At 39.9% G+C, this 118,859-nt stretch overlaps 4 protein-coding genes across 5 annotated transcripts; 3 read left to right on the top strand and 1 right to left on the bottom strand.

The window, feature by feature from the left end:
- The first annotated feature begins 15,084 nt into the window (after window positions 1-15,084).
- TM4SF19 (transmembrane 4 L six family member 19) lies at window positions 15,085-19,975 on the top strand. The gene is made up of 4 exons (XM_069557008.1): window positions 15,085-15,451; window positions 15,855-15,932; window positions 17,845-18,014; window positions 18,264-19,975. The coding sequence occupies exons 1-4, from the start codon at window positions 15,272-15,274 to the stop codon at window positions 18,442-18,444; spliced, it is 609 nt and encodes a 202-aa protein (XP_069413109.1). The 5' UTR covers window positions 15,085-15,271; the 3' UTR covers window positions 18,445-19,975.
- A 5,123-nt stretch (window positions 19,976-25,098) lies between these two features.
- Window positions 25,099-51,551, top strand: DYNLT2B (dynein light chain Tctex-type 2B). Its single transcript, XM_069557036.1, has 5 exons — window positions 25,099-25,404; window positions 28,172-28,305; window positions 32,105-32,174; window positions 40,132-40,195; window positions 51,402-51,551. The coding sequence occupies exons 1-5, from the start codon at window positions 25,280-25,282 to the stop codon at window positions 51,447-51,449; spliced, it is 441 nt and encodes a 146-aa protein (XP_069413137.1). The 5' UTR covers window positions 25,099-25,279; the 3' UTR covers window positions 51,450-51,551.
- Window positions 51,552-53,069: 1,518 nt separating this feature from the next.
- PCYT1A (phosphate cytidylyltransferase 1A, choline) lies at window positions 53,070-101,134 on the top strand. Of its 2 annotated transcripts, XM_069556901.1 has the most exons (10): window positions 53,497-53,641; window positions 64,590-64,753; window positions 72,612-72,738; window positions 81,379-81,478; window positions 89,793-89,909; window positions 91,067-91,218; window positions 93,590-93,668; window positions 94,388-94,530; window positions 95,970-96,158; window positions 97,024-101,134. In XM_069556901.1, exons 3-10 carry the CDS (start codon window positions 72,622-72,624, stop codon window positions 97,228-97,230), a joined length of 1,104 nt encoding a protein of 367 aa, XP_069413002.1. In that variant the 5' UTR covers window positions 53,497-53,641; window positions 64,590-64,753; window positions 72,612-72,621; the 3' UTR covers window positions 97,231-101,134. The 2 variants fall into 2 exon arrangements, with proteins under 2 accessions (XP_069412994.1, XP_069413002.1); XM_069556893.1 differs by lacking the exon at window positions 64,590-64,753 and having other exon boundaries at window positions 53,070-53,641.
- Window positions 101,135-101,584: 450 nt separating this feature from the next.
- On the bottom strand, window positions 101,585-118,042 carry SLC51A (solute carrier family 51 member A). Its single transcript, XM_069556966.1, has 9 exons — window positions 117,642-118,042; window positions 116,999-117,093; window positions 106,860-107,014; window positions 105,741-105,814; window positions 105,186-105,344; window positions 104,524-104,635; window positions 104,113-104,259; window positions 102,494-102,599; window positions 101,585-101,958 (listed from the first exon to the last, which is right to left on the bottom strand). Exons 1-9 carry the CDS (start codon window positions 117,677-117,679, stop codon window positions 101,822-101,824), a joined length of 1,023 nt encoding a protein of 340 aa, XP_069413067.1. The 5' UTR covers window positions 117,680-118,042; the 3' UTR covers window positions 101,585-101,821.
- Between the last annotated feature and the right edge of the window lie 817 nt (window positions 118,043-118,859).

Here is a 118,859-nt window from a genome sequence, read left to right as displayed (position 1 = left end):
TATTGGTCATAGACAAGGTCAAAAATCTAAAAATTCAGGGAGGCACAGGGTACGAGGTGAGGTTATGCTCAGCTTTGGTGCTGTGATGGCACCTATCTCCACTCTCAGCAGAGTCACAGCTAAAGTCCAAATCTGTTAAAAATATGAAGTCAAGAATTTTCCCCATAGGATTCTGTTTCATTCTTTTACCTACTAGTTTCTCTTTGTAAAACATATCTAGAAAACTTAAGACAACATGTTCATTAATGATAAGATGTAGTTCTTTCTGATAAGCTCAGCTCTGGCATATCCATGTATAAGAAACCAAAGTAACTTTTTCAACTTTGATTACTATGAGATGACCACATCAAAGTGATATAAGTAAGCATATCAAAGAGATGGGGCATGAGATATTGATCCAACTTAAATAAAACAGGGGTTTTTAGAGTACAAGATGTAGAGGATTTTATTTTATTCTGAGGCAGGAGTGTAATTATCCTGGGTTTGGTATACAGGCCTACAAGGAAGGCATTATGAATTATACACAGGAAGAGTATGGATTGTGCTTTGTTCAAGAACTTAATACACTTTATTAGTAAGTCATTTCCTCTGCAAATTCCTTAGCTCTTTGGAGGAGAGGTTTTATTGAATAGATAAAATGAAGTTAGTAAGATTAGGTAAAAATAGTCACTCCTCATAGGTGTTGGAAACAGCTTGAAAGAGACCTTAAAAGGTAGGAAGGAAAAGAACAAGCTAGGCTTTGATGAGAGTAGATGACAGAAGACAAATATATGGAGATGAAATGAAAATTAGTAGGGAGGAAAGTAACAGGAAATCATTTGAATTTGATTTATGAAGGGACCAGAGAAGAGAACAGCCAAATGGGGAAAGAACAGGAAAGTAATTTTGAGTAACTAACAAGTACTAAGTGCTTCATGTGCATTTCCTTCTTTAATCTCCCTAAGGACTCCACAAAATGCATATTTTCCCCGTTTTATAGATAAGTAAGAAAATTGAAGTTCAGAGAACTTGTTCAAGATGTCACAGCTAGTAAGTGGCAAAATCAGAGCTGGCATTCATGCTTTTTTTCACTCCCGTGCTGTGGTCTCCTACAACAGGAATCAATTTGTTCAAAAGGTTATCTTCTCATTGTTTGGCTCTGTAAGTTATTTGGTTTTGTTTCCTTAAAGCTTGTGAGATTTGTACTATGCCTATATAGTCTTATTTACACCATTATTTTCAGCAGCTGATTACTAATTGTTTTTTAAAAATGATGCACTGATGAAAATGTGAAAGGAAAATAACTATGGCACTATTTGCCAAGAAAAAAATGAAAAGGATAAAAAAGAATTTTATCAACTTTTTTTTTTAACCATTTTTCAGAAAAGATACAATTATCTTTTCTATATCCCATCTATATTAGATTGTTGAACATTCTGTGTGTGTATTTTTAAATCTTCTATAAAATTCTACTTCCTTGACTCTGTAAGTTAACAGTTATTTGAGTCCTTAATCAAAGTTGGAAAAACCTTAATCTAAGATCTACTTCCTGCCTGTTTTATCCAGTTGGAGAGACACACTACACATGAGATAATAGAACATGTAAACACTTACTTTCCTGAGTCTGAACCATAATTACAATAGAAGTTTAGAAAAGGTAAAAAATAGTGTAAGTTTTATTTAGGGAAGTAAAACTGAAAAGTGGCAAAACACGTTTTCTTTTGATTCCCCTGTATTCTTTAGTACCAGCTTTTGAAACTGCTAGATTTAGGGTGTGACATATAACAATAAGACATTACTAGGAAAGAAGTATTGATCCCAGGATTAAAGATTTAAGCTAGCAGGGATCTCTTGGACATTTAGGAAAATACTAGAGGGAGCCACTTGCTACTGGAAAGGGAAGATTTAACTTCTTTTCCTGGGTACACATTAAATGTATTGTATATTATATGCAGAAGGGGCACTGTATGTAGGTATGAAGTATACTTGGGTTACATCTCTGCCTCTAATTAACAGAGAATTGGACTAGATCAATAGTTCTTAGTCTGTTCAAGTAAAAGGTCTTGTAACATTAAAATCCGGCAGTGGTGGGGAGTTGTGGGGTTAAGTATGGTGGAGAAAATATAAGTGTGCCTGTGGAATTGCAGACCCTTTCCAGAGACTCTGGGAACCCACAGATTGTAGACCACTGAATTATATTATCTCTGAATCCTCTCCACTCCAAAATTTAATGCTCTTGAGTCTCCTCCTTTTATTTTATATATTAATCCCTAGAGTAATCTAAAGTATTCTTGTTAATCAGTTCTTGCTTTTTTCCCTGTGTCCAGGTTTCATTTGTCCAGTAACTTGATCTACCCATACTGTGATGATTGAAATCTCCAGAAGGAGAGTATAATAGTTTCAGGTTTACTAATGACGTTTTAAACACAATTCATTACTTTTAATTAAAACTTAATGCTGTCTTCCTAATCAGTGTTGAGTGTGACTAAAATGTAATAAGAACCAATCATTTCACTGACAGCCAGAGTTAAATTTAATTCTTTATGTGTGCTTAAACAAAGCAGTTTACTGACTAAGCAGTTGTTAGGAAATTGATTTGTGTAAATTGTAGAATTCACTTGGTTTTGACAGAAACAGGTTTTTCAGGATCGAATTAGGTTGACCTTTAAAAGTATTTCTTATCCCATAGAGTGTATCTCCATGGTGTCATTTTCTGTCTTTCTGGGTCTCTTTCATTTAGAGCCAAAGAGAGAGAGTAAATAGTACTCAGAAGTATTACTGAATAGTAAATCACGGAATGGAGGTTGATGAGTAAGTAAAGTCTTGTGTAAAACTAAATGAAAGTAAGAAGAACCCACCCTTCTGGTGAACATAGCAATTTTCCAATAAACATAAGCCTTGATAAAAGCCACTTAAGGACAGCTGTGTACTTTGAATATTTAACTTCATTTATTTGCCTTGCTTAGCATTTTACTTACTGTCTTGCCATGAAACTTAGTATTACACTGTATACATTTTAGAATAGTGGTAAAAATGTTCTGTAGTACTGAAAATAACCAACATAGAACACCAAGCCAGTGTGGTGATTTCTCCTGATATGTCGAAATTCTGTATTTCAGTGATGGCTGTTTTGGTCTTTGATTCACCTATGTGTCAGTCCTGCTAGAGAGACAGATTAGAATCTTAGCCTTTTTTTAAATAGAGATTATGATGAGCTTGGTAGTTTTCCCATGAAGTGATTGTGTGATTAAATTATTGAATGTAATGAGACCCTTAATTAGAAAATCTTTTAATACAACTTTCTCTTTACGTTTCCATTCTCTTCTTGATTTTTGACATCTGTTCTCAGAAAATGTCATGATTTTTAATGAAATTGGATATGTTTAAGAAATTCCATTTCTGACTTTTAATAACTTTTCATTTTTTATAAATTAATATACCAGGAAAGAATTTGAGGCAAACATCATTTTTTATAACTCTCTCTCTACATAGGAATCCTTATTCCAAGTATAGGATAGCTAGTCCATGATACCCTTCCCCCTTCTTTAGCTTATGGAATGCTGTTGTATTGCTTAGAATCTCAGTCTTTCTCATAAACATAATAGTTTTGGTACAGGCTTTTCTTTGACATATGATCTCAAAGTAGAGTTGAGCAATCTAATATGAACTACCTTAATAAAACATAATTTAGTATTTCTGTAAAGCATTTTCAAAAGATAACCAGACTTACTTGTAGGATTAGAGATATAAATACTGATGGTAGTATTTTGCCTAAGAACAATCACATATTAATCTATAAATATGGACATTTGCCTTGTTGTACTTAATTCTGTTGCACCAAACAACAAGTTTTTGTTGTTTGCTTAATAGTGTTTCCTCTACAGAGATCAAAATGCCCTAAGATTTTATATCCCTTATAAAGTCACTTGGGTTTATGGATTGGAAGAATAAGCTCTAATTAATGTAAGAAAAATTTTATCTCCATTGAAAGAAATTATTAATCTAACTTGGCCACCATGAATCACTCATTTATTAGAAATGATAAATCAAATGGGAAACATTTCAAATCATTAGATAAATTCTGACTTGGAATTGAATTCTCCCCTCCTTAAAGTCTTTTCTATTTGGTTTTTTTCATAGACTCAATATGGGCATCTTAACTGATAAGGGAGAGAAATTCTCGGTCTGGAACCATTCCCTGCCATTCTGCTTTTTTTTTTCCTTTGTCAAGGTCGCTGACTCTAGTACATGTCACCAGGACATATTCAAGTTAATGACATTGGAGTGTTGATGCTCAGTTGGATATCTTTCTGTTTTCAACAAAATGGTTTTATAGTATGCTTTTCTCAAGCTTCTGTGTTCTTAATAATGAAAAATATCAATAAATGGTGTGATTCAAAATATAAATAGGATTTTGACACTAATCATATGCTCTTAACAGTAACTTTTTGATAATTTAACTGCCCTGTAAGTTAAACCTCACATGGAGTGACCAGTGCCACCAGAAAATCCCCTCTTACCTGCTAATTAGAATGAAAGTAGTATGTGACCTCCACATTTCAGCTAATTAGTAATAAGCTTGTAGTGGCTGTTTATCTTAACCTTTTTGGGGACTTGGGCCTTGTTCCTTTCCTAGGTTTGTCCCTTAGATTTGGAAAGACTATTTATAACTTGCTGGGAGACAGACAGTAAAGCTGTGAGATAATCCTCTAGTCTTAGATGTAGAGAAATGAGTACAGGTTGATGCTTATATGATACTTGGATTTTGAGGGGCTTCCAGCCAAGCTTTGGCATGAATCTTAGAAATAATTTTATTCACTCCTTTAAGAATCTTTTTTTTAAGAACGGTTTTCCTTTTGATTGTTAACAACTTCTAATCATCTGGTGTCTTTATTATTATTATTTTAACCTTTTAAGAAAGAGAGTAGGTATTGATTGTTCCATGGAAACTCTCAGGAGTGTTTGTAGGCTTCTCTGCATGCTTTGTATGAGTTCAGTTTTAACTGCGTTTTGAATCATCTGGAATGTCCAATTCTGGTGTCTTCACTATTGTGTTTTTTCAACATTTTTCATGTCATTTTCCAAACCTCACTTCCCATCTTACTCGGAGAAGTTAATCAAGGAATGGAATTTGGGGATAGGGACGAGGGTGGGTTGGGGACTTGAGTGAAGTCAACTTAGGGTATTTGCTTTAGTGTTCTCAAGCAGTTTCTAACGGAATTTAGAAATTCCCTGGGATGTTTGTATACTCAATTTATTCTGGATAAAGTGGTGGTCTCAGTGAGATTTGCATTGTTAATGCAGGACAAGCTCTAAATTTAATCTGTAGTGTAACTTGGTTATTGAATCCAAGAAGGTAATGGACAGAGACAGTGCTCCTATTGTAGTGTTTCTGGCAAGTGCTCCCTAAAATGCACATAACATATAGTTCTCAATTTTCAGGGCTTTAATCCCATGGTGCTAGGAGAGATCATTTGTTTCTGCAGTTCTTCTCAAGAGTGGGAAGAAGGCTTTGGGACCAGTGAGAAAGGGGCGACAGGATCATCCGCTAAATTTTTTTGTTCAAGACACTTGACAGACCCTCCTGTATATCTAGTAAGAGATAATAAAGGTGCTAGGGAAAGCCTTAAATTTGAAGACATAAGGAGACCATAGAAAATATAAACTTGTAGGAGGAGAAAAACATGCTGTTAGATAAAGCAGAGCTGTAACTGCCGGCTAAGACTCAATGGAACTTCCACTTGCTCTAAAACCAGGGAAATCTTAGATAACTGGGTGTGATATCTATAGACACACATGGTCTATAGGTAAATAATGTCTAAAGTGAGGGTCTTTCTCTTGGTGATCCTCTGGTTTTGGCTGTACCAAATTGTGAATATTCTTGCTGTGTTGTACCCAGTTACTTTATATTGATACTGCAACTTGAATTGGGGAGGGGGCGGTGGGACATTTGGGGTGGGGGAGGGAAAGGGAGTCTTTCGAAGACATCAGCTCACTGTGCTGAGAGAGGGACCAAACTCAAGGAAACCTCTGATCTATAAATTCAACTGCTGCATTTTTTTATAAATACATGTAAATGTCCTGTTGTAATATTTGATCTTGGAAATAAAATCAAAAACTTTTCAGTATTAGTTTTTTTGCGTTACTGTTTTTGTGAGGTAAGACTGGGTACTGTTGATACTTTTGTTAATACAATTCGGGTTTGCTTGCCCTCATGTTCTCATGTTGAGGACACTGATGTTTACTGACAAAGGTTAGTTCTTTTATCAAGGGTAACGTACGTTAGCTTCTTCTCTACTCTTAGTTATATGTTGAACATTCATGATAAAAGCTCTATGAATGTTGACTGAACTGTTCATGAAATTGTTGGGTTAGATAGCGTTGTAAGGAAACTAAGATTATATATTTGACGTATTGGCAGTCCAATGAATACGTCACATAGAGTCTAGTCTTTCAGACCAACAGTGACTAATGACTAAGGACTCAGCTTAGGTGAAGGAAAAAAGTAATTACTAAATTAATGGGAGAAAAGCCAAGAGTTACAGAGATTGTGATGAGCAAAACAGACACAGTCCCTGCCCTCAGAGAACCTCCTTTTCAGTGAGGAATACAGATGGTAAACAAATGAAAAAAATAACAGATTTTATTCAAACACTATGAACAGAACCGGGACAGGAGCCAGTAGAGATTTCTGCTTTAAATAATATGTTGGGGAGTCAACTTTTAGGCTGACACAGGAAGGATGAAAAAGGGGCCCATGCTAAAAGCTGGAAAATTTCCAAGAACAAGTATAAGGGCTGTGGAGCAGGAAAGTTCTTGATGTGTCTGAGGTATTGAGGGAAGGCCAATGTGTCTGGCATGTAGTAAGCAAAGGGAGTGGCATAAAATATGTAAAAGCCAGATCATACAACACATTAGGCCTGGTAAAGAGTACATATACTGTTCATAGTTTAATGAGAAGCCGTGAATGTGAAGATAAACTGGAAAAGAGACTGTTGCAGTGATTAGGGTACAAAGTGGAAATTGCCTGGACTAGAGTAATAGCAATGGAACTGCGGTGTAGCGTATGATGCATTCTAAAGTAAAAATGTAAAGACAACTGTTGGATTAGATGTGGGGCAGTGAGGGAAAGAGAAATGGAGAGTGACACGTTTCAGGCAGTGGGTAGGTAGTGATGTCATTCCTGAGACAGACAGACTGGTGGATCAAGCAGATTTAGTGGGAAAATCATTTTGGATGTGTTCACTGTGGCACTTCGAAGTGCAGGTGTAGTACAGCATGTTGAACACGTGATTGATGCCTGGAGGAGAGGTGAACTGAACTTAGGAGATTTTAGAAATCATCAGTGTTAGAGATGGAGTTTAGAGCCATGAGAAAGAATGAGGTCACTAGGGAGAAAGAGAACATGGTCCAGAACCCAGGCCTGGAGATTACCAACATGAAGAGGCCCAGTCTAGGAGATGTGACCCGTGGAGGAGGAGAAACACCAGAGTGAGCTGTCAAGGGAGCCAAGAGTGAGAATGTTCAAGAAGCATCTAGTCGCCAACTATGTCTAATTCTGTCTAGGGTCAAGTGTTCAATAGTCAAGAAGTCACTGGAGACTAAGAACAGTTTCAGTGTGATGCTGGAGATGGAAGCTTAATTTGAGTATTTGTTACATTTTTATACTAATGAAGAAAAAAAGGGAAAAAAATCCCAGACTTCCTCTTCAGTGAACTGGTATAAATGGCAACCCTTTCAACATTTTTTAATCTTCCTTTTTTCTCTCTCTCCAATTAAGGAAAATGTGCTTCCTTATTTAGTCAGCTGTCAGTTGAGGCTGAAACCCACCCACAAGGAAGCTGATGAGTCTGTCACTCTTATTTGGGAAAGACTGGCCTGATTGTAATCATCTTTTCCTTTTCCCTTCTACCAGTGAATTCCATCTTCTCAGCTTCCTTTATTCCTTGCTCAAATCCCACCTCCAGTTGAGGATGGAACATCTATTCTGTTTTTGAAAGCCTTTCAGCCTTGGGAAGCCTTTTATGGCATTAGGCAAATAGTTTTCCCACCCTGTTTGCTTCCTGTTTGCTTCCCCATAGAAGTATCACCAACGAAGTGATAATTAGTAGCTGTTCCTCTAATAGAGCCAACCTCTAATATCATTAACATATCTGCAAAAAGATAATGTTCTGTCACAGCAGTGACCAGGCCTCTGTGACCATAGAGGTCTTACCAAAAGGGAGTGAAGAATTTGACCTAAGCTGGCCTTACTTAGTATGTTTATAGCAAGTATATAGTTTCTAAAAGAAGTCTTGTTCATAAGATTAATCATTTAATTATTTGTCACAAATTTACCCTAAGGAACAAAGACTTAAACTGCCCTCACCAGCCTAAACTAAGTTTAGCTCTTTAAGGTGTTAAAGTCAAATTCCAGCATTTTCCTTTGCTGGAGCATACCTAGGATGGGAATAGCTATGTCATAGTTGGTAAATGATACTGTCAAACAGTTAACCAAAGTGGTCATACTAATTTACACTCCCACCAGCAATGTTCTATTCCAGTTGCTTCACATTCTTACCAATATTTTTAATTTAAGCCATTCCAGTAGGTGTTTGGTAGTATCCATTGTGGTTTTAATTTTCCTTTTCTTAATGAGTTAGAGCTTTTCATGTACTAATTGGCTATTTGGTGATCCTTTTTGAGAAGTGCCTGCTGAAGTCATTTGCCCAGTTTTTACTGGTTTTTGTCTTTTTCTTCACTGGTTTGTAGGAGTTCTTTATAATTCCAGGCATGAGACCTTTGTCATATATATTGTGAATGTTTTTTCCTATCTGTAGTTTGCTTTTTCACTCTCATAATGTCTTTTGAAAGTGGTTCTTTAGATTTTAAGTTCCATTTATCAGTCTTCATGGTCCCTGCTTTTCACGTCCTGTTTAAAAAATCTTTGCCACTTTCCACTTCATTTTTACTTACCTATGCTATTTATATGCCTCTTCCCCCACAGTTGAGATTCATGAGAGCAGGGGCTGCTGTATCTTACTCTGCTGTGTAGACTCAGAATCTAGCATAGAGCTTAGAACACGGTAGGAACTCAGGAATCGCTTGATTAATGAATGAATTCATGCACTGGCTGGAGTCACTGCACAGAGATTCTACTAATGATGAAAACAAACAATACTGAGAACACCCTTGGTGCATATGTATGAGAAGGAAAATTATGTTATTAATATTCCTTTAAACTGTATATAAGCTTTCTATGCTTTCTATGAAATTTCTGGGCATGCAGATGTATATGTACCTGACACAAAAGCTGGTAAGCCACTCTGGGAAAGTTCATTAAATAGGATCCAGTTTCCATTTTCATGATAAAAGGGAATCATTTAGAGCCCAAGTGAATTCTTATGTCACCCAGAGAATTGAATTTTGATAGAAGATACTAGGCTGAGGACTCACAAAACTTTATATTAAGAACAAATATTATTCACCTTATAAAACACATTCACAAACTATCTCATTAGATCTTCACAACAGACTTAAAGCAAGTAAAATAAGTATTAGATTAGCTTCATCATGCATATGAAGAGATTATAGCCCAGAGGAATTTGACTTGCTCAGAGTAACAGTGAGTGAGTTTGGGGAAATGATCCTATGTCATCTAACTATACTCTATAGCCCCACGCATTGATACTTGAGATTTTTTTTCCCAACCCAAATTCCAACTAGCTTCTTGGAGGCAATGCTAAAGTGCTTTGGCATCTAAGAGATCTGGGTCTCAATTTCTGCTACAAATACCTATTAGCTATGTGAATTTGCGTATTTCACTGAGCCTCAGTAATAATCTGGGCCTCAGTTTCTCATTTACAAAATGATACCTACCTCACAAGTTTATTTTGAGAAGTAAGAGGCAAGGTTCCTCTCACAGCATAAGATGCAAGCCCTCTCATTTTCTTGGATTTCAGCAAAAGGATTTTACATACAGTATCTGTTAGAACATCTCATGAAAGAAAGTGAAAGTTATTCAGTCCTGTCCAACTCTGGGAACACATGGACTATAGCCCGCCAGGCTTCTCTGTCCATGGAATTCTTCAGGCAAGAATGCTGAAGTGGGTGGCCGTTCCCTTCTCCAGGGAATCTTCCCAACCCAGGGATCAAACCCAGGTCTCCCGCATTGCAGGTATATTCTTTACCATCTTAGCCACTAGGGAAGCCCAAGGAAACCAAAGTAGGTAGCTTATCCCTTCTCTAGGGGATCTTCCCAAGCCAGGGATCAAACTGGGGTCTCCTGCATTGCAGGCGCTGAGCCACCAGAACATCTCAGTTAGGCAATTAGAATGGTTTGATGGCAAACTGTCAGATATCATTCAGATTTTAGAATGTATTTCTGTTCTGAACCCAATGGCTTACTTATAGCAAGTACTGTTATACTATTAAAATGGTGGTACAAGATGATGGTGGCCTGGAGCTTGAAAGTTAGAAAGTTAAAAAGCTATTAAAGGAAGCACAGCGAAGAGCAAAGTCAGGGAGGTGATAAGGAAAAAAAATGGTTGCCCTGCTTGGTGCTGTTTTTTTCAGAGCCCAAACTTTGCAGAGAGTGAAACAGATATGGGCAGATAGTGTGTCAAACACTGTTGCTGCTTGGGAAAGGAGGATAAGATATTTCTCATGGGTGCCATCCTCTGACTCACTAAGGCATTTCAGCTCACGAGGCCATGCCTCCTGGTTCCTTTCTTAGTGTCACATGAAAATGAGCAGAGGGTGGGTCATCAGGAGAGGGCTCTTCAGAAGAGGAAAGCTTCCCTGATGGAGACCTGTAGGCAGTATTGTGGGGGCATGTCTCCACACCATGCACCCGCCTGGGTGACCTCTGCATATAAACAGTGCCTCCCTGGCCCATTGTAGGCGTCCTGAAAGAACAACCTGCATTCCAGCCCTGCAGGAGTCCCAGCTGAGGCCACAGGAGTTTAAGCCCACTCTGAACACGGAGCCCTTTTCCAGGTTCTCTGTCTCTCATCCTGATTCTTACCACTGGAAGCAGGTAAGCAGAAATGAAAGGGCCCAGTGAGGGGATGGCCAGCTAATAGTTTGGTCTAGCTTTTAAAAGCACAAACTTCTAATCCAGAGGATACCTGCCTCAGCTGCTGAGCTCTGTATGACTTCAGGCAATTTAACATCTCTCTGCCTCAGTCTATCAACTTCAAACCTTTACACATGCTTAGAATACTTTTCCCTTCCAAACTTTGCCCATCTGATACCTTGTTGTCAAGTGTTAGTTTGGATAGCACTTCCTCCAGGAGGCTCTGCATGCTTCTGCAGGCAGAATTAGGCAATCCTCGGTGCTTCCATCACACCTTCAGTTGGACAGTTCTGCTCAGTACTTGCTCATTGCCTGGTTAGTGTCCCCACCAGACTTTAAGTTCCTCAAGAGAAGAGGTTGTCTCTGGTTCACCAGAGTGAATAGTGCCTTGGCAGACAGTGGTCACTTAATATAATATTTGACTGATGAAAGAATGATAAAAAGGCTGGCTAAGTAATAAGTAAGGTAGATCTAGAGACACACAGAATTTACAAGCTCTTCTGTATGACTTAGCTGATCACTTAAAACTGTTACCCAGACATCTAGCTAATGAGTTGTTCACTTACCCCAGATCTCAGCTTAGATCAGGGCCTCCCCTAAGGTCTGGTTGTAGTTTGACCTTATGACCTGGCTTGTCTCTTCACGTATCCAATTGGCCAAACTCTTTGCTAATCTGGCTCACATTTGTGGAAGCATTTCTAAAAATACTGTGATTTCTAGAGGAACAAAGTCAGAGGGAGGAAGTGAAATTCAAACTGAGCCACTGCCCTGTGAGATGCCGCAGCAGCACAAGTGCTTTGAGCGGAGAAGTAGGACAGCCAGGATCCTCTGAATCCCACTCATCCCAAAGGCCATGCTCAATTTAGTTTTCCTCTGCATGTTCATATCTTTTCCTTTCCCTTATTTATTTATTTAGCTGCACCGGGTCTTAGTTGCAGCACGTGGGACCTTTGATCTTCCTTGTGGCACGAGGGATCTTTTCAGTTGGCCTGTGGGGTCTGGTTCTCTGATCAGAGATGGAACCTGGGCCCCCTGCATTGGTAGCATGAGGTCTTAGCCACTGAACCACCAGGGAACCCATTAGTTTCCCTTCTAAAACTCCAGATTGGAAATATGTCCATAGAAGAGATTAGGGGTTTGTCCATGTCAGTGATCTATGTCTAGACAGGCCTTACTCATAGGTGGAATGATTCAAAAGCAGCTGAAGGTATTCCTGAACAGAAGTTTCTCCCAGCCTGAGAGTGTGTCTCCAAGTCCAGGCACACACCAGTCCTTTCTTGGGCCCCTAACAAAATGTCAGTCATCTGGGAGGTGTGTAGGTTAACTTGCTAACAGCCTGGATTGGTTAGTTCACTCTGGATTGGAGACATACTGAGAGCCCGGCGGGAGGCTGCATCACAAACTGTTGGGGGTGAGGAGTTGTTACCTTACAGGCGCCCTGTCTCCTGACCACAAACCTAGGGAGGAAACAGCCGGTACCATATCAACTTGGAGGACTACTTCAGAAAAAGATGGCTCCATGGTGGTCCGCTGGGGGATGGGGTAGGGGAAGGGACACGCCATCCCTCCTGATCCCTCGTGCCTCCCCTTCCCTCTAGGCCTCTTGTATCTCTGGGGAAAGGGCCACTGTTCCTCCATATCCTACCCCCATCTGCTCCAACGTGTGCCCCCCCTCCACAGAGATCTGAACTTGCTTGTATCAGGGACAAGTTATTTTACTCACCGTGAGAAATATGGCTTAGAGAGCAAAAACCCAGTGGAGAGGGCACATGGTGAAGGCAACTCATCCCGCTAAAATAATAGCAATTGCATCAGGAAATTCCCTGCTGGGAGGAGCCGCTGAGATGTTTGGGCTCTGAGATTAGGGGAAGTAAAGATCACCAAGGACTGTGGAGGCTGGGGAATGTGGGAGGTGGGGGCTGACAGCACAAGAGCACCCCACCCCTTCGCACCCCACCCAAATGGCCTTCTCAATGCTGTGTCTGACACCAGTCTCTATAAAAGATGAAGTCTGGACAAATAAAAAATCCTAGGCTAATTAAGGTGGTTTGTTTGTTTTTAATTAAGTTCATAATTTGTAAAACCATTTTTAAAAAGGTATAATAAAATTAAAATTTAGATAGTCTTTCCCAGGAAGGAGTACTGGAAGATGATAGTAATATTTCTTAGTGGTAAGAATCCATTTTGTAAACCAGTTGTGTTTACATGGATGTTGTTCAATTATTCCACACAACTGGTAAGGGCAAATATATACATTATGCTTAATTCTTTAACTCTGAAATATTATATATTTATTTATATGTTTATATGTAAAAGGGAGATTGGGGTGGAGGCTCTGATCCACACATATTTTCTGATTATGGGCAAAGCTATCTGTTAGGAGAGGAGTGTCAAGAGCCTTAAGGTTGAGACAGACATGTAACTGAATTGCAAAGTGGCAACAAACCCCTTCTTGGAGATGTCATGGTATAGGGTTTTTCAGATTCACACTGACCTGAGTCTACCAAATACTAATCCTATTCTAATTCATATACATAAAAAATTCACAGATCAGTGAAAATTTAAAAGGGAGAAATGGCTAAAAGTAACAGGGTAGAGGAGGCATTTTTCAACCTATCTGGACACAATATTTTAATTTTTAATCAATTTTATTGATATATAATTAAAATATAAAATTCACAAATTTTAAGAGTAATTTGGTGAGTTTTGCCAATATATGTAGTTGTGGTATTCACCAGAATCTGGATATAGAACATTTCTATCACCTCAAAAATTTTCCTTATGTCCCTTATATTAATCCCCCTCTTCTATTCCCAGCACCTGGCAATCACTGATCCCATCACTAGACTATAGTCCTGCCTTTTCTAGAAGTTCATATAAACAGAATCATACCCTGAGTAGTTTTCTGGCTTCATTCATTTAGCAAGATACCTTTGAGATTCATCCACATTGTTGCATGTATCAGTAGCTTATTGTGTTTTTGTTTTGGGGGGATTTTTTCTGCCACATGACTTGTGGAGGAGTCTCAGTACCCTGACCAGGGATTGAACCCAGGCTACAGAAGTGAAAGCTCAGAATCCTTAACCACTAGGCCACCAGGCAACTCCCCTGAATGGTAGTTTTGAAGAGCAAAAATTTTTAATTTTGAAGTCATTTTTCACTTTTTATAGATTACCCTTTTTGTATTCTATCTAATAAATCTTTATCTAATCCAAAATCCCAATGATTTTCTCTACTTAAAAAAAAATTTGTATTAGATTTTAGATCCCATGGTCCACTTCAAGGTAAATATTGACTAAGGTTTCCAGTAATAGGCAAAATACATATTTTTGTTCCAGGATCATTTGTTGAAGAGATTCTCCTTTTCCCACTAAAATATCTTTTTCAAAAATCATTTGATCATATGTGTATAACTTTATTTCTGAATTCTTCAGTCTGTCCCAGTGGTCCGTATGTCTGTATACACCATTATTTCACTGTGGGATTACTGTAGCTTTATTTGTCTTAAAATCACATGATATAAGTCCTCCAACTTTGCTCTTCTTTTCAAAATTGTTTTGAAAAATCTAGGTTCTTTGCTTTTCCATGTAAATTTAGATTCAGCTTGCCAATTTCTACAACAAAACTCTAGTAGGGTTTTGACTGAGGTTGCATTGATATTGAGTCTTTTGATTCGTGAGCATGTTTATCTCTGCATTTATTTGGGTTTTCTTTTTCTCAGCAATGTTTTATAATTTCTAGTGTACAGGTCTTGCACAGATTTTGTTAAATTTATCTGTATTTTCTATTAATATTTTATGCTATTATAAATATTCTTTTAAATTTTATAATTTATCATTGCTTATATAGAGAAATACAATTGATTTTTGTGTATTTAATTTTTTATTTGGTAACCTTGCTAAACTCACCTGTTCATTCTAGTAACTTTTTAATAGATTCCTTATAATTTTCCATGCAGATAATCATGTTACCTGTGACTAATGACATTCTTACTTCTTTCTTTCGTATCTGTGGCTTTTGCTGCTTTTTATTTTATTGCCCTGGAAAAGATCCCCTGTACGATGTTGAATGGAAGTAGTGACAATGGACACCTTGAAAATGACAACTTTTCAAGGACAGAGCAAGAGGATGACACCCCGCCCTGTGCTCTGGGGGTTTCCCCTACCTGTCAGTCCCAGTAACAGAGCTACATGACCCTGCTTCCATTGGTTCCAGGACACTGTCCTCTCCTGTGTGATGGCATGCTCACGGACCTGCTCCCGCATTCTGGGGCTGAGCCTCGGGACTACAGCCCTGTTTGCTGCTGTGACCAACACACTGCTCCTGTTTCCTAACTGGGATGTGACCTACCTCTTGAGGGGCCTCATTGGCAGGCATGCCATGCTGGGCTCTGGGCTTTGGGGAGGAGGCCTCATGGTAAGTGTCCAGGGTTCCCTGAGTGTGAATTCCCAAAGTGTCCCCCAGGGGTGGAGAAACAAAGTCAGGGTGAGGGAAGGAGTTTCGTAATTTCTTGAAAATAAGTTTGAACTAACAGATTGTGAATCTATAGCAACTCCAAGGGATAGAAGACCCTAGAAGACTGATCAAAGTTTGCTGGATTTTGGACTAGATAGGCTGGGTGTGAATGCTGCCATCCATGGAATCACATCAGGCTAGTCATTCAAAATTGGGTCCTGACAGTCAAAGCCAAACCCTCTGGGAAATACTGGATAACTAAGTCCATATGAGATGTCCAACCACTCTGTTTCAACAGCCTTAGGTGGCAGTTAGAGATGTAAATTACCTAATATTTTCTTAACACACATCCCTCTTCTTCCAGGTTCTCACTGCAGCTACCCTGATCTCCCTGATGGGCTGGAGATATGGCTGCTTCAGTAAGATCGGGCCCTGCCAAAGGGTAAGAACCCAATTCTACTCTTCTAAGAGCTAGAATGTCCCCACATTTTACAACTTAGAGGCAGAGTCAGTTTTGGGGTATGAAGTCAGGTCCTGATCATACTTCTTAAAAGCCCTAAGCTCTCTGGCAAGGTTTTTGAACCTGAGGTCCTTCTGTTAAAATGAGAGGTAAGAGAACCAAGTCCAGGGAATATTAATGAACCATGAATGTCTACACATTTGTGGGGAGCTGTTCTTTTAAAATGTATTTTATTGAAGTATTGTTATTTACAATGTCCTGTTAATTTCTACAGTACAGCAAAGTGATTCAGTTATACATGAGCTGTTCTTATTATTAGTTTTAGCCTGTTGAACAATAGGGACATGAATTACATTCTTGTAGTCATATGTCATTGATAGAAAATTTCCTGGCTATTTTTTTTTTTTACAGCTGAAAGTTTCTCCAGAGATCTGATGACTAGATTCTAGTCTAACCTCTCCATTTCACAGAGAATGAAACTGAGGCCCAGAATAAATGTGCACTTTATTAATTACAGCAGCATCTATATATATTTGAAATATCTTAGTACGTAAGTGTATAAGGTGTATTGCTCATTCAGCCTCAGACACATGAATCTGTGTCCTTTTTACAGTAAATCTACAGTCTGCTTTGATATCTACAACCCACATGTTGGGAACCCCGCTGACTGAGAATTACATGTTAAAGAATGAAATATAAACACCCACACATCTCATTCACTATCTGTTCTCAGTCGTGTCTGGTTTTCTCCTAGGCAAGTGGCCCTCAGATTTGAATGCGTGCATCAGAATTCCTGCAGGCTGTGCTAAAACACAGATTGCTGGCACTCCCCACCCCGAGAGTTTCTGACTCCATGGGACTGGGTTGGAGGGAGGAGAATTTGCATTTCTAACAAGTTTCCAGGTGATGTGATGTTGCTGGGACAGGGACCATATTTCCAGAATCACCATCCTAGGCTTATGTCAGACTAATTCATCTTGAATCTTTTAACTTAAGAGTCAAAAGTTAGTATGCATCTTTCTTTGGCTCCTCCTGAGTTTTAAACCAGCTTGACATCAGTGGGAAAATGACTATGATTCTATATAAAAACTATATATGGTTTCTGTATATATATATATGTGTGTGTGTGTGTGTATATATATATATGTTTTATTTAAACTTTTAAAATATGTTCTTTTGGAAGGTGAAAAAAAAATCTAGTACTCTGAGAAAGAAACCAATTTGGAAGTTAGAATCCTGCCAAGGAAATAAACACGTTGCTATCTTTTGGGAGGGAAATGAGTGGTGCACAGACTAGAAAAGTACAATGACAGAACTCAAGTCATTTCAGAGTGTAATCTCTGACTTGGTCTCCCCATCTCTGTGTCTCTGTCTCCCTCCCTCCCTCCTTTCCTTTCTTCTTCTCCTTCTTCCTCCCTTCCTTCCTTGATTTGAGAAAGAGAGGAATCATGGATGGCAGCTTGGAACTTTTGAAGAAATATAGCTTTCCCTTAAAAGGGTTGGAGTGGGGCTTGGATAACCAGTCTGACCCTTTAAGCCAGGGACTGAATGACTGCAGTCTGAGTGTACAAGTTTTTGATGCCAATCTGCTGAGAAGCTCTGAAGAGTCTGTTGAGTCAGGCTGAGCTTGCTGCCTGGTCCAGGTGCCAGTGTTTCCCCCTTCCCCCTTCTGTTCCTTCTTTCCCACCCCTTCCTGGCTCTACTCAGTGATCCCTTGTCAACCAACCCTACCCTGGTTATGTTTTCAAGGAGGTGCTGTGGGCAGAATTATCCCCATGACTGGGGAAAGCCTGAGCACCAGAGAAGTGAGACTTGTCCAGATCGACCCACAAGTCACCTAGTCATTGAGTCATGACCCCATCTCAGGCTCACTGTTTCTTCTCTCCTCGTGTAGATGCTTACTGCTCTGTTGTCAAGTGGCCTGGCTTTGCTTGGAGCCTTGATTTGCTTTATCACTTCTGGAGTAGCCCTGAAAGATGGTCCTTTTTGCATGTTTGATGTCTCACCCTTCAATCAGACACAGGCTTGGAAACATGGTTACCCATTCAAAGACCTACATAACAGGTAAATGGATGGAAACGCAGATTTGCAGTTTTTCGGAAAGAGAAAGACACACATGGTCTACAAACCCCTTTTGGTCACGTACTCTAGCATCCTGCTTCTCTGATTCTTAGAAAATTGCAAATACAGAAAGAGTCACCCTCAAAAGTCTAATCCTATGACCTGAGCTGAGGGTGAACCCAGGTTTCTATTGAGGTTGCTTGGACTTTTCTTACTTATTCCAACCCCTGCTCTCCTTATTTTTGGGGACAGGAATTATTTGTATGACCATTCCCTCTGGAACTCTGTCTGCCTGGAGCCTTCTAAAGCTGTCGTTTGGCACGTGTGCTTCTTCTCCACCCTTCTGTGCATCAGCCTCCTCCAGATTCTCCTGGTGGTCATTCATTTCATCAACAGCTTCCTGGGCCTTTTCTGCAGCCTCTGTGAGAAGTGACAGGTAATGCCCTCTCATACATGAGTGTTTTCATCATGTGCTGCCTCGAACCTTTCCTGGAAGAGAGGGTACGAATTATAAACAAATTTCCCTTTAGGAAGTCATGTGGTAATAATAACAATGATTCCTTGCATATATATTGAATGATACAATGCATTTTAAATCAATTACTGCAAGATGATATATTAATGGAAGAAATAGTTAAATCATTATTATTGTGTAGGAACTTATAGTCCATGAAATGTCCTCCAGCCATGATCTCATTTCAGCTTCTCAACAGCCCCGTAAAACTGGCCACATGTTAGAAATGAAGTTGAGGCTCCTGGAGGATAATGGACGTGCCGCCCAAAAGCACTTAATTAAGTTCAGGAAAAGTCAGTACTGGAGCCCCTATCTTCCAAATTCAAGTTCACCAGCTTGTTAATAAGGCTGAATTTTGTGGCTCCCGAATTCATAGGTTGAAGCTATAGCATTCAATGTGACTTTGGAGATAGGACCTTTAAGAAGCTAACTAAGGCTGAATGAGTGAAAGATGCTCAGTTATGTCTGACTCTCTGTGACCCCATGGACTGTAGCCTTCCAGGTTCCTCTGTCCATGGGGATTCTCCAGGCAAGAATACTGGAGTGGATTGCCATGCCCTCCTCCAGGGGATCTTCCCAAGGGATCAACCCAAGTCTCCTGCACTGCAGGAGAATTCTTTACCAAATGAGCCACCAGGGAAGCCCTAAGCCTTAACTTAGGTTAGACGGGGTTATAAGAGTGGGACCCTAATCCAGTAAGACTAGCATCCTTATAAAAAGAGGATGAGACAACAAGTACATGAAAAGATGCTTAATATTACTAATCATCAGGGAAATGCAAGTACAAACCATAATGAGATATCACCTTATACCTGTTAGAATGGCTATTATCAAAAAGGAAAGAAAGAACAAATGTTAGTGAGGATGTGGAGAAAAAAGAACTCGTGCCCTGTTGATGTGAATGTAAACTGGTTTAACCACTATGGAAAACAGTATGGAGATTCCTCAAAAAACTGAAAAAAGAACTACCACATGATCCAGCAATACCACTTTGGGGTATCTATCTGAAGCAAACAGTAACACTAATTCAAAAAGATATCTGCACCCTCATGTTTGTTGCAGCATTATTTTCAATAGCCAAAACATGGAAACAATTTAAGTGTCTATCAACAGGTGAATGGAGGGCTTTCTTGGTGGCTCATTGGTAAAGAATATGCTGGTAAATGCAGGAGACACAGGTTTGACCCCTAGTCCTGGAAGATCCCACATGCCCAGGAGCATCTAAGTTCATCACCACAACTATTGAGCCTGTGCTCTAGAGCCTGGGAACCCCAACTATTGAGCCCACGTGCTGCCACTACTGAAGCCCAGGTGCCCTGGAGCCTGTGCTCTGCAATAAGAGAAGGACCACAATAAGAAGCCGGCACACTGCAATTAAAGAGTAGCCCCTGCTCACCGCAACTAGAGAAAAGCCCATGCAGCATCAAAGACCCAGCACAACCAAAAAATAAATAAATAGATGAATGGATAAAGAAGTTATACTACACACACACAATGGAATATTCTTCAGACCAAAAAAAGAAAGAAATACTGCCATTTGTGACAACATGGATGGACCTAAGTGAAATAAGTCACACAAAGACAGATACCATATGATCTCATTTATATATGGAATTTAAAACAATAGCCACTGGAGGAATCAACCTGCCTGACCTCAGGCTCTACTACAAAGCAACAGCCATCAAGACAGTATGGTACTGGCACAAAGACAGAAATATAGATCAATGGAATAAAATAGAAAGCCCAGAGATAAATCCACACACCTATGGACACCTTATCTTCGACAAAGGAGGCAAGAATATACAACGGATTAAAGACAATCGCTTTAACAAGTGGTGCTGGAAAAACTGGTCAACCACTTGTAAAAGAATGAAACTAGAACACTTTCTAACACCATTCACAAAAATAAATTCAAAATGGATTAAAGATCTAAATGTAATACCAGAAACTATAAAACTCCTAGAGGAGAACATAGGCAAAACACTCTCTGACATAAATCACAGCAGGATCTTCTATGATCCACCTCCCAGAATACTGGAAATAAAAGCAAAAATAAACAAATGGGACCTAATTAAAATTAAAAGCTTCTGCACAACAAAGGAAACTATAAGCAAGGTGAAAAGACAGCCTTCGAAATGGGAGAAAATAATAGCAAATGAAGCAACTGACAAACAACTAATCTCAAAAATATACATGCAACTCCTGCAGCTCAATTCCGGAAAAATAAATGACCCAATCAAAAAATGGGCCAAAGAACTAAACAGACATTTCTCCAAAGAAGACATACAGATGGCTAACAAACAACTGAAAAGATGCTCAACATCACTCATTATCAGAGAAATGCAAATCAAAACCACAGTGAGGTACCATTTCACACCAGTCAGAATGGCTGCGATCCAAAAGTCTACAAGCAATAAATGCTGGAGAGGGTGTGGAGAAAAAGGGAACCCTCTTTACACTGTTGGTGGGAATGCAAACTAGTACAGCCACTATGGAGAACAGTGTGGAGATTCCTTTAAAAACTGCAAATAGAACTGCCTTATGACCCAGCAATCCCACTGCTGGGCATACACACTGAGGAAACCGGAATTGAAAGAGACATGTGTACCCTAATGTTCATCGCAGCACTGTTTATAATAGCCAGGACGTGGAAGCAACCTAGATGTCCATCAGCAGACGAATGGATAAGAAAGCTGTAGTACATATACACAATGGAGTATTACTCAGCCATTAAAAAGAATACATTTGAATCAGTTCTAATGAGGTGGATGAAACTGGAGCTGATTATACAGAGTGAAGTAAGCCAGAAAGAAAAACACCAATACGGTATACTAACACATATATATGGAATTTAGAAAGATGGTAATGATAACCATTGCTGTCTTGTATGCGAGACAGCAAAAGAGACACAGATGTATAGAACAGACTTTTGGAGTCTGTGGGAGAGGGCGAGGGTGGGATGATTTGGGAGAATGGCATTGAAACATGTATACTATCATGTAAGAAATGAATCGCCAGTCTAGGTTTGATACAGGATACAGGATGCTTGGGGCTGGTGCACTAGGACGACCCAACAGAGATGATATGGGGAGGGTGGTGGGAGAGGGGTTCAGGGTTGGGAACTCATGTACACCTGTGGCGGATTCATGTCAATGTATGGCAAAACCAATACAGTATTGTAAAGTGAAAAAAAAAAAACCAATAGCCACCAAACCAAGTTTACAGATACAGTGACAGACAATTGGTTGCCAGACATAGGGCTGGGGAGTGAGAGAAATGGATGAAGGGAGTCAAAAGGTACAAACTTCTAATTATAAAATAGTTAAGTCACGGGTATGTAATGTATAACATGTGACTACTAATATGTAGTGCATAAAGTTCCTAAGACAATAATCTTTAAAAAAATTTTTGTAAACAAAACAAACCAAAACCAAAAATTTTTGTAACTAACATATAGTGCCAATGTTAACTAGAATTATTGTGATGATCATTTTGCAATATATACAAATATGAAATCATTATGTTGTACACTTGAAACAAATATAATGTCATATGTTAATTATACTATAAAAATGACAATGTAGTATATTTCCAGAATAAAAGCATGATTAAGCTTCAGAAAGTTTATTCACCTATAATAATAGATTTAAGGAGGAAAAAATCCTAATAATTTTCTTCATAAAGTCTGAAAAGGCATTTGATAAAATTCAACATACATTCTTTACATCCTCTTTCTTTTCTTAATTTTTTTAAAAAAAATTAGTTATTTGACTGCACTGAATCTTAGCTACAATCCGAGGATCTCTGTTGTGACATGCATATTCTTAATTGTGGCATGCAGGATGCAGTTTACTGACCAGGGATCGAACCCTGGCCCCCTGCCCTGGGAACACAGAGTCTTAGCCACTGGACAATCATGGAAGCCCCTCAACATACATTCTTAATAAAACTCAAGGAAATGAGAAGACACCTCCCTCTTTATCATAATACAACATAACTATCTCAACTTAAAAGTCAGCATCATGCTTAATGGAGGAATACTAGAAGCAATCTCACTAAAGTTCCAAATAGATGATACTCACTATCATCATTATCATTTAATATGGTTCTTGAGGTATTAGCCCAAGCAAGTATTCAAAGGGAAATTAACAAATATAAAATAGGAAAGATGGTGACGTTCCCATTATATTTTGAGAATATGATTGCACATCTAGAGCACTCAAATTATATTACAAAGAATAAGAACTTCACATATCTAGGTACAAAATAAATATACAGAATGAAAAATCTTCATGTATACAAATACCAAACAGTTAACAGACATGGAGATGGGAAATTCAATTTATATTAAAAACAAAAAGAAAAAAAAAACATAGCTACCAACATAACAAGAATGTGAAACACTTTTTTTTATCTTTTAGTTTCTCTTTATTTACTTACTTTTTGGCTGCACCATACCGTGTGGCTGTGAGAACCTCATTTCCTGTCCAGGGAGAAAACCAAGGCCCTTGACAGTGAAAGTGAGAAGTCCCAACCACTGGATCACCAGAGAAGTCCCAAGAAAGTGAAATATTTATTGAAGAGAACTTAAAAATATTACTGGACACAAACTTGCATATAAATGCATACCATGAACTTCAATAAGAAGACTTAACATCATAAAATATGAATGCCCTTTAATCTATAAATTTAACAAGATTAATAAAGTCACCAGTGACATTTGGTGGAAAAGGATATGGAATTAGATAAGCTGGTTTTAAATTCACATGAAAAATGAACAATCTAGGATAGCCAGGAAACTTCTGAAGGAGAAGGCAATGAGGTGGGACTATACTAGATATTAAAAGCTAATGTAAAACTACAATAATTACAACAGTGTATACACTAAATGGAGTCCAGAGATAGAAATAAATATTTTTGAGTATTTAGTATATGCTAAAAAAAGATGTGGGAAAAAAAGAAAGTAGATGATAAATCAGATCTGTCTCTCCATGGGAGCACAGAGGAAAAGGCCACGTGAGGACACAGCCAGAAGGTAACCATCTGCAAGACAAGGAGAAAGGTCTCAGTCAAAATCAACCTTGTTGGCACCTTGATCTTGGATTTCTAGCCTCCAGAAAATAAATTTCCATTGTTTAAGTCATCCAGCCTGTAGTATTTTGTTATGGCAGCCTGAGCTGACTAATCCACCAGTGTTCAGTGCATTTCAGTAAGTGGTATATACTGAGTACCCACTGTGTGCTCCATGTCTGAGGCATGATCCTTGCCTTTGGGCCTGTCCCTGTCCTTGAAGAGCTCATGGTCAGGTTAGGGAAACACATCAACTAATACTTTGAATGTCATATGGTAAGGACCATGTTAGAGGTCAATCCAGGAATAATGAGAGATTGAGGCAATCTGTCAAGAGATGAAGGAAGGCTTCAGTCATGTCTGAACTGATTCTTGAAATGGTTAGCCCATTAAAGAGTGAAGGGAGCGTTTCCTCAGCTGAGGAAAGAGAAGGCTCAAAAGCATGGAGGTGAGACACACGATGGTGAGGGTGGAGACCTGTGATGCCACAGCTCCTTCAATGTGAAACGCCGAAAGCAGAAGACCTCCCTGTCTCCTATTTTGGGACCTTTGGTCAGTATGGCACTGGCCGAGTTTCTTCTCTTAGTTTTTGAAGCTGACAGGATAATGAAGCTTTCTAAAACGGGACCAGGACTGGTGCACTCATTAGCAGAAAATGCATCCTAAGTCTGCTCCTTCCTGACCTTTGCCCTGGAGCAGCAGTGTGGTGAGGCTGGGGGATCTGTAGGTCGACAGTTATGGATTAAAGCAGGACACTGCAAAAAATTTTTGTAAAGGCTCAGCTAATATTTCAGACTTTGAGAGCCATATGGTTTCTATTTGCAACTGCTTCCTTCTGCCAATACAGCAGAATGTCAATCTACTGGCTGGGCTGTGGTGAAGGAAACTACAGCATTTACTGCAGAGTCACAATATTCATATTCCCCAATGGTTTTCAGGGCAACATTATGGGTGAGGGTCCCAAGGTAATTGATCAGCTCCTCAAACTTCTTCTGACTGGTTCTTGGTGAGGTAACAGGGCAAAGTTACAGGAATCTCAAACATCAAAACTCTGGCTCTAGGCAGTCTATGGTCTAGTGTTTGTGGTCAGCGGTTTCCATCTAGTAAGATCCTGATTTTTGTAAAAACAATTTAAGAACGTGCATCAGATGGTTATCTATATTCCTCAAGGAAAAAAAATCCCTGTAACTTTTAATAGCTGACCTATTATTTATTATTACTTTCTCTTTAACTCGGACAGGCCTAGGAGGCGAAAGATTTTTTCACAGGCAAAAAGTCAGAGATCTGTCACTGAAACCGCTAACCCTTCCCTGCTCCAGCTCAGTTTCCCTTGCCGCATACTGCCTGTGTATCCCTGGGCCTCTACGGGCCTCAAGCTCTGTGTCACTTCCTAAGATTGAGACGCCTCTGTAAGTGTTTTGTAAATCGGACAAAAAGAGCCGAGTCTTCGCCAAAGTTATGCTCACTTTACCCCTACACACTTCTGGTCCAGCATCCGATGCGCAGGCGCAAGGGGGAGGGCGGCGAGAGCACGCTAAGAAGGGCGGGTCTCACGGTGCAGAGCGCGGGTCCGCTGCACGCAGGGTCAAAGGCGGCGCTGTCGCCCTGGAGACGGCTTACCAGCTGCCCGCGGCCACCGACTCAGCTTTCTTTGCGGAAAACGCGGGGCCAAGAAGCTGAGGCTATGTCGGTTGCCGCCTCCTTCCCTAAGCGCGCGTCCTTTGCTGCAGCTGACGGCTTGCCTGAGACTGAGAACAACGCTGGGGAGCCGGAGAATACCTATATTCTTCGGCCCATTTTCCAGCAAAGGCGGGTAGAAGACGGGCTGTGGAGGAGGCGACCCTCGAGACTCCTGCCGGCCCCAGGCAGAGCTCGCCTAATAGCTAGGGTGTCTGAAGGAGCGCGGCGGGTGGGGGGTGGGGTGGGATGGGGCGAAACGGACTATGGAGGATGGGGCGGGGCTAGAGGCGGAGGGGCGGGCAGGGGAGGAGCCCGGGTGTTGGCGGAGGAACTTGAGAGGGAGGAAGGGACGTGACCAGGGGAGGAAGGACGGGGCGGGAGAGGATGCGGGGCTGTTCCGCTTGGCCTTCCAGCTGCAGGGAACAGCAGAGGACCGGACCACTGATTGCAGGGTTAGAGCGCTCGGAGGTAGTCCCTTAGAGTAGCGCAGTAGGGATAGTTGACTCTCGGAGTTTCAGAAAGTGGGCACAGAGAAATTGAGATGGTTAGATGGCAGAAAACAAACGGCTTGCTTTGAATGCCATTCAGTTTTGAGGGTTCATTTGTGCATAAGTGTGCCCAGAATGCGCTTACTCCTCTGCACGAGACCTGTATGTGTTCATATTATAGTCTTACCCAAGTAGTATCCAGAGGCTTTTGGCCTGCCACCCTGATACCTTCCCAGAATTAAGGCATAAAGTCTTGTGTAGAGGACGGTCAGGGTTGTAGGATCCATCAATAACTTCATTTTCCCAAGATTTAAAAAAAAAAAATTTAGACTTTCCCAAGCCCCTCCTCTGTTACTTGAAATTACATTCCCAAATCAAGTGCCTGGTGAATACTAGAAGCCAGGAACGTTAGTTATAATGTGATAAAAAGATTTCATGTAGCAATTTTCTCGTGGATAGCGCGTGTGTGTAGTCACCTCAGTCGTGTCCGAGTCTATGCAACCCTATGGACTGTAGCGTGCCAGGCTCCTCTGTCCATGGGATTCTCCAGGCAAGAATATTTGAGTGGGTTGCCATGCCCTGCCCCAGGGGATCTTCCCAACCCAGGGATCCAACACAAGTCTCTTACGTATCGTGCGCTGGCAGGTGGATTCTTCACCACAAGGGCACCTGGGAAGTCCCTGGTGGCTTAGAAGGGGCATTAAAAAAGTATGCTGTTATCTTGGTTAAACATTCTGAATACATAGAATGCCCTTCACCTGTGTTTCTGTTGTAATACAAAGCAAGATTAACAGCAAGTATATATTATGTAGAAATAACACTATAAGATTATTTGTGACTTGCTGAATGCCTTTGACATTTCCTGAGAGTGGAAAGGACTTACAGGAAAAGCCAGATATAGTATGCTTGTTGATTGGAAAACCACATTTTGAACAGATCAAATCCTGTAAATTTATCCATTATTTAAAATTTGCTGTGAGAACAAGCAGCCAAGAGACCAAAGAAAATACTATTAAGAAGTAGTAAGGGGCTTCTAGTACTACCAAATATTAAGCTGCATTATAAGCTCAAAACTTAAAACATTCTGGTAACTTGGCACATGATAAACAAATCAACTGAGAGACTATATAGCCCAGAAAAGGAACCTAGTGTTGTAATATGTAATAAATGCAACTAAAATGCTAATAATATTGTTAGGGTGGCTAAATTAGGGGAGACTTTTTTCTCTGTCTTCATTTATTCAGTAATTCATTTCTTCAGAAAATATTTGTCTGCTATGTGCTGGATGCTGTTCTAGAAATGGGATATAACAATGAACAAAACAGATAAAAAATTCTGCCCTATGGAGCTTGTGTTGTAGTTGGGTCAGACCACAAACAAGATAATTACATAAGTGAACCATATAGTGTATCAGATAGTAATAAGTACTTGGAAGGGAGCTAGATAAAGTGATATAGTAGGAAGGTGGTTTGAAGTTTTAGAAAGGGTGGCTAGGGAAAGAGACTTTTGAATAAAGACTTGAAAGAAGTGAAGGAGCTAGATATGCATATAAAGAGAGGAACTGGACCTCTTACAGAGGTTAACATCAAGTGCAGAAACACTGAAGTTTGCATGTCTGGTGTGGTCCAAGAACATACGGAAGGCTGGTGTGGCCTGAGTGGAGAGAACTAGGGGCAAAGTAGTAGAAAACAAGGTCAGAGAGTTTACTAGGGTAGATCAAATGGGACCTTGCAAGTCACAGAATGTTGCTTTTACTCTGAGTGAGGGGGAAAATATTTGGGTATTTTAAACAGGAATGTCATGATCTGGCACATATTTTAATAGCACCAGTCTAGTTACTGGTTGAGAACAGGTTTTGGGGGCAAAGGCAGACACAGAGACGTGTGAGGAGGTCATGGTAATCAGGAAAGAAGCAGTGGTAGCTTGGAGCAGGGTGGTGATAGTTGACTGGTGAGTGATTGAATTTTAGGTTATTTTGAAGGTAGAATTGGTAAGATTTGGTCATGAATGGGATGAGGGCTCTGAGAAAGACAACCACACTGACTCCAGGGTGTTTGGCCTGAGCAACTGAAAGAATGGAGTTGCCATTGACTGAGATTACCGAGTTTTGGTGAGAAATGATCAGAAGCTCAGTATCGGGTGTACTAAATCTGAGTTGCCTCCTAGTCATCTGGATGGAGCACTGGTGGAAATATGTGGTCTGAAGTTTAGGGGATTGGTCCAGGCTGGAGATATGAGTTTGCAATATGACTTGTTTTCTTAATTTGTTTTTATTACTTTTATAATAAAAATATGAAAAGGAAGGATCAAATGATTGTAATGACAAAAAACTGCAGGAAGTTGAGCTGTGAAGTTCAACTTTAGGATTTTGGAGTTACCAATTAGATGTTTTGAACTGATTCATTTAGGTTCAGACCCTCTGTGGTTAAAGACTGTATCCATGCTGTACTCAAGGAGGAACTGGCCAATGCTGAATACTCTCCAGAAGAAATGCCTCAGCTCACAAAACACTTATCAGAAAATATTAAAGATAAATTAAAAGGTAATAGTGATGGTAATTGGAAAAGACTTGTTCTCTTCAAAATACAATTTTACCAATTTATCTCCTTTACTTTTAAACAAGGGACATAGCTTAGCTGTGAATTCTGTTAAACAAATTTTGCATCGGTGTTGGTCTTCCCAATTATTTGGTAACTTTCACTCATGCAGGTTTTTGCATATGGTGGGAAAAAGCAAAGGTGTGAAATACCTAGTTGTACTGAATGACTATCCAAGATATCCCAGTATACAGAAAGATCGGAAAGTATAGGGGCTCCTTTCCTCCATAACTTCTGATATCTGCTGAGCTATCAAGTCCTCAGCTTCTTATCATATCCTCCCAGATGGACCTCAGTCCATCTCTCTGGCCAAATACTTAACCACTTGCCCTACTCAGCTCTCCACTCCTGCCTCACTCTACACCTGCAGGGCTGATCTCATGCTTTTCCTCCTTGTTCTTTGTCTTTCTATCTCTCTTACTCTCTTTTGTTAATAATGTCATGCCATCTGAAAAGTCCTTTCTGTCTGCCCTTTAAAAACTATTTATTTTGGCTGCACCTCATGGCTTGTGGAATCTTAGTTCCCCAGCTGGGGATTGAACACAGGCCATGTCAGTGAAAGCCTGGAATCATAACTAGGCCGCCAGGAAGCTCGCTACCTACCCTTTGGGGCTGGATCTGGGAGGGATGGTGCAGGGAGGGAGGTGGGAGGGGGATTCAGGATGGGGAACACATGTATGCCCATATTGGATTCATGTTGATGTGTGGCAGAACCAATACAATATTGTAAAGTAATTAGCCTCCAATTAAATTAAAAAAAATTATTTTGGGGGGAAGAATGCCTTTGTAATCCTAATACATTTTCATTGTAATAAACCTGGAAAATATACATAATGTGTTTTTTATTTTATTTTTTTTAATAATGTGTTTTTTAAAGTTATATAAAAGCCTATTAACCATGATAGTTTCCATTTAATACTTTGATATATTTTCTTATTTTTAATAACATATCTTAAGTTTTAGAAATATAAAAAAATACAAAGAAAATTGCAGTTCTGTTCCATCATCCAAATTAACTTAGTATATTAGCATTGTTTTCAGATTTTTAATGAAATTCTGTTAAAATTATTGTAAAAAATACATGCTTGCTATTAAAAAGTTAAAGTGTAGAAAGATAATTAAAATTAGAATAATCACTTCAAATGCCTATATCCATGAAGAATTATTAGTATTTCATGAATATCATACCAGACCTCTTTTCTGTGTATGCATGCATGCATGCTTAGTTGCTTCAGTCATGTCTGACTCTTTGTGACCCCATGAACTGTAGCCTGCCAGGCATCTCTGTCCATGAGATGCTCCAGGCAAGAACACTGGAGTAGGTTGCCATTTCCTCCTCTAGGATATCTTCCTGACCCAGCTATCTAACCCTGGTCTCCTGCATTGCAGGCATATTCTTTACCTACTGAGCCACCTGGGAAGCCCCTTTTCTATGGATAAATACTTTATGGATAAATACTTTAAAAACAATGATATACTATAGACTATTTCCCATAGCATTGTAGCATTTATTCTATATTTAAATAGTCCCTTCACCATGTTATTTCTATTTCTGAGTTCTTTTTTCTGGTTCATTTCTTACCTAATAAGATTTTGTTGTAAGGTTTTTCAGGAAAGGCTCAGGAATGCTTTATTCCCTAGATTCTTTCATGTTTGAGAATGTCTTTAAACCAAAATATATTTTGGATGAATATAATATTTTGAGTTACTTTTTTTGAGAATCTTATAGATAATTGCTTCACTGTCTTCTTGCATTAAATGTTATCATGGAGAAATCCGAGGCCCGTCTGATGTTCTCTGCAGAAAGAATCCTGTCCTTAACCTTGATGCTCAATAGCTTTTCTAGAGTGTGGTTTGATATCGAGCATTTTATGTCTGTTAATCTGTGGATTTTATTCTTTCTATATTGGAGACATTGTCTTGTGTCTTTTTTTTTCTTGTACATTTCCAGCTCCATTTGTTAGATTATCTTCTTCAGGACACCAGATATCAATGTGTTGAATCACCTCTGTCTACCACATTTATTATCTTTGCTATAATCTCTTCCTTTTTCTTTGACATATACTTCTGATTATCTTAAGTCAGTAATTCAATTTTCATTTGTGTCTGTCCTGTCTCTTGCCATTTGTAAGTGATTAGTTCTGCACTGATAGATATGGGTATTCAGTTTATTTCCTAGGCCTATAGTCTCCCTTTTCATCTTTCTGTTGTTTTGTAATCTGATTGAGTTCTTATTTTATTGAATTTGTAAGCTTATATTATGAATCAGCTGTGAGGAATTTCTCTTTGTTCCTTGATTTATGTTATCTCCTGGGTTGAGTTTTTTTGTCTTTTAAACAGTAAATTTCTTTTCTTGCTAGTTCTTTGGCTTGTTTTTGCTGTTTTCCTTATTACCATTCAGCTTCTTTTCATTTTTGCTCTGATGTGGTATTGGTGATTTTTTTTTTACTTTTTAGCTTTTTTTTTTTTTTGCCCTCCTCCCACTGTATCTAAGACTATATTATTTTTCCATCAGAACTATATTTTAAGCTCTGGGCATGTAATATTCTAGCCACATTTCTAAAGCATGGGTATGAGAAAAGGAGGAAGAGGAATGGATAGAAAAGGAGGAAGGTCAGCTGAGCTGTGTGCAGTGTTTTTAAAAAATAACTTGGGCTCTGTCTCCTTCTAAGACTTTGTTAAGTATCCTGAATTCAAGTTCATGTCCCTCAATGGAAGGGTACCTGTAAATGTTCAGACTATTTGCCTAATTTACCATATGATCCTGGAGCTTTTACTTTCATAAAAAAAGAATTGGCTCTGTCTCAATTTTGCCTATTTAACTTTTCCTTTTAAAAAAAAATTTTACTGTTTCCATTTTTCTTTGGTCAGAAAAGAGGGAAGATAAAGATGCCCATTCAGGTTTCTGTCCCCAAAATTTGGTGTTGGAGAGAATTTTCAGGATTTTGCTGTTTTAGCAGTATAGTTTTTGGGAGAGGTAGCCGAGTTGTCCTTGGCCATTCCATGTAATTCAGAATCTTTTGGTATCTTTTCTATCTTACTGAACAGCTTGTAGTTTTCTAAAGACCCCATGCGCTATGTCTTTGCATGTGCTGTGCCCCTCCATAGAATGGAGAGACATTGTTCATTTGATGAAATCTCACTCGTCTTTCAGGACCCAGCTCACTTATCGCATCCTCCAAGAAGTCTTGTCGTTCCTTCTCCATTGCCCAGTCAAAGGGAGGAGCCTCCCAGCCCTGTGCTCCTAATGTACCTTGTACATGCCACTCTTTGAATTACTACTCAATGGCATTTTCATTTTCTTTTCTGTGTTTGCCTTCCCAACTACTATGAGTTCTTTAAGGCAAGAAGGATGTCTTATTTACTTCTGTGTCTCCAGGGCCTAGCTCAATACCCGACTTAGAGCAAGAGAGAAAGGAAGGAAGCAAAGACCTATTGAGAGACCGCTGTGGAAGAGAAATGGGTAGACACAGGAGGAAATTTGTCTCTTCTATCCTCATAACACTTCCAGGAGGAAGGTAGTGATACGCCCATTTAACAGTTGAGGGAGACTTAAACAGAAAAGTTAAATAACTTGTCTAAAGTTACACACTTATTAAGCTTACTGTTAGAATTTGTCCTCAAATCTCTGACTCCCAGACTTATAGTCATACTCACTAAGTGTATAGACCAAATGTTTGTGTTCGTTATCAGGCTGCCATATATTTGCTTCTATATAACTTTCTTTTTTATTTTTCTTTCCAGAAATGGGATTTGACCGATACAAAATGGTGGTACAAGTAGTGATTGGAGAACAAAGAGGAGAAGGTGTATTGTGAGTAGTTAGTTTTTCCTTTTGTTTTTATTTTTATAAATTTCTTATTGGGTATTCATCTTCTTGACAATTCAGTAAGTTCCTGTCTTTGCAAGGATGTGAGGAAAGGACAGTGTAATAAAATGCATGTGTGAACTGAAGAGATCCTGGTACTGAGCAGTGAGGTTGACAGTCTGGGTAAGTTCCATGGGGTAACTCACTTTTCATAGTATCTGTAGGCTAATAACCCTTTGAGAGTTTATATGCTCCTAAGATAGTGTAGGATTATGTATATATGTTGCCTTGGTCTTACCATTCTCATGAATTAATTTCTTTAAAATTGTCTGAGGGACAGTTTTCATAGCTATTGCTATTGGTCTGGGCTTCTGTTTCTTAATGTACACTCTTTTTGTTTTTTTTTTCCGGTCCCGATGTCAGTTACCTAACTTGTTTCTCTTATGTTTTTCTGATTATTCTCTCCTTCACTGGTTCCTCTTTCCTGGCTACACCCCCAGCTGTGAACTTTCTTCAAGGCTCAGGTTTTATTCCACTGCTCTTCTCTGTGCTTTTTCAATGAGGTCATTCATTTTCATGATATCAAACTGTCATTCCCATACTGACAAGTTCAAAATCTGTACTTTTTGTTTTTTCCTGTGCCCAAGTATTAATCTCCTATTTTCCTTTATAAACTGTGCCTAGTTTAGCATTTTGTAAGACAGTATGAGAATATTTGCTGGATGAATTAAAGAACCCTGTAGATACTATCACTGAGAATTTTCACTGTAGATTGTTAGATTGGGAAAGGACTACAGATTTTTTCCAGCGTCCAGTCCCCTTATTTTATGATGACACTTATGAGGTTCAGCATGATTTGCCCCAAATTATGTATCTGGCTTGTGTCAGGGTCGCTGTACTCTTTACCCTGGTGTCCTCTTCCATTTGGTCAAAAGGCTTCAGATTTCTTCACCACAGAGAAACTAGGAAATACTTCATTATTCTGTCGCCTCAGGTTCAGTGTGTTCAGATAGAGTTCCATATTTCTCTTTCCTTCCTCTTCCTGAATCAGTCAGACATTTCTGTTTCTCAATCTCCCACAGTATTACCCAGGTCCCCCTGCTTAAAGTGTGGCATCTTCTTCTATGTAGCCCTGACTCTCTCTTTGCACACACTGTAACCTGGATGCCAGGGTTGCTTAGCTTCCCCTTATCAACACTTCCAGACTCTGATCTTTCTCCTCTGCAATTCACACACAAGACTAGTGTCCCTGAAGTATGCCCTTACTTTTCTTAAACTCTGTAGAGTTTATTTCAAACCTTGTAAAGCATAAACTCCTCAAACTTGTCCTGACTGACTGTTCAATGTGATCAGGGCAAACTCTAAAGTATGGTATATAAGGCCTCCCTTACCTCCTGTTAAAACTTTCATCATCTAAAATTTCAGGCATATACAACTGCAGACACCAAGGAACTTCCATGTGTCTGTTACTTAGCTTTAAGGTTATCAACCACACACTCATGTTGTTTCATTTATACCTCCACCTACTCTCCCTGCCTCCACCAGATTATTTTGAAGGAAATTCTAGTCATCATATCATTTCATCTGTAAATACAATATTTATCTCTAAAATATAAGGGCCTTTTTTTTTAACATAATAAAATAGCACATTTAAACATTGAAGGTCCTTAATATTATAAAATATTCAGTTGGCTTTTTTTCTCTTCTTAAAACACACCAGGTAAGAGTCCATGCCTGGTGAGGTGCCTTACTGGTGTCAAGGATGTGGGCTCTCCTGTCTTGCACTGATATGTCCTCATCTGTATCGTTGAAGGTAACTCCGTACTACATTTATCCACATTCCTTAAGAGAAAGAGATAGAAGGAAAACATAAATGCCTTTCCATTTTCAACACTTCAAACTTATGATTACACTCTCTTCTGATTTCAGTTGTTTCTGTTGAGAAATCAGCTCTTAGTCTTATTTTTGTTCCTTTGGAGGTGATGTGTCTTTTTTCCTAGCCACTTTAAAATGTTTTTCTCGTTGTCTTTTTAGTATGATATATATGGTTTTCTTTATATTTATTCTACTTGAGGTTCTTAGGACATCTTGAATTTGTGGGCTCTTGAATCTTGTCGTATCAGCTTGAGAAAAGTCTTAACCATTTTTTTCTTTTTTTTAAACAAGTCTTTTATCTTAGAATAGTTTAGATTTATAGAAAGGTTTCAGAGATAGTACAGAGAGTTCTTACATATTTCACATCCAGTTTCTTCTGTTATTAACATCTTCTATTAGTTTGGTACATTTGCCACAATTAATGAACCAATATTTATGCATTATTATTAACTGAAGTGCATACATTATTCCAGTTTCTTTAGTTTTTACCTAATGTTGTTTTTCTGGTCTAGGATCCTATCTAGGGTACCACATTACATGTCTCTTCTTAGTCTTCTCTTGGCTATGACAGTTTCTTAGATACTCTTTGGTTTTGATGACCTTTGACAATTTTGAGAGGTATGCTAAGTATTTTGTAGAATGTCCTGCAAATGGGATTTGTCTGCTCGTAATAAGCCTGGAATTACAAATTTTGGGGAGGAAGGTCACAGAGGTAAAGTGCTGTTCTCGTTATATTATTTCAGGGTACATGTTGTTAGCATTACATATTACTATTGATGTTAACTTTGATACCTATCTGAGTAGTATTTGTCAGATTGTCCACTGTAAAGTTACTCTTTCTTTCCTTTTCCATACGGTACTCTTTACAAAGAAATCATTACGTGCCACCCACACTTCAGGAGCAAGTAGTTATACTGCACCTCCTTGAAGGCCGAGTGTCTACACAAATTATTTGGAATTTTTCAGCATAGAAGATTTGTTTCCTCTTTCCCATTTATTTGTTTATTCATTCATTTATTTATTTCAGTTTGGACTATGGAAATTTATAATTTGGATTATAATCCAGTTCTACTTTATTTATTTCATTGCTCAAATTGTTCCAGCTTTGGCCATTGGGAATTCTTTCGGTTGACTCCTGGGTCCCTTTTACATACCCTGCCATTGTGGGGTTTTTGAGCACATCCTTATTTACTGGCACTATAAAATGTCTCACCTTATCCATTCCCTGCCCCAGCCCTAGAATCAGCCACTTCTCTAAGGAGCCTTGATTCATTTTATTGGATAATGGCCTTAGATACTAAGATCTGGGTGCTATATATGGCTATTATCCTTTAAAATATTGCCTCTGCTTCCTTGCTCGCTGCTGTCCTTTATGGATTCCAGTTACAAATATTTAGATCTTTTTACAGTAATAGACATATCTCTTATGATGCTATTTTCTGATTTTTTTGTTCTCTGTACTTTAGTTTGGATATTTTTCTATTGACTTGTCCCTCAGTTCACTAATCCTCTTTTCTATTCTGTCTAACCTGATATTAATAAACCCACCAGCTGAATTCCTAACTTGTTATTATACTTTGCAAGTCTAGGATTTCCATTTAAAGTCTTTTTTCATAGATTCTAATTGTCTAGTGAAATTATTTTTTAATCTATGTTCTCCATCCTCCTTCTCTCCTCTTTTTACATTTTGGTCTTAGCAGTGCTTACCCTTGTCTCTGAATTGTGTGTTAGCCTATTTTCTTTGACTATTTTTTTTGTCTTATTAATCTTTAATATGGCTCTGTCTCTTGGCATGCCTACTTTGAGTCCTGGATATTGTGTTAAAAAATTGTAAAACTTGCAGATAATATTATTTTCCTCCAGAAAAGGTTTACCTTTCCTTTGTTATTCAGGTAGAATATGGTCTACTTACCTGAATCCAATCAGATACTGAGCTGAGTTGAGGTTGGCTTGTTGCTGTTTTGATAAGGCATTCTCCATCTTTACCTCACCCTTCTTTCTTGTATGTAGCCCTCCACACCTTTCAACCAAGAACCTGGAGTGTTCATTGGAACCCGATCTACTGACTTTTAGTCCTTTTCTTCTGAGTGTTAAACTCCTCTTCATTCCAAAGGCTTTTTCTGTAACGAATTAGTTTCCTAGAAAAGCAAAAATATGTTCTTTTACGATTCTGGAGATCCTACATTCAGAATGGGTTTTGTTGAGCTAAAATCAAGGTGTTGGCAGGCCTGTATTCTTCTTGGAAGCTCTGGGGGAGGGTTCTCTCCCTTGCCTATTCCATTCCTATTCTTCTAGAGGCCACCTGCATTCCTCAGGTCAAAACCCTTCCTCCATCTTCAATGCCAATAGCATTGCATCTCCAAATGTCCCTCTGACCCTGACCCTCCTGCCTCCCTCTTTCTTTTATAAAGACTCATGATTACATGGAACCCACCTGGATAATCTCCCCATCTTAATATCCTTAGTTATATATCTGTAAAACCATTTTTGCCATGTAATATCACATTCACAGGTTCTGGGGCTTAGGACATAGACGTATTTGGCCATTATTTTGTCTACCACGTTTAGCTTTTTAGGTTCCTACATGCATAGTTTCAGAATTTAACACATGTCTTGAGGGGAAACCTACCACGTGACAGGCTCAGTTCTACTCTCTCCTTTTTTCACAGGGATCTTGGCCCATTCACATCTCCAGTTTTATGCCACCCCCAACTCCCCAGCCCTGCAAGACTGCCAGCAGTCCTGCAGATTTTTTTTTTTCCCCTCAGTAATTGGTCCTTTTCCTGGAGAAAGCCCAGGCTCTCAGCCTCTAGCTCTGTGCTTAGAGTTGGCAAGTGCCCCAGGGAGAGCTTTGCTTCAGAGTTTCAGCTTACTTCATGCGGTTCACCTTTCTCTGGAATTTTGGCTCTCCTAGTCTTTATTTCCTTCAGCAGCTCTCTGATGCATTTTATTTATTCTTTCTAATTGACTTGGTGGGAACATTTGGCCACCTACAAACTGTTCCATCATATTTCTTCTAAGTCTTTGGACATAATTTTATAAATATATAAAAATGTGTATATATATATATTTAAATGAATATAGCATTCTTTTGTATATAGCCAAGGGTTTTGAAATGACTCAAGTATCCCAGGTTTATCTTGTACATTTTCAGCCACAGTCTTAGAACTGGCCATTTTTCCAAGGAGCTCTGGTTCCTTTTTTTGGGAAATTGTGTAAAGAGACTACAGTTCGAAAGTAAGGATTGTGTTTTGTGCATCTGTGTAGCATTTACACCTAGCACTTTGCTTATGTATAATACTGAACAAATACTGGTTAAATACATTTTTATATTCATGCTTTCACTTGGTTCTACTCAGCTTAAGTACTGCTTCCTTCATGAAATCTTCTTTGGCTTTTTGTCTTCTCTAAATTCTCTAAAATTCTTCAGCACTTCTACAGATTTAATTCAACTATTGTACAACTTGGACTTGGAGGCTTGGCCTAGATAGACAGTATAATCCCTTTTAATCCTAAATAACCTATAAATCAGCACCAACAATACATGATCTTATTCTTTTGGTGAGTATTTTTTTTTTTCACTAAATTAAGTTGAGAATTGTTTGAGGACAAAGCCAGGTTTTACTGATTCTGGACATATGATACTTGCTAAATAAATACTTGATTGATCTGTTAAGTATATTAATTTTATTTCATCCTGTTACAGTTTGGAAATAGATGGAACTTTTTCGATATAAGAATGTGTGACATATTAGGCTGGGGGGAGCTATTCTATGTAAAACTCAGGGAAAAAAGGCTTTTAAAATTGAACGAATATAGTATGGTATGTGTATATCTTTCTCTACAGACTTGAAGCTTAACTGCCTAGGTTCAAAGCCAAGCTTTGCCACTATATATTATATACTATATATTATAAATGACTTTAGAAAATTTATTAATTTCTCAGTTTCTCAGTTTCCCTATTTATTAAGTGGGTATATTAATAGTACCTATCTCATAGGATTAAGTAAGTTAATATAAAGCACTTAGACCAATGAGGCACAAAGTAGTGTTCAATAAATGTTAATGATGAATCATATACATACATTTAATAAAAAATAGAACATTTAAAATTACTTTTTAAAACTTATTATATTGTGAATATCTTTTCATGTTCTTAAAAGTGTTTTTTTGTAAAAAATCTTTAATGGCTGCACAGAATTTCATTACTAAGAAATACCATAAAAAAAAAAAGAAATACCATAATTTCATTTAGTAATCTAAAACTTCTTCATATTTGTTTCCATTTTCAAATAGACTTTTATTTTGACTGACATTTGTTCTTATCCATTAACTGGGGAGAGGAGAATGGCTAATTTTAGAATTTAGAGGTAGCATAGCATCCTGTAGAGATAATACTGGATAGAATTAGTTAGAAGATTGAATTCTAGTTTAGAATTGTCCCTTTCTTCTCTAGGATCCTATACAGTGATCAGTTCAGTCACTCAGTCATGTCTGACTCTGCAACTCCAGCAGCATGCTAGGCCTCCCTGTCCATCACCAACTCCCGGAGTTTACTCAAACTCATGCCCATTGAGTTGGTGATGCCATCCAACCATCTCATCCTCTGTCGTCCCCTTCTCCTCCCGCCTTCAATCTTTGCCAGCATCAAGGTCTTTTCAAATGAGTCAGTTCTTCGCATCAGGGGACCAAAGTATTGGAGTTTCAGCTTTAGCATCAGTCTTTCCAATGAATATTCAGGACTGATTTCCTTTAGGATGGACTGGTCGGATCTTCTTGCAATCCAAGGGACTCTTAAGAGTCTTCTCCAACACCACACTTCAAAAGCATCACTTCTTCAGCACTCAGCTTTCTTTATAGTCCAACTCTCACATCCATACATGACTGCTGGAAAAACCATAGCTTTGACTAAATGGACCTTTTTTGGCAAAGTAATGTCTCTGCTTTTTGATATGCTATCTAAGTTGGTCATAACTTTTCTTCCAAGGAGCAAGCGTCTTATAATTTCATGGCTGCAGTCACCATCTGCAGTGATTTTCAAGCCCCTCAAAATAAAGTATGTCACTGTTTCCCCTGTTTCCCCCATCTATTTGCCATGAAGTGATGGGATCGGATGCCATGATCTTAGTTTTCTGAATGTTGAGCTTTAAGCCAACTTTTTCACTCTCCTCTTTCACTTTCATCAAGAGGCTCTTTAGTTCTTCTTCACTTTCTGCCATAAGAGTGGTGACATCTGCATATCTGAGGTTATTGATATTTCTCCCGGCAATCTTGATTCCAGCTTGTGCTTCCTCCAGCCCAGTGTTTCTCATGATGTACTCTGCATATAAGTTAAATAAGTAGGGTGACAATATACAGCCTTGATGTACTCCTTTTCCTATTTGGGACCAGTCTGTTGTTCCATGTCCAGTTCTAACTGTTGTTTCCTGACCTGCATACAGGTTTCTCAAGAGGCAGGTCAGGTGGTCTGGTATTCCCATCTCTTTCAGAATTTTCCACAGTTTCTTGTGATCCACACAGTCAAAGGCTTTGGCATAGTCAATAAAGCAGAAATGTATGTTTTTCTGGAACTCTCTTGCTTTTTTGATCATCCAGTGGATGCTGGCAATTTGATCTCTGGTTCCTAGAACAGGTTGGACTAAATAATTTGTTTGGTCCTTTCCAGACCTACTTTCTCATATTATTGTTCAGAAATTGAACACATTTTATTAGCCAGAAGTCTAGGTATTATTTCCTCTAAAAGTCTGATCTGAAATAATCTTTAACAGAGCTTTCCACCCTGACTACCAAAGAGTTCAAGGTATCTACCTCTTCAGCCATCAAGCAGCCAGTCAGAGTCTGAGGCTGCTAGACCCCTGGGCCTGTTACCTCCAGCTGCGAGCAGCCTCATCTGACTCCAGTCCCTTCTAGTGTACCCAGGATCTTCTGCTATACAAATATGATTTTCTATAGGTCATCTCATTCTGTGAAAAGGTTTGGAAGCACTGATGTATAAGAATGTATTGTGGAAGACTTTTGCTTATGGCAGATATATGTGGTTCAGATCCTTGTCATATTGTTGATAATTCTCTACTCTTTGACCTTTTAGCATGGCTGCTCGCTGTTTCTGGGATGCTGACACTGACAACTGTACTCATGATGTTTTCATGAATGTAAGTCTGTTGGAAACCTTTTTTGCCTATCTTAAGGACACATGGGCAAATCCCTTAATATTTGTTAAGATGTGGCGACACTTTATTTATTTATTTTGGCCTCACAGCATGTGGGATTTTAGTTCCCCAACCAGGGATTAAATCCATGCCTCCTGCATTGGCAGTGTGGAGTCTTAACAACCGAACTGCCAGAGAAGTTCCTGAGGCCACTTAAGTTTTAGACATTTGTCTGACACGACTTCTAGATAAGATGATTTTACTGTCCATTTGTATTATTAAAGCAGAAGCCTAGTGTGCTGATTATAGATAAGGACACTTTTATATCTACTGATGATGTAACTCTTCACAAATTTGAAGTAGAAATAGCATACTACTTATTTGGAGCTAACAGACAGCAGTTTGTTAAGCTGCAAAGAAATTTGGGTGGCAGGGATTCCATGAGCAAAGGTGATTTTTCTTTCAGTAATAAAATTAATTACTTTATCTTCAAGCTATTTAGTAAAACTAAGCAAAAGTACAGAGGAATTTTTTTTTCCAGAGGAATTTTTATAAAGAAGTTTCATTTAAACATTGGGACATTATTGACATGAATGTTTCATATATTTTAAACATATGTTGTTATTTGATGCTTATTTCCAGAAAGGATTCTGTCTTCTATCCAAATGCTCTCAGGTTGTGAGTTAGTAGAGTCAGACTTAAAGTAGAGTAGAGTAGAAGAGAAGAACTAGATTGAGTGAATTGGGAGAGAGGCTCCATTTCTAGAGCTGTAACTTTCTAATTGAATGACTGTAGGTAAGTCATTGAGCCTTTCTCTGATTGTATCAGTAATATTAGAAAGCTGTATTAGATATTCCTAAAGACTGGCTGTGGGTGACTAAGAATAATTTGAGGAACTTGTTTAAAATATAGGTGCCAGGGCTGTGCTCAATAAATTCTGATCAAATAAGCCAGGGGTTGGATCAGGGAATCTGAATCTTTTAAAAAGTTCTCCACATGATTATCTTACTGTCAGGTATAGAAGCTGCTGGTGCAGATGATCCTAAGGTACCTTTTAGCTCTAAAATTCTATGGTCCTACCAAAATTTTATTTTATGCTCAACTGACCTGAAGATCACAGGATGGACAGTAGGAAAAGATTAGTCGCTCAGTTGTGTCCGACTCATATCGACTATAGCCCTCCAGGCTTCTCGTCCATGGAATTCTCCAGGCGAAAATACTGCAGTGGGTATCCATTCCCTTCTACAGGGGCTCTTCCTGACCCAGGGATCGAACCCTGGAACCCAGGTCTCCCGCATTGCAGGTAGATTCTTTACCTTCTGAGGCACCAGGGCAGTGGGAAGTACTATGCAAATCTTCAAATATCAGCTCTCTGGGAGAAGGGTCAAACTCAGGTGGTGGTTTTCCCTGCTCTTTGAAAACTGAATATTTCCTTGAGTCCTTATATGACACAATTCATTCATTCAACAAATAATCCTGAGCTTCTATTATGTGCCTTATATTTTAATGTTTTGATTTTGTTATAATCTGTTATTACATTTAGAAAGTAGAGAAGAAAGTAGGGGATAACCCATAACTCAGTTCCTTTATTGCTAGGAATAAAGTGGTGAATAAGATAGTCATGATTTCAGCTGGTCAAGAGCTTATAAACCCATGGAGACTAGACAATACTCATATTAACCAATATGCAGTTTAAAATTTTAGGTATTATTACTTAGTAATGGAAAAGGCAATGGCACCCCACTCCAGTACTCTCGCCTGGAAAATCCCATGGATGGAGGAGCCTGGTAGGCTGCAGTCCATGGGGTCGCTAAGAGTCAGACACGACTGAGCAACTTCACTTTCACGTTTCACTTTCATGCATTGGAGAAGGAAATGGCAACCCACTCCAGTGTTCTTGCCTGGAGCATCCCAGAGACGGGGAAGCCTGGTGGGCTGCCGTCTCTGGGGTCGCACAGAGTCGGACACGACTGAAACGACTTAGCAGCAGCACCAGTAGCAGCAGCATTGCTTAGTAAAGATGATCAGGATCTGGATTTAGAATATAGGATTAATGGGGCAAGTGTCTAAAAGTCATTTTTGAGAGCCTGGTCTAGGTTGCTGACTTAGTCTACTATATCTTTAGTTCAGTTTATTGAGTGTTTATTTAGGCCTCATTTTTCAGTGCTTAAAGTATTTTGTTTATTTGGGAGAAAATCCCAGGAAGGGCCAGTAGGAGTTGAGGAAATGAGAGAGGGGAGAGAAAAGCATATTATTGAACTGATTACTGTGGATAGCCAGGGCTCAATTCCTGTGAAGAACTCTAGGTGGCACTGGAAGAACAGTGCCAATCAAAGGTGGGGTCTATAAGACCAATGCCAGTCTACAAATTGTTTGGTATATGTCTTCAAAAAGATAAGTATATAAATTATGTATAAGGGTTTAGAAACTCTCATGGAATTTGACAGAGTAATTTTATGTTCATTGAATCAAATTAATGAGAAGTTTAGGTTGTATTTGTCTGTTTCTTTTTTCATTTCATTTTCTTAGTTAATAATTTTTATTTTATTTTATGAAAGTATCGTTCATAAGGGATTGGAAATTAAAACAAACAAAAAATGATGCTCCTCACCACAGATAGTACTATTTTATTTTATTTTAGCAATACATATTTTATTGAAGTATGGTTGACTTACAATGTTTCAGATGCACAGCAAGGTGATTCAGTTATACATATACACATATATTATTTTTTAAATTATTTGACATTATAGGTTATTACAAGATATTGACTATAGTTCCCTGTGCTATACAGTAAACCTTTGTTGCTTGTTGCATATCTATTTATTTAAATTAAGAATATGGCATTCTATTCATGCTAAGTCAAACAGGTGGAATCAAAATGTCATAAATTTTTTAGTTAGGCAAAAATTCATAAGTTTTCTAAAATATATATATTATACATATTATTTGTATGTAAGTATATGAAAGCTTTTCTACTATGCTTGAGAAAGAACATCAAAAGGAAAAAGGAAATGGAGTAATTGGTAAACATAAACTAAATGAAATGGGAGTGCTGAATATGAAATAGAAAAAGTGAAACAAACTAGATAGAAATAAAGATAATCATATAGTCCAATTGTTTTTAAACATGACTGCTCATTAGAAACATGTTTGGAGCTCTGGAGAAAGAAAAAGCAGTACCTGGGCATTTGTATTTTTAAAAAATTTCCAAGATACTTCTGATATGCATCTGGATTTTAAGAAGTGATTACAGGATATAGAGTGCTATTATTTTCCTGTTGACCAATCATGATACAGTGGTATTAAGTGAATAATAGTTACATAAATACAATAGTAAAAGGTATTTATCAGTTTTTACAGTCAGTAGCCAGACAAAAAATAAAAGCCAGCCATAATGGCAACATGATTAACCTAACAATATAAAATAATTACATACAATTTGGGCCAGTCAAGCAAAGTGATGTGGTAAGTAGAAGTACATCATCCATGCACGTGTTTTCATCTGCCAAGCAAGTCTGTGTCTTTTGGTTAGTGCATTTAATCCTACTACCATTTTCTTAATTGTTTTAAGTTTCTTTTCTTTTAAGAAATTTATTTATTTTTATTTTTTTAATATAAATTTTTTTAGTTTAATTGGAGGTTAATTACTTTACAATACTGTATTGGTTTTGCCATACATCAACATGAATCCGCTGCGGGTGTACACGTGTTCCCCATCCTAAACCCCCCTCCCTCCTCCCTCCCCATACCATCCCTCTGGGTCATCCCAGTGCACCAGCCCCAAGCATCCTGTATCCTGGACTGGCGATTCATTTCTTATATGATATCATATATGTTTCAATGCCATTCTTCCAAATCATCCCACCCTGTCCCTCTCCCACAGAGTCCAACAGACTGGAGCCTATTATACAGAGTGAAGTAAGCCAGAAAGAAAAACACTAATACAGTATAATAACACATATGTATGGAATTTAGAAAGATGGTAATGATAACCCTGTATGCTACACAGCAAAAGAGACATAGGTGTATAGGTTTATTTTCTGTAGGTTTTTGCCTTCTCTGTGTTTCCTACCTAGAGAAGTTCCTTTAGTGTTTGTTATAAAGCCAGTTTGGTGGTGCTGAATTCTCTTAACTTTTGCTGGAAAGCTTTTGGTTTCTCCATCAAATCTGAATGAGAGGCTTGCTGGGTAGCGTCTTCTTGGTTGTAGGTTCTTTCCTTTCATCACTTTAAATATATCATGCCATTCCCTTCTGGCTTGTAGAGTTTTTACTGAGAAATCAGCTGCTAGCCTAATGGGAGTTCTCTTGTATGTTATTTATCCTTTTTCTTTTGTTGCTTTTTTTATTTTATCTTTAATTTTTGTCAGTTTGATTACTATGTGTCTTGGTGTGTTCCTCCTTGGGTTTATCCTGCCTGGGACTCTGTGCTTTCTGGATCTGGTTGACTATTTCCTTTCCCATGTTATGGAAGTTTCCAGCTATTATCTCTTTGAATGTTTTCTCAGGGTCTTTTTCTCTCTCTTTTCCTTCTGGGACCCCTATAACGTGAATGTTGGTGAGTTTACTGTTGTCCCAGAGGCCTCTTAGGCTCTCTTCATTTCTTTTCATTCTTTTTTCTATATTTTGTTCAGTGGCAGTGATTTCCACCATTCTGTCCTCCCAGTCTTTTATTTATTCTTCTGCCTCAGTTATTCTGCTGTTGGTTCCTTCTAGTATATTATTCATCTCTGTTTGTTTGTTCTTTAGTTCTTCTAGGTCTTTGGTAAAGATTTCTTGCATTTTCTCCATTGTTTTCCTGAGATTCAGGATCATCTTGACTATCATTATTCTGAATTCTTTTTCTGGAATGTTGCCTATGTCCACTTCATTTAGTTGTTTTTCTGGGTTTTGATCTTGTCCCTTCATCTGGGACAAAACTTTCTGCTTTTTCATCCTGATTAACTTTATGTAATGTGGTTTTTGTTTTTACTGCTGTGGGTCTGTGGTTCTTCCTGCTGCTTCTGTCTGCCTTCTGATGGAGGAGGCAAAGAGATTTGTGTAAACTTCCTGATGGGAGGGGCTGGCAGTGGGAAAAACTAGGTCTTGCTCTGGTGAGACAGAGTCTTGCTCGGTAAAGCTTTACTCCAATTGTCTGCTGATGGGTGAGATTGCTCTCCCACCCTCATAGTTGTTTGGCCTGAGGCAACCCAGCCTTGGGGTCTGTGGGCTCTATGGTAGGGTTAATGGTGAACTCCAAGAGGGTTTATGCCAAGGGGGACCTTCCAGGCCTGCTGCTTTCAGTGCCCCCATCCCTGTGGTGAGCTTCTTCCAACCCATGCCTCCACAGGAGACCCTCCAACACTAGCAGTCTCCTATGGGGTCACTGCTCCTTTCCTCTGGGTCTTGGTGCACACAAGATCTTGTTTGTGCCTTCCAAGACTGGTGTCTCTGTTTCCCCCCAGTCCTGTGGAAGTCCTATAATAAGATGCCACTGGCCTTAAGGTCAAATTCCCTGGGATTCCTAGTTCCTTTGTCAGATATGAAAGCTGGTAAGCCTGACGTGGGGTTCAGAACCTTGACAACAATGGGAGAACATTTTTGTTATTATTGTTCTCCAGTTTGTGAGTCACCTACCTGGTGAGTTTGGGATTTGATTTTATAATGATTGTGCCCTTCCTACCATCTAGCTGAGGTAGAAATTGCTAGGCAGTGAGTGTAGGACTCTGAGATCTTAGTCTTGTTTTCATAAACATCTGGCTCCATTAGCCTAAAGTTATACCCTTTCTCCCCATTCCTAGAATGTGTGCTTGGTGTGATAAATTATCAGTACTCAGATCCAGGGAAGGGAAGTAACTAACTTCTGTTCCATATGCCTGAGGGAAAACCAACTGACATCATTAATCTTAAGCCTATACATCAAAGTCAGTTCAGTCAGCTCAGTTGCTCAGTCGTGTCTGACTGCAACTCCATGGACTGCAGCATGCCGGGCCCCCCGTCCATCACTAACTCCCAGAGTTTACTCAAATTCATGTCCGTCGAGTTGGTGATGCCATCCAACCATCTCATCCTCTGTCCCCTTCTCCTCCTGCCTTCAATCTTTACCAGCTTCAAGGTCTTTTCAAATGAGTCAGCTCTTCGCATCAGGTGGTCAAAGTATTGGAGTTTCAGCTTCAGTATCAGTCCTTCCAATGAACACCCAGGACTGATCTCCTTTAGGATGGACTGGTTGGATCTCCTTGCAGTCCAAGGGACTCTCAAGAGTCTTCTCCAACACCACAGTTCAAAAGCATCAATTCTTTGGCATTCAGCTTTCTATATAGTCCAACTCTCACTTCCATACATGACTACTGGAAAAACCATAGCTTTGACTAGATGGACCTTTGTTGGCAAAGTAATGTCTCTGCTTTTGAATATACTGTCTAGGATGGTCATAGCTTTTCTTCCAAGGAGCAAGTGTCTTTTAATTTCATGGCTGCAGTCACCATCATGGCTGCAGTCACCATCTGCAGTGTTTTGGAGCCACTCAAAATAAAGTCTCTCACTGTTTCCATTGTTTACCCATCTATTTGCTGTGAAGTGATGGGACTGGATGCCATGATCTTAGTTTTCTGAATGTTGAGTTTTAAGCCAACGTTTTCACTTTTCTCTTTCACCTTCACGAAGAGGCTCTTTAGTTTTTCTTCACTTTCTGCCATAAGGGTGGTGTCATTTGCATATCTGATGTTATTGATATTTCTCCCAGCAGTCTTGATCCCAGCTTGTGCTTCATTCGGCCCAGCACTTCCCATGATGTAACTTGCATAGAAGTTAAATAAGCAGGGTGAAAATATACAGCCTTGACGTACCCCTTTCCCAGTTTGGAACCAGTCTGTTGTTCTAGGTCCAGTTCTAACTGTTGCTTCTTGACCTGCATACAGATTTCTCAGGAGGCAGGTAAGGTGGTCTGGTATTCTCATCTCTTTCAGAATTTTCCACAGTTTGTTGTGATACACACAGTCAAAGGCTTTGGTGTGATCAATAAAGCAGAAATAGATATTTTTTCTGGAATTCTCTTGCTTTTCCTATAATCCAACAGATGTTGGCGAGTTGATCTCTGGTTCCTCTGCCTTTTCTAAAACCAGCTTGAACATCTGGAAGTTCATGGTTCACGAACTATTGAAGCCTGGCCTGGATAATTTTGAGCATTACTTTCCTAGAGTGTGAGATGAGTACCATTGTGTGGTAGTTTGAACATTCTTTGGCATTACTCTTTTCTCTGATTGGAATGAAAACTGACCTTTTCCAGTCCTGTGGCCACTGATGAGTTTTCCAAATTTGCTGTCATATTGAGTGCAGCACTTTAACAGCATCATCTTTTAGGATTTGAAATAGCTCAACTGGAATTCCATCACCTCCACTAGCTTTGTTTGTTGTGAAACACGACTGATGATTATTAATCTTAAATCCATACATCTGGTCCATGTAAAATAAAATGGCCAGGGGGCATGAAAAAGGGTGGCAAATTAATCCAAGGATCAAGAGAAGCCATAAAGATGTTAAGTTAAGCTTATTGACCTTTAAACTGATTAGTTAAAAATGACGTATTTTAAGGGCAGGAGCTAACCAAAAATGTACAGATTAAGGATATAAATGCTGCTGTAAGTCCCACATTTGGGTGACTCCCTACCCCCTCTCAGTGTCTATGCTGAGAGCTTTGTACTTTCCTGCTCTTTAATAGATCCTGTTTGCTTGCTACCCTGAGTGTTTGAGTGTTCATGCAGTTCAGTCTTCAGCTCCAGAAACAAGAACTCGGATTCCCATTTCATCTCTACAGCTTCTTCTTTGTTTTTGATGTGGGGTACCTTTTTTTCGGTGGGTTCCAGTGTCCTTCTGTCTGTGGTTATTCAGCAGTTAGGTGCCAGATAGCATTATTTTAGAACACAATAATCCCATCCAAGAAGCCAGGGTACTGGGCTAACTGAAGAATTTGCTTTTGGTTAATAATCACATACTTGAACAATACTTGAACTCATGTTTTCTTGCATCATTGCCAGGCTAGACGTGAGGTTGATGGGTTAGGAGGTACTGAGGCATTCATAAAACGAAGATCATGGCATCTGGTCCCATCACTTCATGGCAAATAGATGGGGAAACAGTGGAAACAGTGTCAGACTTTATTTTTGGGGGCTCCCAAATCACTGCAAATGGTGATTGCCGCCATGAAATTAAAAGATGCTTACTCCTTGGAAGGAAAGTTATGACAAACCTAGATAGCATGTTCAAAAGCAGAGACATTACTTTGCCAAGAAAGTTCCATCTGGTCAAGCTATGATTTTTCCAGTGGTCATGTATGGATGTGAGAGTTGGACTATATAGAAAGCTGAATGCCAAAGAATTGATGCTTTTGAACTGTGGTGTTGGAGAAGACTCTTGAGAGACCCTTGGACTGCAAGGAGATCCAACCAGTCCATCCTAAAGGAGATCAGTCCTGGGTGTTCATTGGAAGGACTGATGCTAAAGCTGAAACTCCAATACTTTGGCCACCTCTTGCGTAGAGTTGACTCACTGGAAAAGACCCTGATGCTAGGAGGGATTGAAGGCAGAAGGAGAAGGGGATGACAGAGGATGAGATGGCTGGATGACATCACTGACTCGATGCACATGAGTTTGGGTAGATTCCGGGAATTGGTGATGGACAGGGAGGCCTGGTGTGCTGTGATTCATGGGGTCACAAAGAGTTGGACATGACTGAGCAACTGAACTGAAGCATGTTGAACACCTCTAATAAGTACCTAAAACATGTTTTAACACATTTATTAGGATATGGAGCACATTTTGAGATTCTGAGTTAAAAGGTGGACAAATATATTTTATCAATTAAGAACAAACAACCAGACATCATTTGTCCTTATCCAGAATTTATGACAAGGTGCTGTATTTTCATTATCTGTGATACTATAATGCTGGGAGCCAGCGTGGAGAATCCCGCCCATGGCAAAGGTCATGATGAAGAGGCCTGACAGGCAAAGGCGAGATCAGGACTCAAGGGAACCCCTGGACCTGTTCGAGCATCTACCCCTAAACCATAATCTGTTTGTCTTACTATTTTATGTCTTTCACCAACTCTTCTGACATTAACAGGGGGCTATCCCTGACCACCTTTCTCTGGAAAGAGTTAACTTAGGACTCTAGTTGATAAACCTCCTGGGCATGAAAGGAGTGTTTCAAACCCACTGTTAGCATTCTAGCTTACTTGGCAGGTTTATCCAGACTCTTGCAACATTGTTGAGCCAATACTTGCTGCCAAGTTCTCACATCCCTTATCCATTGTGTTCCTGGGAGTGCATATAGTCAGGATGTAGAAAAAACAAGCAGCAGCTTTAGCATTAGTAACATTAGACTTTGAGTTAATAAGTTCTTTCTTTGCTGTAACCCACTGAATCTTTGCTCCATAAAAATGTAAGTCTGTACTTTAAGGGTGATGCAGGCTAGGAATTTAAGAAGAAACACTTTAGGAGAAAATTATTGTTCTGGCTGACCAACCTTTATCAAAAAGGGGTCATAAAATATCAACAGGCCTCCGGGCCAGAAGATAATGTACAAAAAATAAGACTCTTGCAGGAAAGAACCTGATATCAATAAAAGTTAATACTGATGTTGAGTTGACTCTGCATTTTTCACCTTGCTGTATGTACAAACTCAGGGTATAAAAGCCCTCTCTGAAAATAAAGTAAACAGGCCTCGCTCACTGAAGCTTGGTCACCCCATGTCATTCTTTCCTTATCTCTTTCTCTATCTTTATTCGCCAACGTCGTCCATCCTGAGGATATCTCTGGACTCTGCTGAGGCTGGACCTCGGCACTATAATATGCTTGGATTTGGTAATGCATATACTTTAAGAAACTCAAAGCATTTTAATTATATTATTTCTTTGATAAATCAGGAAAAATGGGAATACTTATTTTAAGAATAAACATTATGCCTCTTGAGAAATCTGTATGCAGGTCAGGAAGCAACAATTAGAACTGGACATGGAACAACAGACTGGTTCCAAATAGGAAAAGGTGTACGTCAAGGCTGTATATTGTCACCCTACTTATTTGACTTATATGCAGAGTACATCATGAGAAACGCTGGACTGGAAGAAACACAAGCTGGAATCAAGATTGCTGGGAGAAATATCAATAACCTCAGATACGCAGATGACACCACCCTTATGGCAGAAAGTGAAGAGGAACTAAAAAGCCTCTTGATGAAAGTGAAAGAGGAGAGTGAAAAAGTTGGCTTAAAGCTCAACATTCAGAAAATGAAGATCATGGCATCTGGTCCCATCACTTCCTGGGAAATAGATGGGGAAACAGTGGAAACAGTGAGAGACTTTATTTTGAGTGGCTCCAAAATCACTACAGATGGTGACTGCAGCCATGAAATTAAAAGATGCTTGCTCCTTGGAAGAAAAGTTATGACCAACCTAGATAGCATATTCAAAAGCAGAGACATTACTTTGCTGACTAAGGTCCATCTAGTCAAGGTTATGGTTTTTCCAGTAGTCATGTATGTGTGAGTTGGACTGTGAAGAAGGCTGAGTTCCAAAGAATTGATGCTTTTGAACTGTGGTGTTGGAGAAGACTCTTGAGAGTCCCTTGGACTGCAAAGAGATCCAACCAGTCCATTCTGAAGGAGATCAGCCCTGGGTGTTCTTTGGAAGGAATGATGCTAAAGCTGAAACTCCAGTACTTTGGCCACCTGATGCGAAGAGTTGATTCATTGGAAAAGACTCTGATGGTGGGAGGGATTGGGGGCAGGAGGAGAAAGGGATGACAGAGGATGAGATGGCTGGATGGCATCACTGACTCAATGGACGTGAGTCTGAGTGAACACCGGGAGTTGGTGATGGACAGGGAGTCCTGGCGTGCTGTGATTCATGGGGTTGCAAAGAGTCGGACATGACTGAACGATTGAACTGAACTGAAAGTACATTAGCTTGCATTATATTTCTTCATTCAGAAAATCTAATATTTAACCATCCTACTCTTTTAGTTAGCAACTTTGTAGCTATCCTGAGGCAAGAAAATCTATAGCTATACTCTGGAAAACCTGTTTCTTGAAGAAAGGTAAGTCTTCATGATTGAAAACTGATAAAGATCTGAGATGATGTTAATTTCATATCTGTGCTGTCCTTTGGTACTAACTGAAATACTAACTGTGGATTCATGTTTGCTTTCTGTTTTCTTTTCTTTTTTTTTAGGACAGTTTATTCTGTGTTGTAGCGGCATTTGGCTGTTTCTACTATTGAATCTTGAAAGCTGGAAAAAGATATGACTATGAAGAAATATGAACTTTTTTACACTGTTAAATAAATATCTTGACAAAATAAAGTGGACAGTTTGGCAACTGAGTCTGTTGAGTTTTAGGTGTTATTTTAATGTTTCAATTTCATTATAACGTTACTACATTTAGAAGTTACAGAAAAAAGTAGGGACGAAATGCAGTTGTTCAAACATAACCAGTGTTTTTTTATTTACAGGGTTAAAAACATCATATATACAGTTTTGTAACCTGATTTTTCACTTATAATGTCGTGTACAATTTTTATATCATTTTATTTGATTATAATTTTCAGCAGCCTACATTAATAGTTGCAATTCCATTAGGTTATACACGACTGGTTATTTTTGCCATGTTCTTATTGTGGGATTGATTATTTATAATTTCACTATAACTAACTCTGAGATCAGCTTACTTGTAAGTTTTTTTCCTTCATTTTAAATTATTGCCTTTATCTTTCACCTAGTATTTTTACTCAGCTCTTGCCACTCTCCACTCTCCACAGCTTGTTAGTTTAAACCTGTATTTGTTTTATCCAGGGTTTGCCCAGTGTCACGATCAAAGAGTTTCTAGGCTGTATATGAAATTAGCTTCCCTTAAGACTCTCAGAGGTTATGATGGTACTATCCCAATTTCCACTGTCTTTGTAGTAATCTTCCCTTTAGATGTCTGCTCCAGCTAGCTGTCCTTATTTTAAGCACCTTAATCTATCTGCCTCAGGCTGAAACTCCAATACTTTGGCCACCTCATGCGAAGAATTGACTCATTGGAAAAGACCCTGATGCTGGGAGGGATTGGGGGCAGGAGGAGAAGGGGACGACAGAGGATGAGATATCTGGATGGCATCACCGACTTGATGCACATGACTTTGGGTGAACTCCGGGAGTTGGTGATGGACAGAGTCGGACATGACTGAGCGACTGAACTGAATCTATCTGCCCTGTTCAAATAACTTTGAAACTCAAAAGGGAAGGGTCACAATATAAATCCTTTATTTTTCTCTGTAGCTCCTCAGCAACTGCTTACCCACCATATTAAATACATGGAAAAGTTCTTTTACATGCTTATTCCGTTACATTGGCTATTTACTTGCCTTGTTAAAGTGAAAGTGTTAGTCACTCAGTCCTGTCCACCCTGCGACCCCATGGAGGGTAGCCAAGCAGGCTCCTCTGTCCATGGAATTGTCCAGGCAAGAATACTGGAGTGGGTTGCCATTCCCTTCTCCAGGGGATCTTCCCCACCCAGTGATGGAACCTGAGTCTCTCGCATTGCAGGCAGATTCTTTATTGTCTCAGCCACCAGGGAAGCCATCTACAAGGGACTCCTCCAAAGGGGTTTGCTAGTTTCTTTCTAGCAAAGGAAAACGTTTCTTTTTACCAGTTACCCTGCTGTGTGATTTCCTACCAGGGGCCACCAATTCAAGAATTGTTCCTGCTCAGATGGCCCCCAGTTGATACCCAGGGATCATCTCTTGATGAGCCAACCTGGGTTAGAAACAACCAGAACACAGAGGGCTTTTCACAGGACTTGCTTGGCGGACGTGCATCTCTTCACGTCACGCAGTAGGGAAAGGGCACTGTGTGAAGCAGTTGCAGACCATGGTGTGGAGGTTGGAAGGTGTCGCGGCAATCTGCATTGTGAATGTGCTGGTATACGAGTGCCTGGCACCGCGTCAGCCGCTGGGGTAGAGCAGGAAGGACTAAACGGACAGGTCCGCCTGGGAGGGACTGAACCCGGAGCTGGGCAAAAGGCGAGCCACCACCTTAACGCTTCTTGACGGAATGGCAGCGAGCAAGAGTGACAAGTCACAGCCGTGTCTTATTACAAGGTACATCCGTTTCTTCACCGCATAGTCCAATTCCGCAAGGTAAGTGACCCTTTGCCATTTTATCTTCTCTCCTGGTGAGTTCTGCTCAGTCACTCCGCCCCACGGGGCCTCTATGAAGGCGGAACCACTGTGTCAGAGGTGGTTTTCGAAGAGAAGTCGTGGTCGGAGTGATAAGAGGGAGGGCAATAGGCGGGATTTCCGGTCCGCGCTTCCGTCAGCTGCCTTTCCCGGGCGTCTCCCCGCAACCTCCTCAATTTCCCTTGTCCGTGACGCGGCGCTCTGGAGAAATTCGACGGGACAGTCACCAGGGGCCAGGGAAACGTGAGCCGCAGGTAAGGACCGGGTGTGTGTATATTCTCGCGGCTCTGTTTGAGAGGAGAAACTGTGGTGCTGGGACTGCCTGGAGGAGTGACTGAAAGAAGAGTGGGTCAGCGACAGCGAGGGGAGTGTGAGGCTACGACTGCGAGGCTACTGTGACCCAGGGGCGTTGACAGCGAGGGGACTGTGGCTGAGACGTAGCTGCTTGCGAGGGATCTGTGACCCAGCAGCAGTGAATACTAAGGGGCTCTGACCGCGGAGAACACGAGGCAGAGGCTGCGTGGGGACTATGACCGAGGAAGTATGAAGCAGTGACAGCGGGGAACTGTGACCAAGGGCCAGCGACTCGGAGGAGACTGATCGATGGATAGGAACTGTGAGGGGACTCTGACCTAAGGGAGTATGAAGCAGCAGCTGCGAGGGGCCTCTAACCAAGGAGCAGTAACTTTGAGGGGGCTGAGTTGGAGAAGACTGTGGGATCAGTGACTGGACACGGTACTGTAGCGTTTTGTTTGAGTAGGGGTGTGGTGACTGGCTGGAGAAGGTTAGACCCGAGTTTAATTTGATGGACAGACTTCTTGTGGCTGGGAAGCTTACCTCACCATTGAGCTACAGTTTCTTCCGCCGTGAGTGGGAAGTTTGGATTAGATGAATGTTTCCTAAACTGTGGGTTCTGTCCTGTTACTGGGTTCTGTAGTCCATTTAGTGGAGGGGACCTGAAATTTACCCAAAAAAAGGAAATAGACCTGAAGTTTTCACATAATAATAATAGTATTTCATGAAACTTGATTCAGTTATGTGTGTGTGAGGTTATGATGCAAAATGAATTTCATGTATCTTAAAATGTAGTTTAAAAGTTGGAAAAACATTGGACCAGATTATTTCTGAGTTTTCCTTCTGGTCTAAAATGCCATGATTCTACAGTGAGGGGGACTATTTGGAAATACCAAGATGCAATTAGGAAGATCTGGGGCTGGGGCACATCCTCTACCAGACAGACTTAACTGAAGAAGGCTTCCCAAATAAAATTGGAGTAGTTTTAACTGAAGACTGAAACTCAGGTCCTCAGTTGGGAGAACCAATGCTTATGTATTGAAATAGGGACAGTGATATTTAGAAAGGCAGTGAGGATATAGGGGTTTATGATGGGAAAAACTGTTAGGAATAGACACTGAGTAAGGGGGAAGCTTTGAAGAGGGTAGAAACAAGGCTTAGAAGGGGAACTGAAGATAGAGACAGAAAAGATTCTGCTGAGAATAAAGTGACCTTCAGGGTCCTTTTCAATCTTAATATTTAATGTTTCTGTAAATACAGGAAATTGCTAGTAAAAAGGTACTGGTTGAGAATGAAATTTGGTGCAGTAATCTGTGGTGAACAGATGATCATCATGGAGAAGACGGAATGACCTGGAGAGGCCAACAGTGGTGACTAGAATGCCACAGAGGAGAAGCGTAAATGTATTTGGCTATCCAGCTCAATGGTTTTTGTACATTGGAGGCCAAGACTGGCCTACTGGGGATGATACCATGCTGTGGATAATTCAGCTGATGTTTTAGCTTGGCTTTATTTCCTACTGATTCCCTTTCATGAGGTCTGTTAGTGATGCAGATGGAATTGAAGTGAGTTTCACTACTTCTTCCTCTTTTACAGCCCTTTGTAGAAGGTGCTACTTGTTGATTGCATCGCTTAGTGTTTTTTAAAAATATATGTAATAGAAGAAGCTTGAGACAGTCTTAACTTACCAGACACTGTATTTACCTGATAACCTGATAGTCACTCCCACCCTTTGTATACATATACACTGTGTCGTAGCGGAAGAGATTTCAGAAAGATACTTAAATGGAAATAAGTTGGGAATGGTGAGGGATAGCCTTTTTTTGGCGGCACTAGTCTTAGTTGCAGCACAAGGGATCGTCAGTCTTCCTTGTAATATGTAGGATCTTTAGTTTTGGCTTTTGTGATCTTGTGCCCTGATCCAGCCCCCTGCATTGGGAGTGTGAAGTCTTAGCCACTGGACCACCAGGGAAGTCCCAGGGAGAGCCTTGTTTAGCTAAAAAATGGCTGTTTCTAGAATATTATGTTTACTAGGCTTACATTCTCGGAGAAGGCAATGGCACCCCACTCCAGTACTCTTGCCTGGAAAATTCCATGGACGAAGGGCCTGGTGGGCTGCAGTCTATGGAGTCACTAAGAGTTGGACACCACTGAGCGACTTCCCTTTCACTTTTCACTTCCACACATTGGAGAAGGAAATGGCAACCCACTCCAGTGTTCTTGCCTGGAGAATCCCAGGGACAGGGAAGCCTGGTGGGCTGCCGTCTATGGGGTCGCACAGAGTCAGACATGACTGAAGCGACTTAGCTGCAGCAGCAGGCTTACGTTCTATATAACTAAAAGAAACTACTTAAGAATTTGTTCCTAGAACAGAATATACTGCTTAAAGGTTACTCATCACCAAAGGGAAGACGTTTAGGCTTGGGGACTGCAGCTCTGCCTCTGGGGTTATTTGTGTTTGCTGAATGAAATGATTCTTTTTGATTTGAGCTGCTTTGTAAATTCCTTTTGGAAACCAATATAATGGCCTAATTGATTAAGAAAGAACATTATTCCTTCCTCAGCCTATGATGTCTTCTCTCATAAACAGGTGAGGTTTTATTTTTCTTGGGGATCTCTTTGGATATGTGACTCCATCTATGGGGTCACACAGAGTTGGGCATGACTGAAGTGACTTAGCAAGCAAGCAAGCAAGCAAGGAGAATCTAGTCAGAGCCTTGGATTTCTGGTGACTTTATCTGATGTTAGCACTGACTTACTCTGTGACTATGGGAAGAATTATTGCTTTCTCTTGCTTTAGATTTCCTTACTGTGGCAGAGAAAGCTGTTTTTCTGGTTAAATAGGCTTTAATAATCTGAAAAATATGTATACTAACCACATTTAGTATACAATCTCATGGAGTTTGTTAACCATCTGCCCTCATTCATGATTTTCCTGTGGAGCTACCTAATCTGTAGGTTAGACATTATTCCCCTTGGGAGATGAATAGCCTCTTCATGTTATAAACTCTGATTAATTTATGAAATATTCATAGAAAAAGCAAGCATAATAATGATGGATAAGGACAAAATATCTAATAATAATTGTAATTTTCTTATGTTTTTCTTTCACAGTATTTGCATAACTCTCATCTGAAGCCAGATATTCTGACTTTCCTAATAGAGATAATTCCTCCTACTAAATCAAACAGAAGTTCTTACACTAACATTTATGTTCTCCTGAAATAGATTAGAAAGAATAAATTTTTCTAAAAGTCATGATTTAGGGGGAGTTTTTTCAGTTAGTGAAATCCTAAAGTCAGGCTACTTCCCAGTCATCACTGGAATGTGAGAGCTCCTTTTTTATTCAAGATTGTGGCTGATTCTACATCTTTTACTTATGTCTACATAAGTCACATTAGAAAATAATAGGAAGAAGAGAGTGAGAACAGGGCTCAACTTTCTTGCTTATCTGCTAGAGAGTAACTTCTAGCACTTTCTCTTTCCTAAGCTTAAACCTTTCTGTTTCTAGTCCTAAACTTCTCTTTTCACAATATTCCTGTCAAATGGGTACCTGAACACATGTATAACGTATGATTTGTTAATTGTTTATGAATGGTTTGTGACAAAATTTAAATCCTCCCTTCCTCTATAATCAGTAAATTCAGGGAATATACATTTTTACATACTTTATTTTGCAGTATATGCCAGGGCACCATTCTAGAAGGGGGGAAAAAAAAAAGCAACAGTGAGTCTCTAGTATATATTTGACACTGTGTTAGGTTTGTTTACATACTTTATTAATATAAAAAAGTTAATTTCCTGTATTTTCCTGTTTGCATATCACATAAGTAGATAGATATTTAGCAGGATTGGAGGGAGATTTGTTTGTTTTTCTGCCTTTTTTTCCTCCCTTTCTGTTGGTAACTCTCTTGTTGAAAGTTTAGTTTGAAGCTTTCTGCATTTGGACTAGAATGTCTGTCAGGGGAACCCATGGATTTGCTAGGCTGTTATATCATATTCACAACTATTTGCAAACCAGTTTGAAGTGAAGGCTGCTAAAAATAGTGATTTATAATCTTTGCTCTATATTAGAGAACAGAATGAGTGTATGGCACTTAATAGAAACTGGGTGATTCTGGTTTGTTTTTTTGGCCCCTAGTCTTAATCTTTTTTGTTCCATGGAACACTTTGGCATTATGGTGAAACCTTGTGGATTCCTTTTTTTGATTAATGTTTGTATATGCAAAAAAGTACATAAATTATAAAGAAAACAAATTGTGTTGATATGTAGTTATCAAAATATCTTTAAATGTGTGAAATAGCACATGTAGTTTTTATTAACATAGTAAATAAAGCTTTCTGTCTATCAGTGGGTCTTATAATTATGATAACTTTTAAATGATCATGTGTTTAAATTATTTCAAGATATTTGTAACAAGTGTAATATATGAAAATATCTATGATTTCTACTGGTGACAAAGTCTGTTTTACTAAGTCTGCTATTAGTGTTGTGGCTTACATTCATAATTGAAGGATGGTGGATTTGCCAGAGGCTGGTGAAAATAAAGTGGAGAAGGCAATGGCAGCCCACGCCAGTACTCTTGCCTGGAAAATCCCATGGACGGAGGAGTCTGGTGGGCTGCAGTCCATGGGGTCGCTAAGAGTCGGACACGACTGAGCATCTTCACTTTCACTTTTACTTCCATGCATTGGAGAAGGAAATGGCAACCCACTCCAGTGTTCTTGCCTGGAGAATCCCAGGGACGGGGGAGCCTGGTGGGCTGCCGTCTATGGGGTCACACAGAGTCGGACATGACTGAAGTGACTTAGCAGCAGCAGCAGCAGCAGTGAAAATGAAGATACACTTTTTTTAGTCTAAATCCCAGATTCCCTGAATCTGTCATAGACCCTGCCTTAGAGATATAACCCAGTCTAGGGAGAACAAAATCTAAACACAGAGTTTACACACTGATTCTTCCAGTGGGATAGTGGCAGAGCACATTATTCAACTGTAAGAACTGTAACAAGTTTCTGGTTTTTAGGATAATCTCTGTCCTGAAATCCAACCCTCAGTGGTCAGGCCCAAGCACAAGCTTTATTTTGGTCCATGACTAACCCAGAGTCTGACACAGAGTAAGTGCCCACTCAGTGTTTGTTGAATAAGTGTTTCTCTGGAGAAATTAGAGGGAAGAGATCAAGTTCAAAGCTTAGATCTTAGATGTGGCCATTTACTGATCCTAAATATTGAGGAGTAACATTGAGCCCTGACTTAAAAATCGGTCTGTGCAGATAATGTTGTGAAATCACCTTTACATTTAGAATTTCCCAAAGCAGGCATTCTTTTGACTTATTCTATATGGTGTAGTGATATATATTGGTTAGTGACATTGTTACTGTTGTAGTTGCTAAGTGATATCTAGCTCTTTGCAATCCCATGGACTTTTTAGCATGCCAGGCTCCTTTGTCTTTCACTGTCTCCTGGAGTTTCCTCAAATTTATGACTGTTGAGTCAGTGATGCTATCTAACCATCTCATCCACTATTGCCCCCTTCTGCCCCTGCCTTCAGTCTTTCCCAGTATCAGGGTCTTTTCCAGTGAGTCAGCTCCTCATGTCAGGTGGCCAAAGTATTGGAGCTTCAGCTTCATCATCAGTCCTTCCAATGACTATTCAGGGTTGATTTCCTTTAGGATTGACTGGTTTGATCTCCCTGCAGTCTAAAGGGATTCCCAAGAGTCTTCTCCAGCACCACAATTCAAAAGCATGCATTTTTCAATGCTCAGCCTTCTTTATGATCCAGTTCTCACATCCGTACAGGATTACTGGAAAAACCATAGCTTTGACTAGACAGACCTTTTTGACAAAGTGATGTCTCTGTCAATACTTTTAATACTTTAAGTTAGCTTTTCTTCCGAGGAGCATGCATCTGTTAATTTTATGGTTAGTGACATAAATTGCAGTAATCCTGCATCAGAAAGTTGTGGTACATGAGGACTTCCCTGGCTAAGACTCCAAGCTCCCTAATTCAGGGGTCCCAGGTTTGATCCCTGATCAGGGAACTAGATCCCACATGCTGCAACTAAGATCTGGTGCAGCCAAATAAATAGTTGTGTTTTGTTTGTTTTTTTTTTTAAGAAAGTTATGGTACAGTTTCTTGAAAAATTCTATTTCTAGCATGGTCCTCCACATTAGAACTGTTCACATAATCTAGGTAGAGTTTGCTACCAAATTATTAATAAAACTGATTCTTGTTTTCATTTAGAATAGAGTTGGCAGATTTCTTAGGTAAAGGGCCTAATAGTAAATATTCAGCTCTGTGGGTCATACGGTTTCTGTTGCAACTATTCAACTCTGCAGTTGTAGCACAAAAATGGCCATAGGCAGTACATAAGTGAATGAGCATGGCTGTGTTTCAGTAAAACTTTAATTATAAAAACAGACTGTGGGCCATTTTTGACTTGTAAGCTGTTGTTTGCTGACCCTTGCTATAGGAATTCTGCTAGTTCTTGAATCCAGCCCTTCCTCCCACTGTGGGCTAGATATATCCTCCCTCAAGCTTCAAAGGTCTTTACACAAAGGGTGATGTGGCTGCACTGTTATCTGTGGGAAGGCCTGAATGTACAGCAGATGACATGATTAATGCCAGCAGTATTTGATTCACTTTAACCTAGAAGTTCATAGAGCTTGCCTCTTAGAGCACTACTTTATTAAATTCCACAGTGGTAGAAGCAGATAAAGATAACAAATATGAAGTATGCTTGCTCATTTAGCTTTGGAACTGGGCATTGGTATGCCAGTAGAAAATTGCTGTCATTGTTCAGTCACTCAGTTGCGTCTGACTCTGTGACCCCAGGGGCTGCAGTGTGCCAGCCTTCCTTGTCCTTCGCTATTTCCCAGAGTTTGCTCAAACTCATGTCCATTAAGTCGATGATGCCATCCAACCATCTAATCCTGAGTATAGGGTTGTATTGAGGGAAGATATTGTAGGACCATGGATGAGGGGAAGCAGGAATAGAAGGCAAAGGAAAATTTCTTGTCTCCTTTTTTTTTTTTTTTTAACTCAGATAATTCCTATAGTACCCAGTCAAATTTGAGTTAGATTTTTGAAATTTGATGAGTATATATGATTGCAGCTTCTACTATTTAGGTTGTTGCATAGCTTAAGAAGCAGTGTCCATCTCCTCTTTCACCCTGGGATGCTTAGTAAATCTACCAGCAGTAAGGAAGTAGAATAGAAGGGGATTGAGTAGGAGTTTCTAAAACTGCACTTCCAGGAGACTTTCATCTTTAAAACACTAGCACATGCACACCAGCATGCAGATATTGTCTCCTTCAAGACATTCATGTTGGAAAAACACTTGATTAGATTTATCCTCCATGTCTCTGTCCTGGCACCCCTTCCCGCTGACACACATTTCCACTTCTTTTGTGTGCTTCCTTAATAGCAGAGTTGATCTGTCCAAGCAGGCATCTACTGAAACACTGAAGAACAAGGCTAGCAGTGTGTACTGGGAGGTGAGTCAGCAGAAATGGAGCCAGATTTTGTGAATCTGGGTAAAAATCACAGGAGCATATACTACATTCTGTATCTTGAAAGCAGTTTGGAGACACTAAGGCACTTACTAGCCATGGTGGTGGTAGTGTGGGTATTTATGTCCATATTTAGATTCTGTGTTTGAATGGGGAATTTGAGTGACTAAGATGAAGTGACTTATCTAGGGACTGAATATGTAGCAGTGTTGGAAAAATTACAAATGCTGCATTTTAAATGCCAGCTCTATTTTCCTCTTTTTTGTTACAGCTTCTTTTGACATAGAAACTTTTGGGAAGGATAAACAGCTAAGGAAATAGGTTTTGGCCTACCCTGATGGGCTCAAGAGGGAGGCACTGTATTTTGTCTCCAGCTGTTTTCATTCTGACTCAGCTTAATTAATATGGGTGCTGTGGCTGGAAGCCAGGGCCTGTCTGCAAATTATTAAGCAATCTCCTGCTGCCCATCCTCATTTTGCTCTTGTACTGTATTGGCTCTGAGGCGGTGCCATCTTTCCCCAGCTCTACTTCCACTGTCAGGTAGATATTAAGGCAGCCACTATGTGTATTTTCACTCTGGAATGTAGATATTTAAAGTCTCCTCCTTTTCCGGAGACATCACTCATTTTTACTTGAATAGCATTGCTGCTGCTAAGTCACTTCAGTCGTGTCCGACTCTGTGTGACCCCATAGACGGCAGCCCACCAGGCTCTCCCGTCCCTGGGATTCTCCAGGCAAGAACACTGGAGTGGGTTGCCATTTCCTTCTCCAATGCATGGAAGTAAAAGTGAAAGGGAAGTCGCTCAGTCGTGTCTGACTCTTAGCGACCCCATGGACTGCAGCCTACCAGGCTCCTCTGTGGGATTTTCTAGGCAAGAGTACTGGAGTGGGGTGCCATTTGATTACAAAGGGACAGTTATCATAAACAGAAAGTTTGGGAAGTATTGTTCCTCATTATTAGAGATATTCAGTGATTACTGGGCAGTTGTGAGTATAATAAAGGTGGTATAGTTTTAGGTAAAGCTTAGTTTCAGTATAATGAACTGAAAAGCCAGCGTGTATTTGCTACCCTCAGTACACTCTCATCTTCTCGCATACCTTTTCTCGATATATTCTGGCAAATTCGATATGTTCTGGCAGCCGTCTATTGGAACTTTAGGGAAACGGGGGGTAATTTTTTTCATCAGTTTAGGCACTAGTTATTAAATTTTTCTATATACTTTCAAGGTGTGTAAGTTAGTAGATATGAGGAACATGGAGATGATCTAAGAGAGCCAGTGAAAAATGAAAAACATGGCGACCTATAAAGTCAAAGTTTAAAAGAGTTTTAGTACTAGTTCTAAAGAGGAAAGGCATGAGAGTTAATCTCTTTGTAATTTCTAAATTATTTTAGGCTTATTGTTATGGAATGTCTGGGGTCTTGGTGCTTTCTACCTCCTAAAAAAGTGGAAAGATATAGAAGTATTTTACATTATAAAACAAAAAATATTAGCTGTATTTGTTCTAAATCCAAAGGATCTTTAGCCTTCGGTTTGTCTGATGCATAATCTTCAGTTTAAAGTATAGTGTAAAATACAGGATAGGACATAAAAGTCATCTTTGGGAAATAAAAGAACTATATGTAAGCAGATAAGGAAAAATACTTTTGACAGGATGAGAGCTTTATTTTACCATCTTTGATACACTTCTAAATTGACAAGTATTTGACATCTTTCCATCAAAACAAAATACTAAGATGTGTAGTGTTTTTCAGAATTTCAAAGGAGTTTTTTTTTTTTAATTTATTCGAATAGTTATTGAGCATCTGCTGTGTGCTAGGGCTCATTGCCAGGTATTGGATGCATCAATTATGATTTTGTGGTTCTAAGTGATAAGAAACCCAACCTACCTGAGTTTCAGCAAAAAGGGAAGTTCACTGGATGGCAGAATTAGGCAATTCAGAATCTGGCTTCTTCCATCATCATCATTGCTTTCTCTGTGTTGTCTACTTTGAGAAAGACTCTTCCTGGTTATAGGATGACCACTAGATTGTCATAGATGGTTCCTAGAGTTGTGTCTCCAGGTTTAAATTCACAAATCTTTGTCCAAGCATTCCCATCTGACAAGTCCTGGGATTCACGCTGATTGGACTATCTTAGGTCACCTTTCCCACAGACCTCTTCCCCAGTCTGTGGCCTGGGAGAGTGATGTGCTAATTGGTTCAAGTTAGGCCTGTGGTATCTGATGGCATGTGGTATGAAGGGTGAAGATCACACAGGTCAAATGATACTGACTCTCCAAATGAAAATGGTCCCTGTCTTGCACAGTGGAAAGACAAACAACATTTGGGAATTTGTTTTCTAATCTCTCATTTGATCCTTACCATAACTTTGACATTAAGTACGTTTTATTAGAAAGTTCCTTAATCTCATGAAGAATCTCTTAGGGTCAATGCATTCACCTTAACTTAGAGTTAAGGTACAAGGAGGAGCTAAAAAATATTTTTTTGACTAAAGTTTTTTTTGGGGGGGGCGGATAGGCCACACGATTTGTGGGATTTTAGTTCCTTGACCAGGGATCGAACCTGTGCCCCCTGCAGCAGAAGCATGAATCCACTGAACCGCCAGGAAGTGCCTGGGAGCAGCTAGAATTAACTCCCCTTATACGTGATGTGATTCGTGGTCTAGTGAATCCTCTACTGTTCTACTCTAGCCCAAACCAAAACCTAAGTAGTCTGTCAGTGATATGCCCAGTAAGGAGTTCAGTCTTTATGAAAGATGAAATTAAATTCCTGCCTGGCACAGTGTAGTGCATGGCGAGGGTAGAAGAAGTGTTTTTGTTTAAATTCCGGTATGACTATTTAATACACTAGGTAACATAATGTTGTCATTAAGTGCACAGATCTAGAGCCAGAATGCCTTGGTTCAAATCCTGTTTTTGCCCTGTCCCAGACGTGTCATCTCAGTCAAGTCATTTAACCCAGCTGTGCCTCAATTTCTTCATCTGCAAAATAGAGTTAATAATAGTATCTACCTCATAAGATTGTTGTTATTTAATATATACAGAATTATTTAATATATACAAAAGGTTTAAGGGACTTCCCTAGTGGTCCAGTGGCTTAAACTTCATGCTTCTAGTGGAGGGGGCCCAGGTTCGATCCATGGTCAAGGAACTAGATCCCACGTGCTGCAAGAGTGCATATGCCACAACTAAGAGATCCCACATGCTGCAGTGGAGATCAAAGATTCTGTGTACTGCAACGAAATAAATAAAAAATGTTTTAAAATTATATAATGTATGCAAAAGGTTTATAACTTTCTGGCACATAGAAAGTACTCTGTATTAGTTTTGAATACATGCATGCTAAGTCACTTCGGTCATATCCTACTCTTTGTTACCTATGGACTGTATCCCTCCAGGCTCCTCGGTCCAAGGGATTCTCCAAGCAAGAATACTGGAGTGTGTTGCCATTCCCTTCTCCAGGGGATCTTCCCAACCCAGGGATCGAACCCGTGTCTCTTAGGTCTCTTGCATTGGCAGGCGAGTTCTTTACAACTAGCGCCATCTGGGAAGTCCACATTAGGTATAATTTTTATCATCACTGTTATCATAATCTTTGGGACAGTGATAGAGAAATGTGAACTATGTGGTAGTACACTGAAACAGGTTTATGTCTGAATACTGTAATCATTATTGTAATCATTACAGTCTAATACTATAATCACTAAGAATTCTAAATATATTTCTTATTCTGTTTTCTTAAGATAAACTCTCATGTGTTTTATATTGTCCTAATGTAGAGTATTATGAGTGGATCTCAATGAGGAGAAAGGGTTCTAGTGGTGTGTTACACTGGTATATGGTGACATCTATTCTGATCAGTATTTTCGGTACTAATGTGGATAGAGACATAAAAACCATGCTTTTCAAGTTTATAGGTTACATAAAATTGTGACTGCAAAATGATACACGGCAGTCACAATTTGAAATTATTTTAACAGATTAGAACAAACATCAATCAAGATGGACTTTTGTAAAGCAATTATCCTTCAATAAAAAAAAAATTTTTAAAGATAGACTTTAACAGGATTATGACCCATAAAATGAATAAGTATATTTCTATACATTCTTTGCTTGAATGACCTGGTATGCTAAAATGAAATGCCTCCTAAGGTCACCTAGTCCCTTTTCAGATACTCTCATTTCTCAAAAGTATTTTATTATGTTTAGCTAAAATTTGTGTCTCTGCATCCTCCAACTAGTGATTCATTTTCTATTATCTAGAGTGTCTCAGAGTAAGTGTCTGCCCTATTCAACATGACAGATATTTAGAGATAGGTATTAGGTACCTTCTTGTATAGTAAGTACAGTGTCATATTTTACCATATACTGTAGTGGTTAAGAATATGCAGTCTGCAGCCAGGCTGACTGAATTTGATTCCTAGCACCACTTACTAGTTGTGTGACTTTTATTTTCTGCACCTCAGTTTCAATAGTGATAAAAATAATACATGTATGTCAGAGAGTTGTGAATGTTAAGAGAGTTTTAATATTAAAAAAATATTTTGACATACAGGTGTTCTATAAATACTGACAGTAGTAGTAGTAATAATATTTTTTTCTTCAAACTCTAGAAGAGTTCTTGCTACAACAATGATTCTTTAATGGGGTAGGGATAGAATGGGGAAGATGCAGTGAGCATACCTCATTTTATCATAATTTTACATGAAAAGTACACTTTTCACAGTTGTAATCATGGAGGAAAACTTGACAAAAATCTTTTGACTATAGAGGATACATCAGAAATAGACAAAGGCAGATGATGGCAACTACTACTACTATGAAATAATAATAGTAGCTGATGTTTACAAAGTAATGCTCTAAATTCTCTAAGCCAGGCTTCAGCAATACATGAACTGTGAACTTCCAAATGTTCATGCTGGTTTTAGAAAAGGCATAGGAACCCAGAGATCAAATTGCCAACATCTGCTGGATTATGGAAAAAGCAAGAGAGTTCCAGAAAAACATCTATTTTTGCTGACTGTGTGGATCACAATAAACTGTGGAGAATACTGAAAGAGATGGGAATACCAGACCACCTGACCAGCCTCTTGAGAAACCTATATGCAGGTCAGGAAGCAACAGTTAGAACTGGACTTGGAACAACAGACTGGTCCCAAATAGGAAAAGGAGTACATCAAAGCTGTATATTGTCACCCTGCTTATTTAACTTATGCAGAGTACATCATGAGCAACGCTGGGCTGGATGAAGCACAAACTGGAATCAAGATTGCTGGGAGAAATATCAATAACCTCAGATATGCAGATGACACTACCCTTATGGCAGAAAGTGAAGAAGAACTAAAGAGCCTCTTGATGAAAGTGAAAGAGGAGAGTGAAAAAGTTGTCTTAAAGCTCAACATTCAGAAAACGAAGATCATGGCATCTGGTCCCATCACTTCATGGCAAATGGATGGGGAAACAGTGGAAACAGTGGCTGACTTTATTTTGGGGAGGCTCCAAAATCACTGCAGATGGTGATTACAGCTATGAAATTAAAAGATGCTTACTCCTTGAAGGAAAGTTATGACCAACCTAGACAGTATATTCAAAAGCAGAGACGTTACTTTGCCGACAAAGGTCCGTCTAGTAAAGGCTATGGTTTTTCCAGTGTTCATGTATGGATGAGAGCTGGACTATAAAGAAAGCTGACACCGAAGAATTGATGCTTTTAAACTATGGTGTTAGAGAAGACTCTTGAGAGTCCCTTGGACTGCAAGGAGATCCAACCAATCCATCCTAAAGATCAGTCCTGGGTGTTCATTGGAGGGACTGATGTTGAAGCTGAAACTCCAGTACTTTGGCCACCTGATGCAAAGAACTGACTCGTTGGAAAAGACCCTGATGCTGGGAAAGATTGAGGGCAGGAGGAGAAGGGGACGACAGAGGATGAGATGGCTGGTTGGCATCACTGACTCGATGGACGTGAGTCTGAATGAACTCTGGGAATTGGTGATGGACAGGGAGGCCTGGGGTGCTGCAGTTCATGGGGTCGCAAAGAGTCGGACATGACTGAGCGACTGAACTGAACTGATGTTTACAGGCACATACTGTGTACACAGACATTGAGCTAAGGCTTTACATAGATTATTCCTTTTAAACCTAATTTGTTAGATGATGAAACTAAGACTTGGAGAGATAAAGAATTTTCCAAAATTTTCATGGCTAGTAAGTGGTAGAAATGGACTTCATACTTACATAATATGATTTTAGGGTCTCATCTCTTTTTATCACTGCAGTATGCAAACAGTGTAAGGTTAAAGATTTTTGCTTTTCTCAAAATGGATATGAATTAAAAAACTATTGAGAAATGCTGCCTTAGACATTTGGTTAGAGGTGTTTATATAAGTCAGACAGACAGATTTTATTGAAGAATGTATTTGCTCAACTGAAATACAGGTAAAATATGTTAGTATTACTATTATTTACCAATGGGCTTTATAATGTGTCAATACTAATGCTAATGGTTGCCGTGATTCTTACTTTGTTCATAAATTTTACATTAGCTTTAAATAGCTAGTCAGATATTCTTTCTCCTGCTTCAAGTTCTCTCTCTGATATGTGTGGTTTTTTTAATCTAGTGGAATAGATTCAGTGTCACAGTATGTAGTGACCCCACATATCAGTTTGACTTTAGAATATCTTTAGAACTTCCCTTGTGGTCCATTGGTTATGAATCCGCCTGCCAGTGCAGGGGACATGGGTTCGATCCCTGGTCCAGGAAGATACCGCTGAGCCCACGCGCTCTAGAGCTCTTGCTCTGCAACAAGAGAAGCCACCACAATGAGAAGCCTGCGTACCACAACTAGAGAAAGCCCTTGCACAGCAACAAAAACCCAGCACACACAAAAGGAAACCAAAAAAAGACTGGATGTCTTAAACAAAAGAAATTTTACAAAACTTTGAAATCACAATGGCAGTATTTACCTACTTTGCTTCTTTCTAATATGATGATATCTACCATGTGTTTGGCTGGTTAAGTTGAATCATACAACTTAAACATACAACATGATTCAGTACTTCAAGAATTAAGCAGTTAAAACCAGAGCAGAATTTATGTTATGTATACTTTACCACAATGTAAACAAAACAAATAAACAAAAAGCAAAGCAAAATCAGAGTGGAGAAGGAGAGATGGATTATAAAGTGGTATGAGGAAACGAGAGTGAATGGTATGTTTATCTTAATTTTGATGATTTCACAAGGGTATAATGTTAAAACTCATTAAATTATGCACTTTAAGTATACACTTATTGTATGTCAATTATATGTCATTCAGTAAAGCTGAAAAAATGTAGCCCACGTATCCCCTCTGCCCCTGACCCTTGTACACACGGAGCAAAGACTTCTGAGACGTTCCTATAAAGATGTCTTTGGATGTGTTAAGTATTATTCTATTAAACTTTAAGAAATTTTAACTTGAAGTCATGGAAAGTAACTGGTGAGAATATGGCATGACATTTATCCCCTTGATTTATTATGGCATCCTTAAAACTCTACTTTGTAACATGAAAGAAATGTACAGGTGACTTAAACGCCACCTATTTTTAATGTCAGAAGAGAGAGGAACAGAGAAATAAAGATTTTTTTAATTGCTTAAGTTGAAAGCTTGTCAGGAAATCCTAGGAAAACTTTTCTGACAGGAAGGATCTGTACAGCTGGCAAATCAGGCAGCTTTGGAATCAGGCCAATAACCATGTCAGTTCTATTTGATTGGTCCTTGGACCTTGCTACTTTCAGTATCTGACCTTTTTATTTCACAGTTCATTTAGGCTGGTCTGACTTCAGCTTGCAAAAACTTAAGGAACCTATGCTATGGAAAGAATGTTCTTAATTGAAGGAAGCAGCAGCAGTAATGATGAGACAGTTTCTTTTACTAAAAATTCGTGGATTTCTGGGAGACAGCATTCTGGTTTTCCCACTTAATGGCTGTGTGACCTCTGAATAGGTTGCTTAACCTCCCTGATCCTTAGTTTTCTCGCTTGTATATTGGAACTAAAAATACCTGCTTCTCAGATTATATGGGTTAAATGAGAATAATGTATATAAAGTAACCAGCACAGTGTCTGTCACTGGTAATATTGAAGAAAAATAGTCATTATTATGATTGTTTCTGTTACTATCTTACCTCCTTGCAACACATTTAGATTGCTAACACATACTTCTTAGAATATATGTATCATCTACTGATGCAGAGTTAGGAAGGAGAGAGAATCTATTTTTAGAGATCCCAAAAGACAACCTTTGATGAGGGCCTGTCTGTGTAGAAAATGATTATTGGACATTAAAAAAAATACATTTATTAGGCTTGTATTGGTCTTAGTTGAGGCATGCGGGGTCTTCATTGCAGTCTGTGGGCTTCTCTTGTTGAGGCCCTTGGCCCTAGTAGTTGGCTGCTCCAGCTCAGTTGCCCCGTGGCATGTGCAATCTTAGTTCCCCAACCAGGGATCAAACACTCGTCCCCTCCATTGGAAGGCAGATTATTAAGCACTGGACCACCAGGCAAGTCCCCAAGCATGTTTAAAAGTAAACTTTTTACCTTGAAAAAAAAAATAAAACTTTCAAAAAAGGAATATTAAAATGAATCCCTTTATGACCCACTCAGTTTCATTTGGGCTTCCTTGGTGGCTCAGCGGTAAAGAATCCACCTGCAGTGCAGGAGATGCAGGAGACATGGGGAAGATCCCTGGGTGGGAAGATCCCCTGGACAGGGGCATGGCAACCCGCTCCAGTATTCTTGCCTGGAGAATCCCATGGACAGAGGAGCCTGGTGGGCTACAGTCCATAGGATTGCAGAGCCAGACACAACTGAAGTGACTGAGCACGCACTCACACAGCTTCATACACTGATGAAATTTTGCCATATTTGCTTTACTTTTTTGTATGTAATATAAGTTTTTTTTTCTTTTTTTGCTAAGGATAAGTTGCAGTGATCAGAGATCATAACCCTTTCTCCCTAGATACTTCAGCATTTAAAAAAAGGACAGTCTTTGGCATAACACTAATTATCAACTTCAGGAAGTTAATTTTAACATTGATACATACTATTATCTGATACAACCCATATTTTAATTTTACTGGTTGTCCTAATAACTATCTTTTATAACGATTTCTCCCCCAGTCTAGAATTATGCATTACATTTAGTTGTCATTTCTTTGGTCTTTTAACTTGGAACAGTCCTTCAGCCTTTCATTGTTTTTCATGATTGACATTTTTTTTGAAGAATACAGGCTTGTTTTGTAGAACGTCTTTTAGTTGAAGTTTGTCTAATTGTTCCTCATAAATACATATAGGTTATGTGTTTTTGGCAGATAATATGACTCCAGTGCCTTGTATCAGGAAGCATTATTGGTGATGTTAATTAGCTTTAATTATTTAGGGAAGAGGTTTTTTTTTTTTCACTTTAAAAGGTAACTTGCTTTACTGGGTAATTAATAAGTCATTGATGGAGAGAGAGTTTGAAACTGTGTAAACTCCTGTTCCCAAACAAAATTTCCCCCGGTGATTTTAGAATCTTAAGGAGCATTTTTATATCATAAATGCGGTTTCCTTACCCTGATTGAAGAAGTCTGCTTGAGGAAATAGCTTTTACTATAAAAATTATAATACCTTGTACACAATACATACTCAATATTATTGACTGCCTGATCTTTGAGCTACTTGACACCATTTGCTGATTATATTTCTTGTAATGGATTTTGTCTGCCTACTCTGAGAATTTAACAGATATTTGCAGCAAAATCTTACTGTTTGCAAATTAGAAACTGTCATTAATTGGACTGATTAGGCGTTCTTAGCAGGCCACTCAGATCAGGAAGATGAGAGTAGTAAATCTGAATTCTCTGTATTTGAAAAGAATAATTAATAACAATCATGAAAATCACTTATCATCATCACTGGAAAAACTTATTAAATATATAATTTGCTCCTTCCTTTTTATTTTAATTTGTGATGAAAGGACATTTGAATTTGAATATGTGATGAAAGGAAGTTTCTGGGTGGTATTCATCTTTCACTTTAGACTCTGACATTTTTTTCATATCAGGCTAAGACTTAGTCATGACTCATGAGGTGTCTCCTTCAATCTCTAAGAATTAGGTCAGGTTTCTTGTAGATCTTGTCACATTGCTCTTTGGAACTTAGCCAGAGGAAAGAAAATAAGGCATGATTGCAATTCTTTAAATAAATATCTTATTCAGGTGGGCTTATTAGAGGCAGAGTAGAAAGTCCTCATTCTGTCTAGTATTTTGTTTTGTTTACCACTTGTGTTCTGAGGATCTTTTTTCCATCTGTCATTATATCTTGGACAGAGGCGGCAGCTGATCATTGAAGTTCCTCTCTCTCCAATTCCTGGCTGATACCTAAAATTTTATCATTATCAAGAAATCAATTTATTTGTGAAAATTATGTCACCTAAACATAAAACATCAAATATTCAGAACTTTTCTGTAATAGTTAGTTGCTAAATGTTTTCTTCTAAATGAGACAATAAATAAATTTTTCTTGGGGGAAGAAGCCTGGGTGAGATTTTAGTAGTTGGGGATTGTGAACAAGTTTAAGGTGCTAAGACTCTAAAAGAGGAGGGGGAAATGAGTATTGAAAAAGGAAAAGGAAAGACATTTAAAAGATACAAGTATGTTTGTTGTTTAGTTTCTAAGTTGTGTCTGACTCTGAGACCCCCTGTGCTGTAACAGCTTGCCAAGCTCCGCTATCTGTGGGATTTCCCAGTCAGGAATATTGGGGTGGGTTGCCATTTCCTTCTCTAGGCATCTTCCCAAATCAAGGATCAAACCCGAGTCTCCTGCATTAGCAGGCAGATGATTTACTGCTGAGCTACCAGAGAAGCTCACAAGTATACTTCCTCTACAATTTTCACACCTCTAACTCTGGACAAGTAGTCTTTGAAATATACAGAGCATTTAGAGTTAAGAAATCCAGACTTTGTTAACCAGTAAATGCTAATGGCCATCTTTTTTTCTTTTTTAAAAAAGACTCTTTTCTCCATCTATACCAGAGACATACCTTTCACATTTCCTTGCACCTGTCGGGCCTCTAGGTCTCCTAGGGATGTGATGTAAGAGTAGTGAAAGTCTGTATAACTAACTTTCTCAGCCAAGTTCTTCCAGTGTTTTGCATGCAGTCAGGGTATGAAATAAATAGTATTGTTTGTGCAGTAATTTCCAAGGTCCAGGTGATTAATTGTGGCCATTGTTCCACAGAGAGGCATTTCAGTGTTTCTACTAGAGCCTGGTTTTTGTGACACTTTACTCTTTTTTATCAGATGCATTTGGTTCATCTTTGTGAAGTGTGTGCTTTGCCCTGTCATTGAGAAATTTTTCTCCCCAGTGAGAAAAAAATTCTTTTCACTTTCTATGACCAGCTAAAAGAAGATGGATGCACAGAATTCAGCCAAAGTCAACACAAGAAAGAGGAGGAAAGAGACACTTGGACCCAATGGGGCAACAGAAGAAGATGGAATTCCTTCAAAAATGCCACGCTGTGCAATTGTAAGTAAGCAAGAGATTTCTTTGTTGAACTGTTAACCTTGCCAGGGGGAAGGTAGAAAGTGATATAACACTGATGATATCAATATTACTTCTTATCAAGTCTTCTTAAATAATGAAGGAGTAGTAAGTGTGAATAGTGACTTTCCAACAGTTGTTGGAAATCTTATGCAGATTATAATTCAGAGTTCAGTTGTAAGAACTTTACACTGGAATTGAAAAAAAGAATGTTAGGAAAACTTGGAGTTTGTATGTATATTAGGCAAAAATGATAAAATTCAAACTAATGAAATAGAGAAATTGTAGCTCCAGGCAGTGATCTGATCTTGGTATCATCTCTTGTTTAGTTTTCTGTGTCTTACTGTCTATTCTATCACTGCTCCACTCCATTACTAATTATATCTTAGATTAGAACCTTTTTCTACTACTGCCTACCTTATGTTCCTTTATCTCTGAAGTGTTATCTTTGTATTTCCTAACCACTTAAAAACATTTGATGAAAGACTGCTTTCTAAACTGTTCATCCTGCCTCAGGTTGGTACCCTTCCCCTGGAAAGCATATCAAAGAATATTTATAGATAATTGGAGTTATTATTGGTACACAGTGTTATTATGAAATCCATGTTTTAAAATCCCAGTAACAGAATTAAATGTTTCTGTACTTTTGTACCTATATTAACCACTAGCCATTGATCAAACTGCAGTTTCCACTGGTTACTTTTGGAGCTTCATAACCCAGAAGGAAAAAATTTCTACTCTGACATAATTAACAGTTGTTCCAAGCCAGTATACTATCTTGAGCAGTAAAAGCAACTGGACTTCACAAATGGGAGGTTTCTGCTCCAGGACTGATGTTAATGATGATGCTGAGGGCAAGTGTGTTCATTTCCTGTTTCTCTGTAACAAATTACCACAAATTCAATGAATGGCCTAAAACAATACAGATATATTATCTTATAGTTTTGGGGATTAGAATTCTGAAATGGGTCTCAGAAAGCCAAAGTCAAGTGTTGGTAGGGCTGGAGGTTCTAGGGGAGAACTGTTTTCTTATATTTTCCAGCTTCTAGAGGGTGCCCATATTGCTTTGCTCGGGGGACCAACTAGCAGTCACTACACTCTGACCACTGCTTCTGTCATCACATCTCCTTCTGAATCTCTTGCCTCTTTCTTTCACTTGTAAAGACTTGTGATTACATTGGATAGACGTACTTAGCTATTCTAGGACAATCTATCTCAAAATCCTTTAATCTCGTTTGCAAAGCCTATGTTGCCATGTAAGATAGCATAGTCACAGGTTCGAGAACATAACATGTACACATCCTTAGGAGAACGTTATTCTTTATGCCACAGCAGGTAAACTCAGAAAATGACTCAGCAGTCAACAAAACAGGGCATTGTTAATTTCTGAATGTTTCTTAGAGAATTCAGGTTAAGGAGACGGTGGTAGGCACAAATTCAGCATTCTCACTTGTAGTAGGGACAAGCTATAAACAAGAAGGTAATACTCTGAGCTCATACTCTCACCATAGCCAGAAATAGACCTAAGAAGGTGAATCTTAGTGAGTTAAATCTTAGAAGAGTTAAATCTCTTGGTTTTTAGAATCTGAGGAATCTCAGTGTTTTTAGTTACTCTGCTTCATATATTCATGTCACAAATCAGTAACGGCTTGCTACCTATTTCACGTTCCTCTCTGGTATACACTGGCTATTTATCAAGGGTTAATGAGCAAAGATTCACTCACCCAACAGGCTGGACTGACTCTAATGAGGAGTATCTACTAAATAAACTTGCGTGTAATCTTTACTGTACACATATGCTTTCTGTCTCTGAATCTCTTTCAACTCTGTAGAAAAAAGAAGATTTTTTTCTTTTTTTCTTTACTGAGATCATAAATCTACCCATTTAAACTGTACAACTCAATGGTTTTTAATATATTCATAGAGTTGTGCTACCATCACCACAACCAATTTTAGAATATTCTTATCCCTGAAATAAGCCCCATACCCATTAACAGTCACTTCCCATTTCCTCCCAAGCTCTCACCTCTAGAAGCCACTAATCTATATTATTCCTATAGATTTGCCTATTCTGGACATTGCAGGCAAATGGCAATACACAATAGCTGGTCTTTTGTGGCTGGCTTCTTTTACTGAATGTGTTTTCATGATTCATTAATGTGGCATATTCAGTACTTAATTTGTTTTTATTGACAAGTAACATTCCATTATATATCACACACCACATTTTATTTATCCTCTCATTAGTTGATATTTGGGTTGAACAAAGAAGATTTTATGACTTACATTGTGCCTGCATGGCAGTGGTTACTGGTAGTGTTAAATAAGACCTTCCCTTTGAGAGATGTGAACATATTATAGAGCTCTGTAACTCAGATCTCAACTAGCTTTAAAAAAAAAGTGCTTTCCTTGAGAGCAGGGCAAGGAATAGGATGTGTCACCAAGTATTTGGTAGCTGGGTTTGTAGGTCATGATAGAATGGATATAAAGGAGAGAAGAGAATTAAGGAGGAAAAATTAAAGATAACTTTATGGCTAGTTTGTCTTTAAGTATAAAGAATTTGTGCTTCCTGGGTGGCTCAGTGATAAAGAATCTGCCTGCCAAGCAGGAGACATGGGTTTGATCCCTGAGTCAGAAGATTCCCTGGAGAAGGAAATGGCAACCCACTTCAATATTCTTGCCTGGGAAATCCATGGACAAAGGAGCCTGGTGGGCTATAGTCCGTGGGATTGCGAAAGAGTTGGACATGACTTAGCCACTAAACAACAACAGTCAGGAGAAAGTTTTTATGAAAGCAATATTGCGTTTAGAAGTTCTTTCATAATTTGGAGGATAATGATCATTGTAAGTTTTAATTTTTAGTTATAATACTATTAGGTATAGTATTATACTATAGTAGTATATACTGTTGGGCTTCCCAGGTGGCACTAGTGGCAAAGAATCCGCTTGACAATGCAGGAGACATGAGACGCGGGTTTGATCCCTGAGTTGGGAAGATACCTTGGAGGAGAAAATGGGAACCCCCTCCAGTATTCTTGCTTGGAGAATCCCTTAGACAGAGGAGCCTGGTGGGCTGTGGTCCATAGGGTTGAAAAGAGTCAGACACAACTGAAGTGACTCAGCATGCATGCATGCAGTATATACTATTAGTTATGGACTTCCCAGGTGGGGCTAGTGGTTAAGAACCCATCTCCCAGTGCAGAAGACATAAGAGACACGCATTTGATTCCTGGGTCAGGAAGATCCCCTGGAAGAGGGCATGCAACTCAATCCAGTATTCTTGTCTGGAGAATCCCATGGACAGAGGAGCCTGGTGGGCTACAGTCCATAGGGTCATAAAGAGTTAGACACAACTGAAGAGACTTAGCATGCACTGTTAGTTATAATTTGCATAAACTTGGAAATTTTATATAACATTTAGACGCTAACCTCTTAGATTAATACAAATTAGTTAATTTTGTTGGCATAAAGAAACCTGTGTTCCATAACATGGAAGAGAGAATGACCTAATGTTGTAGATTTGTTGAGTGACTACTTGTATGTGAAACACTCTACTAGTTAATTTGCATATGCTATTTTATTTAATCCTCATAACAAACTAGTGGAGCAGGTTTTACTATCTTCCATTTTATAGATGATGAAAGCTTTAGAAGCTTACCATGATTTCACTGCTATTAAGTAATAGGGCTGGAATTTAGATCTAACAATTTTCAGGTCCTAAAGGCTTGCCCTTTCATTTGTACTTTGCTACCAGAGAATCAGAAGACTTGAAAGTATAATATTCCATAGGATTCATTTGAGGTTAAAATAAAGGAGATTTGTTTTAGGAGAACATAGGTAGAAAGAAATACTTGGTCCTACTTTTATAAACTTCAGCTTTTAGTGACACTTTTCTCTGAGAAGAGAATAATAGGGTGGTTTTTTGGTTTTGTTTTGTGTTTTTAAGTACTCCTCATTCTAACTGGAGGCAGCTTTAGACAGTTAAAGGTTTTGCTGATCTGCCATAGCTGAAGAACCTTAGGTTTCATTCTCTATACTTAGGAGGAATCGATTCAGCACAAACTCTAGCCAGAAGGGACAGCTGCATTTGCCTTCTACAAGGAAGATTGAAGAAACAGAGTTATGAAAGATAGAATACTTAATGTGTCTTTTAAAATTAAGGTAAAATTCACATAGCATAAAGTTCACAATTTTGTGCTGTGCATAGTTGCTCAGTTGTGTCCAACTCTTTGCCATCCTTTGGATTGTAGCCCGCCAGGCTCCTCTGTCCGTGGGATTTTTCAGGCAAGAATACTGGAGTGGGTTGCTATTTTCTCCTTCGGGGATCTTCCCAACCCAGGGATCAAACCCATGTCTCCTGATTGTAGGCAGATTCTTTACCCTCTGAGACATCAGGGAAGCCCAAAGTTCACCGTTTAATCATTTTAAAGTGTACAATTCAGTGGTTTTTAACACTAAAAATTCACAGTGGTTTTTAACACTAAATCACCACTGTCTAATTCCAGAATATTTTTATTACCACGGTGAGAAATCCCATACCCATTAGCAGTCATTCCCTCATTCTCCCCTCCCTCTATACCCTGGCAACCGCTAATCTACTTTCTCTCTCTAGGGATTTGCCTGTTATAGACATTTGGTATAATCACACAATATGTGGCCTTTCTTATGTCTGGCTTCTTTTATTTAGCACAATATTTTCAAGGTCTATCCAGGTGATAGTGCTTATCAGTACTTCATTCCTTTTTAAAAGTGAATCTATATAGACATACTACTCTGCTTATCCATTAATCAGTTGTTGGACATTTGAATTATTTCAGAGAACACAGTAAGGCTGTCTTTCATCTACATGTACTAATGTTAATAAGCATAATTTTTTCTATTTTATATATAAGCATTTATTTGTATAAACAACTTCATTGTGATAATTCTTATACCATTATAATTCACACACACATTCTGAGTGTGCAATTCAAAGTTTTTAAAAATGTTCACAGAGCTGTGTAGCCATCATCATAATACATTTTAGTACATTTTCATTACTCCAGAAAGAAACCCTGTACCTGTTAGCAGTCACTCTCCATTTCTCCCCAACCCTTCCAGCCCATTGTAACCAGTAATCTATTTTCTGTCTATGAATTTTCCAATTCTGAACGTTGCAGATAAATGGAATCATATAGTAAGTGGTCTTTTGTGGCTGGTTCTTTCACTTAGCATAATTTTTTCAAAGTTCATCCATGTTGTAGCAGGTTATCAGTATTGCATTCCTTTTTATGTCTGAATGGCATTTGTTTTTTGAGTTATACTTACATACAATAGAACGCATAAACCTTAGGTGTACAGCTCAATGTTTATATGTGTACATATCCATGTAATAACTAGTACATCCAGAAGACCCCCCTCACATCCCTGCTAGTCAATATCCGTTTTTCCCAGATTTTTTTTTGTTCTGTGGTTTCTATTCACCATAGATTAGTTTTGCCTGTTTTTGACTTTTATATAGGTGGAATCATAGAATATGTCTTATTTTGTGACTAGCATATACTTTTAGAAACACAAATTACTGTCAGGTATCTCTTTGAGTACTAACTCTTAGAAGATAAATTGTTTTTTTCAATTTAATCTGTAAGTAAATCTCTAATTACTTCAGAAAATCACACATTTTGGGTCCTTGGTCTGTTCTTTTTTTTTTTCTTATGATCTTTGTCTTTTTACTCTTTTTTAAAAATTTTATTTTATTTTTGGCTGTGCTGGGTCTTTGTTTCTGTGTGTAGGCCTTGTTGTGTTGAGTGGGGGCTCACTCTCTAGTTGTGGTGCTTGGGCTTTTCATTGTGGTGGCTTCTCTTGTTGTGGAGCACAGGCTTGAGGTGCGTGGGCTTCAGTAGTTGTGACGCATGGGCTTAGTTGCCCCACAGCATGTGGTATCTTCTAGGACCAGGGATTGAACTGGTGTCCCCTGCATTGCAAGGCGGATTCTTAACCATTGGACCACCAGAGAAGCCCTCCCTGGTCTTTTCTTAACCTCTTTTTAAAAACATCTATATTATGCAAATAGCATTTCATTCTTTTTTGTGGTTGAGTAAGAAAGCTGAGCACCGAAGAATTGATCCTTTTGAACTGTGGTATTGGAGAAGACTCCTGGGAGTCCCTTGGACTGCAGGGAGATCCAGTCAGTCCATTCTAAAGGAGCTCAGCCCTGGGATTTCTTTGGAAGGAATGATGCTAAAGCTGAAACGCCAGTACTTTGGCTACCTCCTGCGAAGAGCTGACTCATTGGAAAAAGACTCTGATGCTGGGAGGGATTGGGGGCAGGAGGAGAAAGGGACAACAGAGGATGAGATGGCTGGATGGCATCACCGACTTGATGGACGTGAGTTTGAATGAACTCCGGGAGTTGGTGATGGACAGGGAGGCCTGGTGTGCTGCGATTCATGGGGTCACAAAGAGTCAGACACTACTGAGCATCTGAACTGAACTCAAAAAAAGATAACACACACTAATTTCCTAAAAATGACTGTTTTTCTTATAGCTTTAGCATATTTTAAACTAAGCTTATATAAGTGATCGTTAAAAAGAAATATATTTTCATTTTAAAACCTTATTTAAAAAATATATCCTTATCTGAAATTAAAAGTGTCGTCCCAGTTTCTAAATTTAGTCTAGTCATGATGTGATCTGTGTAGAATTTAAAATTCTTAGTGACCTTCACTGTAACCCAACAGAAATTTTAAAAATTGTAAGGGAATATTATGAACAACTCCATGCCAACAAATGTGACAATTCAGGTGAAACAGACTTATTCCTAGAAAGAGCCAAATTGCCAAAACTGACCCAAGGGAAAAAAAAAAATGTGAATAGACCTGTCCCAATTGAAAATGTTACATTGTGTTTAAGAAAATCTTCCCACAAAAACAAAGCTGGACACAGATGACTTCACTGGTGAATTCTATCAAACATTTTAGGAAGAAGTAATACCAACCCTATACACTTTCAGAGAATAGAGGAGATAACATTTCCTAATCCATTTTCTGAGACCAGATATCAAAGCTAGGCAAAACAGAACAAGAAAAGAAAATTACAGTTCAAAATCCCTCATAAGCTTAGATGCAAAGATTCCTAATAATATATTAACAAATTGAATCCCAGAACATACGAAAAGATTTATACAGTGTGATCAAGAAGAAACTCAAGAATGAAAGGTTGGCTTAGCATTCTAAAATCAATGCATCTAATACACCATAATTAATTTTAAAAAACAAAATATGATTGTCCCAATATTGTATAAAAGGCATGTGACAAAATCCAACATTCGTTCATTGAAAAACTTTCAACAAGGAATTAATTCACTGGTGGCCCAGTGATTAGGACTCAGTACTTTCATTGCTGTGTCCCTGGTCCTGTCCCTTGTTAGCAAACTAAAATCCTGCAAACTGCTTGACATGGTCAAAAAAACAAAACCCAAAACACCTCTTAACAGACTACAAAAGGAAGAGAGATTGCTCAATCTGATAAAGGACATCTAAGAAAAACCTACAACTAACTTTTAATACTTGATGTTGAAAGATTGCATGCTTCTCCCCTAAGACTGGGAGTAAGGCAAGAATGTTTGTCCTTGCAATCTCTATTCACCATTGTACTAGAGGTTTCAACTATTGCAATAAGGGATAATGAATGGAAATTAAAGACATTCAGGTTGGAAAGGAATAAGTAAAACTGTCTTTGTTCACATACAACATGGTCTCATATGTAGACAGTCCTAAGGAATCTATCAAACAAACTGCTCGAACTGATAATTGAGTTTAACTAAGCCACAGGAGATGAGAATCAACTGAAATTACTCATACTGATAACACATACACACTTACAAATCAATTGCATTTCTCTATACTGGCAAGGAACAACCCCAAAATAAAATTAAGAAAACAGTTACAAAAGCATCAAATAGAATAAAATACTTAGAAATAAATGTAACAAATACTCCTAAGTAAGACTTTCCTCCAAAGAGGAAAAGAGCATACCTGTATTCATATTTCAGCTTTGCCTCTGAGTAATTACATGCAATTCATATGACTTCTCTGAACCTCATTTTCCTCATCTTTAAATTGAGGATATTAACTGTCATACTACTTGCCTCACAGGGCTGTAAATGAGAATTAGAACATATTTACAGTGAAAAACATTACACAGTGATGATTCTACTTAAAGAATATGGCAGCTGTTTACCTTCCTAGTTCCGTACCACTTCAACTAAGTGGTAAGAAAATGGACTTGTGAACTTTGGCAATTTCATCACATAGTTCAGGGTTGGCTCTTCTACCATCTGGTAGAGGAGCTGTCATTCTGGACCCAGTTGGTTGGGACTATGTGTAGCTTCCCAGCCACCGTCCACCATGGTGGCCAAAATCACCATCAAGACATTTATCTTTTGTGCCATGATTTGCCCATCTGGTAAAAGGTTGTACTTTGACTTGTCATTTTGGAATGTTTATATCTTTTTCCTTTTTAAAGTTATGAAGATTTAGGAAAAATTTTAATCTTAGCATGTTTAATAACATTGTTCTGTCAAGCTACGATTTCTTTTGAGCATTTTATTGAATTTATTTTTTCCCTCATTTTCCTCTTCTTAAGGGTTTACGGCAGCCAGCGCCTTTTTCTGATGAAATTGAAGTAGACTTTAGTAAGCCCTATGTCAGGGTAACTATGGAAGAAGCCAGCAGAGGAACTCCTTGTAAGTAAATGATGAATTATGTTTTTGTTTGACTATTGTTTTTAACATTCAGTTGTATTTATGAAATCTACACCTACTTTATATTCTTCCCTCAGTTTACCTGGAAAAGCTAGTTGAGAGAGGTGTTCCTCCCATCTCTCTTGCTATTCTATTTAAGAGGATAATGTACCCCGTAAAATTTAATTTGATTTTTCTTCAGTTCATTTCAGTTGCTCAGTCGTGTCTGACTCTTTGCAACCCCATGAATCTCAGCATGCCAGGCCTCCCTGTCCATCACCAACTCCTGGAGTTCACTCAGACTCACATCCATCGAGTCAGTGATGCCATCTAGCCATCTTATCCTCTGTCATCCCCTTCTCCTCCTGTCCCCAATCCCTCCCAGCATCAGAATCTTTTCCAAGGAGTCAACTCTTCGCATGAGGTGGCCAAAGTACTGGAGTTTCAGCTTTAAGCATCATTCCTTCCAAAGATATCCCAGGGCTGATCTCCTTCAGAATGGACTGGTTGGATCTCCTTGCAGTCCAAGGGACTCTCAAGAGTCTTCTCCAACACCACAGTTCAAAAGCATCAATTCTTTGGCGTTCAGCTTTCTTCACAGTCCAACTCTCACATCCATACATGACCACTGGAAAAACCATAGCCTTGACTAGACGGCCCTTTGTTGGCAAAGTAATGTCTCTGCTTTTCAGTACGCTATCTAGGTAGGTCATAACTTTTCTTCCAAGGAGTAAGCATCTTTTAATTTCATGGCTGCAGTCACCATTTGCAGTGATTTTAGAGCCCAAAAACATAAAGTCTGACACTGTTTCTACTGTTTTCCCCATCTGTTTCCCAGTATTTTTGTCATAGCTAGGAGAAATAGTGATACACATTTTGGGCTGTTATCATCATAGCTAGAGATACAGAGGAACAAAGAGGATAAAATATTAACTTGAGCTGGTTTATAATCCTGTCTGTCTTATCAGAGGCCCAGATAATGTCAGACTGTCACATTTTTAATAGTCTTCAGAATTTCCCCCAAGTTTTCCTTTCTATCAGTCTGTACACTAGCTGTGATACTACTGATTGATATAGAACAAAAATGTCCCAAGTTGGGAGATGCTCTTCACTTAGTTTTATCTTTATTGACATTGAAAGTTTTCCAAGTTTTTCAAAGAAGATTTTCCTTTATTATTTTCAAAGCCCATACTCTTTATTTATATACTTAGTTTACATCATTAATTAGCAGGTTTGGGCCTCATAAATTATTAATATGTATCCTAGACACTTTCCCTGTTTTGGGCAGTTGGTTTTGGAGATCATCAAATCCTAGTTTTCATTGCATCACTGTTTACAATAGTAGGACTTGGAGGCAATTTAAATGTCCATCAGCAGAGGAATGGATGAAGAAGATGTGATACATCAATGCAGTGGAGTATTACTCAGCCATAAAAAGGAATGAAATGGTACCATTTGCAGAGACATGGATACAGACCTAGAGATGGTCATACAGTATGAAGTAAATCAGAAAGAGAAAAACAAACATCGTATACTATTGCTTATATGTGGAACCGAGAAAAATGTTACAGATGAACTTATTTGCAAAGCAGAAATAGAGACACAGATATAGAGAACAAACTTTCTGAATACCTGGTGGGGAGGAGAGAGAGGAATGAATTGGGAGATTGGGATTGATTTATATATGCTGCTATGTATAAAATAGATAATTCATGAGAACCTGTTGTATAGCACAGAAAACCCTATTCAGTGCTCTGTGGTGACCTAAATGGGAAGGAAATCTTAAAAAAAAGAGGGGATATATGTATAACTGATTCACTTTGCTATATAGCAGAAACTAACAACATTCTAAAGCAACTGTCCTTCAATAAAAATTAAAAAGAATAAAACAAACTGCATGAGCATTTGTTATGAATATAAAGTCCTGTTGGTATTTGTTCTTCTCTTTAAGTTCTCCAGTTCTCCTTTTTTCCCCAATCCTTTTTCATTTCTTTCTTGATTACTATGGTTTTTATTCTGTAAATGTAGGGCTGGACTCAACCTAGGCAAGCTCTCAGGAATAAGAGGTAGTTATAGCCACAAATCTATATACATTTTCAGTATATAGAAGATATTTATAGTTACTTCTTAATTGTGTTAGTATGTTTACTCTCTGTTGTAACTTAGAAGTAGTGAAATGAATGCTGGACAGTGTCAAGCTAGGATCATAATACCCTTTGGCTGAATCTTATCCATATAAACTATGGTTTTGAGGTCCTCAAAATTCCAGAGAATGTGGTCCTTTTGGAAGAATGTTTAGATATAGCTCATGTTGATCACAACCCTTCTGATTTATGACGTGATTTCTTTTGGGTTTGGCTCCTCTTACTTAAGTAATAACTAGGCTAATGAGGCAGAGGAAGATGACACCAAGAAAAGACAGGCTGTATGTGACAGAGTAGTGGTGGCAGGTTAGACTAAAGAATGTTGCTGGACAGTTCACGGATCACATTCAGATGTGATAGTAGAGCCTGTTGAAGGCAAGGACTTTTCATATCCTAATGATACACATTGAGAATGCAGTACCTCACCAGATCTGATCATATTAGTTATATTACCTACCTTGTTGCTAAATCTAGCCACATACCATTTGTGGAAGATAAAAATGTATGTGTTTCCAAGTTTTGACACTTGTTTTTTTTTTTACACTTGTAATTAACAAATGCTAAATAGTAAATCTAATTTTGAAAATTTTATAATAGTAGAATTTTACAGGTAAGTCATTTTTGAGATTATATACTTTATAGTCTCTTCATTATATACATGAATAAAGGTCCATAGAAATTAAGAAGTGAAGTTTCCCCTACAGTATCACAAATAATTAGTGATAGAATTGGAGCTAAAACCTAAGTTTTTCCATCTGTGTGTTGTTTTCACCCTGGAGTGTTGTTATTCTTTGTAGACATTAGTTATAAATAATAGAAGACCATCAGCAAACTGATTATATCTTGGGTGGAACAAATAGTCCCAAATTGGCCTATAAAGTTTGCCAATTTGACCTCTGGTTTTTCCTTTATCTTATTCTCTCTGTTCAGTATTATGTTAAATAATCAAGTAATTGATTGTCTTCATGCAGGTACCAGATAAGGAATAAACCAATAAAGAATCTACACATGCCATCATTAGTGAATTTTAAACCAATAACTGGTTCAAGAGTCATCCCTCCCCTGCCCCCCAGGTTTTCATTTAGGGAGGTTAAGGAAGAGTACAAGAGGGAAGTTTGTGTAATCTTGGAGTAAATGCACTACTTAGAAATAAAGGAGTATGGCTTGAGAGATGAGAAGATTGTCTCTTTTCAGTTCAGTTCTGTTGCTCAGTCGTGTCTGACTCTTTGAGACCCCATGGACTGCAGCACACCAGGCTTCTCCATCCATCACCAACTCCTGAAGCTAGCTCAGACCTCATGTCCATTGAGTCAGTGATGCCATCCAACCATCTCATCATCTGTCATACTCTTCTCCTGCCTTCAGTCTTTCCCAGCATCAGGATCTTTTCTAATGAGTCAGTTCTTCACATCGGGTGGCCAAAGTATTGGAGCTTCAACTTCAGCATCAGTCCTTCCAATGAATATTCAGGACTAATTTCCTTTAGGATCGACTGGCTGGATCTCCTTGCAGTCCGAGGGATAATCTCCAACACCACAGTTCAAAAGCATCAGTTCTTCGGCACTCAGCTTTCTTTATGGTCCTACTCTCACGTCCATACATGACTACTGGAAAAAACATAGCTTTGACTAGATGGACCTTGGTTGGCAAACTAATGTCTCTGCTTTTGAATATGCTGTCTAGGTTGGTCATAGCTTTTCTTCCAAGGAGCAAGCGTCTTTTAATTTCATGGCTGCAGTCACCATCTGCAGTGATTTTGGAGCCAAAGAAAATAAAATCTCTCACTGTTTCCATTGTTTTTCATCTGTTTGCCATGAAGTGATGGGACTGGATGCCTTGATCTTAGTTTTCTGAATGTTGAGTTTTAAGCCAGCGTTTTCACTCTCCTCTTTCACTTTCATCAAGAGGCTCTGTAGTTCCTCTTTGCTTTCTGCCATAACGGAGATGTCTTCTGCATATCTGAGGTTATTGATATTTCTTCTGGCAGTCTTGATTCCAGCTTGTGCTTCATCCAGCTCGGCGTTTCCCGTGATGTAGTCTGCGTATAAGTTAAATAAGCAGGGTGACAATATACAGCCTTGACATACTCCTTTCCTAATTTGGAACCAGTCCATTCCATGTCCAGTGCTAACTGTTGCTTCTTGACCTGCATACAGATTTCTCAGGAGGCAGGTCACGTCTGGTATTCCCATCTCTTTCAGAATTTCCCACAGTCTGTTGTGATCCATACAGTCAAAGGCTTTGGCATCATCAATAAAGCAGAAGTAGATGTTTTTCTGGAATTTTCTTGCTTTTTCGATGATCAAACAGATATTGGCAATTTGATCTCTGGTTCCTCTGCCTTTTCTAAATCCAATTTGAACATCTGGAAGTTCATGTACTGTTGAAGCCTGGCTTGGAGAATTTTGAGCATTACTTTGCTAGTGTGTGAGATGAGTGCAATTGTGTGGTTGTTTGAACATTCTTTGGCATTGCCTTTCTTTGGGATTGGAATGAAAACTGACCTTTTCTAGTCCTGCAGCCACTGCTAGTTTTCCAAATTTGCTGGCATATTGAGTGCAGCACTTTCACAGCATCATCTTTTAGGATTTGAAATAGCTCAGCTGGAATTCCATCACCTCCACTAGCTTTGTTCGTAGTGATGTTTCCTAAGGCCCACTTGACTTTGCATTCCAGGATGTCTGGCTGTAGATGAGTGATCACACCATTTTGTGGTTATCTAGGTCATTAAAATCTTTTTCTGTATAGTGCCTCTGTGTATTCTTGCCACCTCTTCTTAATATCTTCTGCTTCTGTTAGGTCCATATCGTTTCTGTCATTTATTGTGCCCATCTTTGCACAAAATGTTCCCTTGGTATCTCTAATTTTCTTGAAGAGATCTCTAGTCTTTCCCATTCTTTTGTTTTCCTCTATTTCTTTGCATTGATCACTTAGGAAGGCTTTCTTATCTCTCCTTGCTGTTCTCTAGAACTCTGCATTCAGATGGGTATCTCTTTCCTTTTCTCTTTCCTTTTTGCTTCTCTTCTTTTCTCAGCTATTTGTAAGGCCTCCTCAGACAACCATTTTGCCTTTTTGCGTTTCTTTTTCTTGGGGATGGTTTTGACCACCTCCTCCTGTACAGTGTCACAAACCTTCATCCACAGTTCTTCCACAGACAGGCACTCTGTCTGTCAGATCTAATCCCTTGAATCTATTTGTCACTTGCACTGTATAATTGTAAAGGATTTGATTTAGGTCTACCTGCATGGTCTAGGGTTTTTCCTACTTTCTTCAGTTTAAGTCTGAATTTTCAGTAAGAAGTCACAGTCAGCTCCTGATCTTGTTTTTGCTGATGGTATAGAACTTTTCCATCTTTGACTGCAAAGAATATAATCATTCTGTTTGCGGTATTGACCGTTTGATGATGTCCATATGTAGAGTCATCTGTTTTGTTGCTGGAAGAGGGTGTTTACTATGACCAGTGCATTCTGTTGGCAAAATTCTGTTAGCCTTTGTCCTGCTTCATTTTGTATTCCAAGGCCAAATTTGCCTGTTACTCTACATATCTCTTGACTTCCTATTCTTGTCTCTTTTAGAAGACGAAAGGACTTTTTTCTGTTTTAGAAAAGAAGAAAAAGGCAAGAGTCTGAAGGGCAATGGAAATCTGTTAAAGATGAAATATTTCAGTGGTAGCTATTTGAGAGAATATGTCAAAAGAAATAATAAATTGAAACCCAGGTCTTTTCTGTTTAAAGGAGAACATCTAGTTACTTAGTCTAGAAGTAGTGCAAAGACTATAATTTATAATCCAAATCAAGACCATTTTTGAAAGTGAAAGCAGTTGCTCTTGATAATGTGCTGGAACAGCAGATGTAGGTCAAAGGGTATAGTCATCCTGGCCCATAGCCACTTGATAAAAGAATGCAAAACGCATTCTTTCTCCCTAGATTTTTAGTTCAACAGTGGCCCCTTCTGGTCAGTTGATTAATACACCAGCCTGGATTTTCCAAAGACTTGGGGTTAAGACATAGAGAGTTGAGAGGTTGGAATGCTGGGGAAATGCTGAAGAGAGCAAGAGGCACATCTGGGGCTGATCCAAGAAAGTTCAGAGTGATTTGGTCTAATATGGATGTTTAACTGCTGGCAAATAGCCACTCAGTTAACAGCATTCTGTCCTGCTGCCACTATCCAGGAAATGCGTTTACTGAGCTAAATCTCCCTCATCTCACTTTGCCCTTGTTATATACTAATGGCAAAGAAACACCAGTACAGTATTCTCAAGTTTTATATTCTATCTGTTGTCTTTTAGGATCAAATAAATTGAGATCATAACTACTCTGGACTTATTTAGGAAAGATAGAAGTGTGTTAGTTGCTTCATGGTCATGATTTCTAGGATGTTGAAGAGAGATTATACTACTCAGATTGGGCGGGGGTTGCTTTGTTTTGTAGGTGAGGAAACTAATACTTAAAGAGATTGAGATTACATAGGAATGTAGCTTGTTAGCAAGCTTAAGCTTTAACTTTTTCTGATTCCTAAATCCATCATATTATTTCTCCATTTTTTGTTGTATTGGTGTATTTATTTTATTTAAAAACTTTACTTCCTATAAAATCAATGCGTTCCCATGACCTAACATTGAAGAAGGACACAGAGTGAAATGTCTTCCTCTCACTACTATCTCAGATCCACCTAGTATCCCTTTTGCAGGCAACCAGTATTGCCAATTTCCTACGGATATCTAAGCAAATAATATAAGCAAACTCTTCCCACAGTTTTAGTGAGTGGATCATGTCATAGTCAGTATAACAATGAAGTTTAGGTTGTTTCCAAATTTTTGCTATTACAAACAGTGCTGCAATGAATAATGCAATTTGCATACATATTTACAAACATATCCGTGAGATAAATTCCTAGAATTGGAATAGCTGGGCTAAAGGGTATAAACATTTGTCCTTTGTCTTTTGACAGATATTACCTAATTTCCTTTCTTAAAAGTTATACCAGTTTATATTTCTATCAGCAGTGTGTATGATTTCTCAGTATAAAAACTATTCATTTATGGATAAAGCTGTCTATAAAGAAAAGTCCATAAGCCTCCTGAGAACCACTTTCCTCTCTCTTGATTCATTGTCCTCAAGGCAGAAAGGAGATGTATCTTATCCCTACCTTCAGTATGGTGTATTTGATAAGGCTGTGACCCTTCTTTCCAAAAATAATACAGATGCTCCTACTGTTCTTTTTTGCTGCTACAGTGAAACAACTCTTCTTTTATTCATGTAGTGGAAATAGGACTAGTTAGATTTATCATTTGAAGCATGATGAACCACTGTATCAATTTCTTTCTCAATGTGTTTACTTGACTTTAGAATTAGTCTTGTACCCCAGGATATCATTTCCTGCCTTTTCTTTCACAGTTCACTACCACTAACAATAAGTTGACAGTCATTTATTATTTTCACTAATGGATAGGAGAAGAGGAAAAGCTCTAATATAAAGTCCTAAAGTATTTATATATGATTTTCAAGTATTTTCTGTATCACCCTATACTGAGAAGGTGTAACATATTCACTGTCAAGGTGAAATGCTTGAAGAAATTCCATCTGTTACCGTAGAGCAGATAGGGTGAATCTGGGACTGAGAAGCAATAGATTGACAACTGGTGCTTGCCTTCCCTCTTTTTCAGTCTCACTCCTCTGGATCACTCTACTTTCAAAGCAAAGTATTTTATTTTCAAAGCAAAATGTTAGTCATTAGTAATCACAGCAGCTTGAAAATGAGAGAGCAGGCAGCCAGAGAATAGTTTAATTATAGTCTGTTTAAACATAACTGAAGTTTAAATATAAACCAAAAATGATGATTTTAAAGTTTCAGATATAGCTCTTGTATGACTCTTCCCTTCACTTCTTAAATAACTTTAAGAAAAAATAATCAAGAAACCCAATTACCTGATCAATTTGGTAAACCCAGGCTGACGACGAGAGTTAGTGGCTATAATGCCAAGAGAGTCTGTGGAATTCTGTGATGTTATTCCTTACAATCCCAAAACACCCCAAATTAAGGTGAACAGCCAGAGAATACCTTAAAAGGGAGTTGTGCAAGAATTGAACAGTCACACAGTGCTATTTCCATTTGTTAAATATGAGGTATTGAGTCAGTTTGTTTGTCTGATAAATTCTTTCCTTTGGATTTAGGTGAACGGCCTGTGAGAGTTTATGCAGATGGAATATTTGACTTATTTCATTCTGGTCATGCCCGGGCTCTGATGCAAGCAAAGAACCTTTTCCCTAATACATACCTCATTGTGGGAGGTAAGAAAACACCTACTGACTTAGGTGCTATCCAGAAAAAAATTATAGTAGCCTTTTTTCTCCTGTCTTTATAACCTGAGTACATTGACTCTTACTTTGGTTTTTAAATGAGGGATATAGTGTAGCCTCTTTAAAATGTGAAGCATATGAAGAACATGAAGTATCTAAAACCTGAACTGTATACACCTGGAGAGAGACGCTCTAAGCTCATTGACTTGAGATGTCCAGGATTTATCTCGCTGGTTTTGGCTGGTTTCTGCAGTCTGATCCCCTATTGCCTACTTAAACAGCATTTACTTTAGATTTCAGTTTATCATCCTAACATGACTCTATGTTTATATGTGTACTGTGCAGGCTCAGTTGTGTTACTTTGTGACCCCGTGGACTCTAGCCCACCAGGCTCCTCTGTCCATGGTATTTTTCAGGCAGGAGTACTGGAATGGGTTGCCTTGCCCTTCTCCAGGGCATCTTCCCAACCCAGGGACTGAACCCGCATCTCTTGCATCTCTTGGCATTGGCAGACAGATTCTTTACCACTGTATCACCTGGGAAGCCCCTCAGTTTATCATTCTGAATCAGCTGAAGTACAAAAGTTTGCTAAGCAAATGTTATGTGGTCTAGTCCAGGCTAATAGGGCTTCACTGGTGGCTCAGATAGTAAAGAAGCTGCCTTCAATGTGGGAGACCCAGCTTTGCTCCCTGGATCGGGGAGATCCCTTGGAGAAGGGAATGACAACTCATGCCAGTATTCTTGTTTAGAGAATCCCATGGACAGAGGAGCAGCCTGGTGGGCTACAGTCCATGGGGTCACAATGAGTCAGACATGACTGAGCAACTGATACTTTCCAGTCTAATAGGAAAACATTTTTTTAAACTGTTCATTGATGCAGAAAGGTACAGTAGGTTCATTTCAAAACCAAAGATCTTATTCTTCTGTTGTATCCTCTCCTTTCCAAAGTGTGAACATAGTGAGTGTTGCTCCCGAAGGTGTATCTTGGATTAGGGAAAGCATTGTTATCCAGACTGAGCTACATTTAGAATACTGTTATCCAAGTGGGATGATTGGTTACAATCCTAGGAAATGGTAGAGGTTGGTGACCAAGGTGTGGTTAAGCAGAGGGGACTTTGACTTATAACCTTATGATGTGGTGAACTCAGTTTGCAGTGATGAGCTAACACACAACTTCAAAGGCTTCACCGTGATGAATGAAAATGAGCGCTATGATGCAGTGCAGCACTGCCGCTATGTGGATGAGGTGGTGAGGAATGCCCCCTGGACCCTGACACCAGAGTTCCTGGCAGAACACCGGGTAAGAAACTGAGTACATGTTCCCATTCCCTGTTTTGTAATTCCCTCAACTTTGAAGGCTTCTGGTACTTGGGCTAGTTTTCCACTAGCTTTATTTTACTTCTGCCTTCTCTGTAAATTTAATATAGAAGAGATGATGATGTTATTACTTCTAATAATAGTCATCCTTGACATTTTTATTGGATTTGATGGTTTAGAGGCGCTTTTACATCCATTATATTTCATTTGTTCCCCACAAAAGTCCTGTTGGGTAGTTGTTAGTTATTTCCACTTTACACATAAGAACAGGGCCAGAGAGGCCAAATAACCAGGTTACACACTAGCAGGGCTAGAAATTTAACCTCTTCAGTTATGGAGTCTATGCATCCCCACCCCTTCCCCCATAGATGTGTCCATCCTCATAGTGTACCAGCCTCTTTAGAGTATACCTAGCCCCAGCCATGCTCTCAGTTCAGTTCAGTTGCTCAGTTGTGTCTGACATTTCGCCACTCCATGGACTGCAACACGCCAGGCTTCCCTGTCCATCACCAACTCCCAGAGTTTACTTAGACTCATGTCCGTTGAGTCGGTGATGCCATCCAACCATCTCATCTTCTGTCGTACCCTTCTCCTCCCGCCTTCAATCTTTCCCAGCATCAGGGTCTTTTCAAATGAGTCAGTTCTTCCCATCAGGTAGCCAAAGTATTGGAGTTTCAGCTTCAGCATCAGTCCTTTCAATGAATACTCAGGACTGACTCCCTTTAGAATGGACTGGTTTGATCTCCTTGTAGTCCAAGGGACTTTGAAGAGTCTTTTCCAACACCACAGTTCAAAAGCATCAATTCTTCGGCGCTCAGCTTTCTTTATAGTCCAACTCTCGCATCCATACACGACCACTGGAAAAACCATAGCCTTGACTAGACGGACCTTTGTTGGCAAAGTAATGTCTCTGCTTTTTAATATGCTGTCTAGGTTGGTCATAACTTTTTTTCCATGCTCTCAAGGAGCTCACATTCCAGGAAGTAAAATATAGAAACATGGACTTACCTTGTATTGGCTTAAATTTAGTTTCAGGACTTTTAATTTCAGGCTAGAAATTATGTGGGGTCAGAAACCAGGGAGGTTTCTCACTTTGTCTCAGTGAATTGGTATTATAAAAATCCTTATCTCCTTCTTATTTTCCCACATTAAAAAAGCAGATTTCCTACAAAAGATGGGTTTATAGCTGAGAAGAACTTACCAGATCAGGTTGGAGGCCCTTAAGCTTGAGAAACCAGCAAGCATGTTGTCAGTTCCCTACAGTGGTGTGTAGAATGTTGAAAGTAAATTGTCCAGTGAGACAGGAAAGAACAAAAGTAGCCAAAGTGCCTCAAAAGCAGTATTTGGGTAAGCCTGAAGCTAAGGGATATTTGTTACAACTATTTAGGATTAGGACAGACCTTTTATAGTTCTGTAGCTTTTCTGCATCAACATTTAGCAGCCAGTGGTACCAAAGGTGAAGAGCAAGATTATTCTCAGCAACATAGCCAGGCAGGCCTAGGCAGAAGAGGTTAGAGGGACTCCCAGATTCCCTTTTCTCTCCTTGTTAGTAGTATATCGTCAGTCACGAGTCTGGCTTGTTCATTGTTCTTATTTTCACTTTGCTGCCTTTGTGTCCCTGACAGATTGTTCATGGATAATTGATATGTTAGTTGAGAGTTCCTGACATAGTCCTGATGAGTGTAACATTACAATGGCTTCTGGGGGCTGGGTATGGTGGTATTAGCAATTTAATTAACAAAGGAGATAACGGCCTATTCAGGAAGGAGTAAATAAATGAGGTTTAGAAAGATTGTTGATCCCAGTGCAAGAGATATTGACAGTAGTAAAGTGATAGATCTGAGACCTAAAGGTCTTTTATGGGGCTCTTAGTTGCTGTTTTTATATTCCCACTTACCTCACAGACTTAGAGAGAAACCAGTTAACAAAGAAGTGACTTCTTTCTCATATTTTTAGAAACCGTGTTTGACCAGTTCTTGTAGAGCCAGGAGGATAGGGAGGTTTCTTTTCTTCTTTTCTTGACTCCATCCACTAGCTAGCATAGCAGAAAATCCTCCAGGCCTATTTCCCACACCATGATGACTGGTATTCATGTGAGGGTAGCACTTCTAGGAACCAGGAGGAGCAACTAGAAGAGAAACTGGCTAGCTTCATGTTTATGATCCATAAACAGCTAGGTTGGATCACTTGTAAAAGAATCATGAAATTTATGAGCCGAGCAAGGAGAGACAAAGAGAAAAGTTGATTTGAGCCCTGTCTTCACCTTGTGGCCCTTTTTCTGGGCCACAGAGTGTTGCCTGGTTCTTTCTAAGTAGCAGTTATCCTGAGTTTTAATGATGTTTCCTTATTTTCAGATTGATTTTGTGGCTCATGATGACATCCCTTATTCTTCTGCTGGGAGTGATGATGTTTATAAGCACATCAAGGAAGCAGGTGAGTACGCTGATGTGCATCCTCATTTTATGGAGTCTCAGGAACAATGACATAGTCAATCACATCACTACCGAGGAAAATTTATACAGTGAGAAATTGAACATCCACTTTTAGGTCACACTTTGGATAAGAGGTTAAAGTGAGCATAGCATAATATCCCGGAGAAGGCAATGGCACCCCACTCCAGTACTCTTGCCTGGAAAATCCCATGGACGGAGGAGCCTGGTAGGCTGCAGTCCATGGGGTCGCAAAGAGTCAGACATGACTGAGCGACTTCACTTTCACTTTTCACTTCCATGCATTGGAGAAGGAAATGGCAACCCACTCCAGTGTTCTCGCCTGGAGAATCCCAGGGACAGGGGAGCCTGGTGGGCTGCCGTCTCTGGGGTCGCACAGAGTCAGACACGACTGAAGCGACTTAGCAGCAGCAATAGCAGCATCATAATATCCATCAGTTCTCAGTCTAAACAATCTACTTTTGTTATCTCTTTTAATTTCAAGAAACCTTTCTCCAGCCCCATTCTTTTCTTAATATTAGGACCTTTCCTTACTCCTAACCCTTCATTCAGTCTTTCTTCTGTATGTTAGTATCTCAGACTGTACTTAGTAATAGCAGACTCTGCTTTTTGAGGATAGGAAAGGACTGTGGCTCCCAGTTTCCATCTAGTCCTACTGCCTGAGCTATTCAGAGTATCACAGTATTTGTGTTTTGGGGTTAGGCATGTTTGCTCCAACACAGAGGACAGAAGGTATCTCCACATCAGACATCATCACTCGAATTGTCCGTGACTATGATGTGTATGCCAGGCGGAACCTCCAGAGGGGCTACACAGCAAAGGAACTCAATGTCAGCTTTATCAATGTAAGTTCTAACCTCATCCCAGAGTTCCCTGGCCCTATAGGACATGTTGCCTCTCACTTTGTCTAAGTTAAACTTGCTCTTCAATCTGCTCTTATTATCACCTCCAAAAGCTCAGTGGATACCTCTTTGCACATAGTACTACTATGCCAGGCTTTTTACAAAGAGCATTTGGATGTATCTGTTCTATAAAAAAGAAGCATTATCAGCCTTTATAGTCTAGTATCACAACATTGATATAAGGACATACAGCCAATTAAATAAGAATGTGTAACTTACAAAGTACAGTGTTTATATCGAATACATTTAAAACAGTGGTTCTTAACTTTTTTTTTGGTATGGTCTGTATAAATCTGATGAAAACTATGGATCTTCTCCCTGTGTGGTTAGTAACACACATTTTGCATGCAACTTCTCAAGGCACATGGAACTAACTTTTAAAATTTGATTTATGAAAGCAAGTTTATCTTAGCTTAATATTGCCCTTAGAAACAAACTGCTATACATTTTGTATATAAATTATACCTCAGTAAAATTGATTTAAAAAGAAGAAAGCTGCTGTGTCTTCTATATGTGAGTAATTTACCATGCTCCCTCATTTGTTCCCAGCTCTGTGAATTATGAATGGGTAAAATGGTTTCATCTAAATTGATTTATCTGTGCAGATAAATGCTGGCTACTGTTAACAACCTAGCTGTTGTTACACTGCAGAATTTATTGTCATGTGTTTAAGAATCCTAAACATATTCCCCTTCCCCTTTATGATCTGAAAATGAGAACACTTTTCATTTGGCTAAAGACTCCTTCCCTCCCTTTGGGAGGGTTCATACCATTTTCCCTTATTTTTAGGGACCAATGAGTATCATCCTTACTTTGCGAATGAGCAAACAGACCTCCAGATGTTTAAAAAAAAAAAAAACTTCTCTGTAGTCATAGAATAAGCCAGTGATGGAGGGAAAGTTTTAGCACAATAAATGAATTAAGTAAAAGGTCTACTGCTTTCTTTTTCAGCCTGTTAGAGTTGACTGGTTGTTGGCAATACTGTACAGTGATCTTGTTGCTCCCTCCCTATACATATACATCTCCATCTAGAATGGGGTTTTGGGTTTTGTTGGGCATGTTTATCTTCCAAGTTAATGTTTTGTCTTAAAAATCTGAGTTTGTTTGGTATATGCCAGTCTGTTACTGGGCTTACCCTGTGCATTTAGTTTAGTCCTGGGCTCTACAATCTTAGAATTATTACACTTTTACATAGGATGACCAGCCAGAGCATATCTTTTCTGTTACCATGGTACGGAAGTATGGGATATATTAAAGTAAAGTGAAATTCTCAAGACCGAAAGGAATGTCTAAATAGAGTACCAAACCAAGTCTTTTCCTTCCTCTTGGTATGGAAGGTCAGTGTGAGTAATATTTCTCAAAACAGTTATTTCTTTATCCAGGAGAAGAAATACCACTTGCAGGAGCGAGTTGACAAAGTAAAGAAGAAAGTGAAAGATGTGGAGGAAAAGTCAAAAGAATTTGTTCAGAAGGTGGAAGAAAAAAGCATTGACCTCATTCAGAAATGGGAAGAGAAATCCCGAGAATTCATTGGAAGCTTCCTGGAAATGTTTGGTCCAGAAGGAGCGCTGGTATGTTTCTTCCTGCTGGGCAATTTAGGGAAATTCAGGAAAATCTAGGGAATTCTTATGCTGTGAAAGGAACTGTAAAATCCTTGAGCAGAAAGGGACATTGACAATAAAAAGTTATCTAATGTGTTCCCTTTATTGGGCAGAACTATATTTCAACTATCCCCAGAAAGGTTTTAAAAATCTTTACAGAAAGTGGTTATACATTCTCCTAATTTTGCCAGCTGTCTATAAACCTCCAAATATGGTGACAAGTGAGTAACCTTGCCTAGCTTGCTTCTACATTACAGTTTTGGATAGAAGGAAAGGAAAGAGCAAAGAACGGTTTAAAAAAAAAAAAAAGAAACAACTGCCTCCACTACAAGCAGCCACTGCAGGTTTGCTGGATATGGTGGGAATTCTGTCCTTGAGGACTAGGCAAGGTCTTTCTGAGCCAGATAAAAGGTGCATGTGTAGCTATTAGCAGATGAGCCCTAGGATATCAGAAATGATCTGGCTGTGGGGGTGCTTGGATGCCAGAATAGATTATTCATGGAGAATATAGAATTTTCAGAGAACCCCCAAAACTAAGGTAGGTACCCTTTTGTCTGAGTTAATTCCTCTGTTTTTGCCTAGAACCTAGACTACAGACCAAGTAGCCTTTTAAGAATTCCTTTTAAGATTGGATGACAGTGGATAACAGGTGGGACCCCTTAGACATGTAGTATAGCATAACCACTTTGAGAAATTGCTTAGAATTGTATCTGTGGCTTACTTGGTCACTTTTGATGTTACAGAGGGCACTCACGATAATTTGAAGTCTCAGATCTCCTCCATTGGTTAGTAGGATCCATAGGTTTCTTCTAACTCTTCCTTTTGGTCTCCCCAGAAACATATGCTGAAAGAGGGGAAAGGCCGGATGCTGCAGGCCATCAGTCCAAGGCAGAGTCCCAGCAACAGCCCCACTCGTGAACGTTCCCCCTCTCCCTCTTTCCGGTGGCCCTTCTCTGGCAAGACTTCCCCACCTTCCTCCCCAACAAACCTCTCCAGACACAAGTCTGCGGCCTATGATATCAGTGAGGATGAAGAAGACTAAATTTTCATCTCTCCTTTCTCCTCCCCTCCCTCTGTCCCAACCTTCAGAAGCTCTCTGTTGAATTCCAGATTGTGATCCCAACACTAATCCTAAGGACAGCTACAAAGGAAAGACAGTTGGGGCAAGAGGACTTAGGATGGGGGGACCAGACAGCCTATCCTCGGAGAGACATCACCCATCCCCACCAAGAAGGAGGCTAACTACATCTTAGAAGCCTGTTCTGCATTCATATACCCTCCCCATGGACTTTGCTTTACTGTTTATGTTCATGTGCTCTTGACAGGGAAATTGTCATTTTTATTAATTTTTTAAAAATTAGTCTTTCAAATGTAGTAAGTAGAACTAATTTTTTGCCCCCGAGGAGTGGGCAGAAGGAAGTGGTGTAATACCCAGAGGCCTTTTCTTCCTGATACACCATAGTGTTTGCCTTCTGTTCTCAGGCAAACTGTCTTGCCAACTCCTTCAGGCAGTGAGCCATGCTGATGGGTGATTTGGAGGGGAAATACCATAATCTTGGTTTCCTTTTTTTAAAAAAGCTAAAAGCTGAGTAACAGCCACAAATCCCCAGTGTATACTGCTGGCACGTGTGTCCGTGTGGCTGTGGGAAGAAGGAGATCTGAGTCTGACTTTTCTTACTCCCTGAGGAGTTTCTTGTTGGACCCAGTGGGGTCCATGAAGACACTGATGGGGATGGAACCAGACCACATGGCATCAGCTGCGGTTTCTATGCTGTGTTCATCTCTCAGAAAATTCTGTTGCCCAGTTATTTGGGAGCTCTTGTCAATCTCTTTTTTGTAATCTTTCAATTCTTCCTGCCTTTAAAGGGAGGAACACTTTCAGGTTTACTCTGATTGAGGAGGGGAGTTGGACAATACTCAAACCTATACAAAATCAGTTTAATTTTCCTCTGGGAGTAAGTCCCTAGCCCTACTACTCCTATCTTAATACTCATTTCCTAGCTTTTTACGAAGGATACTTTGTAAATGTCTGCAGTTTGAACATGATCTGTTAATCCATGTTGCTCATAACCATATTGAATATTGAGAGAGGTTTGCAGAGAACATAGGTGCAAAAGCATAAGGAAACACACCCCTTTTTAAAGCCTTATCTTGACCTCTTCCCCTTGTAATAGTATCCTTGACTGGAACCAGTGCCCCGTAAAGTGTTTCTTTTCCCCAGGGAGTTGGCATCTGGCAGGGACTCCCATCACTGCCCCTCTAGCAAGTCACCAGTGGCTCACATTACAAGAGTGTGGTAGATTCCCTCCTCCTCCCTCTGCCTGCCCCCATTTCCCCTGTTACGCTGCCCAGGGGATTCACCACTTAAATTTCACATCAGAGAATGCTGAAGCTTAAGCACTTGCTGTTGAGCATGAGCTCCTTTTCAATGTGTAGCATCCTACAGCACATGACCTAGCAGATCATTATCTATCATAATCCTAATCCTTATCATATCATAAGGTTCAGGGGAAATTTGCTTCTGTCTAGGGCCCATCTCATCACTCATAAATACCCCTTGTAGGGGTGGAGTTCTAGTGTTTTCAGCTAAGAAAACCACATTTTATCTTTCCTTGCCCCTCTGCTAAGGTTGTGAGCATCTCATAGTCCCTTTCCTGAACACTTTCTGGTAAAACTTGCTCTTATGCCTGAGGGCCAGTGGCTAGAGTTACTGCCTGCCTGCACAGCAGGACTACCTAGGTTCTTAAAACTACATCATCCAGAGAAGCAAAACGCAGCAGAGTAGAGGAATAAACAGGGTGAACCTCTTGTTGTCCTGATGGCCCATGAAAATTACATTTCTAACTCTTCTCATGAAGTGCTTTTTTTACTATCAAATCTAGTTTACACAGGCTTTGGCTTGAAACCCTTTTTTTGGAACTGTTGAAGTTAATGTTTTCCTATAATACCAGCTTCGTAGGATCACATATTTAACTTTTCTGCTTCAGTCTTCCCCTTTTGGGAATTCTACCCATTTCTGTTGATAGAAAAACAGTGAAATCACCACTGAAACCCACCTACATTTTCTCTCAAAATACATGTTGTCCAAGTATATTTGGAAAGGGAGGCAATCAGAATGTGATTTTCCTCCCTGTAGTCACTCCTCACAGGTATTGTCTGGGTCCCAAATGTTTGGCCTTCCTTCTCTGCTCTGTAGATGGGCTGCTTTTGGCATATCCTGTCCTTGGAGTATGACCTCTAGGCTAACAAGCTCCATGAGACTGCTAGCACCGGCATGTGCATGTGTTGTCGGAAAACTTTCACCCCTTCTGGTGAGCCTGTATGGCCTCAGTCTCCTAACACAGTATATCTCTGTGAAATTTTGACTAAAAGCAAAAAACTTGATGGCATGGCATGCTAGGTACTTTGGGATAAACGTGATCCTACATGCTGGACAATGGTGGGTGGGTGGAGGAAGTTGTTGGGATGATGCATTATTTGATCATTTGTGCCTAATTAAATGAGGTTAGAGGTTCACATTCCACAACCGTGTGTGTGATCTGTAAATCTTTAAATATTGTTGTTAATATTAATTTTTAACATTAATTTTAATATTACTTAAGCCCTAAATCTCACAAGCAAAGCTGTCAGCCTGAATAGGCCAAATGTGGCAGAAATGGGAGAGCCTTAAAAGTTGGTTGGCCTTATAGCCTCTCTCTGCAATAGAAGGAGAAGGGAGACAGAAGCCTTGTAGCCAGTGCTGAGGAGGTGCCATTTCATCAGTTACCTTGAGATGCACTGGGCAGAAAGTTTGCTTTTTTCATACACTAGACTCCATAGCACTGAAGGGTAGAGGTTGAAATTTTAGAGGAGTAGAAATGGATCATTTGTACTGCTCCAGCTGCTTCTGATCGCTAGAGCCAAAGACCATTATTTCGATGAGGCTTGGGTAAGAAGGTTGGGGATGTGAGGAGGTTGAAAGTCCTGAATAAGAGAAAAAATTTGAGGGAGGTCAAGAGAGCTTTTGACCTTTTCTGATCACTGATAACATCGCAGGCAGCACCTGAGTTACATTTTTCTCATTTGTGACCACACAGCTGTCCAGGAAGTCTTTGAATATTCCATCCACAATGATTTCTTCACAGTGCTTTGTATTCTTTCTTGATTTACGGGCAGTTTTTGTTTTTCTGGAGCTCATTGCCTTATTAATCCTGTTTTAAACCCTATATCTAAAATCTTTCCAAATCAAGTCTATTTTGCTGCTTTTGTTTAATTTCCTAAAAGCCATAGCTTTTACATGTTCTGTCAGCAAACTATCACCAAAAGTTGAGCCAATGCAGGTAGGAGAAAAGCTCCCTTAACAATGTTTTTAACTAATGGTATTTTTTTCAAGCTTATCAATATAAGTATTTTTAAAGGTATATTTTTCAAGGTCATACAATGATTGTTCTTGTTTTCTCTCATGGAATAGATTGTCATGGGATAAAGACTGGTCCCTAGCTATTATTTTTGCAAATAAATAGAACATGTTTTGGGGATTATACTATTAAATGTTAATTTTCTTTAAAAGAAAGAAGAAAGATATTCTGTCTGCCAAAGTTTAATGTTAGTACTTAGATTGGGGTAGAAAACAAAAGTAGTTGTGTTGGTTTAACATTAAAATGACTGCAGTTCTGTTTACTTAGCTTTCAAGTGGGCTTTCTCACCATTCTTAGGGAGACACTGACTGTTTTGAACACAGAGATTTGATTGGTTGAGTTGTTTTGTATTGTGGATCCTGAGAAGAGTGTTGGAAAGAAATACTGGCCTTGGCATGAATGTTGCCCCCATCACCAGTGCTGGTGTCCACAAGGACGTTTTCCTCAATCGGTGTTCAGTGTATTTTTTTCTGTCTGAGTGTTACTAAATTGTTATTGTTCAGTTATTTTGGCTTTTGTCATTAGCCAAATAAAGGCAAAGTGATTTTACCTAATGTTTCACATGTGTATTATATATTTCATGTATTTGAGACTTTTCCTGTATGATCAATTCCTTTACTTTTGCATCCTAATTTGTCTCCTCAGAATCATTGCATGACCATATCATTGCAGTTCCTTCTGCAGCTTGGTACAGAAGACTCAGAAAGCCATTGGCCCACAAAGGGAGGCTGATGTAGATCTCCCCGGTCTAATGTCATCAGTGCCCTACTGACACATCTGTAAGGGAACAACTTCCTTCTGTTCTTCAGAAGCCTCGTTTCTTTGAGACTTTGGGATCATACTGTTTTGCCTGGCTGAGTTCTGTTCCTGTTATTGTACCAAGAAAACTATCATACACTCTTCCGCCTTTCATTTGCTTTGGGAAAGCTCAGAATAACCTTTTAATATACAATCTTGATGGGCTAATAGTGGCACCCACGGAGGCAATGTGCCCAGTTGTAGAAAATCAAACTCCATCCTGTTTATTAAGCTTAAAATACCTTCCTCAGGCAAGATCCAAAACAATTTCATCCTATTGCATAGTTCTGATTCATCTCTACAGTCAAGCATACATCATTTGCCAGCTTGCGCTGACAATAGAATTGATCCCCGTTTGGTCAAGGTTGAAGAACAGTAAAGAAATCTTGTGCCCATCTAATGAATACAGTGTCTCTTTCATTGTCCAAGCCATTCACCTCAGGCTTTGAGGTTTAAGTCCTGGTCTGGAGAAGAGAAAGGTTCATATCCAAGCTTGTCATCTTTCCTTCGGTAGTATATTCGTGTCAGCACAGTGATCAGAAAACTCTCAAGGATGAGGAGGTGGCAGTTCATCACTGCAGCATGGGACAAAATATAGGTTATTCTAACTTACAGAGGTGGTATCCCATAGCAGCCCTGGCATATGAGTTGGACAACAGTTTTAATTTATCCTCAAACCAGGACCTAGAGATATTAAGTTGTCACCAGTAACACGGCAAGTTGACAGTAGAGCCAGAACCAGAACTTGGCTCTCTACCTACTGAACTTTGAGGCTAGCATTAAACATTTCTTTTGCATGTTTTATCATCATGACCCTCTGCTTCCTAACCACCTATTCCTCTTTCAGGAGCTGAGGATTGAACCCATGGCTTCCTGGGTTGATCATCAGGGCTGGGCCTCAAGCTGCAGGATCACAGCTGTCTGTATGATCAGAGAGGTCACAGACTCAGAGCCTCTGCTAGATTTCTTGGAGGTCTCTTTCTCAGTACGCTAAGCAGAACACTGAATATTATGCGAGTGGCTAGCCCTACTTCCAATCTAAGATCCTCTCTTCTGAGACTTCCGCCTCCTGCTCATCCTGGAATAGACTAGGAAACCCCATGTGCTTACCTTGAGACCTGATTTTAGAAGAAAAGGGAGGTGAACAAGCAATCTGCCCGCCATTGGCCAAGACTGAGAAGATGGATGGCTGCAGGGCAGACAGAATAAGGAGTACCTGCAGAACAGAAAAGAGGAGTGAGCGCAGGGGCTCAGCATCCTTGGCGCTGAGGCTGGCCGGCCCACTGCTGTGTTTGAAATGTGTCTTAGTGCTTGCCCTCTCTGAGTACACTTTTCTGACGCACAGCCTCTTCAGGGTAGACTTGGCTTGTCCAGGGTTCCCTCCGATAATCATAGGCAGGTTCATTAATCACAAGGCTTTTATTCTGTGGCCTGACCCTAAGTGCTTCTGGAGCCCAGATCCTTTCTGTGCCCTGTCAGTCCCTTATTCCATGGTAGGCTCTTCTGTCCTCTGTCTTCCTATAGACCCTCCGCTTCTGCCTGCCATGTGCCTGTAAGCAGCACCTGCTTAGGTCAAATGAGAATTTATGTGAAATCAATCTATTAACTCTAAAGGAATCATGCCTTGGGAATGGGAGAAGGCCCCAGCAAGAAGACAAAGAATGGAGAGAGAAGAGAAACAGTAAAGGCTAGAAGTCATTGCATTTGGTGGAAAGGTTATCTCTGGGCTTAGAGAATGGAAAGTGTAAAAAGTGAACAAATGTGCCTTTGAGAAAATTCTCAGGGAAGAGGTGATGATGCAGAGTCAGTGAGATGAGAAGAAGGGATGTGGGTTTGGGAGTAGATAGATAGTTCTATGTTTAAATTCCAGTTCCATTCCTTATGTACCTTTGAGCAAACCCCCAAACACCTCAGTTTCTCATTTGTAAAATAGAAAAAACAATGATTCTGAAGATTATAGTGAACTTAAATGTAATTAATATATGAAAAGCGCCTAATATGTAGTACTGCTCATTTATAGTTGTAACTGATAATGCTGATGTTTCTAGTGATGAATTGCAAGATTTTTAGAAGTAATGGGTAGTGAAGAAAAGAAAACAGCAAAGGTATAAGAATTTAAGGTTTAAAAATACATGTGTTATGGGCTTCATTGTGTCCCCCTAAAAGATGCATTGAAGTTCCTAACTCCCAGGACCTCAGAATGTGACCATCATTGTCTTGGTAACTGATAAGATGTAATTAGTTAAGACGAGGTCATACTGAAGTAGGGTGGGTCCTTATTCCAATATGACTGACGTCCTTATCAGAAAAGGAGACACAGACACGTGAGGGGAGAATGCCCTGTGATGAGCCAAGGATGTCAAAGATTGTTGCAAACAATCAGATGCCAGCAATAGTCAAGGAAGGGTTCGCCCCAACAGTGTTCAGTGGGCATGTGGGCCGCTGACAGCTTGGTTTTGGACTTCCAACCTCCAGAACTGTGAGGCAATGCATTTCTGTTGTTTTAAGCCACCTGGTTTGTACTATTTTGCTCCAGCAACCTTAGGAAACTGTTACAGCACAGAAAAGCAACAACTGGGGAAGGACAGGGATTCTTTTCCAAATCTCACAGGAACCTAAGGCTTAAGAAGATTCCCAGACCCACTTCCAGCCTTTATTAGTCTCAGCTTCTAACCCCTACGATTTGTGGCTCATTAATAACCATCTTTTCTCTCTCAGGGTATAGTTACCTGGAACAGAACAAATTTGGCTCCTATGTTCTGCTCGCCCAGGTGCAGCCTGGCTTGACGAAAAATGATGCCTATGGTCCACAGAGCCAACAGGGTGGACACACCGAGGAAAGTGTTGATCCATAGAGCTGTGCTCCTCTCAGAAATCTGGTGGCAGGCCAGAAAGCAGTCAGTGAGGAAGCAAGCCCCTTTCTCCTTTTTTTTCCCTTCTCCCAATGGTGGGGAAAATAAAAAAGCTTCTTCTCTCCCCATTAGAGTCCCTGAGCCTCTGCTTTTCCACAGTCGCCCTGTACCTGGGGCTATCCCAATCCTGGGGCCTTGAATCAGGGGATATTGGCTCCAGCTATTCTTTCTAGAGCTCAAAGGAATTAAGCTCATCTTGGCCTCTGCTGCCCCTTACTCTGGACTTACGTCTGATGGGTCAAAGATGCCATCAGGGATGAGAAACAGGCCCACCAGGCTCAGTGATATCTTGAAGAAGGCGTACTGGATGGGGCCCAACAGCAACAGCTGAAGTCTCTTCCTGAAGTGGGAAGAGGATTAGGAACATAGACCTGCAAATCACCCACCCCAACCAGAACTTTCAGTTCTCTCACTGGGTTCCTGGCAAGGCTTGGCCACCATCATAGACACCAACATAGTCAAGTGGGTGGGGACTTAGGAAGAGCATTGGGAACCATCTTTATTGTCTCCCATTCACCCTCAGACCAGAATGATGCCTTTTGAGCAATAACTATCTGAGGATTGACCCCAACCTCATTAACTGAAATGGATGGAAGGGGAAAGTAAATAGCCCAAAGTGCAGTTTGTTCTCTGTGATAGAGTTTGTAGGGGACAGTGAGTGTAAGTGATGGAACTCTGGAGTTCTCCTTCCTCTGTTCCTCCTACCCCTGTGTGGGTGCCCAGTGTGTGGGTCCTGGCTGTGGGATGCCCACCCTTTCATCACTGGCTTTGTTCTATACAAGCCAAATTCCATGAGGCTTGAAGCAGGACTGAGAGAGCCAGCAGAGGCTCTTGAGAGAGTGCAGAAGAGGCCAGTCTGCTCTCCAGGCAGCCTCTCCCTCCCACCTCACCTGGTGATCTTGATTCGGGGGCAGCAGGGGCAGCAGCAGCAGCAGGGGCCTGTATGGATCATCACCGGGGTGTCCTTCAGTGTCCTCAACACTGCCTCCTTCCCACCAAAGCCTTCTACCATGGCCTGCATCACCAGGTAAAAGCACATCGCGTAAAACCTGGAGTTGGGGAGAGGTGGGAGGTGGGCCTGAGCACACCGAGGAGCAGGTGGAAGCAGCTGGCGGGATACCACCTGCTGCCAAAGGAAAACAGACTGCAAAAGGACAGGGAGAGGGGGGCTTCCTGAAGGGATCAGGTAGGGTCTAGGCATTTTGAGAAGTGAGAGAGGACAGGTGGAAGAGGGCAGGCTGTGAGAACAAAATGGTGCCTGAGATGCACTAGAAGTTCAAGAGACACGTTGGAAAGGGCTCAATTTGTGGTCAGTTTGTTTGCATGGACTTATGGAAGGGACAGGGGATAAAAAAGACAAACTCTGGATTCCCAGGGTTGAGAGGAGCAGAAGGGGGACCTCAGAGGGATATCTAGTTCAGCTGGGGGCAGGGCAGGACACTCACGTAGTTATGGCCATTTCCACAAGTGTGAGGGCACGAGGAATCCAGAGACCAAAGCAGGAGAATGTGGACACTATCTGCTTGGAGAAGAACCAGGAGCTGGTTAGGGTAGGGAAGGAGACTGCATGCTCACCTTTTGCGGCAAGAGCTCAAGGAAGCAAAAGCTAAACATCTAAGGCACCATTACTTAAAAGTGACCAACTGAGGACTTTACTCATGGTCCAGCGGCTAAGACTGAGCTCCCAATGCAAGTGGCCTGGGTTCATTCCCTGGTCAGGGAACTAGATCCCACATGCCACAACTAACACTTGGCACAGCCAAAAAAAAAAAAAAGTGACCAGTTGGAAAAAGAGCTAGTTAAATCAACTAATTTAAAAAACATTAATTTTTAAATTCAGCTGTCAGTTTATTCCTTGTCTAGTGTTAGAGACAGCAAGTCACCTTGAGTCAGAGGCTCTTTTGAAGACTATCATCTCTCAACATACGTCACTGGAGTAGGAATAGGTCAGTTCATCTTTAAGAGTACGTAGATCAAGATCCAACCCTTCCTTTCAACATCCCATGTTATTAGAGCACCTCTGATGTCTTGAGATGGCCCAGGCAGGTGTCATCTGGCAGAAAAGGACCTCAAGGGCTTTGTTCTTTACCCGAAACAGACACAGAGCTCACCACACAGAAAGAGAAACCTCATCTTGTGGCCTGCGAGCATGCCAAAGAGCTATCAAATGGCTGTAAGAGTGAGTTAGAAGGACTTACAATGTAAGGGTAGAGTGAACACGACCCCATGGGAAAAAATTACTCTCCTCCTACCCTCTGAGGAACCACTGCTGGTCTGTGCAGGAAACAGGTTTATTTTAACAGCAACACAGTAGCAGGGGAGTAGTGAGTGGGATAGCTGGTGGGCTCAGACCATTCTTCAGCTGTTCTTAGAGCTGTTTCTGTGGCTCTAAGATTTCAAACACTCCATCTCACTGCCTGTGACCTTCCAAGCATGGGATCCTGACTGCAGATAGCAGATGAAAACCCCCACCCTAAAGCAGTAGAGGAAGGCAACCTCTATTATTGAGTTGAAAGGAATTCTCCTCTTCAGCCCCTCCCCAAAGGCAGCGGCAGGACCCTCACCGTGGGTGAAGAGCTGCACCAGATCAGGGTCTTCCTCTTGATAGGGCAGCGGGTGTTCTTGTGCAGGTAGACAGCAGTCTCCAGGAAGATGGCTATTGAGGCCAGGACAAGCAAGGTCATGATGACCATGAGGGAAATATCCATAGGGCCCAATGCTAGAGTGGAAAGAGAGGACAGGCTCCAGTGAGCTGAAGACCAGGGCTGAGGAGCAGAAGATGTTGGCTTCCTCACATGCATCTAATTGCTTTACCACATCTAGAATGACCTGGTCTAGGCTTTCTATCATGCAGAAGAGGGGCTTTTTCTTAGACCTAGAATTTCTAACATGTGACTAAGAAAAAGTCATTCTTCTGCATGCATGGGAGACTAGACCAGATCAATCTAAGTATGATAAGGCTTACTTGAATCAGGATATAGACACCTAACAAGTTTGTACATAATGAACAAAAATTCTAAGTTCGGAGGTCAACAGGGCCTGTTCACTTTTCTCAGTGTCAGGGGTTATGCCAGCAGACAGGGACCAGTTAACATTATAATTAAAGCAAAATATATACTTCTGATATATATCAGAATATATACTGATATACTTCAGTCTCTCAGTTGTGTCCGACTTTTTGTGACCCCATGGACTGCAGCATGCCAGGCTTCCCTGTCCATCACCAACTCTCAAAGCTTGCTCAGACTTGTGTCCATTGAGTTGGTGATACCATCCAATCATCTCATCCTCTGTCATCCCCTTCTCCTCCTGTCTTCAATCTTTCCCAGCATCAGGGTATTTTCAAATGAGTCAGCTCTTCGCATCAGGTAGCCAAAGTGTTGGCGTTTCAGCTTCGGCACCAGTCCTTCCAATGGAGAAGGCAATAGCAAACCAGTATTCTTGCCTTGAGGACCCCATGAACAGTATGAACTTGATATACTTCAGTTCAGTTCAGTTCAGTTGCTCAGTCGTGTCCAACTCTTTGCGCCAATGAATCAACTCTTCCCATGAAGTGGCCAAAGTACTGGAGTTTCAGCTTTAGCATCATTCCTTCCCAAGAACACCCAGGGCTGATCTCCTTCAGAATGGACTGGTTGGATCTCCTTGCAGTCCAAGGGACTCTCAAGAGTCTTCTCCAACACCACAGTTCAAAAGCATCAATTCTTCTGCGCTCAGCTTTCTTCACAGTCCAACTCTCGCATCCATACATGACCACTGGAAAAACCATAGCCTTGACTAGACGGCCCTTTGTTGGCAAAATAATGTCTCTGCTTTTCAATATGCTTTCTAGGTTGGTCATAACTTTTCTTCCAAAGAGTAAGCATCTTTTAATTTCATGGCTGCAGTCACCATCTGCAGTGATTTTGGAGCCTAGAGATGTTTAAATTTGATTTCAAAAATTTTGTCACTTTACTGGGACATATAATGGGACTTTAACAAGAGAAGTGGAGCCAAGTAAAGACTCCAAGGATATTTGACCTATGCTGGCCCCAAGTACACTTATTCTCACATTAAATGTAATCCAGTAGCTGTCTTTAGTATTTATTGAAATCATTTAAGGAGTTGTTAAAAAGTAGCTGTCCAGACCCCCACTCCCTCTACCCCCTGCCACAATAGATGTTGTACCCATAGATCTGGGATGTAATCTACATTTTAAACAAGCTCACCTGATAATAGAAGATAACAAACATTTTAACAAATACCAATGAAGCTCCTCTGGCCTCATCCTTGCTAACAGGAAAACACTAATATAGTCACAATATTTGTTTCTGAGCATGTTCTAATCAGTGCCACAATGTTTTAAACAGTTTGTTCCATGTCCTCGGTGACTAAGCCTGGACCCTCATTTATCTTAGTCTCTTCCCTCCTTGGCAGACTTTCCTTTTAGTCTCCCAACTAGCTAGATGACAGAAGAAGAAGGGGAAGACTGGCAGAGTCCAGCCACTGTCATATTGCATTGGGAGTAAAGGAAATCAACCCTGAATACTTATTGGAAGGATTGATGCTGAAGCTCAAATACTTTGGTCACCTGATGCAATCAGCTGACTCATTGGAAGAGACCCTGAAGCTGGGAAAGATTGAAGGCAGAAGAAAAGGGTGACAGAGGATGAGATGGCTGGATGGTATCACTGATGCAGTGGACATGAACTTGGACAAACTCCAGGAGATGCTGAGGGACAGGGAAGCCTGGTATTCTGCAGTCCATGGGGTCACAAAGAGTCTGACATGACTGGGTGACTGAACAATGAGAGGATATTGGCTGGTCTGCCCTATGTTTGGTGACTGAGGGCAGCTCAGAGCTGCTGACACCAAAACAAGGAAGAAGGAGACCACATCCCGGTGAAGACTTGAGTTGTCATCTGGGTCAGTCATACTTGGTGACATCACAAGGAGCAACCAGGACAAAGGTGAATTTGTCAAAAACTACTTTGATGCTTTTGAACTGTGGTGTTGAAGACTCTTGAGAGTCCCTTGGACTGCAAGGAGATCCAACCAGTTCATCCTAAAGGAAATCAGTCCTGAATATTCATTGGAAGGACTGATGCTGAAGCTGAAACTCCAATACTTTGGCTACCTGATGCAAAGAACTGACTCATTTGAAAAGACTCTGATGCTGGGAAAGATTAAAGGCGGGAGGAGAAAGGGATGACAGAGGATGAGATGGTTGGATGGCATCACTAACTCAATGGACATGAGTTTGAGTAAGCTCCGGGAGCTGCTGATGGACAGGGAAGCCTGGCGTGCTGCAGTTCATGGGTTGCAGTCCATGGAATTGGACATGACTGAGCGACTGAACTGAACTGAACTTTGATCCTGGTTGTTCTTATTTCAGGGAACATGTTTTTCTTTTTGTTTGCTTTCTTCAAGAGGCCCTTTACCTCTGACCACAGTTAGGTCTGTGATCAATCCAGAGGACCTGCTGCAGGGAAGCAGTCCTTGGACAATCTCCCAGCCTACACTTCTGAAGTCAGTGGTAAGCTTTTCTTTTCTGTTACAGGCCTCAAAAGATGGGACTGTGTTGTTCTTCCTTCCTCCCCATTCCTGTCTCCACCTGCTTTCACTTAATTAGGGTGCAGCCCACTGTGTGACCAAATTACTGGCTTAGTGTTGCTGTTTAGCTCGGTTGTCTCATTCTCAAATACCTCTACAGATATTGCTCTAGTAGGCCCTGCAGGTTTTAAACATTAACAAAATAAAACAGGCAAAAATCCACCTGGTTGCAATCCTTAATTTAAAAGAGACTACCTCCCTTCCTTGAAATTTTAAAGATATAACAGAGGATCTTTTTTTCTGACACAATTTTATCCTTATACAGTAAACATGTGGATTTAAAACAGTTGCTATTGTTTTATCATGATATACACATAAAGCCTTCCATGTATCAAAATAATTCCAGATAAACAACAAGGATCTACTGTATAGCCAGTGGAACTCTGTTCAATATTATGTGCCAGCCTGGATGGGCGTGGGTAGGGGCTTGGGGGAGAATGGATTCATGTGTATGTATGGCTGAGTCCTCTCTCTGTTCACCTGAAATTATCACAACATTGTTAATCGGCTATACCTCAAAACAACAACAAAAAAAGTGTTTTAAAAAAGAGATTTTTTAAAAAATGGTATTTATTTAAAATTAAAACAGGGAAAATTGAGAGAAGGGAAAAAAAGAGAGAATTATATTTTCATCAAAACTTGAGGGAAGACCTTCCTAAGCTTAGGTGTAATCCAAGAAATCACAAAGAGAAGGATGGTCAAATTTGATACAAATAGTTTAAACTTCTGAATGTTAAAAAAAAATATAGGCAGTAAAGTGGTGATTTCATAGATGCACACTTGGGTAAAAATCCATCAAATTATATACATAAAATCATTGCCCTTTACTGAATATAATTTATAACTGAAAGAAACACACCTTAATATGAACAAAGCAGAAAGCAAAATTACCACAGGACTCTGGTGGTTAGGCGAAGAAGGCAATGGCAACCCACTCCAGTACTCTTGCCTGGAAAATCCCATGGACGGAGGAGCCTTGGTAGGCTGCAGTCCATGGGGTCGGACATGACTGAGTGACTTCACTTTCACTTTTCACTTTCATGCATTGGAGAAGGAAATGGCAACCCACTCCAGTGTTCTTGCCTGGAGAATCCCAGGGAAGGGGGAGCCTGGTGGGCTGCCGTCTATGGGGTCGCACAGAGTCGGGCACGACTGAAGCGACTTAGCAGCAGCAGCAGCAGCTGGTGGTTAGGACCTGGTATGTTCACTCCTAACAGCCAGGGTTTGATCCCTGGGTGGGAAACTAAGATCCCAAAAGCCACATGGTGTGACCAGAAAGAAATAAAAATAAATAGCATAGTAAAACTATAGCCATGTAAAGGATTTGGCTTAAGAGAAGGATAGAAAAGAGTTGAAGGAAAGAGTGGGGCCCTAATATCTTTATCATACGAAATGGAAAGTGAAGAAGTACTATCCGCAGTTGGCAGAATAAGAAATAAACTATAGGTATAGTATATACAGCTATAAAGATAACCAACTAAAACTAATGATGAAGCTGTGGAATGAGTAGAAGTTTGGTACTAAGTGAATCAAATCTTTATGTATTATAGAGGCAGCCACAGATAATATACAAAACTGATACCACATGAAATAATGGTAATTTGAAGGGAACTTAAAAAATCATCAGCTAAAAAAGTAGGATGAAGATTAAAAATGAGAATAAATAGGGCAAGGGAGTGTTAATTTTCATTAGTAGCCTTTTTGTACTATTTAAAATTTTATACCATGTTCATGTGGGTTAAGATAAAAATATTAAAAATGATTGCCTAGGAATAAATTAGCAATGCCATCTTTGGGTGATGAGACTGTGGGTGGTCTTTGTCTTCTTTTTTTCCCAATTATTCTATAACAAATATGCATTTTACAACAAATAAGTTTTTTTAAGACATACTTTGCCAAATATGTAGTAATGTGAAAAAATTCATATGATGTCATGTTTATAAAAACAGTATATAAAATTATAGTATAGTTAGATTTCCACTACTGTTAAATAAAAGCACAGAAAACAGCTTATACTATATTTGCAGTGCTGGTCTTGAGTGGTGGGACCATACTCGATTTTTCTTCCTCATAATTTTCTCTATTTTCATATTGACTTTACTGAATTTTTTTTTACAATAGAAATGTTTAGTTAAAAAAAAAACAGATAAAATAAAAAGTCCAGATAGGCAGAAAGCAAAATTAATTCAGTAGATTTCTAAAAACCAATGTCCTTTGTTGGGAAGGGGAATACCTCTGGAGGCCCCTCCTTGAGGGACTCCCCCAGCTCCTGCTTGACTCTTGTCCTTATCAGCTCACTGAGAGACAAGAGTGGAACAGCCCCTCCAGAAGCCATCACATCAAAGCCTTTCTCCATCTTCACTGTCCTTGACTATTCCCTCCTCCTTGAAAGTCTCTCCCATCCCGCTTGACTCCAGTAACTACGGTTCTGGCTCCTCTCCTGGAGACCCTGGGTCTCCGATACTGATTCCTCATCCCCTCCCACACCCTGTGTTCCAGACTCAACCATTGCATCTCACCTCTTCTGTTTATCGAGGTTTAGGATTTCCCTGGAGAAGGCAATGGCACCCCACTCCAGTGTTCTTGCCTGGAGAATCCCAGGGACTGGGGGGCCTGGTGGGCTGCTGTCTATGGGGTCACACAGAGTCGGGCACAACTGAAGTGACTTAGCAGCAGCAGCAGCAGGATTTCCCTACCACCCCTCAGCCACCTAACAACCACCTGAGCCATTTCTACCTCCAGGACCTTATAGTGCTTGGCAGCTGCCTGTTCAGTTTTTCTCCCTGAGCTCCCCGTGTCTGGCTTATGCTCCTCACTGAGCTCTCTGCTCAAATGCCCCTCCTCAGTCAGCAACCCTTGAGTGTCCAGTGTGGTGTAATCTCTCCCTCCCAAGTTGCCCTCACAGTGAGGTTATTTACATATTTGTTGCTTGTCCCCATAGAGTGATGGTAGTGTGAACTCCACAAAGGCAGGGACTTTGTCAGGCTTGTTTTCTGTTCTATCTCCAAGTACATGCAACAGTAACTGTGACTATTTGTTCAATGAAAGAAATGACCACACAAGGATTCTTCCTGTCATCTCCATTTACATGGAGGAAACTAGCCAGGAAACTAGGCTTAGAGTTGAGCACCTCACCCATGATCACACAGCCTGAAAGTGACAGAGCTGGGATTTAAACCCAAGGGTTCCTGATCCTAACTAAGCCCATTCTCTTCACCATGACATATGCTGACTCTTGGTGTATGTTCACATAACTATGGGGAGAAATGTGGAATAATATTAACCATCAAAAGTTGCTTAAGTTGATGAAGGTGGAGGTGAGGCATATTCCAGCTATTCAGTATGGAAGTGCTTTTGCAGTTTCTTGTATCTGCTGCCTTTTGTGCTCTATTCTTTCTCATCTTTGCACTGTCTACAGGCTCTCACATTCACTTCCACAGGGCAGAAGCTAGGAGAGAGAACTTCCTTAGCATCCACAGCCAACACCAGTACTCTACCTCAAACTCGTTTACCTCCTTAGAAGATGGTCCTCTATCTTATTTTTCTGTATCTTAATAGATATTATGAAACAAAAGTTTCTGATAGCTTAAGGATTTTTGGAAACACTTTAAACAAGGTTAAACATGTTTCTTTCCTGCAGAGTATAAATTTTAAATCTGATTTATATTGTTAATTTCCAAAAGGAAGTTACAGAATATAGCTTTTACAGAAGTGATTTTTCTATAGGCTCTGTTTTCATGGAGCACTCCTTGGGATTAGCATTCCAAGGAACACACTTTGGGAAATACTTGTCTAACTGACCAGTTGATTACAACTATACTTGAGCAACTAGCAAATTCCTATTGTATCTGTAACAATGCAGATTACTCTTTTAAATAATAAAACAATATAAGAACATTAAAACTTTGAAAGAAAAAGTTTTACCCATAATCCAAGCTAGTTCCTAACCAAAAATTATTCTCCTTTTTGCATGTATTTCCACGGAGGTGAAGAGCATAGGCTCTAAGCTCAAAGTAAAATTCCATTTACTGCTTGCTCTATAATCATGGGTAGATTATTACCCTCCAATTAAACCTCTTAGCATGACTCAATGGTAGTATTTGCTCAATAAAAAGTAGCTTTAAAAAACATCCTGGTTAAAGTGTATAGATATTGTATTACTGCAATCATACTGTAAAATTTTACATTCTGTTTTTTCCACCTAACATTTCATCACAGCCTGTCAAAAATTATTTTTATAATTATTTTACAATTATAAAAGTTTTTAAAATAAAGAGAATAATAGAGCTGCATTAATATATCCATAATCTATTTCAAAGAGTTATGATATGCCAGTTTTGATTCAAAAGTTATTCTTAGATAAAACATTACAGGTGTACTTGAAGACCCTGTATATATCTCCAGGGTCCTTTTCCCTTCACTTACTTCACCTCCCAGGGATAACTACTATTCTGAAGTTGGTGTGTATCTTTTCCTGTATGTTTTAATTTTTTTACAACATATGTACATGCTCAACATAATTATATTGCTTTGCATTAAAAAAAATCTATATAAACGTTTTCCATTCAACATTGTTTTCATGGTTGTTATTATTTTCTTTGTGACAAACAAATGCTACCGTAAGCATTCTTAGACATGTCTCCTTGGCACATATAGGAGAATTCTCTATTCCTCCCAGTCTAAGATCCTGCAAGCCACATGGTATGGCCAAAAAGAAAAAAAAAAAAAAACAATAACACACAAACAGTGGGTTTAAGTCCTAGTCTGGGTTGTGTGGTTGCAGTTATTATATCATTGCTTCAATTACTCTAGTCTTTTAATATACAACCTTTAATATTTGGTAGGGCACATATCCTCCTTACTCTTTTTCAAAACTGTCTTGGCTTTTCTTGGCCCTTCACTCCCCCCAAATAAAAGTTTGGATCAGTCCATTAATAAGAAAATCCTCTAGGGATTATAATTGCAGTCATATCATAGGCATTTCAAAAACAAATTATTGAAAGTTTCAATAGTTCTTCCAGAATAGTTCTTTCTTAAATAGCATTTAAGAACAAAGAGTTTATAAATGAATGAGGAAAGGGTTTCACCGCGTGTCCAATGGACACCTCTTCCTGACTCTCCTATTTCTGTCAGTGTCATCACCACTGTTCAGATTCTGAGTCATCATTAGAGTTTCTTTTTCTTTCACTTAGCTTGTCTAAATATTTACCAGATTGCCTGCTCTTTCTTTGGATTGCCTGTATTTTCCAATCTGCCCTTCCTTTCCCTGACACTGCTCTGGCATAGGTTCTTGCCCTTCCTGTTAGGCTGGGGCACTGACCTCCAATTTAAACCCCTTCTTCTTAGGGCCCTTACTCCCCAAAGTCTATCTTGATTACTAATTAATGGTCCTGAAATACTATCCAGCTCCTCCCAGTCTCAGAGCCTGCAGGATAAAGTACAACTCCTCTGCCTGACACTCAGCAGGCCCCACCTTACCTGCCCAGCCGTCTCAACTGTCCCCTGCTTCCTCACCAGTAACCTTGAATCTCCCCAGTGCCTGGAGAACCTGCCTACTCATTCTTTCTCCACTCCAGCTCCCTACTTTCCAACTGTTACTCACTCCAACAGTTCAATGGGGAAACAAGGTAGCTCCTCAGACTACCAGACCCAGAATAGTCTACCTACTTTGAATATCCTCAGTGCTTCTATGTGCACATTTTACAGCAAAGCAATGTGCGATCCATTTTCACTGTGTAAGATAGGGTTTCTCAGTCTCAGCACTATTGACCCCTTGCCCCAGATAATTCCTTGGTTGTTGGGACTTTCTTTTGTTTCCAGGGCAAACTCCCTGACCTCTACCCCACTAGATGCCAGTAGCACCCTCTACTTGTGGTGACTGGAATTGCCTCCAGACATTGCCAAAAGTATCCTGTGAGACAAAGTTGCCTCTGGTTGACAACACTGGTGTGTGAGAAGACTTATGTCACCATCTGTACTCTCTGAACAAGAAATACCTGGAGTTGGATGTAACATCTGCCTATTTGCATAAACCACAGAGCAGCTGCAAGGCATCCCTGGACCTCCTCTGGCAATTGGTATTCACTCCAGTTCAGAGCATCTGAAACGAAGACATGCCCATATCTGCCTCCTAGTACACACTGACTACACCGTACTGTTTAGGAAGAGTCTCCTCCTTGAGGTAACAACATTAGGAAGGAGAATGGAAAAAACATTAAGGATAGAGACACAGATTCCTACTCATCAACATCTAAGAGGTGGCTGATCATGCAGTAAGAAAACAAAATACAGTGTGGATGGGAGCCACATTTGCTATCAAGATGCTAGGGTCATTTGATTGTCATGTTTTAGGTGTCCAAGGAATAAACAGAGTCCCATCCTAGGCCTTTTACTTTCAAAACCAATTCGGTAATAGGAGCTAGCTAGCCAACACTGTCAGAATACTTTTACAGGTTCACCAAAGTTTTAAGAATATTATTCATAATAACCACTCTCCAGAGTGGTATAGACTCCCTTTAAGAAGGATGTTATGCAGGCCTCAAAGGGATTCTGTGGGGCTTCGGGCCCTGGGGTCTGAAAAACGCTCCAGGTCAGTGTCCCCTGTATGAATTGGGCAGTCCCAACATGCAGGTTAACCCACTCCAGTGTTCTTGCCTGGAGAACCCCAGGGACAGGGGAGCCTGGTGGGCTGCCGTCTACAGAGTCACACAGAGTCGGACACGACTGAAGTGACTTGGCAGCAACATGCAGGTTTTTCTCCAAGCCATGTAGCCGTGCCCCTCTTTTGACTTTTTGGCTTCTCCAGAGTTGTACTTTCCCCAGCTTTTTAAAATTTTTAAAATTTTTTGACTGTACTACCCAGCATGTAGGATCTTACTTCCCTAACCAGGGATCAAATCTTCACCCCCTGAATAACCTCTGTACCACTAGGGAATTTCCCTAAAAGGTTTTTACCAAGATTGACACTGGGTCAGCCATCCTCCCAGGCACTCCCTCTGTGCTGGCCAGCTCAGGACCACCTCCCCTCAGCTCCTCTCAGCTGTTTTCACTTCCTCCTTGGGATGCTCATTTTTCCTTCTTTCAGTTCCTCTGGGGAGGGTCTCTGACTCACCTCTCAAAAGCTGGGGTGCAGTGGGAGGGTAAGAGAAGCAGGAAGAGGGAATGCTGTAATTGGTTTTCAGTATCTCCAGAAGATCTGCCGTGTACCTGGAAAGACACCAACCTGTGTTCAGAATATGGGGACTAAGGGCAGGCAGTTGGGTAGCAGAAGGGACTCCAGCAACTTGACACTCCCTCGAACACTCCTAGGTTCACAGAGCATCTCCATTTCCCCTCAAGGCCCAGGTGACCGTCTGCAAGTCTGGCTGCAGTGCTCAAAAAGGCCACAGTCCATTCCCTCCACTTCACAGGGGCAGCAGCTCAGGGGTTGGCTAGGAGAAAAAGCTGAGTCCCAGAGAAAGAATGGACCCTTAGCGCCAGGAATGGGTCCCCAGCTGGTCAGAGCTCTATGCATGTCTCTCATGCCCGCTCCACCCCTGGGATCTTCCTCTACTTGGTTGGGGTCAAAGCTAAGGCTCTGAGGGGTCATACATTCACCCTTCCCCAGTGTCCCTGAGGACCTTCCAGAATGACCAGACCATTGTCAGTCCTGTCTCATTCTTGTGCTCAGAGGGAGGTAGGGACAGGCCAGAGTGAGAGGGCCCCCTGCTGCTTAGCAACTGGCTCCCGGCTTGGGGCCTGCCTCCCATACTCACCTGGGATCGAGCCTTATCTGAGTCCTGCCTGGCTCCATCGTCTTCTTGCTCTATCCGGCTTTCCTTCTGGCAGGCACTGGGGGCCAAGGAGAGACAGGCAAGTCAGGACCCTGAGGGGAGGCGGCTTCAGCTGACTGCGGCTTCCAAGACTGGCCGTGGGTTGGCAGAATGGCTGGGTCTTCCCTTCTGGCTCTCTCCCTCCTCAGGCCTCCTGTGCCCACAGGTTCTTTCCTCAGAGTTCACCTCAGAGGAATTTGAACCCCTCAGCTGGCTGAGTTCCCTGGTTCCTGACTCCTCCTTGCCTGTAGGTGTGGTCCCTCCTTCTTCCCTCCCATGAATGCCTCTGGCCACCCCTTAACCCCAGTCCACCTTCACTGTCCATCCCTCCTGAGGAGACTCCCAGGGCCCTCTAGAGACAAAATCCTTGATCCGCCCCACAATCCCCCCTGCTGAGCGACCCCCTCCCCCTCAGTACCCAGCAGGAACTCAGGCTCTGTCCCCCTGAAGATGGAAGTCAGGGACGAGGCTTTGACTGTATTGGTGCTATTGGCTGGGCATGCAGAAGGGAGGGCAGCTGGGAAATACAGATGAGGTCCAGCCTAGAGCATCCTGACGACAGGCTCATCCAACCAAACAGCCCTGAAGTTGCAGCAAATGGGCAGAGGGAGGTATTTAAGAGGCAGTTACAGAGTGGAATCTCTGGGCATTTTAACAGATTTTGAAAAACTGCCAAACGGTATGCTTATAACTATTTTATTGATTGGTGATGTCTCTTCTTGCTCTCTCCTTAAACCTATTTAAGGCCAAACATAGTACCCCTAAGTTCCCAGCACAGGGCCTCACACATACTTCAGTGCTCCTTAAAATCAGCTGCATGACAGATAAAATAATGAAATCACAGCAACAGTAGCTAACGTCTGTGGAGTGTTTATGCAACGGGTGGTACAGGAATTGCTGCATATTCCTTATCTCATTTAAACTTTACAAGTACTCATAAGGTAACTGCTTTTTTAAAATTTGTTTTTTAATTGGAAGATAATTGCTCTGCAATGTTGTATTGGTTTCTGCTGTACAACAAAGAGAATCAGCCATTGTTATATATACATATATATATCTCCACTCCCTCTTGAGCCTCCCTTCCCCTCCCATCCCACCCCTCTAGGTCCTCAGAGCACCAGGCTGGGCTCCCTGTGTTATATAGAAGCTTCCAGTAGCTAG

This window comes from Ovis canadensis, chromosome 1, assembly GCF_042477335.2.
Source record: "Ovis canadensis isolate MfBH-ARS-UI-01 breed Bighorn chromosome 1, ARS-UI_OviCan_v2, whole genome shotgun sequence".
Classification (NCBI taxonomy): Eukaryota; Metazoa; Chordata; class Mammalia; order Artiodactyla; family Bovidae; genus Ovis; species Ovis canadensis.
This window is presented reverse-complemented; position numbering and strand designations above follow the sequence as displayed.

Coding starts and splice junctions, on each gene's coding strand:
- TM4SF19 (XM_069557008.1), top strand. CDS start 15,272: ATGGCATGCTCACGGACCTGCTCCCGCATTCTGGGGCTGAGCCTCGGG. Junction 15,452..15,854: donor TTTGGGGAGGAGGCCTCATG/GTAAGTGTCCAG, acceptor CTCTTCTTCCAG/GTTCTCACTGCAGCTACCCT. Junction 18,015..18,263: donor TTCAAAGACCTACATAACAG/GTAAATGGATGG, acceptor TTTTGGGGACAG/GAATTATTTGTATGACCATT.
- DYNLT2B (XM_069557036.1), top strand. CDS start 25,280: ATGTCGGTTGCCGCCTCCTTCCCTAAGCGCGCGTCCTTTGCTGCAGCT. Junction 28,306..32,104: donor TATTAAAGATAAATTAAAAG/GTAATAGTGATG, acceptor TTTTCTTTCCAG/AAATGGGATTTGACCGATAC. Junction 32,175..40,131: donor CAAAGAGGAGAAGGTGTATT/GTGAGTAGTTAG, acceptor TTGACCTTTTAG/CATGGCTGCTCGCTGTTTCT.
- PCYT1A (XM_069556893.1), top strand. CDS start 72,622: ATGGATGCACAGAATTCAGCCAAAGTCAACACAAGAAAGAGGAGGAAA. Junction 91,219..93,589: donor AGTTCCTGGCAGAACACCGG/GTAAGAAACTGA, acceptor CCTTATTTTCAG/ATTGATTTTGTGGCTCATGA. Junction 96,159..97,023: donor TTGGTCCAGAAGGAGCGCTG/GTATGTTTCTTC, acceptor TGGTCTCCCCAG/AAACATATGCTGAAAGAGGG.
- SLC51A (XM_069556966.1), bottom strand. CDS start 117,679: ATGGAGCCAGGCAGGACTCAGATAAGGCTCGATCCCAG. Junction 107,015..116,998: donor TGCACCCCAGCTTTTGAGAG/GTGAGTCAGAGA, acceptor TTTCCACTCTAG/CATTGGGCCCTATGGATATT. Junction 104,260..104,523: donor GCATCTTTGACCCATCAGAC/GTAAGTCCAGAG, acceptor GCCTGCCACCAG/ATTTCTGAGAGGAGCACAGC.